General features: G+C 53.7%; 1 protein-coding gene across 2 annotated transcripts; it reads left to right on the top strand.

Moving 5' to 3' along the window:
- Positions 1-33838: 33838 nt before the first annotated feature.
- RXRA (retinoid X receptor alpha) lies at positions 33839-139969 on the top strand. 2 transcript variants are annotated; one of them, XM_051807667.1, is made up of 10 exons: positions 33839-34121; positions 103044-103309; positions 107836-107986; positions 108837-109016; positions 119296-119465; positions 123776-123905; positions 128016-128148; positions 129249-129340; positions 131110-131215; positions 134874-139969. In XM_051807667.1, exons 1-10 carry the CDS (start codon positions 34094-34096, stop codon positions 135019-135021), a joined length of 1404 nt encoding a protein of 467 aa, XP_051663627.1. In that variant the 5' UTR covers positions 33839-34093; the 3' UTR covers positions 135022-139969. The 2 variants fall into 2 exon arrangements, with proteins under 2 accessions (XP_051663627.1, XP_051663626.1); XM_051807666.1 differs by lacking the exon at positions 33839-34121 and adding an exon at positions 54055-54078.
- Positions 139970-140262: the final 293 nt, after the last annotated feature.

Here is a 140262-nt window from a genome sequence, read left to right as displayed (position 1 = left end):
GAGCTGGAGGAAATTGAATCTCAAGAAGAACCTAAGCTCTGCTTTAGATTTTAAGCCGTTTGGAGCTTTTGATTCGAAGCTTGTGCTTTTATTATTATTATTTTTAAATCTGTACTCTTTTTTTCCCCCCTGCAAACACCTGGCCCACTTTAGGGGTGATATAACAGCAATATATGATTCTTATTAATTGGCCATCAGCTGGCAGGGAGCAGCAGGCTCCTAGCTGAACAGAGCACATTTATGGGGGAATTTGAGACAGGTTTGGGGGTGCCAGGAGGGTAAACCTGGCTAGAACTGCTGCGTGGGGGCTCCCAGCAATGTGGGGGACTCCTGGCTGGGCACTGAGAATGGGGTCAGCCCAAATGGCTGAGGTAAGGGAGCTTTTGGGAGGTTAAATAAAAAATAGCTTAAAAAAAAAAAAGGAAGCTTTTACAAGCCAGAGCTTAAAGACGTGCCCTCCCTTTTTGCCCGTTTATTAAGTAATAATGAAACACTTTTGTCAAAGCTTAGGCACCAAAATTCTGACACCAGATGAGCTCTAAAGCTAATCAGGGGCTGGAAAAATGGGAATATAATTAAGGTTGCTGACAGCCCTGTGTCATTAACCTCCCAGCTCTCAGGTGCCACACTGAACCACAGCTGCAGAAGATACTGTATTATGGGCAGTTGGTTTCAGCTGTGGAAATGAATTTGGCTTTTAATGGCTCTGTGATGTCTCTGGAGCTGCTTCAGCTGGGGCTGAGGCAGTGGTAGTGATGGTCTGTGCTGGGTCTAGCTCCTCAGTGATGAACAACTGAGGCTCTTCTCATCCAGAGAAAATGAGGTTTTTCTGGGTAAGGGTTCAGGCTGGGGCAGTTCTGCTCTGTCCTTGTAATTAATTATTATCATTATTAGGAGCGTGGGTGTCTGCTTTGCCCAGGCACTCGGGATTCCTGCCCGTGCCCTGCTGTGCATCTGATCCTCTGGAGTAACCCTGTAGGGCTGATATCCAAACCACCCACCTGCTCTGTGACTCAGTTTCCCACTGTACAGGGAAGGTAATAATCTTGGGGCCTTTGGGAGGATGTTTGGAGGTTTGACAATGTGTCTGTGCCCGTTCCTCTTATAATTATGCTACCAAAGGAGGCTGTGGTGGGGTCTTGAATACCACGGCAGTTAGCACAGCTCTGCTATGGGCAGCGCTGGTGGTGGAGCAAGGCTTGGCTTGATTTTTTTAAGGATTATGTAAGTATTCTTTTATTTTCCCCCCTCCAGGGTTTTACCTCTCTGAAGGTTAGAAATAAGGGAAGCAGCTGCTCCCGGCACAAACACCTCTGATCTTGAAACGCTCCTGAGAGGAATCAGTGGGACAGCACTGAGGGAGAGCTTGGGCTGCTGCCAAAATTACGACAGCAGTAACCCTCGAACGGAGCCTCTTATCTGGGCAATCTCAGAGCGCGTTTCAGCCGTTTCGCAAGGCATGTGTCCCAGACAGGTACCCTGGGACACGGAAAGGGGAAAAGCATTTGCCTGGGCAGGGAGGCGGCTGCGTCAGTGCCAGGAATAGCACCCCGGCGTCCCGTGACCCGGGCTCTCCTGCAAAAAAGAAAAAAAAACAAACCACAAAACCATGAGATAACGTTTCCAGCGAGAGGCTGAGCAGCCCCGGGAAAGCACCGCAGCCCCTCCGGGGGTGACCGATGCGCTCGGTGGCACCGGTGTCTGAGCAAAGGCTCCCGGATCTCTCCCTGCGCGTGAAAAATACCTATTAAGGGCACACGAGCCAGAATAACACACTGAACCTGGCGGAGCTCGGCTGTGGTTTGTCATCCACCCTCCGCTGTCACCGCGCTGGCGTCTCTTGCCCCGGACTCTCTGAGTGCGTCTCGCACTTTCTCTGTGCGGCGTTCTCGGTTTCTCGGGTGCAAGACTTCAAGCCTCGGACGGCGGCAAAACCAGTCAATTATGTTTTCACCCTGTCTGCTCTGAAAGCCCCGGAGTGTGCCTGGTGCGACCACAGCCGTAGGAACGCAGGAGTTCGTGATAAATTAAAAACAAAAGCACCATTATCCATACGGGACCTCGTGAGTGGTTCACGTACTCCAGCAATTCCAAGCACTCTGCGTTATGGTTCTTACTTGGTTTTAACTCGATTTCTTTGAGATGCAAATCAGAGGGATTATATTCAGAGGCTGCATCAGAAAGTCTTTAATCCAAATGGGCTATAAGATTTATTTAGAAGAGCCAAATGTCTTGTCTGGGACAGAAGCAACTGAGCTGAGCTGAAACAGATGGACATAAAGGAAATTAAGCAACTCTAATGGTCTTATCCAGAGTTTCAAAGTATTTGGTCTTCCAGAAGCTCTAGCTCCTGGAAGCACGTGATGAGATGGGAAGCTCAGGTTTCACTTAAAAACAGGCTTTGCAGTTCACTGAGAAAAACAATAATAATAATGTTTTTATTCCTCCCGTGTACAGAGCGAGGGCTGCCTTCCAAATCCTGACTCCTCAGTCTTGTGTCGTCAAATGGGAATATATTGCTGAGGGTTTTTGGATTCCTCGCTTTTACAGCAGTGTTGTCATTTCAGCAGTCTGGATTCAGGATTTTGGGAAACCTGATGCTAGCAATAGGGATCCCAGATAATGTTTGCTGTACAGGAAAACTGTCCCTTGAGTCAGCTGAGGTTTTGTTCCTTGAAATGTTCTGCTCTTTCTGATGGAGACTTTCCTTAGGTCTCTCCTAAACCCGGGGTTTAACCAGGACACCAGCACTGCCAAGGTCACCTTTCCAGCAGTGCTGGATGCAGCAAACCCAGGAGCACACATCTTGGATGCTGATAAACCACTGGGCTGGAAACCTGGATGGCTCAGGCCATCCCCCAGGACCCCACGTGTCTCCACCTCTGCTGAGGTCAGAAGATTTTCAGCTGCCAAAAGAGCCTTCCTTGGGATGTTTGGATATATTTGGCCCCAGAAAGACTGCACAGACAGCAAAACAGGTGTAAGGACACACTCCCTACCATCCCATCAGAGCATTTCTGATTGTAAAGATGGTTTCGCTCAGGGGAAAAAAAGTTGAGGTTTGAGTTGGTTCTGCCATTTTCAGCTTTTAGGCTCTAAATGCTGATAATGCTGAATGCTTTTTAATGCTTTCTGAGGCTCTCAACCACTACTGCCTGTTCAAGAACACCCCAGAGACAACTGATGGGTGAATCCTCAGGGATTTGGAGGCTGAGCAGGGAGGAGAGCCCTGTGGGTGGCTCTGGGCTGCTGCCTTCCTCCAAGCAGGGCTCTGGGACTTGGGGTACCCAGAGCCAGAGGGTGCTCACCATCACCTCTGCAACCTGGGAAATGCTCCTGCGGCTGAAGCTCCCGATAAAAGCTGGGAAAAATCTTTCCATTAGCATGCTCAAGCCCTGCCCTGCTTGGCTCAGCCAGGGAAGCATCAAGAGAAGAGAGATCTCACATGTTTGTGCATTTGCCATCCTTCACCCCGGTGCTTTTGCAATTGGGTTAAATAAAAGGTGAGAGAAGTGGGGAGAAGGGGAGGGAGAAGAGGGAGTGAGTGTGAGAAGGAGCTCATCCATTACTATGCCGTGCACAATGCAGGAGGTCTTGGCCTCCTGGTTTGAGTGCTTATTCCCCATAAAATACATCTGAGAGAAATCAATACAAGAGGCAAGCAAGAACTTAAATCAAAGTGCAAGGAAGCAGCACTTGGCGGATGGAACGACCTTGCAGAGAGCTGTCAGAACCAGGGCCCCAGCCCTGTGAGCACAAAACCTGCAAGGAAAAAGCCCTGAAAGGCTGGCATGAGGACTTGAAGCTGGAGTGTGCTGCCTTGGCATGGCTCTGCACTCTGATCTCTGCAGTGGAAAGCACATGGAGAAGGGAAGCTGGTTGTGGGCTGGATAAATGGCACAAGGGCAAACTGCCAGGCTGCTCCTGGGACAGCAGGGAGAGCTGACGTGGTCTGTGTTGCCTATTTGGGCTCCTCAAGTACATTAGAGATAAAGTGGCAAGGGTGACAGCCAGCTCTGAGATACAGAACATGCTCCCCACAGCCTTGGCCATCCATGACCTTGGTCCCTGGGAATGTGCAAACAGACCCAGTGCAGAGCTCTACCTCCACCAGGTCCCTGTCCTGCCAAGCCTCTCACCTTGCCCATCTCAGCAGAGGATGGAGGGGATGTCTCCTCCAGCATCCAGGTCCCCTCCTGCCTCATGGCTACCTTCCATCGGGATGGGCCACCTCCACAGGCAGGTGTTGGCTGCCTGACCTCGGCAGCAGGTCGCAGTGCTGTGCCTCAGACATCATAAATCTGCAAAGGTTTGCTCCAGTCAAGCTCCACCTCTGCAGACTGCGGGGCACATGTTCCCATGCTGGGAAATCTGACCCCTCGGTAGCCTGAGAGACGGGAGAAGCCTGGGTTTGGTGTTTTGAATAAGTGGCTTTTTATCTGAAATCCCTTTGGGAGCATGAGCTCAGTAACCAATGAAATTATATCTGTTGTTTCAAGCAGTGAAGAAAACTTGGCTTGATGTTTATTGAGATTTATGGCTTCCCTTGAGCTTAATTGTCTTTGGGAGCCCTGGATCTTTTTAACGGTTCAGCTAAGTGGTACTAAGAAGGATGGTAATGGTTTGAGCAGTCTGCCCCCTTAGCATATCTCTTTCTCTCACACAATTTGCTGATATTTGGGAAATAGAGCTGATACCCTCCCCTCCTGAGGTCACAGATACTCACTGGTGTGAAACTTCAGGAGACAAAACCAGGTGTGAAAAGCTCCCAGTGAGTGTTTCCTGGGCAAGGTGCTGACTTCCATCTGTCAGGGCTGTGCTTTGGGGAAGGGAGGGGAGGACACGTCTGTGCTCCACTGGGGAGGGTCACCTGGTCCCCCTGCTTCTTGACCCCCCCTCCTGGATACTGATTTGTCTTCCTGATCACCATCAACCTGGTGGCCTGGTGTAGGCTCCTCTTTCATCCTCAGCATGGTGGCTTTTCCGTTCCCTCTGCTGTGGGCTCTGAGTGCAGTTTAAGCTGCTCACACCTGAGCATGGCCCAGCATCACTTCCTGAGCATCCTGGGGCTCATCCACAGGTGACCCGTGGAGTGGGCGTTGGGATCAACCTATGGAGTTGCCATGGGGGTGCTCTGAGAGGAAAACGCACCTTCTTGTTGCTTCTTGCACTGGTTTGAACTGGGAAGGGACTATCTGGGCTATGGGGAAGGGGCCCCTGGCCAGTGCTCACCTCACAGACACGCAGCTCTGGGATGCCTGGTCCTGGCTGTTCCCTCGGTGCTGGAGGGCTCTGATGAAGAGCTTGTCGTTGGCAGGGAAACACCGCCCTTCCCACGTAATTATTCTTTGCCTCTGGAGCTTTTCTTATCCCTTGTTGGTGGTGACCCCTGACGGTTTGTTATCTCTCCCCAGCCACCCAGCAGAGCCCTGGGCCCGCCGTGGTGGGGAGTGACCTTCACCTATTCCCTCACCTCCACGAGATGCCGCGTCCGCTCGGGCGGGCGCTCCTGGCGGGGCTGTGGCGGTGGCACCCTCCAGGAGCGGGGATGCTGCAGCACGGGGTAATTACACCAGCCCGTTATGGTTCAGCAGGCACCTTCATTAATAACCCTCAGGTTTCAGAGGTGCCGAACTTGGCCACTCGAAACCACATCTGGCCGCAGCTCCGCCGCGTGCCTGAGCTCCCGGCTCATCTCCCGCTGCCTAAGCGGTTTAGGGGACGAGCAGTAAACAAAGTCTGTTTTGTTGGGCTTTTGCGTGCTTTAAGGCAAAGAAAGCAAACACAGGCTCGCTGGGCTAATCTCCTCTGTGCAGAGCTGGAGGCTGACAGCTCCTTCCTAGGTCAGGCCAATGGGATTTTTATCTCTGGTGTGGCTCAGGCGGTGAGCGTGGGGATGCTCTCCCTCCCGTGCATGTGTGGTCCTGGCTCGTGGCGCTTGTCAGGAGGTTGTCACTCTTCTGTGGCACCTCCAGCGTGATCATCTAAACTTCATTTAATTTGGATGTGTGGATGTCTTGGACTGTGTTCTCCCTGTTAATAACTTTTGGAGCCACGGGCCAATCCCAGCCTCCTCAGGGAAAAACCCCCAAAGAAGTTCTACTCTGACATTTTCCACAACCATGGAGCAGAAGAACTGTGGTAAGAGTCTCACCAGGGTGGTGGTAGCAGTGTGGCCCTTGCACAGATGCAGGATTTAGGTAGGGGATGCACATGCAGCTCTGCTGTCCGTGTACTGGTCTGCCCATATATCTTTAAAACTTGACTCAGCAGTGGGGCCCACATTGGGATGGGCTCAGTGGGGTGGTTGCTGAGTTGCAGCTCCTTCTTGCACCTGGGTGAACAAGCTAACCTACTGCCCACGTCACCTCTAAGTGTTTAAACATTTTTCTGTAGCCCAAGCCTGGTGTGCAGGAGGATGAAACGCCACGTTGGAGGGAAGGATGGAGCTAAACTCTATGGGGGTGTAAGGAGATGAGATGGAGGATCAAAGGGAATGGGTAGACCAATCTCCAGCCAGCCTCACCCACCAATAAAACATCCCCTCTAATAACACACATCCCACCAGAGCTGAAGGCAAGTGAACACAAGCCCAGGGCTCCTCTGTGGGCGAGCTTTGGGTTGGACAGCCTGAAGGGAGGGTCAGGCTGCCTGGATGCACAGAGATTTGGGTTTGATGTCCACCTAGTCCTTGGGTGAGCCAGACTCAGCCTTGGACCATGCAGACCACTCCCATAGCCTTGAGGTGCAGAGGCTCATGGTGGCCCAGGGAGCCCTTCCAGCTCCAGTCCTGCCCAGGGAGATGCCAACAGCAGGGCCTGAAGCAGCTCCTTGTGTTGGGGGCTTCCAGGTCCAGCTGTGGGGAGAAGATGCCCAGTCCTGGGCACTGCAGAGCAGCTGCCCCTTCTCCTGCAGCCACTGGGAAGGTAATGGGCTTGGCAAGGAGCACAGTCACTCAAGGGGACAGCTTTGTGCTCAGCCAGCCTGCTGAGAGTGAGCCAAGTGCTGTTGGCAAGGGAGAAATTCCTTTCTCGGAATCCCCTGGAGTGAGCAGGGGCCACCTATGTGTTTCCGAGGTGCTGAGGGTGCTTTCCCACCCTGAGGGATTGAATTGGAGATGGCAGCATCGGCTGGGGGTTGCTGCTGAACTCGCTGATGGATTGCCAATGAAGTTTGTGAAAACCCTGAGTGAAGACCACACACAGGAGGCTCAGGAGAGCGATGTATCCTAGACCTTGAGGGTACGAGGCAAAAACACTTCTGTGCCTGACTCACCCCCTCTGTGCTGACACTGACTCATAATTACTGACTTCGATTCAGACAAAAGATTTATCTGCATTGAAACATATGGAAAATGCTAATATAACCTGGTAGTGGAAACAGGAGGCTGGGCTGCTGCATGTCCCTGTGTGAGGCTCGGGGAGTGCCTGATGGAGCAGAGCCAGCTCCCCCATCCCAACATACATGTTACGTGTGGCTGGGATGAGTCCCCAGAGCTGGGGAGGGTCTGGTCACCCTCATACCCGCACAGAACTGGCCATGCTGGAGGGAACTGTGCTTGCAGAAGGTGAGTTTTGCAGCAATGCCCCTTTTTCTGCAGAGGTGCCAGGGCAGGATGGGTCCCAGCTCTGTTTCCCTCAGCTCTGGGGATATCCTGCTGTCCCAGGAGATGAGTCTGTCCCCTTCTCTCACAGACCCCACGCAGAGAGGCAGCTTGGGGGATGAAGATGTCTTGCAGGCAGCACATTGGCCCTGCAGACGTGCTTGCACGGTACCTGCACCCCGGCACAATGTGCTGCACAGCGGGTTGGTCACGCCAAGCACACACCAAAAGCCTGACAAAGAAAGGCACGAGCAACCACAATCCCCACCGTTAGTGGGGTAGGTTAAACCCAGAGCAGAGCATGAGCTTTGCCCTGTGCTGGAAGCTCCCAGAGCGATGGCAGAGACCACAAAACCCCTCGTCTCCTGCCTGGCAGTGCCAAGGCTGGATCCCCGGGATGGTGCTGCCTCCTGCCCTGCCGGTGCTCCCTGCGGATGCCCTGCCTGTGCCACCTTTCCCCCCCGCTGCTCAGCGCTGCTGGATGTTAAGTGGAAATTTCCCCCTGTGCCAAGTGTTAAATACTTATCAAGCTAATACAGCGTCTTCGCGGAGGTGCCTACATGAGACAACATGTTACCGTAATTAACAAGCAGCTGGAGTTGGCACCAGGCTCTCCTGCAGCTGCTCCCGGCGGCTTCCAGCGCCTTTCCCAGGGCTGCGGCTCTGCCTCCTCCGCGCGATCGCGGGCAGAGCCCGGAGGGGGAGGTCGGTACCTCGCAGGGTCCTTCCTCCCTCTGGGGCGGATGGTTGGGGTTCCCAGCCCGTGGTCTGCAGGTCCCTGGAGGGCTGGGGGCTGTTTCCGATCTGTGTCAGGCGACTTGGATGAGCGGGTCCGTTCTCGGCAGGGGGCTGAGAAGTTTTGGGGCGCACCGATTTGGAGAGGTTTAGGCAAACCTGCTGCTGGAGGAAGATGAGTCATCGGGGCTCAATGGTTTGAGTGGTGGTTTGTGCCTCCCCGTCGGTGTGGCAGCAGCAGCTCCCTCGGTTGGCTTTGCTGTGGGAACTGTGCTTGTGCAGGGTCCCGTCCTCAGGCAGAGGAGGCTGAGGGTCACTGGGGTCGGTGTGATGGCTGCCAGGGACACTTCAGGTGGTATCAACACTGGAAAGAGACTGGGAGGTGGAAAGAGAGAGGGGCTGGGATGGATTTGCCAACCCAGCCTTGGGCAGAAGGCTGCAGAGCAGGCGTTGGGTGGTGACAACCATTTGCAGAGTTAATCATCTGGTTGACTGTATCTTTCCAGCACCCAACCCCTTTTATCTGGACCACTATGGATTAGTTCACTCATCCATCTACCCACTCAGCCCTAAACAGAGCTGCTGCACAAAACCTCCCCATCCTTTTACATTGCCTTGAGCTCCCTAACTTTCCAACCCCAGAGAAGTCATCTCAGCAGTAGATGTTTGTATCATGACCTACATTGCTATTGGGTTTTAAATATAATTTTTTTTTTTACTGTTGCCATATACCAGCTTCCCACATGCAAATTGCTCTGAGTGAGCCATTTATCTGGAAAATAAAGGTTATATTCTCAAAAGGCATTTAGTTCCCTTTCTGAATGATTGAGCGAGTTTTCCGCTGAGAAAACAAAGGTCTTTAACACAGTCCAAGCCAATGACAGGGAAAAAGATTCAGGTAAAATCCCTCCATTTATTTAACAGCTCCCCATTCCTCATTCATATTTACAAGATAAAAGGGGCTCCATCAACCCATTAAAGTTGAAATACGTGTCCTGTCTTCAAGGAAAGCAAATCCCATCTGGCATCCCTGGAGGAATATAACCTTAACTTCAGTTTAATGCCACATTAGGGTATCTTACAGATTCTGCCTGAGATTTACCTGCCTTAAAGGGAGATTTATTTCTGGAGTAAACATAGTCATGTGACAAATCTCCTTCCATGAGCAACTCTGGAAAGAAGGTGCATTTTTGACTTGCTGCTTCCCTGGTGGTGAAGGAAAAAGGAAGGGGTCAGTGATACTGAGGGATCTCTGGTTCCTTTCCAGGTCATCCATCACTAGTCTCCATCCCCTGTCTTGGGAGCTGTGGGAAGGATGCCTGGGGAGTTTGGGTCTCGCCTGCAAACCCAGCTTTGTGCCACGACACCCCAGCCATGGATCCAAGTAGCTGCAGGCTGGGGTGGGAAGATCAGAGCCTGTTTCAGGCTCACTTTCCCTATCTTGCAGCCCATCCTGGGGGAGCCAGTGCAGCTCCCAGAGCTAAGGTGTTCCCATCCACCCCCACAGCCACATTCCCTGCCTGGGCTCCAGACCTGCAGGGCATCACAACAGTGGAAATATTCTTAAGGAAAGGCAGGTCCAGTGTTTGCTGACATCACCAAGGTGATGTCTGGGAAATCAGGCAGTTTTCCATGGCTAAGATTAGTGCTGCTGCTGCCTTTCTGCAGCCCCATCCCAACGCTGCACCTCATATGGGATGTATCCGGGTGACTCTTTCCCAAATAATAAAAAAAAATGGCTGGGGATGGAAATCATGGCCTCCTCTGGTCCATTAAAGGGCTGAGAGGTCATGGGAATTGGAGCATTGTACTGCTCATCCGAGTGGAAATTGTGTTTCTGCTCAGAGCTACCTGGGGGCACTCTTTGGTAGCCATCAGCTCATCACTATTGCCAGTTTTACCAATATGCATAAAAACTGTGAAGGCTTTTCTAGTTATCAGATGGATCCCAAATCCTTTGAAACGTACAGTATTATTTTTAGAAGTCATGGGGCTAAAACACAAGAAGTCTGTGTGGGGTTTCCCCTTTACCCACACCTTGGGTCGTAGCTGTAGCCCTTCCTCCAGACTTTGCTTGTCAACAGGCATAAACCTGCGAGAGGGATTCTGATAAAAAGCTGAGGGTGAATTTTGAATCGATGCTGCTCGTGCAGAGGGGCCTTGGGGCCAGGGGAGGGCACGGCCAGGCTGCTGTCCCCTGTCACCAGCCTCAGATCCTCGGGTGTTGATGTACGTTCTGTTCAGCCTGAGAACGGGAGGGCAAGTCAGCTGCAGGTGGGTGAAACCTATCTCCTCTCTACTTAACTGGCCTGCCTGACTGGTTTTTTTATGATTATTTTTTATTCTGTCTCCAGTTAGGCAATACACTTGCCTGTTAGAAATATTGCCCTGGGCTGCCAGCTCAGCCGAGGAGAAAGGCGGGTGTGTGTTCCCAAGGGAGGATGGGGCATCACCCCCTCCCTGGGGTGGGCACCTCTCCCCTTCCCCTCCCTGGGCTGCATCTGCTGACCCTCTTCTCATCCTCCTATTCATCAGGAGCATCCTTATAAAGGAATTTTCTTAAGGGTCCCTCCCGACCCCTCCCTCCACTGTGCTCTCACACCCTCAGGATCACTGGAGCAGGTTGTTGGACCAGGAGTGGGTGAATTTAAGCCCAGCCAGTAGTTTGGGATCATTAACCATCAAGGTGCCCCTGGGAAGAAGCAAAAGGTATTTGGGAAAATTTGCTAACAGACTCTAATGACTTAATAATCCCTGTCAGAGGGAGCACAGCAGGTTATGTGAATGTCAAGTTTCCTTGCTCTGCTGAGAGCCAGCTGCTGGTTATGTAATGGGGGTGTGTGACCTCAGACAAGGGGGAAAAAGGGAAGAAAAAGGAAAGCACAGACCCTCTTCTGTGCTGAGATGTGAGTAAGAGGGAGCACAGGCAGAGGTGTTAGCCAGGAGCCCCATCAGGCCTGGTAGCACTGAGTGGGCACACACTCGATGCCTGGGCTGGGGGGACAGAGCAGCTCTCCAGGCTCAGCCCTTGGGATGGGGCTCACAGGAAGGCCAGGAATGGGTCAGGGTCCACCCAGCACAGCGGCTACCAGGGCAGCATCACTGGAAGTGCCACTGCCAGCAAAAGAAACCAAGAGCTCAAGTAGCATGAGTGATGTTAGTGCATCCCTGCTGCAGGGGAAGGGGGGACAGTGGGCACATATCCCTGAGTGAGCTCTAACACGGCCCGAGCCCTTATCCCTCTGTTAGATGAGGCTGTTGCTCTGTCTCACCAGGCTGTCATTCCTGATGTAGTCCCTGATTTGGGGAGGCAGGGGTCAGAGCTGCTCAGGGATCTGCTCAGTGATCCTCGGAGGTGATGATCTGAGATAGTTCTGAGCATTCAGCCTCAGCTCACGGCAAGAGTTGGGAAGATGGATGTGGGTCCTTAAAGAAGCTTTGACCTCTCTCAGCCAAGACTGCCCGGAATGGGAAAGCTGTCCCAGTTCTGGGAGGCTGTCAGGAATGCCTCCACTTCGCTTGGCTGAGTGTGCTCAGGTCTGACTGAGGCTCACAGTTTGCTGCACACTAGGGGCTTTCCTTGAAGATGAAGGACATCCAGGGCTGCTAAGCTGTGCCATGGTTTTACACGTGCTTTGCATTAGCTGGCACACCCAAGGCACTGGTATGGCCTGTCCCACTGCCCACTGGGGTCTGACATCCTGCTTGGAAACTGAAACAAGGCGGGTGGTGCTGGTCTCTGTATCCTGCAGTCGAAGTGGGGCATGGGGGGATCACTGACTCTTCCCCCATGAAAGCGAGCGCCCGGGCTCCCGGGGCTCCCGCTCCTCAAGCTCCGACTTGCCTGCCATCAATACTGTTCAAACAAGCGCATTTGCAGACGTAGCTCCAGGCCAAGTCGTGGGGCAGCCGGGAAGGAGCAGCCGCAGCCTGGCTCCAGACCCTCCCGCGGGAGGTCTGGGCGGCGGGCGCGTGGGTGCCGCCGGCATCGCGTGCCAGCCGCGGCTCTGCCCCGGGGCTTTCCTCCGCACCTGCGGCCACTTTGAACCCCAGCCACGGCCCAAAGGTGCCAGTGATGAGGGGGAAAAACGTGGGAGCACCGAGGCTCGGCCGGTGTGCAGCCGCTCCTCAGTCCACGCTTCTGGGGCGGGTCGCACGAACCAGGGGAGATGCACGTCCTTGCAATAGGGGCATCCTAAAGTGGAACACAGCTGCAGTTCTGGGATGGCTCTTCTACCATCCTCCCTCCTGCTTTTTGTCTGATTTCCCGGGCCGATGGACTGCAAGAAATTTGGGGAGGATGCAGAGAGGGGCGGCCCTGGGTGGAGGCACCCATGCACATCACCCAGTTTTCCTGCTGGGAAGCCACTGTGACTGCAAAGGAGGCTGCAGGCAGCTCAGGGAAAGCGTGAAACATGCTCCTCCAGAAAAAAAAAAGCAGACAGGAAAAAAAAGAAAAGAAGGAAAAGGCTTCTGAAGCTTAGAGCTGGATATTTATACACTTGACATAAAGGATATTTCTGCATTGAAGTAATAAGCGTGACTCAGTAAACCAATGGGGAGAGGGTGTTCCCTTTGCAGCAAAACCTCAAAAGATCAAAGAACTTCTTGAACAGTTTAACATTTCGAATGTTAAAGGAGTCGGGTTCCCCTCCCTCTCCCCTTCACCCCTCCTTCAAGTGTTGAAAAATAAATGGCTTGATTTTAGCTTGGAAGGGAGCATTTTGGCAGCTCCAGGGACGTGTGGTCCCGGCTGGGCTGGAGCACCAAGGTCCTGGGCACGTGTGTGCAGGACCTGGCTGCCTGCTTGGTGGCCACCAGCCCTGCTCGGGACAGGGACATGCCACATCTTCAGGGCTTCCCATTCCTTAGCTGAGCTCATGCTGGTTTATGGAAACTGGCTTTTCCCAGATTTCAGCGGGTTCTTCCCTTGGGAGAAGCAATTCCTGATATTTTCGTGGATATACCCAGCAGTGGAGAGACCTTAGGGTCTGGTTCCTGGCCCCTGCCAGCAGCCAGCAGCAGGCACTCGGGGTTGGCGCTCCGGTGGGAATCCCAAGGTGGATATTTGCCCGGGGAGGGATCGAGCCTTGCTGGCGGCTCTCGGACACACGTGCTTTCCCTGGGATCGATAGGCTGGAGTAATATATTGTGCCGAGATAACAAATCACTTAGCTTATTGGGTCTTAATTAAGCCTCTTTTATCTCCATGACAGCCACACACCTGGGCTATGGCCCAGGCAAACCGTGGCCGCGGCCGAGCCGTGGGGACGCCGCGCGGAGCCGGGGGATTGATGAGGCTCTGCTGGGCGGAATTACCTCATTGTGTTCACAGCGCTCAGGGCCATCGATCTCCCGGCTCCCCCGACCCTCCAGCCCAGCGCCCAGGGCTCTGCCTGCCCTCCTTCCCACTGCCTTGTGGGCAGGGGATGGGGATGGGGCAGGGGATGGGGATGGGGCAGGGGAGACCCCCCCAGTGGGGTGGGGCTGGGTGCAGGTAGGTGAGCTGGGGGAGAGCTGCCCCGTTTGGCCTCCCGGGTAATGGATACAGTTGTTATAGTCCCTGACAGCGCGAAATGAAGACCTACATCACCATAATGTATTGTCAGCCTGCGAGCACACTGCGGCCCCCGAGATGAATGAATGCAATATCGCCGTGTGCGAGGGGGAAGGAAGGCAAGGGGGCTTTGCCGCCGCCGGCGGCCTCCAGGCAGAGCCGCTGCTTTGTGTGGCTCGGGAAGAAAAGGCATTTTTTATTTGTGGTGCCGAGGCTGAGGGTGCCTGATCCCCACGGAGCCCGTGACAGATACGCTCCGTGGAGGGGAGCGCTTAACAAACGGCTGGAATGCTCCTGCGATGAGTTCATCCAGCAATGAAGTAATCTTGCCCCCACGTTGCTGCCAGCTGAGGCAGCAGGGCAATTTACTGCTCTGGGGCTACACAGATCAGCACCGATTTCGGCTCGTGTAACCCACGGATGGAGGGGAACCATCCAAATCTGAGAGGCCCATCCGACTGGAAACGTGTGTACACGGCACCAGGAATCTAAGGCATATATTCCATTTAGTTATTTGAAAGTAGGGCACTTTTTACTCTGAAGTGTGACTGCTGCTGCACTGACTTGGAGTGAAATAATGAGAGCTGGGAGTTGCAAGCGACTTACAGCTGAGCAGCCAGGTCCTGCAGGACCCTCTCCTTCTGTAGCATCACCCTTAGGTTGATTCTTAAATCCTTTTCCATCTCGGACTCATCCTGCCTGGCAGGCACAGCTTCACACCCCAGCACCTGGGGCAGGCTGGCAGCAGCATTTCTGACACCAAAACCGGTTGGAAGTGACACAGATATTCCCAAGTCCAGGTCACAGCATGGTCAGAGGTTGATTTTGTGACCACGGGCAAAAATTGCTTATGATTTCTCCCTTTCCCAGCACGTGATCTGTCACTGAAACAGGCTCCCCAGGGAAGTGGTCATGGCACCAAGCCTGTCAGAGTTGAGAAAGCATCTAGATGATGCTCTGAGTCATATGGTTCAGTCCTGCAAGGAGCAAGCAGTTGGACTTGATGATCCTTATTGGTCCCTTTCAACTTGAGAAACTCTGTGAAATAGCACTGGACATATCCAGCCTCCCTTAATGATTTTTGACACTTGCAAGAGGTGCTGAGTGGGGAGTGTGCTCTGACAGGGCAGATATTGCATGTTTGCAAATAGTCGTTTGAAGCAAGAAAACAAGGGTCTGTGCTGGAAAACAAGAAAGCCCATAATTCATCTGAGTGTTAAACAAAGTCCAAAGTACTCACATTACACAAAATCCAACCAAAGGGCAACACCCTTCTGCTGTTCCTGAGTTTTCATGGCTATTTACAGGTTTTGGGATAAACACAAGGAAGTTGATCTAGGAATGGCCAAATCCCATAAGCTGTCAGTAAAGCCTTCCCCTGCAGGCTGGTTCAGATGGGACACATGATGCTGTTAAAGCCATTCTCAAGGGGGCTTCCCCATGATGGACCCCTTCTGGGGTCTCCTTCTGGGTTGGTCCTGATGCTTGGCATCAGGAAGGACAGATTCCAACCCGTGCTGTGGAATGTTGTTTTTTGTGCTCTGCTCAGCTTTTGGTTTCCCCTTCCCCAAACCATTGGCAGAGCCCTAGTCTGTAAGAGCTGCTTTGTGGGGTGTGATAGGCAGGGGCTCAGGAGGGAATCAGACCAGGCCAACCAGCTCAAACAACAGGATTAGCCACTGATGCCCAAAATGATGGCGATTGCACCGGGAGGTGCAAACCCTTCACGTCATGGCACAGCTGTCTGCTACCTCTTCACATAAACATTTTCCAGCCTCATATCATTAATGAGTGAGCAATACCTTTTGTTGTTGCTTTAGGCATGTGGCCACCTCATGATTTTTGGCATCTCCCTCTCCTTGCTGCCAAACTCCCCGGCTCTCCCCAGGCACGGGCGGCTGCCAGAGGGCCACAGCTCTGCTTTTTTTTCTTGGCTGTGATTGTTGCTCTGAGGTTTTTCCCTGAAAGGTTAGGCCAGCCCTCGCTCTGGTGCTCAGAGCCCGTCTCCATCGCTGATATATGATGCCCTTGTAATCTCCAGTGACATAAATTTTGCTCCTGTTTGTCTCCCCGTGTCATACCCTTCTCGTGTCGTGTCTGTTATTGTGTCTCGCCTCGTGGTTGTGTTTCAGCATTTTCCGTTGTTTGTCTTCTTCACCTGAGGATGTCCATTATGGGATGTAACAGCTTTAATAGCTTACAAATGGGAGACTGGAAATTTTATGCTCCGGGGAACCCCACTTGTGGCAGCCACCGACCAGGAGTGGCATTTGCCAGTACTTTGTACCTAAACTGGTATCCTCCATCCCAACTTTGTTTTAAGACCAGGGACAAATAGCTCGTGCAAAGCTGTCAGTCCTTGCTAGAGGTCAGGTTTGTCCCTGCTGGGATTTGAAGGTGGAAGCTGGGACAGAGTGGTGTGACTGGGAGCAAATGGTGGCTCCTCTCCGCTTCCAGTACCAGTGTTGGGTTTGTCCTTGTGCTGATCAGCCTTGAGATGTCCAGCTTCACCACTTTCTTCCCAAAATACTGCCCAGTGCCTAGTGGCAGTCAGAGCCAAGGCTTGGCTTCTGGAAGCAACTGTTCGACTTTCCCTCATCAGCACATCTCCCAGAGCAGCGAGCACTGCAACCAGGATCTAATTAAGCCGGCTAATCTGAAGGAGGTACTACATCTCCATGGAAAACTGCTTCAGTTTGGCTTCTCTGAATAATAAACAAAGCACTTGGGCAGATGATAGGGCATTTAAGTGTTTACTCTTCAGAGCATTAAGTGCTAAATTTGTTTTTAGCTCCCTTATGAAAAGCCCTTGCAGAGTGAAAGCACACAAGGGTCTCAGTCATCCCTCACAGTTCTCCTCCATGCCTGCTGTGTCCAGGAGAGCCTGGCTTTGCAGCTGCCCCGGGGGGACAGGCAGGAGCACTGACCATCAGGATCACAAGGAAACACTGAGGTTTAATCTGCTGGCAAGGAGCAGGGGATAAACCAGAGCCAAGCCCCAGATCCATCCGTGGGGATGCTGTGCATGGAGCCAGCCCAGGCAGGGGGCTGTCTTCAGTTAGTCCAAACTATGATGGGCACCCTCTTCTCTTTTGAATCTATTCCATCAATCACTTAATGTAATAAATTCCCTAAATGGAAAAGATAGAGACAAAAACCTCCAAGTGAGCCAGAGCACAGAGCTCATGTCTCCTACTTCCTCCTCCATACTGTGACATGGGTGTTTTGGCAGCTCAGGCTTGCGATACAGGACCTGGGCAGCATTTGGCCAGGAGAACGTGGAAAAGGAGATAAAGAGGGCACTGGGATGGCTGTTTGCAGCCTCAGGAGTATAGAGGTTGTCTCACCCCACATGGGGCTGCAGTGGGCTGCACTGCTCACATCTGGCCACCCCTGCCAGCACAGCCCAAAGACCACGCGGGGAGGCCCTCGGGGCCAGACTCGCTGCTGGAGCTATAGAAACTGAGCACAAAACCAACAAAACAACTTTCCATTTCTAAAGCTTGAAGGGGTTTGCACCCTGCCACGCCAGGACAAAGGGAGAATTAGCAGCCAGCAAAGAGAAAAACAACACAAAGCCACATCAGAGTGTCAAGAAGCCAAAAAGCCTTTTTCCTCCTCGATGCCCGGGCACAGCTTAAACGACTCTCGTTCTGGATGCGGAGCCGATGCGGTTCAGCTCTGCAGCACTTTGCATTCATCTGCCTGTGCCTGAGCTGAGCTCTCCACACTGCTGCTTCAGCTGTGAATTTTTAAACCAATTTTGACACATCAAAACCGATGCAGAATGACTCAGAAGTTTTCAGACAGAGCTCTCTCCTTGCAGCAGGGGAAGGAGGGGGCGCGCGCATATTTAGCAGCAGCCGCCTCCTTTAAACTGACCTTTTTTTTTCAAGAAGGAATATTATGGTTCAGGCAAATTTGGGATGTGTCTGAACATGCTTCCCGTCCACATCATGGATTCAATTACAACGCAACACTTTGCAGATTTCTGTTAAATTTTAACTCGTTTCACATGGGTTGGGTGAACTTTGCCTGACATTTGGAAGCAGGCAACTTGTGTCATCAGGTTACACTCACACTTATCTCTGCAAACATATCCTTGTACCCAGCCCTGCACCAGCAGAGCTGCCTCTGCCGTGGATGGCATTAATTGGACCTGAAATGTGCTTTCCTCTGGCATTTGGCTCCTGCCTGCTTGTGGGGGATGAGTGTCACCCTGTCCCCTCTCTGGTGACCGTGGGCATGGGCATGGGATGGACAGTTACTGAGAATGGGCATGATGGGGACAGGGCCTGTAGATGGAGGAGGGACAATGAGTTACGGGTCTGTGGTCTTGCTGGGAGTTTTTGGTGAACAACAATGCTGGTGCCATGAGAAGAGAAGGACTTTGAGATGATCCTATTCCACCCCAAGCCTCCAAATTGCAAGGATGCACTTATGGCAAAGGCAAGGGTGCTGCCAGTTTCCCCAAAACACATCTACTGAGAATCCCACAGGTCCATGGCAGCAGAGGTGGAGGTCCCCAAAGCCAGGCAGGGGGGAGGGTGGTTGAGTGACTCTTGCAGGGCCAACCTGGCCATGCCCTGCCCTTCTCCATCATATTGAGCCATGGAAGCCCAATGCTGAACATCTCCTTTAAGCAGTAGGTCTTTGAGATGGCTAAAAAGTCAGGTCTGATCAAAGCCTGGCTGCTCTCCTAGTGCCAGGCGTCAGCAGGGGGAAAGGGGAAATATTAAAATCCCAAGATCAGTCAGTTGCTGGTTCTTACTTCAGCTGCACGAAGTGACCGGTTCTGCTGATCAAAGGCCTTGCCTCTGTTGTTTTAAAGGTGACATTAACATTTAAGGAGCTTTTGAAAGCCCTGGCTTGCAATAAAAAGCCAGACACCCAGTCACAGAGCAACTCAAATGCAAGTTTAATGATAATGAAACAGCCTTTTGTTCTTAAGCTCAAAGAAGAACCACAAACTTATTTATGGTGTTTATAATCAGGACTGTGAAGCCTTTTACACATAATCCAGCAAACCAATACCTGCAAGTGGTGTTACCCAAAGATCCCCAGAGTGGGCAGAGAGGCTTTTGAGCTTCTCCTTGGCTTGGAGGCACAATTGCCATGCTTTTTTCTGATGATGCCAGGCTTCAATCAGCACCATGGGGATGCCTCTGCCAGTTGTGAGGCTCCCCTGAGCTGTGCCGCTGGCCTGGGGCTCGTGAGCCTGTCCTCAGTCAGGGTGGCAGGGCATGGGTTGGCAAGGCATGGCACGGTACAGTTGGCACAGCAAGGCTTGGCATGGCATGGCATGGCTCTTCATGAGATGGCATGACTCAGCCTCACATGGCATGGCTCCTCATGGCATGTTTTGGCACAGCATGGCACAGCCCTGCAGCTCATCCTGTTCAGGACATGTCCCCATTAGCAGCAAACCTCTGTTTACCCCACCTGAAATCACCACTTTTCGTCCTTCCTCCCTCTCTGCAGCCCCGTGCTGCTGCCTGCACCCACCCAAACTCCCTCTGGGCTCATCCCTGCTGCAGAGCAGACCTGTGTGGCCAGGGCTGCTGCTCCCCTCTGCTCTCGGAGCCGGATCTCTGGAGAACCAGGCACATTTAGCAGCGTGGAGCATGCCCGGAGTGCTGGGGGCTCTGTGCTCACAGCCACCAGCCTTCTCCCAGCACTTGAGTTATAAATAGCCTGGAAACGGGATCCGGGTGGAGGAGCCATGGCCGGGTAAGAAAATCCTCCTCTCCCCACACTGGTTCTGGCTGTTTTGTCTCTCACTGTGAAGCTCTTTGCTTTATGGCTCCCAGCCCTGCACCAGCTCCTGTGCTTTACCTTGCAGCTCCAACATGGGCAATGGCAGGCACCTTCCTCATCACATGCCATTGGAAATATCAAGCCAATTCCCTCATCCTGCTAAGTCCTGGAGAGCCTCTGCTTTACTGTACAGACATGTTTTTATGACAGTGCATTACATCAAAGATCTTTTTTTACGCCTCCTCACCCTCCTAGATGTGGTAAATAGTGCTGGGTCCTGATCACATGCATTCCCTGAGCAGGGGAAGAGCCAGAGAGCCAAGCAGGAGCAGGAAAGGGAGGTTTGTTCATTCAGTTCCTTAAGGGCTCAGGCCTGGCAGGTCAGAGGTTCCAGCAGAAGGAAAAGTGGAGGATCAATATCCTGCAGTGCTGCTCCAAACCCCTCCTGCCCACAGCATCATCCAAGCGGGAATTCCCTTTCCTGTCTCTTGTGGTGGTGACCCAGGATTATTTATTTCTGTTTTCCAGAGGGATGAGAAGGCATCCCACTCCAAGACGCTCCCTGAGCTGGGATGTTCCCCAAGCCAGGATGCTCTCAGAGCCAGGATACTCTCAGCGTGGTGGTCATTGTCTCAGAGCCCAAGCTGGGAGCGAGGATCTCCCCTTTGATTTCTGAGGGCATGGATATCCAAATAAATTAGCAATGGGAATGTGTGGGGGTGGGGGAGGCAGGCGAGGGAAAGCTGGCGGGCTGGAAGTGACCCAGACCCAGGGAACAGATGCAACTCATAACGTTAATGAGGGTTTTTTCCCCTCCCCAAAGGCACTGCACTCTTGAGAATGGGGGGCTTTCTATCCCATGGCAACACCAAGCGGGGAAAAAATGGGCCTGGCTTTTATTTCATTTTTTTGTCCTTTACAGGAATCACAGGCAAACAAAAGCCCTGAACAGATTTATCATTTTTCTTTCTCCCCCACCCCCTCCTTTTCTTTCCTTTTATATTTTTTTAAAATAGGGTTAGAACAAGATGGATGGTTCCCCAGGCCCAGGGAATGAGCAGATCGAGGCAACCCTGTCGTCTCTGGCATCCCATTAAGCCAAGCTCTGGGAGGAGGCCGCCGTAGGACTTATTAAATTTGCCCCGGCCCAGACCCCAAACGCCATCCCCAGCGTGGGGCTGCCCTGGCTCAGCCACCTGAGTCCCACCTCACCGTCCACCTCCAGCACCTCTCCTGCATCCCCCCCACCCAGAGCCCCAACCTGGCCCAGCTCTCACCCCCCCACGCCAGCCCAGGAAACGGCTCCATCCGTTCTTGTCAGCCGGGGCCGATTCGTCACCGCCGGGGTGACAAGTGGTTGTATGGCTCTGTCAGCCCCTTGCCAGCGTGGCCTGGGCCCCCTGCAGCAAAGCCAAGGGTCCCCCCAGGGAGGGGGCTGGGGGCAGCAGAGGGGGGCATGGCCAGCCCCCGACCTACCCCTGACCCGGGGGCTCCCGCGGCTGGAGAAACCACAGCGACGGAGGGGCAGCACAAAGAGGGGAAAAAGGAGAAATAAGGGGACAGAAAGATAGTTTGAGCCCTACACGGGGGAGGCACAGAGCAGGGAGGATGCTCCCCGTCCCCGCCGCCCGCCAGCACCACGTTGGCACGGCTATTTCCACTTTAATACTTAACAAGGATTTAAAACCCTTCTGTAGTCGGAGTTTGTTCCCAGCGATAAATTTTGAATAGCTTATAAATTATGGACGCAACGCGGTGTCTCTGTCTGGGAGGAAGGGCCGGGCCCAGATTGCTGTTACGGGGTGTAAAGCCGGCGTGGCATTGCTGGCAGTGAGTGTGGCGGGCCGGCATTCCCGGGAGCCGGATCCGGCCCGCCGTGCCTGGATATAACATTACTGTGACGGTGGGATCACATCACACAGCAAAGCACAGTCACGTCTCTTCACACCTCCCGATAATAATCGGCCGGGATGCAGAAATCACGGGGCAGAGCTACAGATGAAGGGAGCAATGCACAGCACCTCTCTCTCGCCACATATGCCTGTGTGTATATATAGACTGGGAGATATATGGATATATGGATATATATAGCCACCAGCACAGGCACGGAGAATATGCTCACACTCAGGGTGGAGGGGTCGGATTGCCCGTCTCCCGCTGGCAGCCAGCCCCCCATGCCCCAGCTCCAAACCAAACATGTCCTTGCCTTAAGACCCCAGCACCCCGCAGGGGACTGCAAACTCCAGCTCAGCTAAAATCCCTGCAAACCAGAAGCTCGGGATCCCACAGAAATCCCTCGCAGCCACTCTTGGCTCTGGGGCCGGAGGGGATCCCCACTGAGGAAAATCCTGGCTGGGAGAGATGGTTTCATCCGCCCGGTGAGAAGAATAGCATTTCTGAAAGCCAAAGGGGACTGTGCAATGGGTATTTCCCACTTTTTCCCTGGCACACCGTAGCAAGTCAGTAATTAGGTTACAGCATGGCTCCAGCTTTATTCCAATGCTCCAATGTCCAATAAAAGTGTACGATATTCATATGTGTGCCTGTAGTATATAAAGACTGTAGGAAAAGGGCCAGTTTTCACTACATTAATTCATAAAGCAGGTCAGGCTGGTCTGGCCCTTTACCTCACTTGTTATTTCTATTTATTAGTAATATTGATGTTTCAACCAGGGATCAGGACCCTATCGAGCCAGCTTTAATATCAGGAAAGATTTAGCAGGAGAGAGCTCTGTAGCAAAGCAACAATCCCAATGCTGAGCTCCTACATGGTGCAGCTCACAAACACTACTATTATTTGTAATAATGTTTTATTTTGCATTTTGGTTCCACAGCAAACCCAGCATCTCCAATTACCCTGGTTTGGCCACGTCAAACTCCAGCTGCACACTCATCAGGTTATTAAAAACTGGACAGGACTGAAAATTAAAGAGGTTTAAACATTCCTGTTGTGGAGCCCTGGTGATAACAGGGCAGGTGCCCACTGGTGCAATGAGGGGCTCTGAGCTCTGCCAATTGCCCCGGGGGGGTCTGGCAGGGCAGGGGCAGGGACAGGGACCAGAGCAGCCCCTTGCCCATGAGGGGCTGGCTGTGCATGCAGGTGGGGGTTCCCACCTTTCTCCCCATTTTTTTCTCCTCAGGCTCTGCTGGCTTCTGCCATCTCCCTGCTGATGCTGCAGCACTTGATGGCGAAAATTGAACACTGACAAAATGCTGGATAAAACTGAGAAGTGGGTGCAAAACCAGGGATTATTTGGGAGTGCAATGTAGCCTGGAGCAGCAGGACTGTGCTTGCCTCCCGTTGAAGGCTGCACATCTGCCAGTGCTGGAGGCTGAACCCCTGCCTGGAGCAGGGCACGTGGCACCCTGGGACTGGAACCCACGGGACTGCCACACCCAGGACTGGTACCCTCGGGACTGGCACCCTGCTGAGTCTTGCTTGCCACGCAGGGAAGGTTATTTAGGCTGTATTAGGGAATGATCACGTCCTCTGAATGCCAAAAGTAAGTTTGTAGGCCCAGCCCACTCAAGAGTGATACAAAGCCCAGAACCACCTCTAACCCAGCTTCAAACTCATTGCCTGCTGAGACACTGAGCATGAGCCAGTCCTCGACCTCGAGTGAGCCACTGAAAGCCAAGATATACTTAACAATCTGGCAAAAAAACCCTGGAGCCATTGATCCTGGAGGAAAAGCAGTCACGGGAAATAAAACTGTCCTGGTCATTGCCTACCATGTTCCCTATCACTGCTGAAAAACTTCAGTGGCAGGAGTGAGGACAGGCCAGTCACTCCTGCCTCGAGCAGATCTCCCGTGGCTGATGCTGAGCTGGGTCCTGTAAGTGGAGGATTCCTGTTCCACCAGGCAGCAGGACCCTCTATGCACAGAACTACCTTAGGGAGGTGTTTTTGGAATTTCTTTAGGATGATATTTCCTGGAGCACGGTGGACGACAAATTGTGTTTCTGTTACGTGCTCAACATCAGGATCGAAAACTCCTTGGAGCAACATCAAACCCAGATGTTCCCAAAGAGCCAAGGGAACATGTTACCTGCCTCCCTCATCCATGGCCACGACATTTCATTCCCAGACTGTGCCAAACACTCTGAGGCTGAGCCTGAGCTTGGATTTATCGTGTTTGTGGAGCAGACCCCTGTGGGTCCCCTGGGAACCGGGGTCAGCACTGGGGGCTGGAAGAGGAAACCAATACATTTCGAAATATTTCAGGAAAAGACTCTTGGAATTCCAACCTTGCTTGCTAAGCAAGACCTCAGGGGTTGGATCCACCTCCCAGTGATGCTGCCACAAAATCCGAGTGACTGTGGGGGAATCAGCCAAGGTCACTTCAGGCTGGGAAGTGACATCCGATTTCCCATCGTGTAAATGGCAGCAGGATCATCCCCCTCCTCCAAAGCTTCTCCTCATCCCCCCCTCTGCCATCTCTTTCGAAATGTTTATGTTGGATTGTCCCACGATTTACACTGGAAATCCGTGCGAGGCGTCTCTCTTGCCGAAACGTGCAGTGTCAGCAGCTGGCAATCTGAATCTCGGGACACATCCTGGAAATCACAGTGCTGGGAGAGGGAGGCACGAGAGCTGTGGAGGGGCCAGGCATCCCTCCTCCTCCAAAGCAAGTTGTGGCACCTTTAGAGGTGTTAAAGGAAGGGGGCTGTACAGGCAGGATGAGAGGAGACACGGAGCGAGCTGGACCTGCTCACTGGCTGTTGTGTGGGCTCTGCAACCACAACCCCCCGTGTCTGCACCTCTTGGTGTGCACCAGAGCCAAGAGGGAATTTTCTGGTGGAGTTTCTTTTTTTGCAGGGAAATTCCAAGGAGCTGAAATTGAAGTTTTAGCAGAGAGGCCCTCATGGACTCTGGAGGAGGAGGAGAGAGGAGATTGCACAGTACAGTGGTCAGGGCTCGGAGCAGTGAGAGAGAGCCAAGTTCAAGACCTCCTACCTTGGGGACTATCCCAGTCTGAGTGTGATTTTGGGGTTTCCCACCTTTTCATTACAAATTCTGTGCTTTTTTACCACCACAGAAGGGTATAAAAATCAGCAGTGCCCCCAGCCTCTCCCTTCAGCTGACATGAAGGGTGGCTGGTGCTGCAGAACTGTCCCCCAGCTCAGGCGAGCAGAGCTCACCACCACTGTCAAGGGAGGAGTTACTTACGCCTTGTGGCAGTGACAGTGATTTTCCTGGGATAATGCAGGGAAGATTTTGCAAAGGCAGCTCCTTTGCTTGTTTGTGGGAACACACGAGTGTACTTCAACAGGCTCAGCGGGAAGGAAGCAGGGATGGACCGGAGCCAACCCCAAAATGTCCCTCACTGGGCTGAGGGGTACACCAGTATCTGGGACACCACGGGAAGCAGCCCTGGGGTGTCTCCACAGCCTTTTCCAGCTCCCCTTTGCCGAGCCTGGCAGGGGATGGAGCCTTTCTCCCCCGGCCGTGTGCTATTTACTGCTTGCTCTGCATCCTCGCCGCGGGGCACAGAGACTGCGAGGCCATATGAGACCGTGGCGATGAACATCTAGCCTGACCTACTTACAGCCCGGGCCCTGGGACTTTCTGGAATCCATCCTCTTGGAAACACAACGTATAATTTTAGGGCAGCAGAAATCCGTGCTGGATGGGGATGTTGTCCCAGCCTCCACCGTGTCCGTGACGCCAGAATTGCTGTGACTGCCTCCGAGCACATATCAATGCCCAGGCTCCATTAACAACCCTGATTGCCACTGATATGCTTCTCATTATATTTCGGGCCTTACGCATCATTATTTCATTTACAAGATGGTATTTGTTTTCCCTTCCCTTAATTCACGTCCCCCCCCCCCAAAAACAGAATCTCATTAAAACATTGGTGCTCGTTGCAATTGAGAGCAAATCACAGCTTAATCCAACCTGCCAGAAAAGCCAATCACCCCGGAAAAATCTCCTTGAAGTCTCCATGCAGGGGCAGGCAGAGGGGGAGAATAATAAAAAGACATCGAATTAGGAGGTGCCGAGGCTTGTTTGAGCCGAGAGGAAGGGACTGTGGATGCTGACAGGATGGTAATGCAAATCCCCTTTGGAGCATCCAAAGAATCAACTTAAATGGATTAATGTGAGGACAGAGAAGAAATTACTTTAGTTGTTTCCCTAATTCGATTCAATTTATTTTTATACGGCATCTCCATACCGAGCCTCTCACAGCTGCGTCACCCAGAAGAGAAATAATACAGAAAGGCTGTTCTGGCAGAAGTACTCCCCAGTACAGGCATGGCAGTGGGAGGAAGGAATATGAGTGCTGGCCCTGAGGATTTGATTTTCCAAGTCATCAGGAAATCACATGCCTTTTTTCCCCCCCCTCCTTTTTGTTCCCGATTTCAATATTACTAATTTCCCCAGGCTTTCCTCAAACCATCTCCGTAATGCACGGAGGCTGATTCTAACCCCACACTGCTTTTATAGCACTGTAACTCTGATCTCACACTGGTTTTACACTGGTGCAGTTCCACTTATTTCAACTGAGTAAATTCCTGATTTATGTTGGGGTAAACGACAGCAGAAATAAGCCCACGGTTTTCCCTGGAGCAATACCTGGCTCCCACCGGGGTGGGGAAGAGAAAGATCAGGTCCCTTGCAATGCAAATGGTATAGAAAACTGTCATTAAATTACACCTGGACTCTTACTTTCAAGTATACTTTTGTTTTCTTTTATAAAGTGGACTGCATTGTCAAATTTTCACATGCATGGGAAGAGATCAGCCAGAGGGGAGGCCAGGACATGGGGCTCTGATGCTGATGGAGAGGGTGGGTTGCTGTTCCCCCCTGCTTTTTTTGGGAAAATCCATGTGCACCCCCTTCTTGCTCCAGTTTCATCCATTTGTGCACAAACTGCTCCTCTCTTCCTTGATCCCAGGCCTGTCCACCGAGAGAGAGCCGGGTGCTTTGGATTAAACTGAAATGTGTGCGTCCTGTTAGCTTTAAAATATTAAAATGTAATCCTGGGGAATGAAATCCCCCAGGAGAGCAGTGCAGGAGGGCAGCCCCTGCAGCCTCCTACCCCTCGTTAGTGCAGAGCAAGGCAGGCCCTGATCAGAGCACACGTGGGTCCCTCTGCAAAGACCCGCTAACAGAACTCTAATTAATTTATTTTTTAAGGCTACACACAAGGGAGCTGATCAATGCTTCGCCCTGCGGTCTGGTTTGTTTGGAGCACATATCATTTCCTTGATTTATTCTCTGTGATGTGGAAGGATGTAGCCAGCATCCCAATACCTACCTCCCAGGCTACTCCTTTCCCCCCTGACACCAGCAGGTGCAGCGTCCTGAGTTAACTCCTGAGCTCTTTAAGCAACACCTGATCCCTATTAGATGGCTGCCTTTAAAAGCAGCTCCCTGGCTGCAGGAAAGTGATGCTGGATGGGCACCAGACATCAGTGCTGGGTGTGATCTGTGCTCCTCAGTCCCCTCACAGATCCTGCTGGGTGAGACCAGGCTGTTGGATCCAAGCACTGTGAGCTGGGCTCCCCACCCAGGTAAATCTCCTGCTCACTTGGTCCTGCTAATGGGGGAAAAACAGGGATTGGTGTCACTTAAGGCTGTAGCAGTCACTTGTTTATTGTGGACTGGGGAGCTTTTCCCCTCTCATTTTCTCTTGGGACAGAGGTGGGGAGATGAAAGCAAACTGGCAGCCAGAAGGGAAGGGACCTTTCCTGCTTTGGTAGTGATGGAAGGATGTTACCTTTGCTCAGTTGTGAGGCTGATTTTGAGGATGGGGGTCCCTCAGCTCCCACCAGCCTCTGTGCTGTGCTCTAAGGAGCCTTTTGAGGAGGTGTGTGATGGCCATGTAGCAAACACCTTGGGGTCAGTGGTGTCACTCACAGCTTTCCTGTATTCTTGCCCAGGTAGGTCCTGACTGGTGCACGTGGAGGTTCAAAGGTGTCTTTATCTCCATCCATTCTCCCACTGCTGAGCACTGGAGCTGGGAAGCAAGTGATGTTCCTATTCTCCAGCAGAAGCCCTGGCTGGGGCAGGCTTTGGGCATGGAAGGCCAGGAAGGGAAAGGAAGAGGATTCAGGTACCCCAGCTCCCACTTCTGAGTGCCAGATGTCCCCTTGGGAAGCCTAGTGAGCATAAATCCACGTGACTGTGTTGTTTTTGCAGGGCTGTGCTGATTGATGCTGGCTGAGGACCCTTTGCCATTGCCCAGCCTGATGGATAAACACCTCACCTTCACACCCAGGGTGGCACCACTCCCCTGAGCCCCTCTCATGCTGCTCCTTGCCCTCCTGCTCGGGGTAGTCAGAGGGAGACGAGCACGATGCTTCCAGCACACACGGGCTTTGCAGAGACCCCTTGCCCTCCCCAGCCTCCCAGACAGCCCCAGGGGGATGAGATGCCACAACCTGACATCAGCAGAGTAAAATATGGCCCTGGCAGTAATCTGATAGAATGTGATGGTAATTTGGGGTGGGGGAAGGAGAGGAGGAGGCATTGAAAAGAAGGAGGTATTGAAAGTACACTTCCTTTCAGTACATTGCTGGGAAGACCATTAGGAAAACCACTAGATTATTTTTCACATTCTTCAGTGCAAAACTACTGCATTTTATGACCACTATCAATAACAGCTATCATATTACTAATGCTACAGTTGCCACATATATAATATTTAAATCACATTTGTGGCTGACAGAGACCTATGGATATTCTTGATCCCAACAGGCTATTACAGTTCATATCATGTCTGTCATATAAATATTATGAATCATTTCCCACTATCTTTATGGGGGCTACATTGACATCATCAAAAAGGCTCTGGGTACTGCCGGATACTGCATATTTATATACACCTTATGTATATGTATGTGAATGGAGGGAGATTTATACAACAATCACCGGTAATAAATGCCTATGATAAAGCATATTATCTTCACACTTCATTTGCAAAGTGTTTTGTATGCAGGGACCAGCAGAAGGGCCAGCAGAGAAGCTCTAAGTGACTGAGTCACGTCCTCGAGCCCTGGAGTAAATCAGGTGGTGCCCCTGCCATGAGGCTGAGGAGCAGTGTGGGATGAGGTTCAGCTGGTGCCCAGGCACAGGCTCGGTTGCTGTGCTGCTGGCTCACCTCAGGTGGGGATTTGGCTCGTGTCCCACTCACAGGATGGGTGATACTCCACGTGCTTTCCCCAAAGAGCTGTAAATCCCGTAGCTCATGTGCTGCATTTCATCTTCCATCCCTTAATGCTTTCTTTGCTGGCTTCCTTGGCAGCCAGGCCCTGGCCTGGGTGATGAGATGAAGAGATCTCCAGGTGTTATAAAAGGCAGAACTAGACTTTCCATTCATTTTGCAAAGCAGTCAATTAAACCACTGTCCCTGCAAACCAGGTGAGACGTGCTAAACCCAATCCACCAGAAAAGCACAAGAGAGGAAGAAACCTCCCTTAGGATTATTCAAGCTGGATCCAGACAAGAGCCCAGGTGCCCAGAGACCTTTTCCCCAAACCTGTTTTAAGTGCCTGAACATGCTATTAACACTTGTTCCATATGCAGAGACAGCCAAGAACAAATGCAACTTCATGGCTTGGAGTCTGGAGGTCTCTAATATGAATTTAATGTCCAGTTCTGAAGTAGCTGAAAGTGCAACACAGGGCTGCTGCCTGTGCAACGGATTATTTAATCTGAGCAGTCCCCAAAAGAGGGGTGAATGCAGCATCTCTGCCTGTCCTTGGTGTGGGAATGTGGCTCTCCAGCAGATCAAATGAATCACGAGCATCTCACTTCATAAACAAACATCATAAGCCTGTTAAATGCTGCTGGGGAACAAAATGGAGCAGTTGAGTCTCCAGCACTGACAGAAATGTCTTGTCCTCTAGTTTTGCTGGTTTGTGTGTGTGCAGTACCTCCCCAAGGAGTAAGGCCACCCCACCTCCAGCAGCTGGTTTGGTTTGTAAGGAAGGTTTGGATGTGTCTGATGGATGCTGAGAGTCCTGGCAAGACTCTGCTTTCAGTCTCAAGGATCTCTGACCTGTCCCCCAAAGTCCTGCTGTGTCTCTCCCACTCTTCTTTCTGGCAGGAAGAAAAGCAAGAAGAAAACTCCAAAAGAAAACTCCTCTCTCCCTTGAGGTAGGTCCTGTCCTGAAGACCAACAGACCAGATACCCCAGGTGGAAAGTTGCAGAGTGGATGGACCCTTCATCAGCCTGTAAGTCTCCTGGGGCAGACAGGTAATACAGGTCCTGGTCCTGCAGCATCCAAAGAGTTCAAGGACAAGCCTAGGAAAGTCCTACAAAATGTGCATGAGTGGAAGGTGTCTTTCCTTGGCTGGATTTGGTTTTCAGCTCTCCTATGCAGCCAGATCATTGGACTCCCACACTGCCTGTTTGAGGTGGGACTCTGTGGTCACAAGCCCCAGGCCAGTGGCCACAGCCACCCTGCATCACAGCACCACTGTCCACCCATCACAGCTTTGCCCTCATGCAGGGGGAGATGAGGCCCAGATGAGCTTCTTCTTTCTCACTCAGGCTTTGTATTTATTCTTTCTTTCACCTGCCACAAAATGTAGCCAGGGAGAAAAATAGATTTTTCTCTAACTGTGCAGGAGGGCATAAAAGAGTAGGGGAAGGCCAGCAGGTTTTACTTTTGTGTCCCATCAGATAATTCTGGGTTATGCACAAGATATGCTGGAATCACTTAGAAAAAAAATAACAAAAGCTGGGGTTTCCAAATCCAGTTTCTGGGCCAGCCCAAGTGGCTGGCTCTGAATGCAGTCTCAGGTCTCAGCTCCCAAAACATCTCAGTGCCTGCTTCCTCCTGAGGCCCCCCCCACACCTGGATCCCTTTGCCCCAAAGGTCTGGAGCACATGTGATGGCAATGGAATGGGAGTGTGGAGATGGAAGGAGAAGCCTTTGCCCAATTGACTCTTAGATGTGATGAACACAATGTATCTCTGTCAAATTCAGATAGAATTGATGGGACTGAAAGCTGCTCAGACCAGGACAGGCACACCCCAAATTATCCCATTGTATCAGCCGGCTTTCCTTGGGATCCCGGGCTAAAGGGTGTTTGCAACACCCAAGGGTGGAGAGAACAAGAGCCACAGTTTCCCAAGCCAGCTCTTCCAGACGGTGCAGGACCTTCCAGCACCCCTGTATCAAGCAGATGTACAAGCCAATGACCTGCCAAAATTATCTTAACATGTCCCCCATCACCCCCATGACAATTGAAGTCCCTGGCTGGGAAGTGCAAGGCTGAAGGTGGGCACAGCATTAGGCAGCTTATTAAATTAATAGTGCATTAAAGAGCTCAAGGGAGGTGGATGGGAGGGGAAAGGGAAAGAGAAGGTTTGTAACATCACAGAAATATCCTGGCTTACCTTCTGGCATCTTCAAGAGACTGGAAATGTGGGACTGCATCCAGCTGCCTTCTCTGGGGCAAAATTCCTTTGGCTTCTGTGGGAGGTTTTACCCAAATAAGGACTGCAGGATCAGACCTGTTATTGTCACTGCAATTAACATTTAGATCCACATCTAACACGAACTGTTACAGGCTGGTTAGGGAGAAATTTAATTTGCTCTAAACAGCTTGATGGGAGAGGAGCGTGAAATGTCCTGGTTATGGTAATTTCATGTGTTGGAGTCTACAAAGGTGGATTTTCAGCCCTGGCTGTAATAACCCTGATATCTGCTGCAGCCATCGAGCTGAGTTTGTTTTGGGATGCTGGGTTTGGGGCCAGATCTCCACCTGGGTTTGGTGGTGGACATGCTCACAGCCCTAAAGGCCTTGGGCTGTTCCGACACCCACGACTCGAGTGCTGGGGTGGGACAGGCAGGTGAGGGCCTGGCTCTGCCCCCAGGTGTGTTTTCCCTTATCAGACACACGAGCTTTAGTTGTGTATCAGGAAACTGGTTGCTACCTTTGTGCTGTCAGAGTTCACGCACAGGTACCCACGAGATCTATGATTTTTGCCCCACAGACCCACTCTTAGAGACTTTGAACCTGCTTTTTCTAACAGTCCACGACTTTCTTTTATATCCTTACGTATTTCCTTTCTTTCCCTTCTCCCCCAGGAGTTAATGTAACTCAGCCTTAAAAACTGACTTGGAGATGAAACTTGGCATTTAAGGTCCCAGCCCGGGAGCAAATGAAGTTACCAGTTATAAACACACACCAAAATCTGTTTGGACATGCTGAAATTACAGGAGCAGAGGATAAAAAGGATCCAAGATGTTTTATTTTGTTTTAACTTCTGCAGCTCCGCCTGAGTGTCAGTTTGCAGCCGCTTTCCTGACGCAAGATGGGTTCTTTTGGTATTTTTATTCTTCTGGTTGGAATGAAAACTTGATTGGATTGCAACGCACCTGGCTGTGCCAGGGAAGAGGCACCAGGATCCTGGGGGGTTGCCAGCTGTGTACCCCCCATCCAACCATCTGCACACGGGTCTGCCCCAAAGGAAGGGCAGGGTCAGGGTCTGCCCCAAAGGAAGGGCAGGGTCAGTCCCTGGCAGACACTCACAGAAGAGCTGTAGGAGAAATCCAGGTGTTAGGGCCTTTCCAGAGCCTCCCCTGTGTGGCTTTTGATACTCCAGTGACAGGGAGGAGATAGAGCGATAAGTGCACGCAGGTGATAGACAGGGATATGGCGATGGAAGATAAGAGGCTTCACTTTTATAGGAGGAGGTGATAGATTGCTAATATTTATGACACGAGACGCTCTGCCAATTAAAGAATAAATCAGGGCAGATAAGGCCGGATCTGCCACACAGGGAAGTGATGGCTGGTGGTGGCATCACACCAGTGTCTGGGATGTGATGGGTGCCCTGACTCTTCCAGCTACCCCCCTGATTTCCCCCTACCCCTCTCGCTGCAGGAGGGCTGTGCTCTGCACTGGGAGCTACCTGTGCCAGCAGAACCCCCCAGCAGCTGTCCCTGGTGTCATTCCAGCCTCCCCGAGTGACTGTGTTGCTCCCCACCGTGTGTGAGCAGCTGCAGCGTGGACCCAGCCTGCTTGTTATGCATGTTACAGCCATGGCGAGTGAGGGTCGATACGATGTTTAATATGCTCCGTGCATAGTGGAGTCGCTTTGGTCCATCAAGTCACTAATACACATTCTTACAGGGCTGAGTATCATTTATTAAACCTGGAGGCCTGCCGGGGAGGGGGGGTCAGGGCTCTGGGAGGCAGCCAGCGGTGCTGCTGGGGTGGTACCCGCAGCGCTGAGGAGGTGAGAGTTTGCAGACGAACCGCACGCGCACAGAGAGTTATTTGTTGTGCCTCATTTATGGGAAATGAAATAAATCGTGCTTTGAGCGCTGGCCGCCGTGTGACACACCCCGGGGACGGGGGACAGGGCTGAGGGGCTCACTGGGCTGGGGACAGCTGAGATAGCTCAGCATCACTTGAGAAGCCCCCTCTTCTCCCCCTTCCCAAGGCTGCCACCACAGCACTACACACCTCCCTTTTTTCCTCTCTTTTTTCCTCTTTCCCCCTCTCTTTTCTCTTCTATTTTTCCCTCTCCTTCTTATCCCCTTTTTCCTTTTCCTCCTTTTTTCTTTTTTCCTCTTTTTCCTCCTCTCTTTTCTCCCTCTCCTTTCCCCTCCTTTTTCTCTTTTCCCTATTCTTTTTTCTTCTCCTTTTTTTCCTCTCCTTTTTTCCCCCTCCTTTTCCCCCCCTCTCCTTTTCTCTTTTTCCCTCCTCTATTTTCCTCTCTTTTCCCCCCTCTTCTTCTTTCCTCTCCTCCCTTCGCTCTCCTTTTTTCCTTTCCTTTTCCCCTCTCTATTTCCCATCTCCTTTCCCCCCCCTCTTCTTTTCCTCCTCTCCTTTCCCCCCCCCCTCTTTCCCTTTATTTTCCCTCCCTCTCCCTTCTTTTTTATTTTTTTCCCCCACTCTATTTTCTTTCCCATCACTTTAAGGCAAAAAAAAAAGGCAGCAAAAAAAAAAAAAAAAGGGAAAAAATCAGAAAAAAAAAAAAAAGAAAAAAAAAAGGGGAGGAAAAAAAAAAAAAAAAAGCCAACCAGCCCACCCCACACCAACCCGGCTGTCTCCGCTCCCCGCGGGCCGGCGGGGCCGGGCACGGGGCGGCGCTGCTCGGCTCGGCTCGGCTCGGCTCGGCTCGGGCGGGCGCTGCGGGGCGGGCGCGGCGCTCCCGCTCCCCCCTGCGCGGGCCCCGGCGCGGAGCCGATCGCGGCCGGCGGAGCCCGAGCGGCGGAGTTACATTGTTGGAGTTTGCCACAACTCCGCGGCCTCCGCCGGTGCGGGGCCGCTGCGGGGCTGCAGCTTCCCCGCCGCCGCCTCCTCCTCCTCCTCCTCCTCCTCCTCCTCCTCCTCCCCACCGTGGGTGTTTTTTTTCCCCTCCTCCCCCTCTCCCCCCCGCTCTGATTTCCCTCCCCTCCGCCCGCCCTGCCTGTGTGTTTTCGCCGCCGCGCTCGCCGAGCCCCTTGGCATGAGTTAAGCACCAGCCATGGACACCAAACACTTCCTGCCGCTGGGTGAGTTCTGTTCCGAGAGATTCTCCCTTCCTACCGCGGGGGGTGTGCGTGTTGGGGACGGGGGGGGTTGGGGTGTTTAAATGCGATAAAATCAGCTCCTGACCTGCCTCCCCCCACCCCGTTCTCCGCTGCCCCTTCCCGCGGCGCGCTCCGGGGGGCGGTGGATGCGCTCGCCCCTTCCCCGGGGAGCGAGTGCGGGGCGGGCGGGCCCCGGCCCCGGCTCCAGCCCCTGCCCCCGGCCCCGCGTTCGAGTTGGTATTTTTGTTTTGTTTTGGTGGTTTGTTGTTGGTTTTTTTTTTTTCCCCTCGCGGCGCAGCCCGGGGGGAAAGCGGCGGGCCCCGGGCAGGGAGCTGGGCCGGACCGAGCCCCGCTGAGCCCCGGCCGGGCAGCGGCCGCGGCCCCAGCGCCGCTTTCCAACGGGGCAGCGGCAGCCGGGAGAGCCCCCTCCCCGCCCGGGGCCGGCTCTGCGCAGGGCTGGGGCAGCGCTCAGCCTTTGCTTCCCCCTCTCGCCTTCCCTCTCGGTTTATTTTTCTCTTTAATTTTTTTTTATTTTTTTTTTTTTTTTTTTACTTTTCTCCTTTTTATTTCCCCCCCCCCCCTTCCCTCCCCTCCCTTTTCTCCCTCTCTCCCCGCGGCATCCGGGGCGCGCAGCCGGGCAGAGGGAGGCAGCGCCCGCGGGGACCCCGCACCGGCCCCTCCACTCGCATCGCCCCTCGCTGCCGGCGCCCAAACCCGCCGCGATTGGGACCCTCCTGCCTTTTTTCTTTTTTTTTTTTTTTTTTTTTTTTTTTTTAATCCCTCCCCGGCTTCCTTTTAGTTACATTTTAAAACCTATTTCCAGCTGGAGTTTGCCATCGTTTCGGTGACTGAGTCAAGTCCTGGCTTGTAAGGGCGAATGCCTCCTGCGTCTCGCTTCCAGGAGAAGTGATATTGCAGAGCTCAGTGCTCAGGGTGGGGGGAAGAAAAGTTTGAGCGAAGTCGCCTGGCGCCAAGTCCGGGCGAGGGGGAAGAGGGACGAATCCTGCCATCCCTGTCCCTGCTCAGCACGATGGCTCTCAGCCTCCGGCCGAGCGAGCCACGAGCAAGACCATCCTTCTGCCTTCTCTGGGCTTTAAATCTGTGCTCAGCCTCTCTAGTCTATGGTAGTGTGTTTTGTTTGTTTGTTTGTTTAAATGTGTTTTTCGGTTTTGTTTAAGAATTGCAGTTTCAGTTGTTCTTTTCTAAGAGCAGAATAAATATAAACACCAGCACAAGATCTCCAGCAGGCCCGGCCCTCAGGAGGGTTTCCAGGGCTGCGATGATCTGGGGGCTTTAGCAGGGAGACCCCCGACCCTGTGGGGTGACAGGGCTTCGTTTGGCATCTTTGTGCTCCCAAAATCACAGTTTCACAGTGCTCCTCATTGACTTGGCTGGGAGGTGGGAGATGCTGCTGGGTTGACTCACCCAGAGTTGCTGCTCGGGCCAAAAGCATCTCACCTGCAGTGGGTCCTGATTCCAGATCAAACTGGATCCAATGCAGGTGTTGGGGCTCATCACTAACACCCACCCCAGCAGAAGGTGCCTCTCTTGCCACACTGAAGGGGGTGGCTGTTTGGAGGATTCACTTTCCTTTGAAGCTGTTGTGGAAGATGGTCCAAACCTCTGTTATTCTGGGCAGGATCAGGCCCCTGTGTGTGTACCCACCTTTTCTGTCGGTCCTGAGCCCTCCTGTTACGCTGCAGATGCTAAATAATATGTTGTGTTATTAGTCAGGTTGGCTTTGAGGGGGAAGGTGGGGAGCATGTGTCACTGCTGGCTCAGGTAAGGGTTTTCATGCTGGTGCAGATGGAAAACAACTGATTTATCTTCTCATTTATAAATACGTGTACGGTGGGGAGAGGGTGGGTCTGTGCCACACACTGTGCAGCTCACCAGGAGCATCCAGAGGGAAAACAAGGCAGCCCAGGAGAGTGGGGCTGGGCGGGTTATAACTTTCCATCGCTGGCTCAGGAGAAAATCCAGCTGTCTGTGTGGGGTGTGTGGTCTGGGTTTGTGTCCGCTGCGTGTTGTGCTGCTCTGGAAGAGACTCCTAAACTTTATCCACTGGTCTTTGGTCACTGATTACTGACAAAAATCACTTTGGTTCTAAGGACAATGGGTTCTGCAGGGTTCGGAGGGGGAGATCTTGTTTCTGCTCTGGGCAGTGGAGGCAGGTTGGGTCTGAAAGCTTGTGAGCAGTTTGTGGGATTGAGGGGAGCCTCGAGGAATGTGATCAGAGACCTTCCCAGTGGAACCTAAGCAGAGCTGGAAGGGCCGTGGGGTCTTGGTGCTTTTTGGAGGTGGGATGGTCCAAAACCTGCCAGGCCCTGACTTTGCAGAGTGCCAGGGTGTTTCACCAACCCCATGCCATGGTTGGGAGCTGGCATTGGCAAGCTGAGGGGAGAAAAATAGCCAAGCTTGTGCAGTGTGTTTCCCTGCACACCAGTACAGGCCTGAGCTGGAGAAAAGGAGCAGCTGGGCCAAAATCCAACTCTGTTACTATGGCCCCATCAAAATCTCATCTCAGTGTGGCCTGAGAAGGCCAACCTGGTGAGGTTCCTGGCCAAGTCCTGCCCGTGGTTAGACTCAGATAACCGTGCTGATGTCATGGGTGGAAGCGTGGCCAGCACTGGGCACTTTTAATAGTAGTATCTCATTTTCCTGCTCCTCTGGAGAGCTCCTGGCAGATGCCAGCCAGAGGCTCCCCGTGAGGACAGCATGTCCCTGGGCATCTCCCAGGCTGGCTGCTGTCCCACTGCCAGGACAACCTGCAGCCTGGTTGTGGGGTCTGTGAGTGCAGATATCACCACAGCCCTGGTGAGGCTCATAAACACCTCAGGGTCCAGCAGATGCTGCCTTGGAGCTGCCTGGAACTACAGATCTGCCTTGACTGAGCTTAGCATCATCGGAGGTGTCCTGCTTTGGTTCTTCTGGGGGGGATGTGTTGTGCTCTGTCTCCAGGAGGAGGAAAATCAAGAAAAATCTGTCATGCAAGTGCTTGTGAGGCTGCAGGGATCCACCTCTGCAGCCTGGTGGGGTCTGTGTGCTGAGGTCAGGCTTTGGGGGCTGATGTGCAAACCAAGGGACTTGGTTCTTCAGGTGGCTGCTTGTTCCTGAGGCTCTGACCGTAGCAATCCTCTTATTGCTTTGTTTTCTTCTTTTCCATTCCCTTAAGAAGGTGGTACCTCCTGGGGAGGAAAAAGGGGAGCGGGGGTGGGCTCGGGGAGCCCTCCCTTGAGGCTCAGCTCTGTGGGGGAAGAAACAGTTAATGGGTGTCCGAGGCTGGTGCTTCCCTCCCGGAGGTCAGTTCACCGGGTTGTAACCTCTGCGAGTCCATCTTCCCAGCCCTGCAGCCGTGCCAGGGGCGGCTGCAGCTGCTCAGGATGTGGGGTGAGAACTGGCCGTGCCGGGGCGGGAACGCCTCCGAGGAAAACAGCAAAAACAACCCCCCCCCTCCGTGTCCAGCTTGGGAGGGGACAGCCCAGAGTGTGGGGGCTGCCTCGGGTGGAAGAGAGCGTGGGAGTGGGAGTGTCCATCAGACACCTCCATCCTGCATCCCACGTGTCCGGGGCGAGCCTGGATGCTGCGTGGAACCCAAGGCACATCAACGGGAGCCTCTGTCTGGGTTGAGACCTCCTCACCACGATCCTCATTTCTGTGTAGCCTCAGAAATTTACAGCTGATGGGAAAATCCGTAGGGAGGAAAACTTCTGTAAGATGTAGGGAGGGTTGTGGTTTTTCTGAGCACCCTGGTGAGGAAGGAGGAATTCTCTACCCCACTCTGGAAGATGCTGGTTGGCTCTGTGGGGCTGTTGGGCTAAAGCAGGGCCTCAAAAGATAAAGTCTAGTTGTGTCCTGGTCTCTCTTGCTGAAGCCTTGTGTAGGGCTCGACCTCTCCCAGTTGACATATGCAAAACGGGCTGGGAAGGAATTTCTGCCTTTTTCAGAATCTGGGCTGTGACAGTGAAATAAATCCTCCAAGCGTCCCTGAGTTTACTCCACGTTATCCTGCTGGGTTGGGGAGAGCATTTGTGTTTCTCAAATTTAGGGCATTTTATTTATTTAAAAGAGAGCGGGGGAGAAAGCCGCAGAATTTGAGTTATTCATTGCAAATATTATTATTGGCATTTTGCTCCTGTTGAGAAAAAAAAAAATCAAGGGGGCAATCAAAACATTTCACTGGAAAATACACCCTGGCTTCATCCCACTCACATCTTGGAGGCGAAAATAAATATTTATCGAGAAATGGGTTAAAAACCTTTTTGTTGGAGCATTGTTTTCTGGGAGCAGGGGTGGATTGCCATATGCCAGAGCCCTGCCACCCAGCTGAATTTTGATTTTTTTTTTTAGTTTTTTTTGCAGGATGGTTGAGAAAAGAAACAAACAGAGGAACTGTGAGTGCTGCGGGGCCGGGGCTCAGGGTGCTTGGGTCCTGCCTCATCCACAGGGTGCTTGTTCCTGTGAGCATCCTGGTGCCTTTTGGGGGGATTGTGTGTGCTCAGGGTGTTCCCCAAGGCTCTTGGCTGCCTGAAATCACCATAAATATCCTGTGAGCCCACTGTGGTGAGACAGCAAGAGATGGTGGCCCTTGGCAGGGGGATTAACTGAGAGGATGGTGATGGAGCAAGGATGCCAAGGGACTCCCTGTGCCCCATCTGGGCTCCTCTCCATGGAGCTGTGCTGCTGGTGATAACCAAATCCGGGGATACCTCAAATCACTGGGGGCCAAGTATTGCAGAGACCTTCCCTGCGAGCTGGGTAACCTAATTGGGCTCTAATTAATGCTGTTCTCTGGCTCTGATTCCCAGTGTCAGAGCCATGATCACCTCCCTAGGTGGGTGAAGGAGCTGGGTCTCTCCTCACTCCATCCCCCAGAGTGAAGGGATGCTCCGTGGAGTGGAGGGATGCTCAGTGGTGCCGAGGGATGCTCGGCAGAGCGAGCACGCTGCCGGAGCAGGATCCACCCCAGCACTTCCATAATTGCTTCCTTGAAGGCCCAGGTGGGCCCTCCAAGCCAGTGGAGCTACAAAGCAATAGGGGAGGCAGCCTGGGTGGTTTTATTTTAATTGATTTTGTCAGGAGTTGCTGTATTTTATTACATTTAAAGACTAGACTCCGGAATAACTTTGAACGTTTGACACGCACACAAAAAGCAGCTTTCTGACATTTTCCTCTTTGCTTGTCTTTTATTTTATTTCTCTCCTCTCCTCCTCCTCAAAGGAAAGCGTGTGCCTGGAGGGAGGACAGAGGAGGAGGAGGGAGGAGCGGTTGTGTCTCTCCAAAGGCTGCTCGAACATCAAGGCAGCGCAAAGCAGATGAAATAATATTGCAAATAAGGATTTAAAAAACCCTACAGAAGGATCCCCACACATGCCAGCCAGCTCAAACTGCCAGAAGATTTTCAGACAGAAGCAATTTAGCCTGGGAAAATGCTCTATTGTTGAGATGGAAACTGGCTGGGAGAACTTGCCTTTTCTGACAACGTTTGGCTTAGAAAAAGCAAAGCAAAGTCAAGGAAACAACCTGAGTTTTTATTTAGAGAAGACGGAGCTTTTCAAAATGGAGGGTGTTTTCCGAGATAAACAGGGAACAATTCCCTTACAAGAAAGGGCTCAAATTAAGCCCAAATGCAGCTCCTCTCCTTTGAAATTTTGTTTAACATGGAGTTAAAAAATAATCCTGTTCAAACAGACCATTCGTAAGCATGAAATGCTTGGGCTTTTTCCTTTTTTTTTTTTTTTTTTTTTTTCCCCTCTCCCTTTTCTTTTACTGTGATCTACAATAAAAGTTTCAAGGCTTGCACCTTGGGGCTGTAATTCTGGTGGCAGCCGTGCCTGTGCCAGCTCCTGCCTCTGGACATCAGGAGGGGATGGATCTTGCCTTCCAAAGTCCTTGTCTGCCCAGATGAGGCAGATCCAGGGTGGGAAACTGAGGCAGGCGGGTGCGTCTGAGCGCCGGCGGAGCTGGGAATGGGGCCCGGAGCGAGGGCGTGGGGTGGTTGTGAAACCTCGGCTGGGACGGCGGCTTCCAGCCCTGCAGAGCTGATCCATCTGGGATCTCGGCTCCATAGGGCTCTCCTGGGCTCTTGAGGGTCCCAGATCCTTGGCCTGGGAGCCAAAAAAAGCTCACAGGTGGGGTTTGTGTGCGAGCCGGGTGCTCCCAAAGCCTTGGGCGAGGAAGAAACTTCCTAAATATTTGGTTTATTAAGCGTCAGGATGAGGGCTGGAATCCCCTTCTGCTCTAGCAGGAGATCATCCCTCTCATCGTGGTCATTGCTCCTTCTTTCAAACTCCTGGGGGATTTGATTTTTTTGTTAATCTCTTGGTTTTGGTGGGCCATGAGTGGAAGTTGGTGGTAAATTTAGGTTTGGGTTTTGTCTGAACCCTAAGCCTTTCCCCACGTTGCATCAGCTGCAGGATTGCTGCAGAGCCAAGAGATAAAAGGGGCAATACTGGGGACCAATAAAATGGTAATGGGATTCCCAGCTGGTTGTTACTTTCCATGGTTCTCCATGGTTCACTCTTTTGTGAAGTTTTGGCTTTCTTCAGCTTTACAGACTTTAAAAAAAAAAAAAAAAGAAGAAATTAGGGGAGGGGGAGCTGAGGGCAGCCCTGGAGCCCCCTGAGATTTACAACCCCCTCAGCTCCTGGAGCAGATCCTTTGTGCTGCCAGGAGCCGGTTAGGGAGGGATGCCCCGTCTCGTTTCAGCTGGGTGGGAAGGCAGAAACGTTTGATTATTGTTTTTCCATTTCTGGCTGACAAGCGAGCGCTGGAAAGTTGTTTTCCTTCTTTATATTTTTTGCTGTGAACTCTGTGGGCTGCTGCGAGACAATTTCGTTGTGGGCAGCGCGTCTCCTACGTGCCCATTATGGAGTCGCAGTGAGGCAACGGCGGCGGTGAGGCAAGAGTGGAAGGAGAAGAGCGGGAGAGGGGGTGAACTTCCAGCCAAAATCCACCCCGGGACACCGAGGTGGTGAAGCAGGGACACGGGGTTGCCACGGGATGGGATGGAGGAGGCGAGGTGGTGAGTGGTGGCAGAGGCACGAAGGGAAATAGAGAGGAGCTGAGTCAGGGAGAGGCAAGAACAGAGCTGGGGGCATCACCACTGAGCTGAGGGAGTTGTTTTGGTTGCTCCTGGGGGTGAAAGGGATGGGTGAGAGCTGGTTTCCAGTGCTGCAGCTTCCCTGCTCTGCTCCTGAAGACCCATGTGAAGACCATGGAAAAGGAGGATAAAAGAATGAGAGACCCCCTTTCCGCCTTGACCAACTTTGCCAGACTAAACTGGACTCCCCTTCTGCCCCCACCTCCCTATTTTTGCTGCCCCGTTTTTGTGAGAGGAGTGACTTTATCAGGCCTGGGAAGGCTTGGGCTCTGCCTGCTGTGGAGGAGCTGTGGTCTCTAACAGGGTGGAGCAGGCAGCAGATAACGGCGTATCAGCGGCAGGTCGTGCAGGGGATGCTCGTGGGCGCCGTGATGGGGAGATGCACGGCCCCACATGGCAGTGTTGGGGCTGCTTCTGGAGACCCCTCGCTCCCCACAGCTGCCCTGACCCACATTGTGGTGCTGCTGCAGCCTGGTGGGATGTTTAGTGTGGGACCAGGGGTGTGGGACAGAAGTGGCCGTACCAAAGGATCAGGGGTAGCCAAACCCTGTGAGGGCCCAGGTGACTTCAGCAAGTTGAAAGCCGCTGTCTCAGGGAGCTCTGCACCTGCGTGACCAACCCTCCCTGCTGACCTGCACTTGGTCAAGTGTGACTTTCAATTGATCATAAAAATCCAGTGTGATTCATGGCATTTCTGCCCTCCAGCCTGCCGGGCTCCGTCTCTCCGCATTCACGTAGCGTGAGAGAGCAGATTGCCCTCCAGTTCATCCTCCTCAGCCTTAATGGGGAGCTGTTGCTTACTGGGACTGCTCCCCTCACGTGCTCCTTGAATTATAATGTCTTAAAGATGTGGCTTAGCATTTTAATTTAATTTTCTCTCTTTTTTTTTTTTTAATTTATTAAGAAAACTCGTCTCAGTGCGAGCTCCCGAACATCAGGGTGGGGAGAGAGGGAGGTGCATCCCTGCTCCATCCCAGTGCAGACTCGTGTGCGTGCGTGTGCGTGTGGCTCACAGACAGTGAAATTGCACCCTAGAGTTATAAAGCAATTGTCTAGCTCAGCAGCAGAATGAGCATGAAATGGTGCAGAAAGCAACTAAATAAAATTGGGTAAGGCAGATGCATGAAAATAATGACATCTCTATCCTGTAGTCAGGCACGCTTGCTCTTCCTCACACACGCAGATAAACTTTTATAACAGACTTCGCATTTATTTTCCCAGGAAACTCCTCTGCTGTGGAGATGTGTGCTGGTGTGGTTGTGAGCCCCTGCACCCCCTCTCCCATGTTTCTGGGGCTGTCATGCCGTGCATCGCTGCCCCTCTCCTCCCGTTCCTCCCTCCTTGTCCCCCTTTCCCCTGTTTTTGTTTTCAGAGAGGGATTTTTATGCTCAGTCAAACACCAAAACGATAACCTTTGCGACTTCATTTCCTTTCGGCTGCTGTGGCTGTGCCGGGCTGGGGAAGCCCTGTGAGCTGGTGGCTCTCAGGGTGACCTCCCACGTCCCATGCAAATGGGATGAAAAGATGCTTTCCTGGCTTGCTCCTGCTTTGGAGTTTTCTCCTTTTTCCTCCCTGGATGGTGTAGCTGCAGTGAGCTGTTGTGTGGAGCTTTAGGACACAAGAGCAGGGATGGAAAGCCGGGTTGGTGCACTGGCTGTGTGACTCCAGGGTGACACCAGGGCCACCTGCTCCTGCCCTCTGTATTTATCCAACTACACAGATTAAAAATGCCCCCAGTTGGGGCCTGGAGAATTGACTTTAGCTGTGCTTTGTCCCCAGACACCATCCCCAGGGTTTTCCCTGGGCTCTGTGCTGCTCTCCCTGCTGTGACACTGCCTTGGAGTTGTTGGCCTCAACAGAGGCATGTTCCCCCCCCCTCTGCTCCTGGAAACTGATACTTTTCTCAATGGTCCAATGTTTTGCTCCTTTTGTGCCAGGATCCCCACTGAGACTGGGAACAAGCTCCTCATCTTCCCCCTCAAGAGGCCCTTTAGGTGACATTAAGACTATGTCCCTGCTGTTCTCATGCCCTCCTGTCTCCAAAGATATCTTTGGGCACTGCTCCATGTGCTTGTGGTGCTGGGGATACCTTTGCTTAGTGGGGTGCTGCCTGCTGCATCCTGCCTGGATGCATTGGAAGGCTCAGGACTGAGCTGGTCGTGGATCCTTTCCTTCTCTGCAAGGAAAATTCAGCCCTGGGCTGTGCTGGAGCCTGGGGCTCCCCACCCAGCGCCTTTGCAGCAAAATCTCCATCTCTGGCTTTCCTTTACCAGGATGTGTCCCTGAGGTCCCAGATTAGCTGCTCCAGTGCCCCTCCATCACACGCAGACCAGTGTGGATCCCATGAGTGGTCGGGAGCTGCGTGTTGGCTGCTCAACAGCGTGGGATGTGGCGTGTTCCCCTCCTCCTGCAAAAACCCAGCTCCTCTGGAGTGAGGCAGAGGAGGAGGAGGAGAAGGAGGAGGCTTCCCTGCAGGGATTGCTCCGGCTCTAGGGCAGCAGGATGCCAATGCTCTACCAGAGTTTTTGCTGGTGTGGGGCCACGGCACCGGAGTGGGGAGCAGGGAAATGCACACGTGCAAAAATCAGTGTGAAAGCACAAATCGGGGCCAAGAGTGAAAGGTTAAAGAAATCCAGAGGAAGCGGGGTGATATGCGTGATAGAAAGGGGTTTCCTGTACCTACAGAGGCCACCCAGGCTCCCTTCCTGCCGAGGTAAACGTGCTAAACCCAAAACTTTCTGCTCCCCTAAGCAAATTGTGGTCTGCTCTTCGGGCATGCTGCGAGCAAGCCGTGCCAGCCGCGGTGTTAATGCCTCCTGCTTTACAGTCTGCTCTCCCCAGACGCTGCCGTGGTATTTATGGGATGATCAGGCAGATCCTGGGCAGCACCACAATCCTGCAGAGGGAACAAGACTCGGGAAGGGTTTTCTGCAAGTGAGCTGTGCCCTGTGCTCCTCATCAGGGACCCGACATCAGAGGGGCTCCGGGAAGAGTTAAGGCTCCTGGGACAATTACCTGCAGGCCTCTGTTTAAGCACTTAGGAAGGCTTAGCTGATCCCAGCTGGAGATAGGCCTGGCCCCAGGCCAGCGGATACCTGTTGTGTGCAAATGTCTGAGGCTTTAAACAACAGTTCAAAGCTGGGGCTTGCTGAGAGCAGGACCCCCAGTTGTGCTGAGGGGGGGGGGCTCTGCTCACCTGCTGCGGGTGTTGTGGGGCTGATACGGTGCTTCAGAGACACACAGCAAGGCAGCACCCTGAATTACACCCTGCCAGCGGGTTTCTCTGCTGCTTATAGCATTGGGAGACACAGATTTAGTTGGTTAAGGGTTTTTTCCCTGTGTTTGGAGTTGTGTTTTGGTGGCGGTGCTGCCGTGTCCCGCAGCTCTGGGGCTTTGCCTTGGAGCCCCAGCGTGGTTGTACCTTGGGGTGTCACCCTCCTCTCGGGTGGGGGGAAAACCAGCATTCCCTTCTGGCAGGTCGCTCCCTCTTCGTGCCTCACCTGTGGGGCAGGTTTAGGCTGTGGAAATCAGAGGCCGTCGGTCACCGTGGGCTTTGTTTAGCTTGGGTGCTCCCTCTTCCCATCTCGTTTTTCCTCCTGCGCCGGGATCGCCGAGGGGTGTTCGGCGCCGCTCCCTGCAGCACCCAGGCGCTCCTCTGGTTGTCCTGGTGTTGTGCCGTGGGAGTCGAGGCTGGGCGGGCATGGAAAACCACGTCTGGCTTCTCCAGCGAGGTTTCACGGCCTCTAGGTGTGCGCAGGAAATGTTGCAGGGCAGGGATTTCTTGCAGCAAGCCCTGGGTGGCAGATAACAGCGCGGTGCCCATCTGGAGCCCCCACCTACGCACATGGGGAGGCTCCACCTCTCCAGGCGCCTTCCCAAAACCCTGTGGCAGCACAGGGGCTGTGGGGCTGATCCAGGAACCCTCTAGGTCTCTTTCTTGGAGCAGTTGCCCTCGCCCTTGGATGCTGTCCTGGCTGTGTAAGGTGCAGCCCACCCTGGGCCCACAGCTTGGTGTAGTTCAGCAGCACCCCAGGAATGGCACCCGGTGTTGGGGGAGCTGAAAAACTGTTCTCAGGGATGCACAAGCAGGCAAACCTAAGGATACAGCCTGGGAAGCAGTGGCATGGAGGGTGAAGCTCATCCCAGCTCATCCCTGAGAGCAGAGGGATGCCTCAGTCCTGACAAAATGTGGGGACCCCAAAGCAGCCCTTTGGAGGGAGGAGAGCACATGTCTGGGCGGAGAAGTGCCTGTGCTGGGTTGGGGTATGAGTTGGGGTCCTTGGAGCCCGTGCTGGGTAGGAAGGGGTGAGTGTGGGGCTGGGTGCAGGGATGTGCCCGCAGGGTGGGAGCAGCCGGTCCTGCCAGTTCTCCAGGGCTCTGGGAAGTCCCTTGAGCTGCAGTCAAGGCCGAGGTGAGAGCTGATCCCAGGACCTTCTCTACCACCAGTTCCCAGGGCTCTTCCTTGGCCACTCCTGATGGCTCATTTGTGAGTCTTTGGGAGCACAGACTCTGGGAAAGCACCCAGGGAGTCTGGCCCTGGCTGGGAGTAAAAGCTGTCTTTTACAGAAGGGAAGGCAGAGCCAGTGCACTCCCTAATTGAATGCACCTTTAGAAATTAATAAGGTAGAACTGACTCTACCAAAAAAAAAAAAAAACCAAACCAAAACACCAACCCCAATGCATTGAGCTGCCCTGTAATTGTCAGTGTGGAAATCATGGGCACATGAGGACTTGCAAGCGAGTGATTAAATCCACAGCCTGGTTTCAAAAGCAGAGGAAATGGGCCTCCCAGTGCTGCCTGGCCCTGCACCAGTGCTGGGGGTCCCACGGACCCTTTGGCAGAGGGGCCTTTGTCGGGGTGGTTTGGCCGGACCCCGGCGGGATCGGCAGCTCAGCATTGATTTCATCGAGCGGGTTCAAGATCACGTCAGCTTAACTAAGGACTGAGATTGACCCACTGTGATTTACTGACTTTATTATTAAGACAATGATGGGGCTGGGCTGGGGGAGAGGAAGCTCAGCATTCCCATCTCTGCAGGGTGGGATGGATTCAGGCAGCACTGACACCTTTCCCAATTTTTCCGTCCTTTTTGGTTTGAAGAGGTAAAATCCTGAATGTACCTTGAGGAGGGTGCATTGAGGAGAAGGACTTTCCATCCCAGCTCTTGGCCCTGTCAGTAGCTGCAGCAGAAGAACATTATAAGGAGCTATTCATCATTGCAATTATTTTATTAAGGGTACACTGTGTGCTTGGGAGCTGGAAGAGATGGAGCTTTGGGATGTTTTCAGCATTATAAATACTGGTTGGTTACATCACCCAGCTTTTAAAAAATGGTATGTGTTGTCCTGGTGAAAGAGGATTTGCAGACAACCTTGGAGAGGGGAGCCAGGTGGCTGTTCCCAGCAGGGAGAGCAGCTTCTGTCTTTGCATTTCCCTTGGGACCAACAGAGAGAGAAATCTCTGGGCTCTGCCTGGGGGGAGTTTGTGTAGGGGTGCCCGTTATGGGCTGGAGGTGGTTGGAAAGGGCTCCTTGGGAGCAGCCACGTCATTCTCACAGGAGGTGGGTGAGCTCCTCTGTCTCAAACACGGAGCCCCATAGCACAGCTCCGTGCAGCCTCTCGCTACCAATCCCCAAAATGCTGTTCTGAGGGCTGTTCTGCATTTTTCTGTCCTGTGTGGGACCCTGGGTGTTTTTCAGGGGTTGCCCACCCCGGTGCCACCCCAGCCTGCTGTGGCAGGGTGGCTGGTGGCAGGTCCCTCAGGCTGCACCTCCGTGTGTGTTATCGCAGCCGTGCTCGGGGTAAAGTCCACCATGGGAAAATGCCCGGTGGACTTTTAACTGGAGTCCTCAGGAGAGCCCAGCTTAGAAACCTTTAACTGTTTCCTGACAGTCTCTGCTGGAAAATAAAGACAGAATGGGGGCGAGGGTGGGCTGCCTGCCCGGGGTGGGGTCACTGCAGTGGGGGCTCACTGGTGGCAGTGCTGGGGTGGTGATGGGGACAGTGCCAGCTGATCCTGGGGACATCACTGCACATGTCCACCCCTCCACTGGCTTTGCTGTCATACCCTCGGCTCTTGGCCCATCTGTGGCCGCCCCAGAATCCATCTCTGGGCATGCAGGGGCTGCACCAGGGTCATGGGATGGTCCTTGGGACACAGTGTGTGTCCCTGCCCTCCTCCCTGTGCTCTCCCTCCCACTGCGTGGCCTGAAAGGATGAACTCTGTGTGTGGGGAGGGATGGGCATCACTCTGCAGCATCCATATCAATGGGAAACTGCATCTGGAGGTTGAAAGGGGACTTGGCACTGCCTTTTTTGCTGTCCCATATCTGATTTTGCCTCCTGCTTCAGGCCCCTGAGTGCCGGGGGAGGTTTATTTCAGCATCTTCATCCTTATTCCATTTGCCTTTTCCTTCGCTTTTGTCTTGCAGATTTTTTTTTTCCCCTTGCAAGTTGTGACTCTTGTTTACTCTGGGTGGGTCTGTGAGCACTGAGTGTGTTCCCCACTGCCAGCCCAGTGCTCGAGTGGTGCCTGTGCTGGTGACACCAGCAAAACCAAACAGCCACCTCTGCGTCACGGGGCGATCGATCCGCAGCAGGGACGAGGCCAGGGCGTGCTCCCAAAAGGGATTTACGGAGGGAAATTCATGCAGTGTGGGATTTGTGTCCGTGGAGAGCAGCTCAGCGTGGGAAGGCATCACTGGCTGTCCCTGGAGGCACAGCTCTGTGGGAGAGTGGGGAAGCTCCCCATGCGCCACGAGCTCTGCCCTCGGTGGAAGTGATTCCCGAGTGAGAAATTCTCACTGTGGAAGCCTTTATTACCGGGCAGAGCTAGGTTTGTTTTGTTTATCATCCATTTACTTGGCTTTGGAGGCATGCCCAGATTTCTCCAATTTTGTGTGTGTGTGTGGATGTGTGATTTATTAGGATTCAAGGTTGGTGCTTTTTTTTTTTTTTTTCTGGTTTAATTTCACTTCCTCAAACTGACAGGCTGTTTGAACAAACTTCTTTTGGATGATTTCCTTTATAGTTTTAAAGGGAGTCCTAAAAATACAGAGAAAACGTCGCGGCACGGCTGATAATTAAAAAAAAAAACACCCCGTCCTCGACCAGCCTCAGCCCTGATTTCGGTAATGGAGAGAGCTCAGAGGGTGGAAAAAAAACATGAGTTCACTTTTTGGGTACTTAGAGCTTTTGACAGCACTTCAGGGATCACTGGCTTTACTTGTTTCTCTGTCGGGCTGATCGTGCCGTGATCCCGCGCACACTTGGGCATGTTCTCTGCTTTCCGCATGCGAGCGGTCCATTAAAATAGCTGTGCGTGTCTAAAGCCGTGCCAGCTCCCGGCTTTGGTTTCCTCTCTTCGGCTTGATCTGTTCCGCAGCGAGTCAGGAAGAGGGATTCAAAAAAAAAAAAAAAAAAAAAAAAAAATCAAATCCATTTAAGGAACGCTGGAAAATGTAATCGGAGCCTCCAGAGAACAGGGAGCAGGTAGGCGAGGGCAGAGCACCTGTAGCTGCCTTGAGCCGGGTTTGCTGCCGAGTTCTGCCCGGGGTTTTTACGAGGATTTCGCAAGGGCAAGGACGTTGGGTTTCGAAACAGCTCAGAGAGGGTTTTGCTGGGCGTTCTCCCGGGGCTCGGCGCCGGGTGTGATGCTGCCCGTGGCGCCGGGAGCTGGTGGGGAGCCCCGGCGGTGTCGGGGGGCACGAGGGGTCCTGGGGGGCTGCTCTGTGCGTGCGCCTGTCAGCACAGAGATTGAGATGAAGGAAAACTTCCTTTCCCACTCTCCAAGCTATAAAAGCACGAGAGAGAGAGAGAGAGAGAGAGGGGGGGGGGGAGAGAGAGAGAGAGAAAGATTTCCCCCAGGGATCAGCAGTGATAAAAAGCCTCTCTTTTGAAAAGCAATGAGAGGAAAGAAGTGTGTCTAATCCTCCCAGAGAAGAAAGGCAGAACATCCCTCTGCTGTGAGCTGGGCGGGGGCTGGAGGGACCTCAGCGTGGATGCAGCGACCCGGTGCTCCGGCCTGGCCAGATCCTGCCTGGTGCAGAGGAAGGGCTAGATCCTCTGTGCAGGAGCAGAGAGGGATTTTATTCTGTGGGATCTGTGCAGGGGGGCTTGGAGTTGCTCCTGGGAGCCAGCTGTGGGTCCTGCAGGGCTGGGGGGCTGGCTGTGCTGCGGTACAGTGCTGTGAGGCTTGTGAGATGCTGCTGGCTCATCCCCACATTGCTCAATCCTTGCAGAAGAGCTGTGCTGGCACCCTGCGTGGGAGAGGCATGCACAGATTTTCTTTCCCCTTTTCCCCTTGGCCCTGGGGCTGGAGGAGGCTGGAAAGGGGAGATGCAGCCCTGAGGAGGAGGGATGCGTGTCCCCAGGGCAGGTATCCCAGGGACTGCTGCAACCCTTGATCCCTTTTTTCCCTGGTGATATGGGGGTGAGCAGCTCGCCCGACTGGCTGCGTCTGCTTGTTTTTCCTTTCCTGGTACAACCCTGTCACCATTTCCCCGGTGACAACCCACAAGTGTCCAGGCTTGGCACAGGAACTGCTCTGTCACCCTGTCAGCGACGGGACAGCGGTGGTTCAGCCGCTGGTTCTGTGCTCACCAAGTCCGAGCTGAGGCTGCCTGGGTGTTTTTATTGCTGTTGTGGTTGATGATTTATTTCCAGCAGCATCCGCCCCGTCTCGTGACTTGATTAAAAATTAAAGCAAACAGAGTGGCGCAGCGTGGCTGCTGTGAGCTGAGGGTCCCTTCCCTGAGCCCCCGCGGGGTTCCCAGCCTGTGCCTGAGCCAGGTGGACTGGGAACAGGCAGCAGGGGTGCTCTGGGGTGGTTTAGGAGGGAATGGGAGGGTAAATGCTGGGGATGGGAGGGTAAAGGCAGATGACAGTGGAATGACCTGTCTGGCCGGGAGAGCGGCTCGGCTGGGGACGGAGGGTGGGTGTTGGGGTGGGAGCCCTCTGCACACTGGGTCACACACCTGAGCGAGGCAAGGGGTGACAGCCCCGCTCTTGGGGACCCTCTGCCATCAGTGGGGCTCAGGATCCTTTCACAGACTGCAGAGATATTTATTTGTATCTCCTTAAACTGAACAATGGTAATGCCCAGCCCGTAAAGTCCTCATTAGGCTGAAATTAATGAGTTTGTGTTTGTAAATACAACCACAACAACACTCAAACCCGCAACCCTGCAAAGGAAGCTCCGTCAGGAAGGAATGGGTGGATGGGGCAGTGGTGTGATGAAGCAGCTGGGGAGGAAAACCAAGCTGGCATCGGAGTGTACCTGCTCCCTGCACAGCTGGTAGGCAGTGGCACAGTCTGCATCCCGGGGATGCTGCAGCATCGGGATGCCCTTGCAGTGCTGTTGGAGAAGGATTTTGAAGAGACCATCAGCATTTTGTTGTTGGAGGAGCGTGTTGTGCTGGCTGGTGGGTGAGCATGGAGCACCCTGGTGTGCAGGGAGGGCTCAAAGCAATGGCATTAGACAATACATATCATGTCTCAGTGTCACCTGCAGCCTGTCTACTCCTCTTGGTGACATGGGAAACCAGGGCTGAAATACTGAAGATCATCCTGGGATGTCACAGTTGACATCTTCAGTGCTGGGAGTTTCTGCCCTGGCCCCTGGGGAAGGCTTTGGCAGAGCCCACTGCTCTCTGCTTGCGTGGGGAGGGATCCGGTGACTCGTGAACCCCTCACAGAGAAAGGGGAGCAGGAAATTAGCTCACGGCTCTTGTGAAAGAGAGAAGCTGAGCTGATACCTATAATTAAAGCGGGTGTCAAGGAATGAAGTGCAAATTCCTCAGTGGGCATCTCACCGGGAGGGAAAGCAGTGCCTGCCGGCTGACCCGAAAGTGGCGGCTCCTCCCTGGTGAGGGGCTGTGGAGAGGCTGGCACAGAGCCCATGAGGGCCAGGCATTAGCCCCCAGCTTCCCTCCCTCCCGACAGTAAGGAGCTGATGTGGATGACAGGCCACGTGTGTCCTGTCCCTGTCCTGTCCCCATCCTGCCGCTCAGCAGAAGGGAGCCAGCCATGTGGAGCTGCAGGAATCTGCTTTGTGCCCAGTGGGATGGTGGATCTGCCCCAGACAAAAAAAGCTCCTGGGCAACATGTGGGATTTTATCAGGGGTCCCAGGGCACACAGCTGGGGAGAGGCAGTGGTAGAGAGTGAGGCGAGGGGGGATTTGGGGTGCAGTTTGGGAATTGGAGCGGAGCGAGGGCAGAAGCAAGTGGTGCATGCAGAGTGGTGTGGTGTGGGTGGGATGGTCCCATGGGGAGACCCAGGCCCTCACTGGAGTTGGAGGAGATACCTGAGGACCTGTCCTGCTGGGGTGTTTGGCCTTGTTCCCCTGAAGTGCTCGTGTTTTCCCCCACCCGGAACATCTCTGAGGGAAGGGAAACTGAGGCACAGGGCTGATGTTGTGTGTTTGTTTAGTGTGACTGCTGAGCACATCCGTGGTGCTCCAGGTTCTTGCACCGGTCCCTTCCTTTCCAGCCACTCCTACCTGCAGTCCCTGGGCTGGTGCCAGGAGCACGCAGTGATCCGGGGGGTCCCTCCATCCCCCCCGGCACAGCACCCCAGTTTGGCCCCTGTGTCTGCGAGCGCCCTCCCAGCAAATGTCAAATCTGCTGAGCAGACGGAAAAAACAAAAAAGAGGAAAAAAAAAAAAACCACCACCCAACCCAATAATATGAGGAAGAAATGCTGGTGTGTCCTGGGTGGATTAGTCGAGACTCCTCGCCGGATTCCTCCGAAGGGAGGTGCTCGCTCTGGAAGCCGTCCACCAGCCGGGCCTGCCGCATTTTTCCTGGATTCTCTTACCATTTGGGGACTGAACTTTAGTCTGAAAAATATGTATTTTTAACTTGGTTGTGTCTGAAGCTTGTCTCAGCTTCGGGCTGCTTGGCTTTCTCCTGGCCCAGCGGGCACTGAGTGGATGTGCCGGGAGGTGAGGGCCCGACCCTCCATCCCAGACTGGACTAGGAGGAGGAAGCGAGAGAAGGGAAGGCTCGTTCTGACGCAAAGAAAATAATTTCAGAAGGTGCCTCCTGCTTGGCCCCATCGCCCAACATCCACAGCAGGAGTGTGGAGCAATGGCAGTGGTATGTCAGGGCAGCAGCAGCACTGATGGATGCAGGGGTGAGAAAATCAGGTGTTAAGATAGTTGGGGAAAAAAAGGAAGGGATGAGTACCTTGGGAAGGCTTATAGCCCCAACACACAGGACTGGCGGACCCAGATACACGATTGCCTTGGAAACAGCCACTGAAGTGTGCAGTATTCCTGTCTCTGGGTGCTCGTTTCCCTCCTGGCTGCGGAGCTGTCTCAGGGCACTGGCACCACTGGCCTCTGCGTGCCACCTGAGCTGGCCCTCAGCCACAGGCACAGTGCTGGGCTGAGCCTGGCAGGGCCATAAGGTTGGGCTGAGGATCGTGCTCAGCTCAGAGCTCCGCAGGGCAGGGACACTGCCGGCGAGGTGCAGCAGGGCCGTTGTTTATTGTAGGGTTGCCGGCCGCAGCGGCTCTGCGGGGTGCTCGCTCGCTTCCCCTGCTCCGGGACGGAGCTCGCCCAAGCCAGCAGGACAATCCGGGCTGTGTTTTCATAATTAAAACAAATAAAACAAACCCGTACGCGGCGTTATTTACAATACGCGCTCGGGAAGAGTCGAGCTGAATATTGTTTCCTCGCCGAGTTTTTCCCTTTGTGGCTCACACACGAGTTTGTTGTTGTTGGCTGCTCCCGGGGCCGCGGTCTCGCGTGCCGGGCTGCTGCCGGCCCGCAGCGGGTGGCCCGGAGAGCCGGCATGGGGTGGCCAGGGCTGGGCTCTGCCCACCGTGGGCATCCCAGAGAGCTGGCGTGGGGTGGCCAGACTGGGCTCTGCCCGCTGTGCTGACGTGGTTTTGGCTCCGTGGCACACACGTGGGTTTGCCCCTGGAAGGCCGGTTGTGCAAGGCAGTGAGTGGGGTGCTTCTGAGAAGGGAAGGGGTTTTGCCGCTCGTGGCAAACAGGGATCTGTTTGGGGTGAAATTTTAGGAAGAAGTTTTTTACAGAGAGAGTAATCAGACATTGGAATGGGCCGCCCAGGGAAGTGGTGGATTTGCCATCCCTGGAGGTTTTTAAGGTGAGACTGGATGTGGCACTCAGTGCCATGGTCTAGTAACCATGGCGGTGTTGGATCAAGGATTGGACTTGATGATCTCAGAGGTCTTTTCCAACCTGGTTGATTCTATGATTCTATGAAATAAAATACTGGGGTTTCCTGCAGAGGGCTGGCAGGTGATTTTCCAGCAGAGACCAGCATCCCGAGCTCCTTGTTTCCTGCAGCATCTGTCCCTGAGGGGCCGTGCTGTGGTCCAGCAGCATCTCTCCTGCACAGAGTCTGAGCCCTGGAAGTGCTGCAGCATCTGGCAGGGTGGACAGGGGTTGTGGGTTTTGGGGGGAGCAGCTCTGGCTTCTGACTCCCACCCAGTGCTTTGAGCCTATGTTGTCCTGAGGATCGAGGGGGCATGTGGCACTGGCTGCAGGGATGCAATTGTGTGTGCATCCCCCCGGCAGTGTCAGTGCTCAGGTGATCCTGGATGCTCTGTTAGGAAGGGACATCATTTACTGGGGAGGGGGAGACGGCCCTGGGTGTGTGTGTGCACAGGGAGAGGACATGGATGTCCACACTCACCGTGTTGTCAGCTTTTCACTCTGCTGCTTTCCTGGCAGGCACCAGCACAGCAGGAAGGCTGCAGGGAGGGACGGGCGCTGGGCACAGGACATGACGGGGTGCAGGGGAAGATGTGCTCCCCCCTTGTGCCGGGCTGCAGGCAGACACGGTCGTATGGGAAGCATATGGCAGGTAATCCAGTGCCAGATGGGTATTTGCTTCCATTTCCCCAGCCCCCGGTGGGCCCGTGCAGCTCCTGCACGCACAACCAGGCAGGGCTTAGCGGGGTGGCCGACCCCCGTGGGGACAGCCCTGAAGCCATCCCTGGGAGTACTGGGGAGGGTGCTGGTGGCACAGCTGGATGGCCTCACGCAGCCGTGCAGAAACACCCCGTGGAGCACAGGTAGTGCTGCTCGGGCAGCAGTGCAGTGAGCCGTGCGAGGGCTCTGCACGCACAGAGCCGGCTGAGCGCACCAGCCCCTGCCTGGCGGGGCAGGGCTTAAAGCTGGGCTTAGGAGGTCACAATCTGGCTAATGAGTTAATGGCAATTAATTAACTGCAGGGCACTTTACAAATATTAACTAATTGTTTTGCTGCGAGCGAAGTCTGTGTGATTACCCCACCTTACAGACTGAGGCGCTGAGATGCGGAGAAGCCGCGCACCCGCAGTCAAGGTGCGTTAATGTCAGGGCTCTGACTCGAGCCAGGGGCTAATTCTGCCCCTGTGGACGTGGTGAACAGTCACCTGAGGCTTTAGGCACGGCAGGGTCAGATCCCACTGTAGATTCCTGTCTGTTTTTCTGGGGAAGCAAACTGTACCCCATGGACTTTGGAGCCTGAGTGTATCTGCCTGCTCCATCCCCACATGTGTTTTAGGGGGAGGCAGCCATAGCCACGATGCTCTCAATAACCACCACCCACACAGACAATCTTGTATCTGCTGGCTCTTTACTGTGGTCCCCAGCAGCAGCAGCAGCATCTGAGCAGCGTCTGTGGTTCCCACAGTGGAGGATTTGCAGAGGGAGAGGAGCCCTCCGAGGGTTCTGGCTCCTTGCTGGGTGCAGGAGATGAGTTGGTGCAGGTGCAGCTATTTTTAAATCCCTCTGGACAGAGTGGTTTGGCCCTCATTCACTTTCTGTTTGTTTGTTTATTTACTTATTTTGGCGGCCTGAGAAGTTTGTAGAAATGACGCAACTTATTTTGTCAGCTTTTTTGGGAAGGGATTAAATCTCAGAGCCCCATTGTGCGAGCAGAGCTAATATTAGGCCTCTGATCTTAAAATAGAAGAAAGGGAAGAAAAAGAAATAATAATTAGGCGTTTTTTCCCTGGGCCAAGGGAAAACAGGCTGCTGGTGTCGACTGACCCACCTGTGTGGTGGCCCCAAGGAAGAGAGGTGGCTGCCACCAGCCAGAGTCAACACAGGAGATGGCTGGGGCTGCTCCTGGCTGGCACTGGGAAAGGGCACAGCAGAGTGGTGTGGGGACAGGGTGGATTAACCCCCTGGCCTAATGGCACCTGGTGCTCTCCAGGGAGGAGGGGGAGGTTGTGGTGCTTGGCCATGCTGGGGACCCACAGCTGTGCTGAGCAAGGACTGGGTTGCTCATCCCACCCTGATGGCTTAGGGCTGATCCAGCTCCTGATGGACAACAATTCCCAGCCAGGCCAGGTTTGCCTCGTGTCTGCAGACCCCCATGGGAGTGACACCCTGTGCAGGAGCTGACCCCCACTCTGTCTCTTGACATTAAAAAGGCAGTGAGGAAACGTTGCTGTGATGGGCCGGCTCTGGAGAGGCTGGGTCCCATTTTGTGGTGGGACTGGTCATCCTGCGAACGAATATTCTGGTGATATTAAAATGCTTGGGATTTTCTAGTGAATTGAAGCTCTCCAAGCAGTGCCAAGAACAATTCAGCAGCCTCCAAAAACAGCTTTCCCTGAGGATTATTTGTTCCTCTCGCCAGAAGGATTGATGAATGATTGGTAGGTTCAGGTGACTCAGCCCAGCGTGACCTGATGGTCTCATCCCTGCAGCCCAGCAGGGACCATGCTGTGCCATGGGATCCCTGCTCTCCATGCAGCCCCTGGAGGAAGGTCAGCAGAGGCTGACAGCTTGCAGGGCATCTCAAAAACATCCTGTGAGCCTGTCAGCACTTTGTAATCTCCTTTCTCCCTTCTCTCCAGGAAACTTCTTGCAAAGGTGTTGACAAACTCAGAGGATGCTGCGTCCGAGTCGTGGCGTAGCTCGTGGTCCCCTTGAGCACCCACCAAACCCTCCTGCCTCTGTCAGAGCCTCTCCTCACCTCTGGGAGCCTGGCTGGCTTGGAGGGGATGGAAACCTGCTCCTAATGACAGAGTAGGAATAATTCTGGCTGTTACCTTAATAACAAAACCAGCAAACGCTGCGAGCTGCCTTTAAACTGCCAGAAGGAGCAAAAATGCAAGGCATGTGTTTAGGCAGAGCTTCAGTCTCTGGGTGTTTTTGAGAGGAAAAAAATATACACAAGGCTGTTTGCTTTTGGTTAAAACCTCTTTTGTGATCCCATTCTCTTGAATCGCTCTCTGGCTTTCGGCAGCTCACGCCGTAGGTGGATGTTTGTGCTTGGAGATGTTTTTCCATATGCTTCTCATAGCTCCACTTGCAGGTTTTGCACATGGGATGGAAGAGAGAGGTAGGCCGCTTTAATATCATATGATAATATGAAATTAGCTCCACTTTACATAAATTGAGACACCCAAGCACTCCTAGGCCTGGGTAGGGCGTTCCTGTCCTCCTTCCCCTCTGCCCGGGGTGGGAGGCAGGGACCCTGGGACCGTGTGGCAGCAGGATTGTGCATCTCTCTGTGCACACACAGCTCTTTGCTCCTGTAATCCTTTGCCAGCAGAGGGTGAATTCCAACCCACGGTGGAAATTTAGGTCAAAGGTGCTTTTAGTTCAGAGGGATATGATCAAATTAGGGCCTTTTGTGTTTGCCTGTGTTGGTTTTTTTTTTTTTCTAAAGGGACTTGCGTAGGCAGGGCTGCCTGAACAGCTTGGCAGAGAGCTGGGCAGATCCTGACCATCCGTAAATCAGGACAGTGCTGCCTGTGCCTGCGGCAGGGCTGGAATTCCAGCTGGAAAGGTCAGAATTGGTCCAGAGTTGGTTTTCAGCCAGGGATGTGTTTCTGGCCCTGCGTGGAAGGGAGAGGTGTGGGCACAGCTGGCAGAGCCCCCAAGCCTGCGGTGTCCTCCATGTGCCCACCCTGGACGGGGTTGGCTCAGGGACTTCCCTGGCCTGAGAGGTGGAGGGATTAAAATCTTAGCCCTTGGGAAAAGGGACATCATCCTGCTGGTTGTGAGCTGGGAGTTTCCACCAAGGTCCTTGCGAGCCTGGGGATGGGGGAGGTTTGTTCCTGCTGCTCCATTGCCCCAGCTCCACTGGGAAGAGCTGGTGGGGTGCTCCCTCATCCAGGGTCACCCACTCTCTGGGTGGGATCCCATGGGAGCTTCTTTTGGTCCTGCTTGTGCCGTGGCTGCCTTTTGAGCCGTGCAGGCTTGACGAGGTGCCAGGCTCTGCAGAGGGTGCTGAGCCGTGGCAGGATGGATGTGCCAGCCCAAAGGTGCCTTTCCCCAGAGCAGGAGGCGGTGCTGGGGAGTGGAGGGAGGGATGATGGATGTGTGATTTGGGAACGAACCCCTCTGAGTTCCTCCTTGCCTCTCCCAGCGGGGCCTTGGCTTTCCACTGATCCAGTGAACCTGCTACACGAGCTCCTGGTCCTCTCTGCAGCTGCTCTGTGACCACACTCGAGGCAGCATCGCTCTGGCTGAGCTCTTGGCTGGGAGAAACAGCCGTGAGCAGGGAGAAGGTACAGGGAAATCCAGCCTTCTGCTGGCAGCGGGAGTGGGGAGAGGGCAATAATTAGGTTTGTGGTTAAAGCGCCTCATCCGCTGGGACCTCTTCACTGAGAGGAGATCGCTGTACTCGTGCCAAAAATCTGCTGTCATGATGTCGGGGTGTTAATCTGCTCCGTGCCTGCAGGACAGGGGTGTCCCCTCAGCCGTGGTCCATCCTGTACCATGGGGGAATGCTTGGGATGTGCCAGAGCACCCAGTGCTGTGCTGGCTCTGCTCTGTGCCACCCCTTGGGAAGTGGAGAGGAAAACATCTCTGTGCTGCTCAGCCCTCCGGGCTGGCTAATAATAACCTTCCCCCGGGCCGCCGGGGTGTTCATTCATGAATGTTTGCAGAGTGCTTCAGGTCGCAGAGGCGGCGCCGCGTGTGGGCTCAGCTCCGTGGGAGCCCAGCACTGCCTGCTCCGGGAGCAGAGCCATGGGAATGGCACCCACCGAGGCACGGGGAGCTGAGCCTGGTGGGGCTGTGGCTGTGGGGCTGAGCCTGCCCACTGCAGGGGCTCCGTGCTAGATCCTGTTGCCCTCCTGCATCCCACTGCCCTCCTGCATCCCACTGTCCTTCTGCATCCCATTTCCACCCTGAATCCCTTTCCCCTCCTGCATCCCGTTGCCATCCTGGCCCTCATTGCTCTCATGCATCCTGCTGCCCTCCTGCATCCCTTTGACCTCTTGCATCCCATTGCTGTCCTGCATCCCACTGCCCTCCTTCATCCCATTGCCATCCTGCATCCCACTGCCATCCTGCATCCCACTGCCATCCTGCCCAAGCCGTGCAGCACTCCCTTGTGGGTGAGAGCGGGGGAAGAAGGGGCAGGTGTATGGCAGGTTCTCGCTGTAAATAGCCTAAAAAAGCAGCTTTTATGAAGAAATGCGTTAGTTGTCATTGCTGTCCGGGCCTCACCGCAGCCTCTTAAAACGTGTTTGTTTTCATCCCTGACATAAATGCAAGGTCTAAAATAAGAGCTGCAATTTCCAGACACTTCTGCGATTAGCGATAGGCAGGAGTTAACCATTCAGGCTTAAATTAATTGTGCTGTGGTGGATTGTTTCTTTCTCTCTCTCCCTTTTTTTTTTTTTTTTTATTATTGATGCATAATGTATGATGAGAAAAAGTGAAAAAATAATTAAAGTCTGAAGAGCGCTGCATGGATTCATTCATTAGGAAATCTGGGTCAGCAGCCGGAGAAGGAAAACAAGGAGGGGGGGCTGCTGGAGTGGAAAAACAGGACTTCAGAAGCGCTGCAGGCATCGGAGGAATTTGAGAAAGGCCCTTTACAGGCAGCCTGGGAAATCCGAAGTTGCATCGTGGCTGCCCCCTGAGGAGGAACGTGCCTGCCGGGAATGGGAGGGGGATGCGGCGGGCTCAGCACCGCGCCGGCGAGGGGATTCCCTCTCCTGTCTCTGCTCGTGGCTTCTCTTCCAGCCGTGGGGTGGGGGCAGGCGCTGCCGTGCTGAGCCAGCAGATCTGTGCGGAGCTGACAGAGGGGAGAGCCCGGAGAGGCAGAAAGGGCTGTGCCGGGCCTTTGCAAAGCTGGGGCTCAACAGCAGCGTGTTTCCAAAAGGCTTGGCTTGCTGTGAGCATCCCTGTGCCGTGGCATCCTTGTCCCACGACATCCCTGCACCGTGACATCCCTGAGCCATGAGCATCCCTGTGCCGTGAGCTTCTGGGAGCTCATGGGTGCCCTGCCTGCACAAACCAGCTCTGTGTGCACCCCCAAACCCCTTATTTTTATGCAGCAGAAGAGCCTGAGGAGTTGCAGCGATGGGTTTGCAGAGGGCAGTGGGGATCACAGCTTGGATGCCGTGCATGGGGGTGGTGGGAGGCACAGGCTCCGCTCGCACTCCTGTTGCTTGGATTTTGGGATTGCAGTCCTTGTCTAGGACACAGCTAATTGAATTGCAAAGAGTGTGGTTGAAACTTGGAGTCTTCCCCGCTGGCAGGAAGTGCAGAGATTTCAAACCGTGCTTTTGTCCTGATTTAGGAGAAAAATATGGTATTTTTGGAATTTAATCGCAAAATGGAAATTCCCCTCCTTCCTCTTGCTCTGTCCACAGGAAGCGCAGTCCGAATTGATCAGACTTTGCAAACAATCAGCATTCATCCTTGGGAAATACTTCCATCATGGGAGCATTCATCCTTGTGAAATAGTTTTCTGACCCAGTCACATTAAGTGCTGTTTGGAGCAAGGACTCTCCATCCCTGTGCCCAGCAGAACTGAGTCATGATCCCAGTGGGAGCTTTTGGGCTTTCCCTTCGAGCAAATATTAATTCTAGCAGTGCCAGGAGAGTCTTCCTCTTGTTTTACCCCACTGAACAGCCACAGGAGCGTGGAGTCGTGCACCACACACCCGGCTGCTCCCAGGGAAGCCCTTTGGTCTCACTGCTGCACGTGCACAGTTTTATCCTTCTCCAAAGATACATTCCCTGCTCTCTCACGGATCTGCTTGTATCATGTGGGGACCATAAATAAATTGATGTTGAATTTAGATGCTTGTGTTGCAGCAGTGAGAATGATATAATCTTGAGCGCAGCAGACATGGCAGAATGGGATGGGTTTGAGGATGGATATAAATGTGTATTGATCTGCAGTGCAGATGGATCTGCCTCTCCCTCCCAGTGAACTTCCTGAGGTAGATCCAGCTTTGTGTGAGGGCTGTGATGGTAGCATGAGTGGCAGGATAAGTCTCTGCAGAGCAGAGCAGTAGATTGAAGCCGAGAGGTCCCCCCAGGGTCTGGCTCGCTAGGGCTGCCTGGGTCACTTGGGGTGTCGGGGGATGCTCCCAATGCTCCTTGCCTTGGGTAGCAGCATCACTGGCTGTTACACTTTCTCTCAAAGTGTCCTGTTTCTCTCCTGCTCCCCTCCTGCCAAGGCCAGCCTGATTTATTTCCAGGCTGCTCAAAAGGGATGCTTTGGGGTGGGGAGTGCTGGGAAGAAACGGTTAAACTGGAGATGCCGGGATGTTTTCCCACACGGTGAATGGTGGGGGAACACAGAACACGTATTGAATCGGAGGGAAGTAATAACGCTTCTAATTTTCCTGTGTGATTTAATAAAAATGTAAATTGACTTCGGGTGGATGACTCACTGTGGAGGGTGGTGTCGATCAAGATTAATTGGTGGCTGCGCGAAACCAATTGGGCTTTGTTCCTTCTCCTCAAAGGCAACTGGAATGGCTCCATGGTGATGGTGAGGCAGTGGTCTGGCTCCAGGGCTGCCAGATACCCCTCCCAGGTACCTGCTGAGCCCCTCATCCCTTTTGGCCACAGTGTTTTGGGACAGAGCATGGGGAGTGTCAGGTGGGCAAAACCTTGTGGCTTTATCCAGTGTCAGTGGATGTGTCTGTTGGGAGAGCGGTCCCGGTGCCAGTGGGAAGGCAGGTCCCTGCCCAGTTCTTGCTGTGTCAGGAGATTGGGTCAGGATTTGGCCCCGGAGCAGGAGGGTCTTCCATCCTCCTGCTCCTGCCAGGGTGAGTGAAAGCGTGCCAGGACACTGCACTCTGACCCGGGTTCAGCTCTGGACACTAATGGATTACAAATAACAATAATAAATTACAGGAGATGGGATAATCTACCTACTGTAATGTTGTATTACCATGACTGTTAGTTATATATTAATGTATAATTGTATTACATTAGCTACATATGCATAAACCTCGTGCTTCAGGGCCTCAGCCAGCCTTTTAACTCTCTGTGGTTCGCAAAGAAACTTCAACTGGGGGTTGGATATCCCATGCAACCCCCTGTCATCCAGGCACCCTCTGCTAAGGCATCTCCAAGGTTTCTCCATCTGCCAAGGTTTTTGCAACCCAGGAGCATCACTGCTGCCTCAGGTCTGCTGCCCAGCCCTCCCGGGGTACCCATCCCCATCTCCCCGGGGCCTGGATGGAGGGATGGGCTCCCAAGAGCAGGGATACGGGGGATGCTGGGCGTGGTGGGGGATCTGTACATTTTACAACGGCAGGTCAAGGAGAAGTGGAAAATAAAGCCCCCTGTGTCCCCCTGGCTCCGTTAGCTTTGGCTTCACACCTGAGCGGCGCGAGGCAGGGCTGCGGCGTGCGGGGCTGTGATTGCTCCCCAGCAGATACTTGGCGTGACCAAGACCCAGTTCTGTCGAGAGGAATGAAGTGCGAGCCCTTCCCTTCAGTTATTTTTAATGTGGTTCTGCTCAGGCTCTGGTAAATCCGAGGGAGCTGCCTTTTGTTTGCAGAGCCTCCCCCTGCGCCGCCCGATTGCTCAGCTCGGGGTAAATTACTCACTGTGAAGCTGGATGGACTCAGATGCGTTTGGTTTTGGGCTTTCCCTGCTCTGATTAGCATGGATGCAGGTGCTTTCCCTGATGCTGGGACTGGGATTGAGTGTTTGAGGATCTGGTGCCTGTGCTAGGGCTGACAGGGCAGCCAGGGATAAGGGGGCTTTGCTCTTCCAGGAGGGTTTTCCAGCCGAGGAGGGTGGTCTGGGCACTCTGTCTCTGCCGTGCCAGGGGACAGACTGGCTTTTAGCAGGTCCATCCCCACTTGCTCTGCTTTTCCTGGGAACATTGATGTGCTCTTCACTGATCCCACCCTTTGCCGAGCGGTGCCTGCGGGATGGGCAGTGTGGCTTTGGGAGGTATGGGAGATGGGAATCCCTGCCCTGCTCCCCTTCCCGTCCTGGCACAGCCCTCCCCACCATTCTGCCTTTAATTTTTGATCCCTCTCTCTCCCCTCTTCTCCTGAGAGCGCGAGAAGCAGAGGCAGGAAACGCGGGCTGCTGCCAGATGGCTCGAAATGTAGCATCTGTAATACTTTATCAGAAGAAATTACAGCCGAATCGCTCTCCCTGATTAAACAGCCTGTCCAGATCCTCCGTGAGCCAGCTGGACAATCTCACCCTCTCGCGACAGGAGGGGAAGCCACGGGAGCTGGGGACATGGGAAGGAGGGTGGCAGAGGGATGCTTGGATGGGGAAGGGTTGGACTGGACCCTCCTGCAACGGGGTGGGCATGCTGCCACCTCCCTGGGCACACCCCATGTGGTGCCAGCTCCTGCCCTGTGCTTTCCCATGGGTATCCATGGGGTATGGAGGTGAGCATCCCTCCCTTGGGGAGAGCAAAGGAGAAGGAGGCACAGAGAAGTTGACGTTTCCCCTCTTGCTGGTTTTCCAAATATTTTCCCCTTTGAAAAACAACACAGAGATGCCAAGTCCCCCTGTGGGTTGATGATGTTTTGCTTTGGGAAGTTGTTGTTGAGAAAAGGCAGAGTGTGAGGTGCAGCATCACCCCCAGCCCCCCTCATCCCTGCACCCCCCATGGCTGGGGATGCCATAAAAGCACCTGGGAAAAGGGGGCAGGCGAGAAGGGAAACTGAGGCAGGGTGGAGGGTGGCTCTAGGACCTGAAAGGTCGCCTGGAATGCTAGTGAGAGTTAGATCCAGAGTTTAAGCCTCTGAGCAACCTGTCCTCTGGCTCACCCTGCCCTCGTGCTTGTACTGAGTGTGGTGGCCAAAGCACGGTGCTACCGGTTTCAATGGGCTTGGCGTGCGGACGACTTTTCTGTGAGTTCGCTCTGCCTGGCTGGTGAAACGCAGGCGTGGACTAATGCCACTAATTTCCACTAATGCTGGTGGAAAAATCTCTTGCTGGCATGAGCAGGGGCCGGTCTCCCAGACTGCTGCGTGCGAGGGGCGAGCGGCTCCGCGGGGTGGGGGAGAGGGGGACGCGCTGCCTCGCAAAGGAATTTGCATCCAGGCGTACAAAGCTGTTTTCTTCCCAGATTTGCCTGAAGTGGTGACCAGATTTTTTCCTAAATGGAAAACAGGAGGAATCTGTGCTCTTAAGTGTGTGGAATTAGCTGTAGGCTGTAGGAAGTTTGTGTATGAAACACCTTAAATAGTGGAGAAAGGTGTTGGGTGTCTGCATGTGAGAGAGGGAGATCTGGAGTCTGAACGTGCTCTGACATGGGATGCTTTTGGCCAGTGCCTGAGCTGTCCTGCATCCACATCCCACATCCTTATGCCTCCCCATCAAGCCTACAGGGACCCAGCCAGGCAGTGCTGGAACCTGCCACAGGCATGGATGTGCTTATCCCTGTCATCCCTCTGCCCTTTGTGGGGAAGAAATGGTTGGGCCAAAAAAAGCACCAAAAAAACCACATTTTCCACTCAAATCCAGTTTAGCTGAAAGGATGGAGGTGGAGCAGTGACATGAGGAGGGCTTGGGATCTCCCAACCTCCTGGGGCCTAGGAAGGGATGCAGCCATGGGGTCCTGCATGGAAGAGGATGGAGCAGCAGCTTCCCTGGGTGGTGGAGCCTTCCTCCTGCAGCAGCCTCATGGGGTTCTGGGCCGGAGGAGGGGAACTGTACACCTGGAGAAACATTATCCTTTTCCTTGCCTGTAAATATTTCATGAGCAGATTAAAAATTGAAGCCAAAATGAGCTCTGCCATCAGAAGAAACCGGCTCGGTTTCAAGTTCTGTTTAAGTATTTTTCTTTATAATGTAGCTGTGTCAATTAGAAAATGACATTGCTATTTAAAATGCTGTTCCGTAGCCCTCTTTAATTAAGGCAGCGATATAATACCAATCTGCTCTCATTAATGAATTTTTAACAATCAAAATGAGAGCTGAATGACGCACAGTTGGATTTGCAGCGCGGGTGTTTTCTCCCGGAGCCTCTGACGGCAGAGTTAAAGGAGCAGCGGCTGGAGAGGGAGAAAGGCTGTTCCTCCTCAGGCTGAGCAGCTGGAAAATCATCTCAGATGCTGTGGGATGGGTGTTGAAGGGCTTCAGCCCTCTGTTGGCACCCAAGAGCCATCCTAGAGGGAGAAAGTCCTCGTAAGGCTGATGGGTGGCTTTGTGTGACCTGTGCGGGAGCGCCGTGAAAAAGCAAAGACACACCAAAGTCCTGAGCAGAAACACAGCTGAAAATAGAGATGTGAACGTGGTTGTGAGCCCAGTGGCCACCTCGAGGGTCATATCCTGCCTGCTTCAGCATGTCCCCGCAGCTCAGACTCGCTGGGCATCCTTGGAGCATCCCCTGGCCCAGTTTCCCCTGGAATCCTGCAACACCATCATTTTGCTGCAGCAGCAAAGCACGCGATGCAATGCCAGGGTGTGAGGCTCTCCGACCCCAAATAAATACCTGATTTCAGCTCTCTTCCCCACAAAGTGTTTCTTTTTTAGTTTTGGCAAGGCAGGGTAGGTTAAAGATGCTCCTGCATTATCTGGGATGGCTGGAGGAGCTCTCTCCCCTCTGGTTCTTCCTTCAAGGAGGCAAAACAAAACCAGGAATTTGTTTGAATAATACAAAAATTAGCCAGGCGTGAAAAGCTTAAGTGCAATCATTTCCGTGGCCTGCTTTGATTTGAGTTGATATGATTTGTTTGCTCTCTCATCCTTCCTCCCCCTTTCCTCTTCGACACCCACTCTTTGCTCTGGCCTTTCCCTGAGGAACAAACTGGGTATTTTAGGTGCAGTGTGTGCGTGGTGCAGCATCCCTGGTGTACCTGCTGCTGGAGCAGGGGGGCTGCAGGCTGGAGAGCAGCACCTGTCCTGTGCTCCAGCCCAGATTCAGCCCAGCATCCAAGAGGATCCAGCCCTGGCTGGGTTGGGGTGCAGGTGCAATGGGGATTTCTGCAAGTCCCATCCTTCTCCTGGTGTCCCCTCTTGCTGGGAATCTGGTGACACTCCTGGGGACCTCGGACCCAGGTGAGCCACACAAGTTCACTTTGTGATTGTCACAAAAGTTTCGCTTTCAGATACTTTGGTGTCGAGGTGGAGTGACCAACCTGGAGGGGCTGGAGCTTCCCCCACCTCCTTCGCCTGTGAAGAGAGCTGGGCGAGTGGGTTGAGGTTTCTTGGCTGGGTTTTTGTTGCCATAGGGAAGAGAATTGAAGCCTGGAAACCATCCTGTGGGTGAAGGGAGGAAGTGTAAATGTCTAGGAAAACAAGGAGAAAATAGCAGCGGCAGCACCGTGTCGTTGTCCAAGCCCAGCACGAGTCGGTACAAATCCTCCTGGCAGATGGGAAAGGCCAGTGGGGTCGTGTTTGTCCTTCCTGGCAGATGTATGCCCGGCACCGCTGGCCCACCGGGATGTCAGCCATGGCCATGGCCCTGGCAGCGGGACAGCCGTCCCGAGAACTCCATCTCCATTGCCTTCTCGCAGGGCTGGGAGGGAGAAGAATGTATTCATAGTGAAAAAAAAAAGGGAATATATTCTCTGATGATTTCAAGAGGAGGAGGGAGAAGCAAAGGCGGCTTTGAGCTTTTGCCCAGGAATAGCCAGAGATCTACTTGGAGGCTTTACATCCCACTGCCGATAATTTTGGAGCTGAATCATCTGCATTTTTGCTGTTCCTGAGACAGCGTGAGGAATACGCATCCCCAGGGTGTCAGAGGCACATTTTTGCAGGTTGACAATGGACCTGATTAAGAAAACCAACCCAAATGACACCTAATGCCGACATCCTTGAAGTCTGGACTCCTGTTGCTCATTTCCCATTCAGACACTCTTAGGGATGAGCATGGCTGTGGTTGTTTTTGCAGCAGTGTTGGAGCCAGCCCTGTGCACGCTCCGGACTGTGGGATGATTAAAGCCCATCTGCAAACTGCCGAGGGAGAGGAGGCGGAGGGGTGGGAGGTGCAGTTTGGAGTGGCTCTGCTTCAGCCTGTGCGTAGGGGTGGCTGTCAGGGGACCGGAGAGGGCTCCTGTGGGTGCTGATCCGGGTCTGGCACAGTGAGGGGAGCAGGTGGAGCTGCACTGCCAGCGCCTCTGGCCACCATCAGCCCTACTCAGGTGTTGGGTCACTCTGACCCCGAGCCAGCTCAGGGGGGTCAGCTGGCGGTCACTCAAACTGCGGCCTTACAAGGTTGGTATCCCCACAACCCCCCACACCACCGCTGTGGTGAGGGGCAGGTGTGCCCAGCCGGGGCGTTCCCTGCGGCAGCTGTTCCAAGGCATCCATCAGAGCTGGTTAATGTGAGCTGTACACCAGCCAGCCTGGTCCTTGAGGCACCACGGTCCAACCTGCCCCGTGGCACCCATGGCTGCCTGGCTGAGCACCTGCCTGGAGCTGGGGCAGCGCGAGGGCAGCTTAACCCGTCCTTCACCAGGCAGGGATGCCGGGCACTGCGAGTGCTGTGTGTGTGCTGTGGGGATGGCACAGCCTGCCAGCGCTTCCTGACTCATTGGCTGTGTGAAAGACAGAGCAAGAGGAGAGGAGAGGAGAGGGTGGATGGCCGTGCTGCTCCTCGGGGAGGGTGGATGGCCGTGCTGCTCCTCGGGGAGCTGAGCTGATGCACGGCTGGCCAGCACTGTAAAAAGCAGGGCCCTGGCTGCTCCCCAACAGGCACAGGGGCACAGATCCCTCCTCAGAGAGAAATGCCTTTTGTCACCCAGCCTGATATCAGGCGTTGGCCACAGGGCTTCTTCTGTCACATCTGGGACTTACCAAGTGGCTCCGTGGTCTGACGTCGCTCCTGACCTGCAGAGAGGGGCTCTGAGGCCCGGATCCTCTGAGCCTGCTGCTCGTGGAGGTTGGGAAGGGAGTTAAAATTAAATCAGGGGGACCCCTGAGAGTGCAAATTGCTTTTTAAGGAGACCCTGGAGGAAAGCTCCCAGGGCTCCCCTGCATCGCTGGGACTCTGTGGCACACAGCCTGCCGTGGGGAGGCAGGGCTGGCGTCCCCGAGGTGCCACTGCCAGCCCTACTGGGTGGGCAGAGAGCTTGCTGTTTGTCACCTGCTTGTGAGCCCAGCTGCCAGGTATTGTCCTGTGTCCAGGACATGCCAGCTCATCGCTGGGATTGTCACTGAGTTTCACCAGGGCGTGGGAACTTCCTAGTGCCAGGGATTTCAGGTGTCTGTAGGGACTGAGGCAGCTCTCCCTGACTGAGATGGCACATTTGTATGCCTTGTGTGTGTGCCCCACACCGATTTGTTTTCTTCTTCTCTCTCCTTTTGTGACTTTTCTATCTCGAAAGTCCCTTTTTTTCATCTCCCATGCATTTACTGTCCCTGCAGCTCTCGCCCTGCAAGCGGCAGAGGCACCTGGGGAGCTGGGAAGGACCTGGCTCAGCCGGAGGACACTCCAGCCCCCCTCCATCCTCTCCCACCTGCTCTCTCCCAGCCAGCGAGTTTCATTAACGTACTAATTAGGGTTAACATAATAATTAGAGTGTCTGTGCCACGTCCTTGGGAAGGCAGCTTGGCTCCTGGGTGCTAATGGAGCCGCTGTCACAACAAACACCGCGGCACACACGTGCTGCTTGTCGTGGAGCCCAGCTGGGCAGGACTGGGATCCCAGCACTCTCCTGCCCACACCATGGGACAGGAGCTGCTCCTGGCAGCATTCTCTGTCCCTGTGTCCCTCCTGTGCTCAGGGGAGCAGAGCAGAGCCCATGCTGCCTCGCTGCATGGTCCCGACTGCAATCCACCCACCAACACAGACACCAGACTCCTGCTTCCATGGGTAAGGCTGAGTTAAGGGGTGGATTTTAATATATTTTAGATTATGAAATGTATTTTAGTAGTAAATTTTCTACTAAGTGGTGCTTTGGAAGGTCAGACACAGTTTGTGAAGTCTGGCTGGATTCAGTGAAGTTTGATCTCCCCATAGAGGGCCGCAGTATTTTTAAAACCTCTTCCTCTTCTGATCAACCTTCCCCTGCAAAATACCATTTTCCCTGTAAAAATAGCCCCGTGCTGGCCAAACAGCCCCCAGATGAGCCTCGGCGCTTGCTTTGAGCTCGGAATAAGCGTTGCAGCTGGACAACAAAAACATTTTTCCTGCTTCTTTGGACCGTTGAAAAACCTGGAGGTTTGGGGCTTCGCTTTAACCCCATCGTATCCATGTGCTCTCCTTTCCTGGCCGCTCTTTGCCAACAGGAAGCGAGGACCCATCTCTGGGAAGCACCAGGCAGGGTCACCATTCGCCTCGCGTGTCGCTTCCCGTGTCTGAGCAGCACCGTCCCCGTGTTGTCATGAAACAGAAGACAGGATAATTAAATTGCCCTTTTCCCAGCAAAATGTTACCACCGTCTCTGCGCCGCGGCGGCCTGGCCGTGGCTCGTTGCCAGTCGCACATGCCTGGCTGCTGATGGGAGGTGTGAAAAGCGCCGGGGAGGAGGCCAGGGTGGTGATTAGCAAGGGGGGGGGGTTATGTGGATGTTTGTCATCCCTTGGAAGGAGAGGCACAGCCTGCTGCAGGAGCCGGCGGCGGGGGATGCTGTGGAGGGGTTTTAGGTGCCCCCGCCGGTAATTCCCATCGTTTAAGCTGGGGCTGCTCGAGGGCTCCGGGCGCGGATCATCGAGATATTCTTGTCCTTAAGCCTCTCAAGGGTTGCAGGTCTTAAAAAGGGCTCCGGCTGTCGAGTCAGTCCACCGCCGGCTCGGAGGGGGGCTGAGGCTGACTGGGGTGGGGGGCAGTGGGGCGGCAAGGAGAGGCTCAGGAGGTGATGCCTGTGGGTATGGAGGTGGATCAGAGCAGCTCTGGCAGCTCTGCTGGTCCCTTCTGCCAACAGAGAAACTGGCAGGGAAATACTTCCAGTCCCTGGGGAGCAGCAGGGCCTGTCACCTCATCCCGTTGCTGCCTGGCTCTGCTTCTATCCTGGTCCCTTTCTGGGATGGCATGATGTTCCATCCCTAGTAGGAAACGGCTGTAACAAGCTCAAGGCAGCCTCATGCAAAGGCAGAATGTGTTTACGTTGTTAGTCACCCTTCCTCGCCTGCCTTCTCTCCTTTCCTCCTCCTCCACCCTCTGCCACCCCGGATCCTCAGATCCATCAGTGTTACTGCTTTGCCTCCAGCTATAACCCTGCTAGTTGACTTCCAAGGGCTGGCTCTCCCTGGCCGTTGTCACCCCTTCCCTCCCCTCCCCTCCCCTGAAATATTAACGCCACAAATCACCAGCGACAGCCGCTCGGCTGGAGCCCCCTCCTCGCTCATGCGCCGGCAGGGAGGAGGTGTTGGAGGAGGGATGGGACACGTGGTGGCTTTGTGCTTCTCCTCAGGGCTGTGTTTTGCTTCCAGGGCAGAGGGGAGTGGGTGAACCCACCATCAAGGCTGGGATTTATCGTGTCCAGTCCGCTTGGAGTGTGGGCTCCTTCCCTCCTCTGTGTCTGTGGGTGTGTGGTTTCCCTCTCCCCCCTCCAACCAGGTCCAACTTGGCCACAGCGTCTCCTCTGCAGACTCCACGGGTGCTGGGAATCACGGAGCTGGGCTGGGAAGGAGTCCCACCCCTTGGAAACGTGTGCACCCCAACCTTTGCTGTGTGGGGACGGTGGTGGGGAACTGAGGAGTTTCCGTGTTCGGTAGACGACGGAATTGCTCATGTGAGGACGAGCTGGGAGGAGCAGATGTGGAGGGGATTATGGACGGCTTTTTTGCACGCGTGTGTGCACATGTGCAGCCGGGCGGGCAGGGCTCTGGGCTGCGAGGCACGTGGGAGCCTTGCACCCCTCTGCACCCCGGAGACCCAAACACTTGGGAGAGCAGAGGAGAGACGTGGGCACAGCACCAGGGGGGTCCCAGTGGTCAGGGCCACGGTCTTCTCGCTGGGCTCACGCAAGACAGGGGCTGCAGCCCCCAAGGGGTGGATTGGCTGTGGGGGGAATGGGCAGTGCTGTAACGTGGGTCTGTCTCTGGCAGTTGGTGTTTAGCCCTGTTGGGATCCCTCCGTGCCTCAGTTTCCCCCAGCAGCAAAGCAGGAATGGGATGGCTGTGGCTGGCTGGAAGGGTCACTGCCCATGCTGGATGCACCCCCGTGCGCTAAATCGTTCCCACAAACAGCATCCTGGATCATGCCATTGCATCAGGAGCTTGCCAGAGCCCCAGACTTTCCCTGGAGAGAGGTGGGAGAGCAGGTGCCGACCAACCTGTTTGGCTGTCGCGGTGGAAGCGACAGCAGGGAAGGGAGCGCTGGGACCCGGAGGCACTGGCAGGGCTGCTCAGGGTAAACACAGACGTGGCTTTGCTTTTCTCTCCCGTTCCCCCAGCGATGCATTTACAAGGTTTATTTGAGCTCTGCTCAAACAGCCCCCCAGGACAGGTTTGGGAAGGGACACCCCGGCGCGGGGAGCGGGCACGCGGCGGTCGCTGCTGCCCGCGGGGCCCCGGCTCTGCTGCCGGAGCCGACCTTCCCTCTCCGCTGACCTTCATGCCCATCAGCATCAGCTTTGCTGCCTTTCCACATCTCGGGATGCCGGTGCTGGCAGTGGCTGGGGTGTGAGGCTGGGCAGCTGTTCCCGGGGGGTGCAGGGGGCTTGGCAGAGCCGGAGGGAGGTGGGGGTGCACTGGGCTGGATAATTCAAGGACTTGGGCTCGCTAACAGAGGTTAAAAGGGGAGTGGTGTGATCTGTTGGGAAAATCATTCATGGGAACCTCTGCTGTGGTGCTGCTCATTAGCCTCCCCCCTCGCTCTTGGAGGGGAGGGTGGGAGGGCACAGCCACTGCTACGGGAGGCAGCTGTGCTGGAGTTGGACTCGGTGATCCTCGTGGGTCCCTTTCAACTCAGAATGCTCTATGAAATCTGTGAATTCTGTGAGTTGCCCACCAAGGAGCAGCCATTCCCCACGGCCTGTCCCTGAAGGAAATAAAGATGTAACTGATGTGGAAAATCCACACAGAATGGGTGTCTCCGGAGCAGCTGGGGAGGGGTGGGCACTGGGTGCTGCGAGGGGCTGCCACTGTGCCTTGGGGTGATAGGGAGCAGGGCACTGGATCCTTGTAGGTGTCAGTGTAAAGATCCCTGGATGCACAGGTGGGAAGGGCAGGAGATGGTCCCTCTTCCCAGATTGCTTCCCGGGGTCTCCCCACTGGCTTGGCTCCAGCTCTCCAGAGGGCTCCTGGGAGATATTTTGGTGTTCCTGACTGGAGCCCTTTCATGGTCACCAACAAACTGTTGTGGGACAACAAGAGGATTTAAATTCTTTAACCTGTTCCATTGTGACTTTATGCCATGCTGGGGGACAGGCTAGGCATTGCCTGGGGGGAGTGCTTGGAAATATCTGTCCTCTCAGAGTGCTCAGGAAACCCCTCAGCTGTCACTCAGGTGTCACTGGAGGGGTTTTGGACCAGAGCATGGCCAACTGCTTGTCTGGAGGATCCCGGAGCATCTCTTGAGCTGAAGTGTGCCCCAGCCTCTATGTGCTCCCTTGAGCCATCCTATCCCACAGATACCCAAGGAATACCATGAGGAAATGGGTAGCAAAACTGCAATTCTGAGGTCTCCCCAGTGCTGCACCCAGAGTGTGTGATGTGTTTGTGCCTTCCCACACACAGCCTCAAGCAACATCCCTTTTTTTTTTTTGGAAACATTTAATATACCAAGCTGCCAGAATGATGGATGTCTGAACTGCCCATCAGCTGGATTACAAATGAGAAGAGCCATCATCCCAGTTGGGGTACCCCAGTTTCCACAGGCTGCCAACAGAAAGGCATTTGAGGACTCATGGTTGAACTCATCAGTGCTTTGCTACTGGCCTGTGTCCCTGCCCAGTGTCACCCGTGCCTGCACCAGCCTTGTTTTGGTTCCATGTGCCAGTCGAGCCGAACCTGAGTGATGCTCCAAGAGACCCTCCCGATTCTCTGCGGTTGTTCTCCTCTTGGGCCTGCTCCAAAGCCCACTGACAGTCCTGGAAGCCATTCTCAGATGGCTCTGCCTGAGAAAAGAAAGTGTTGAAATACCACAGGAAATGCTGTTTTTCCGAGATATCTGCTGTGACCAGAGATGGGAAAAAACCCCCTGATTTTGGAGGAAAGGCAAGTTTTCTTGTCCTGGGCTTCAACTCTCTGAAGTTCATTTCAGCCAGGAAGTGGCTGGAGTTTGGGCACAAAATGGGTGCAAGTGTCCCTGAGGGAGCTGTTTGGTGTGGCTGTGGGTGCCACCCTCCTGGGGTGCAGGAGGAAACTGGGAAACTGGGCTGAGTTTTGTTCTTCCAGCTGGAACCTTGACTTGGGTGCCCATGTTCCACCTGCAGCAACTTCAGCAAGTACTGGGAGGCACAAAGAGGCAGATTTTGGCTACTGGGGACCTGGCACACTCTGGCACACGAGGGGGGATGTGTGCAGTGGCTGTTCTGGTGGCATAGCAGCCAGCTCGGGGGGCACTGGGGACCCCCACAGCCAGACCAGGGCTTTGTTTTGCCAAACTGACAGTGATTGTGGGTGTTTTGCAGGCTGGTGCTGATGTCCTGGGGCGTGGATGGCTTGGAGTCAAATTCCCTGACTTTGGCCTTGTCTCTGGCTTTGATTCCTTTTATTCACTCACAGCAAACATCTGTTTTAACCCACTGCAAGTCCATTATTGCCAACTTAACTGGACTCCCGTCAGGACCTGCTGTGCAAATACCCCGACAGCCGAGGAGGCGGCTCCATGCTGCAGATCCCACCAGGAGCAGCAGCTGCCCTGGTGCTTTGTACTCCTTCCCAGTGGCTTTCCAGGCTGTCTGTGGCTGGGGTGGCTCGGTGTGCTGGTCCCTCTACGTGGCTGGTGGTGGGCTTTGCACAGGACTACGTCACCTTCATCACTGCTCGGGGAGGAAGAGATCACAATGCGAGACAGGCAGGGAGCAGCAGCACCCAGTGCTCGCCTGCCCAGTGCTGGGCTGGGTACCTGGTGAGGGGGGCCAAAGCCTCCCCTTTGAGAAAGAGGAAAAAATAATAATCTCCAAGCCAAGAAGCTCAGAGCTGCTGGAAGGGTATTTATCGCGGTGAAGAAAAAGGCTCTGTTCCCGGGCTCTCCGCAGCGGCTGTTTATCACACTCGCAAGGGTATGGAGAAAATGTTCCATTTGTTGGGTACAGCCGTCAACCCACACAGCGTATAAATTAAGGGCTTTTACATGCAGGGTTCCCGAAATAAAACACACACACACACACACAAAAGAGAGAGGAGTTTTGTGCCGGCCCCGGCGCGCTGCCTCTCCCTGGCTGTCCCTGCGCCCCGGCCCCGGCCGGCGCTGGCTCCCGTTCAGGAATTCCACATTATCTCCGACCGTTTCCAGCTTCCTCAGCAGGGAACAGCTCTGCTTCTGTCTTCCTGCAGCCACATCTGGAAAGTGTTACGCCAGGGTGTCAGCCGTCGGAGCAGGGTGGTTGGCATGCGCTCCCCCCGGCACGCTCGCTCCCGACGCCCTGCCTGCCATCCTGCCTGCCATCCTGCCTGCTCCATGCCTTGCCTTCCTGCTCACTATCCTGCCTGCTCGATGCCCTGCCTGCCTCCTGCCTGCTCCACACCTTGCCTTCCTGTATATTCGATGCCCTGCCTGCCTGCTGCCCTGCCTGCTGCTGCACTCAGACTTCAAGCTGCCTTTCCCAGAGGGCTGCAGAGCTGAATTTTCTCTGCCTCCCTTTTTTTGGGAGAGTTTCGAGGTAGCTGCCATGGTGGGGTGAGAGGGCTCTAGGGACCCCCAGGGGTTGACCTCTGCAGGGATGCTCTGCTGTGATCAGGGATGCTCTGCTGTGGTCCTCATCTCTGCTGTGGTCCTTGGCTCTGCTCCCTACATGGGAGAGATGCAATGTAAGTCTTCCTCTTCACACACTTTGCAAGGACTCCCTGCCTGCTCAGGCAGGTTTTCAGCTCCTGGCCTTGTTTCTGGACTGACAAAACCCCACATCCCTGAGCAATAATGGAGTAGGGATGTGGTGCTGCATCTGTTGGATGCTGGGGGTTTAAAGAATGGAGTTTGTGGGAGGTGAAACCTATGTGATTCCCCAGTGCTCTGGAAGGTGTCTGGAGAGGTGCTCCCTGCACTGTGCTTGCTTGTAATGCCTGTGGGTTTGATCCACTGGGATTTCCTCATATGTAAGGGAGTACCTGGTCTGTAAAGGCATTTGGCTGCTACCAATGGTGCCCCAGAAGAAATCTCTGCTGCACACCAAGATGCCCAGCTGGATGATCTTAAGGTCTTTTCCAATCTGAGTGTTTCTGATTGCAGCAGGACAGTTGAAAACGAGAGAGCTCCCTGTGACATCCCTGTACTTTTGGGTTCCCTCTGTGTTCCTTGTGGCACCCTGATCCTTTGCTGCAGGTGTGGGTGATGCTGTGCAGAGGGAGAGAACTTTGAAGCATGCAGGTAGTTCAGGGACTGATGTGCCCTTCAGAACAAAGGACATGCAGGGAGCTGATGTCTTGTTTTCCAAATGGGATAATGACAGTGACCTGGATGCCTTAATGACTGGCATGAGGGTCTTTGGGATGGTGGAGGTGGTTGGATGTGCCCTAATTTATCAACAGTGGAAATCAGACAGGGCTCCCTGCAGTTGGCTTTTGGCCTTTTTCCTTTTCTTTTTTTTTTTTTTTAGGCTCTTGCTTTTAACCTGGCAGACCTGCCATTATGGGATTTTAAAATTAAAGGGGAAAAAAAAAAAAGGAAAAAGAAAACAGGCCTTGGTTTTATAGACCCTACAGATGCATCCGGCACCAAACCGATCCCAGATGCAGCTCCACTGTCAATAGTGTTACACGAGGGATCAATCCCCTTCATTGTTTTATGTGGCCTCTACAGCATCATCAGCTAATTAAAGCTAATGGGTCCCAGAGCAGCACTGACAGCATCTGATCCTATCAGCCCAGCCCGAGCAGCCGTTTTAGCTCCATGGGCCACTCCAGAGCTGGATCCTGCACTCCAGACCCTGGCAAAAGGCTGTATTGACTTGGGGGATCAGGCTACAGATCAATGGGAGCTGTTGTTAAACAAACATCGCCGGATTAATGTCAGCTCCGCAGGGGGAGGAGGTCGATGGCTGCTAATTCGAAGGGGGTGGGAGGGTGGAAGGGACGCGGTGACAGCGGTGACAGGGGATGGAGGGGGAGAGGCCAGACTGTTAAAATGCTCCCAGTGTCTGTGGCAGCGTGTGAGCATTTCCCAATCTCGAGTTTATCATCCCCCTGGGTGGGAGGCTGTGCTGGAGAGGAGCCCAGTGGTGTCCCCAAGGGCATTGGAGGTGCCTGAATCCCTTCGCTTTGTGCGTCAAGGGTGGCAAAGTGGCCTTGGACTGTCCCCAGAGGGGACAGAGACCCTTTGTCCTTTCTGCACACTGGCCTTGGCATAAGCATCTCCCACGTTGTGGTGGACCACTAAATCTTGGGTTCCTACTTTCCCTTTTCTTGTGGCTCCCCTTGTCCCTTGGCTGGGGCTCAGAGATGCCCAGGGATGTGGGTTGGGAAGTTTTCCATTCCCGTAGTCAAACTGCCCTGTGCTGTGGTCCCAGTGTGTTTGGGACTCTCTTCTCTTTTCCCTCTTTTCTCTCCCATTTCTCAGTTGCTCAGAAAGTCTTTATCCCACACCTGCAGTAGCAGGACTTTGCATTCCCTTCAATTTGCCCGTGACTTTACCGAGAGAGCCCGAGGAAGGCTCCCTCCCACCACCTCCTTTTCATCCATCACCCCCTTTATCCACATGTCTCTTATCCAGGGTGTTCCCAGTAGGATTAGTGGGAAGAAACGAGCAGTTATTTGGATGCTGAGCTCAAAGGAGGCGGCAGGAACGCTCCCGGAGCTGTTCCCAGCTGACACCTGGGTGCTCAGCAGAGCTCCGGTGTCGGCGCAGCTGAGAGCAGAGGAGGTGGGAAGCCCCAGACACCTGCAGTTTGGTTAATAAATATTTATTTGGAGGTGACAAATACTCTTCTGGATGAAGCCAAGTTAGCAGAAGGAGGATTGCGGGGGAGTGACGGGGTGTGCTTTTTTTTGAGGGTTTACCATGGGGATGTCGAAACGAGCAGCTGATGAACCAAAGGATGTTGAAATCCACAGTCACTTCCCTGACGCGGGCTGCCTGACGTCAGGGGACCCAGGAAACATCCCCCCTTGGCAAACAAGTGCTTGGCACAAGGAACTCTTGTCCTGTGTGGATGGTGGTGATGTGGCTGAGGGCTGGGGTCGCCCCCCTCCCACGGGTAAGATGTGATGGCAGGGGTGAAGCCTGGAGGATGCCAGGCAGGGGTCTGGTGTGGATGATAAGAGGGGTAAAGTTTGATTCTTCTCTTAAAAAGGAGAAATGAAGGGAGAGGAGTTGATCTGGGGCAGGAGGGTGATGGGTGCTATCACCTCACCATGTCCCTGGTGGATGATTTCGTGGTGCTGGGAGGGGGGACTGGGTGGATACCTCGGGCACTGACCCTGGGGAAGTGAGAAAAGCAGCTTCCATTTCTCCCTTGGTCTGTCTGTGTGTGATCTGGGGAGGGGAAACTTTCTGTGTGGGGACTTTGGGGGACTTTCTGTATATAAGACCAATATTTAGCACTCAAGACATCCCGTGTGGGCATCGGGGCTGCCGTGTCCTGTAGGCAGTGGGGATGAGCCCATCTCCTGTGGCTGTGACATCCATCCCTGCCCTGAAGCTGCTGCTCCTGCTGGTGCTGGGCCCTGTGTTGCAGAAGTGCCCATGGCCCCTCCAGCTGCAGAGAGGGAGAGGACGAGTCGTGCAGCTCGGTGACGGTGACTCACTGTCTTCTGGCTTCGGAGGAAGCGGCTCTGGGATGCTGATGTGTGTGGGCAGCAGGGCAGCACTGGGCTCTGCCCTGCCACATCCTGCAGCAGCTCAGCTCCGTGCCATGCTGGAGCAGGAGCCTGGGATACAGCAGGATGTGGGTGTTGAACCCTCTCCATCCCTTGTGTGACACGTGCTCCTGGCACGTGATCCGATGTGTGGCACATCAGGATGCTGGGGCATTGTGCTGCTCCTGGGGCAGACACAACCATTGAGACCTGGTCTCCAGTTTTGCTTGTGCCAGGAGGTTTTTTTTTTGCAGAGACCTTCCCTGGGGCTGGCAGGCCTCACTTGGCAGGTCTGCAGGCACCAACCTTTGCAAGCTGCTTGATGAGAGCTCTCCTGGATGCTCCTGGCTCTGTGGGTCCTTGCACCCTGTGGTGCCAGGGAATGGGGAACTGCTGTTGTCCCCACTGCCACTTGCTCCTCTTCTTTGCAGCTGCACGTGGAAATGGGTTCAGCAAAGTCAAACCGCAGGAAACTCCCAGCCCTGGTGTTGGAGGAGGCTTTACCCCTCCCAGGAGCCAGGGAGTGAAGCTGCCAGTCCATGTGTGAACAAGCACAGAGGGGCTGTCTGGCTGCTCCACTGCCCCTGTCCAGTGGGCACAGAGGGTGGCAGTGGCAGAGCTGTCAGCGACGGAGCAGGAGGGAGCCCACGACCTGGGAGATTAATAATAGAAGCGCTGGCATCCGTTTGAGATTAGCGAGAGAAAGCTCAGTACCCATCTCGCCCAGCATGTAACTTTAATGCCGAGATAATGAGCAATGATATTTATTTGTAAAAGATCTGGAGATATCGCTGCCCGGGGAGCAGCCAGGAGCTGTCAGAGCGCGCTCCGGCCCCGCTGCTCCCGGCTGTAACCCAAGCACTCTCCTCTGTCCGGCTCACTTTTCACGCTCCAGCTCCGTTAACCGAGCAGGACACGTGGTCTGACGTGGAGCCCTGGCTAAGATTTGCTGAAGCTGCTCGTGATTTGGGCTCTTGCAGCGGGGACGTGTTTGTCTGGCAGGGTGGGTTAGGAACGTCCCCCCCCGGCACCTGCAGGTCAAGCTACCAGGACAGGGTTTAAACCCATCTCTGAGCCTGCTCCGACACTGTCCTTTAGAGCATCGGGATGTGCCTGGGGGAGGGCTGGCGAGGACGATTTGGGATGCAGGGAGGAGGTGGCACAGCATCAGCTGAGCTGGTGAGGTGTGGGTGGTGAGGAGAGTCTGCAGGCAGGTCTGTCCCTCCACTGAGCCGCTGCACTGGCTGAGATTTTGGGGGCTGTTCTGGGTAGTCTGGGGAGGCAGCTTTTTCTGGTGGCAGGAAAACATCCTCCCAGAGGATGTTTGGGGGTCTTGTGGGCACCTGGGCTCCTTCAGACACCCCAGGTTGGGAACAGGGCTGTTCCTACTTCCCCTTCCCTGCCTGGGTTGCTTCAGGGGGGCTGAAGGATGCAAGCGCTGCCGTGCCCAGCGTGGTGTTGTGTAACTGGCCAGGAGGCAGGCTTAGGCTGCCTTTGGCAGGTGGGTGTCCCTTCCTTATTAAGCCATCCCCGGGGTAATTAGTGGGTTAAGTCCTGATGAGATAATGCTCCATTATTTTTGTGCTATTGGGGGATTAGGAGCAGTGGGATTTCTCAAGGGCTTTATCTCTGCTAAGGTCCTTGGGCTGCGCGGCACGTTTGCAGGCGGGTAAGAGGACCTGGGCTCTGCCAGCCCTCCGGCACCATCCTCTTCCCGATCCCCGTGGTGGGCGCGGGTGCAGCGAGGAGGAGCCCGGCACGGGGGGCTGCCCGTGCGGAGGCTGCCGGGGCTGCTCCGGGAGGAATCTCCTTTTAATGCCGGTGCAGCCCCATCCATCACGGCGCTCCCGCGGCGGGGGCTGCGCGCCAGCGGAGGGAGGAGGTGACACTTCCAAATAAACAGGGAGGTGGGTGGTGCGCGCCGAGGCAGGGAGCGGAGGGCGTCCCGGGGGGCTTCTCCCGTGATTTATGGCCGAGACGACACGGAGCTATCAGCGCAGCCTCTGGAAGCTGTTTACTAACAGTGCTGTTTCCTGGCTGTCACACCGGCGTGGGCTGCTCGTGGTGGGGCTGCAAGGACAAACATCCTCCCCCCTCTCCCCGTGCATCGCTCCTGCGACACGAGCAGCTCCCAGGCTGCTCGTGCCATTCCCGGGAGCCCGGCCAGGGACAGCCTCAGGGTGCTGATGGGGCTGGAGTTCAGCCCTCTGACAGTCCCAGAGATGCTCCCGTGAAGGAGTTTGGGTAGCTGCAAGGAGAAATAGAGTAAAAGGTGCCTAATGAAACAGGCCTGGCTTGGCGGGGGCTCCCCTCCTCCTGCCACCCCGGTGCAGCCAGCCCTTGAGCCAGAGGGATGGAGCTGGCATCGGAGCGGGGAAGCAGGCAGGCTGGATGCGGGCCAGGCTGTGCACTTGATCCAAACACAGCTGGAGCTGATCTGATGAAGTGAGAGGTTAAGAAGAGAGCATCTGTTATCTAAAGGGGACACACAGTGGGAAACTGTAAGCTCTTTATTCCCCCCACCCCACCCCCTCTGTTCAGCGCATCATCCCTGACTTTATTTCTTTGATTTATTAAGGAAGCCTGCGCTTCCGGGGCTGTAATTAAGTGCCACTGTGTGAGCTTTTGATAGCGCGTGAATGATAGAATGGTTTGCACCGGTCGCCGTCTGCTCAAGTGCTTTAGGACCCAGATAACGCGAGGAGGGATTTCTGCTGCCCACCAGGGAGCCGGGGCTGAGTCACGGCCGGCGGGGCTCAGCCGAGCATGGCAGTGCCCGGCGGAGGGAGTGGGGAAGGATGTGGGAGCCACTTAGCACCGCGGTTCAGGAGGGGATCCGTGGCTCAGCTGAGAAGGGAGTTCACATCCTCTTGCAAAAGTCCATCCCAGCATCTTTACAGGTTGCTGGAGGCTAAATCAAATGTTGCCACTCCCAGGTGCCCTTGGTTCCCTCCCAGCCGTGTGTTATGTGGAGAGGGGACCACGGACCCTCAGCTGGCTCCTGGATGCACCAGGCTGCCCTCCCAGGGGTGTTTTTAGGGTAGACATGGCTTGGACATCCGTAGCCTCCGAGAACAGTCGGTGTCAGCATCCTGAGCATCCTGCCTGACGTGCAGGTTTCCCTCCACTGCGGAGGAGTTTTCTGGCAGTGTTGGTGTGGAGCCAGGGGCTGAGGAGTGCTGGCCGGCAGCAACTCCTGCTGCCTCCGCCAGCCGCTGGAAAGGGGCCAGTGCTCGGAGCCACGCACAGCTGGAGGTGCCACGAGGAATTCACTGGAGCTGTGTCACCCTCCTGCCCCTGCGAGGTGTTGCCCTGTGTCTCCCTGCACCAGCAAAGGCCCCCGGAGAGGGGGTGGGATTTCTAGGCAGATATGCAGAGTATTTATTATAATGCCAAGGGAAGGGGCTGCTCAAGCTTCAGGCAAATGGTCCGGTTTGCATTCCCACTTGGCATCTCCCTGTGCCACGCTCCAGGCTGCCTGGCACCGGGGTCTCCTATCGTGGTGTCCCTGTCGGTGTCCCAGGCCACGCTGGGAACTGGCAGTCACTGCTGATGTCTCTGGCTTTCCCCCAGGGCTCAATTCTATTCCCAGGATGGCTGCTGAGCCTCCCTCTGTGCCCAGCAGCGCTGCTCGACACCCCACTCAGCTGCTCCTGGGTTTTGGGCAGATATAAATTTCTTTCTCCTCTAAGGAGCATTTTTGATACATAAACAGGATTATTTTGGTGGCTTGGCCAACAGCCACAGGAGGAGCGAGCTCAGGGTCTGGAGCAGCGTTTCGGTTCCATGCACATACACTCCTGCTGCTGGCTGGGGGGGTGGCAGGAGGAGGAGGAGAAGGAGGAGGAGGAGGAAGAGATAAAAAAACCCCAACCCTACATGTAAATAAACTTAAAAATAAAAAGTGTCAGAGATTATTTGCCGCTTAATGAACTAAAATGTCCAACCTCCCACCGAGCGGCGACATTGTTTATAAACTACAGAAAGGGCTTTATTTTAATGGGCAGTAAATCCCATTCATCCCCAGCCCTGGCAGTCCGGAGCGTGCGAGATGAATAGGCTGGCTCTGAACGCAGCCTCCTCGCTCCTGCATTCCCTCTGGCACCTTCTCCGATGGGTGTTTTTCCCCCCTGTGCTCACATTTGCTGTTTTCCTCCCTTCCTCCTCTCTCCTAATCCCCTCCACCGTGCTGATAACAGGGTTATCTGGCCAGGAAGAGAGGAGGAATCCGTCCCTGTGCCTCGGCATGTCACATCCGCTCCGTTTTGTTTATTCGTTCGAAAAGCGCTCCCCCCCGTTCTGTCTCTGGGTGGCAGCTGGAGAGTGGCCCGAGATAATCACGGCCTTATTTTTTATTTTTTTTCCTCTTAAATAAAGCCTCCCGTAGCCTGCAGGCAGGTTTTGTCCAGTTGCCCCCATCCTGTGCTCCTTGCCCTGTGAACAGGGAGTGATGGTCATCGGAGCAGAATCCCGGTCCTACAGGCAGATCCCACTGAGGATCCCTCTGGGAGCGGACACGGTGGCTCTGATGTGGTGACAGCTCCACTGAATGTGGCAGAAAGACAAGCAGGACTACAGCAAGCAGTCAAGCAGCTGTAGGCAGAAAATACAGATCAATATTCTGTTTTGGCCAGAGAATTGTGGAAAATAAACTTTTGGTGTGAGCATCCATGGAAATGAGAGCATCCGAGCTGGGGGATGAGTCAGCTGGGAAAAGTTTTGCTGTTTTGGGTTGAAAGGGACAATGACAAGCTAAAAACAGGTTTGGAGCTGGTCAGGCCTGCAGGACACACAGCTGTAAGTGGGAAGCATGTTGGTGAGATGTGAGCTGGGTGCTCTCGAGCCTCTGGGAAGCGTTGGGAGCTGGTACCTGTCGTGGGAGAGGGACCACAGTCAGGTCAGGTGGGAATTTTGAACGTGGCTGACTTTCCCAGCACTGCAAAAGGCTTCTGACCATAACTCATAGGGTGGTGTGCTCCTAAGGCAAGAAAGAAAATAGTAAGTTATCTATTCCTGCTGGAGTTTAATATCCATAATCTGCCATTAATCAAACTAGGGCTGTGAGATCCTTACTTAGGCCTAATCAGTGTATAATGGATTATCTACAGGAACTAATAAAAGGTAATTATCTATGCTTTGCAAGTTCCAATTACTGTACTTATATGATCAATTAATTCTTGTAACAGTTTCACAGGTGCAATTTGTGTGACAACATTAGGCTGACTCCGGGCAGAGGCTCAGTGCCTGCCTGGCTGCAGGGATGCCAGCAGGGATGGCTCTGAACTGAAGGAGGGTAGATTTAGAGTAGATACTAGGAAGAAATTCTTCCCTGTGAGAGTGATGAGGCCCTGGCACAGGTTACCCAAAGAAGCTGTGGCTGCCCCATCCCTGGAAGTGTCCAAGGCCAGGTTGGATGAGGCTTGGAGCAGCCTGGTCTAGTGGAAGGTGTCCCTGCCCATGGCAGGGGGTGTGACTGGCTGAACTTTAGGTCTCTTCCAACCTAAAGTAGTGTGTGATTCTATGACATTGAGGGCAGCTGGTGCCAGTGGCAGGAATGTTGCCCTGCTGGCACAGCCTCCCCAGCACATCCCGGGTTGTCCCAGTCCCTGCACCCGGAAAAGCCGCCTCCCTGCAGGGAGCTGAGGGACAGCAAAGGGCTGCCCTTTGCAGGCTTTCAGCTGTGCATGGTGGTCCTGCCCCAGCAAAAGCACCTCTGCCCTGTGCTGTTCCCTCCCCGGGTTCAGCAGCCGCTCGGCTCCATCCGTCGCTGCACATCCCGAGGGACATTGCCCCGGTCTCACCATCACCTCGGGGACCCTCTCTGCTCCCTTCCCATGCCCCAGCCTGCCCAGCACAGTGAGCAGAGGCAGCTGGCTCCAGTCATCTCCTCCTGCCTGTCCTCGACTCCCTCTCGCCGACTTGCAGAGTCACTGGAGGGTCTTAAAGAAGGAGGAAATATTCCAGCAATGTCTGCGCAGTTCTAGGGATGGCTTAAAATTACAATAAATTTGAGACACTTTACTTGTCCACTTGGGGCCCAGCATTGTTGTGGTAATTTGAAGCAGATTGAGGCAAATGGCAGATCTGAAGGGTCTTGCAGGACCCAGGGCATGGAGGAGGAGAGGTGGTGGGGCTTGAAGGAAAACACCATTTCTGCGATGCCGGTTGGAATCATGGAGCCAAATCCTCCCGGGCTGACTCGGATCTCTCTTTACGATGGTGCAGCTCTGACTCATGACTCAGCCTCTGGTTTTTCCTTCTCTCTTGGGGGATTTTTTTTAATCCAGTGTTACCTTCTGGTGTCCTCAAGACTGTGCTGTGTCAGGGTATGTTTTGGGTGAAGCTGCTCACTTGGATTTGGGCCCTAGAGCCGGGTCCTGTCCCTGAGGTGGCCTTACTGAGACATGGGGATGTGTCACCTCATCCCTACCCACAGGGTTTGGATATTGAACCATCCCCTCCTTGGGATCCCAGGCCTGAGGGTGTTGGGGAAGGTATTTGATGGGTTGAATGAAGTTCTCTCAAGATCTGTTCCAAGTGGTTCTTTCTGTTTAGTTTGGTTTCAGCCTTTGCAGAGAGAGTTTCACATCATTGCAAAGGAGCAGAAACAAGAAATTGTTTCAATACAAAACTTGTTTTTTTAAAAAGAAACTGTCGACATGGGATCTTTTGAGAATTTCCATTGTTACTTCCCCTCAAACATGAAATGAATTCATCTGTGTAACTCCTTTTTCTGGGAACAGTCCTGGTTTCATTGACATTTTTGGTTAACAAGGAAAAAAGCAAGCCCACAAAAAGAAAAAAAAAAAAAAAGGAAAAAACAACCCCCCCAAGCCTTTCTATTTAAAAAAGAAACTCCCCTCCCAGCTCTCCCAGTGACCATGGTACAACCACTGCTTTGTTCCCAGCATGGTTGATGTTGTTCCCAGCTTGCTTCAAGCTGCTCTGCTGGATGGGGCTGGAGGGGAAGGGGCTGTTTCCTCCTCACTGCTCTTGCATGAGCTCTGGGACACGATGGCATGATGCAAGAGGGCTCTTTGCTGGAGGAGGACATTTATGTGGTGGCCACAGCTGCCTGGATTGGTGCAAATGCTGTATTTTGGGGGTTTGGCCAGTCCTGCAGCTTTGCCGAGTCACGGGATGGGGAGATGGATGCTGGCCACTGGAATATCAGACCTGAGGGCACATGGGCCATTCACCTAAGAGCTGGACTTGATAACCCATGTGAATCTCTTCCAAATCAGGATATTCTGTAACTCCTGTCTGTAAAAGGATGCTAAAGACAGCTCCCAGTGCAGCCCAGCTGCTCCAGCGCAGCCCCCTCCCTTCCCCATTGCTGCAGGGCTGTCCCCAGCCCTGTGCTGTCCTTCTGCACTGATCCTGCACCCAACAGCTGCCCTCAGCTCCTGGCCTCGTCCACCACTGCCTTCAGTTTGGTTTTCCAGTCCTTGGCCATGTGTCCAGCCCCACCAGTGCCCCACAGGGAGGAAGCTCTTTTCGTGCTGCTGGGAGATGCTGCCACACGCAGCTCTTGCAGCCCAGCACCAGCCCCTTCCACAGCTGCTTTTTTCTTCTTTTCTTTCTTTTGTTTCATTTTTCTCTTTTTTTTTCCCCCCCCCTTTTCCCAAGCAAGCCACCACAGGCTCCTTCAAACATTCCCCTGAAGACTGTTCTCCCACTCGTCTGCAACATGTTTGCAGTGCTGAAACTCCCGTTGCCCCATCCCAACCTTCTGCGCCTGCTTTCTTTTCTTGGGCTGCAGGGACCAAGTCCGGGCATGCCAAATCCCACTGAATACAGTTTCATACCTTTGATTCCACCTTTCCCCTTCCCTGTGCAGACGTGACTCACTGCCTGTGGATGTGCCGGTGTCGTGCACGGCTGTGAGGTTTGTGGATGGTGGAGGGTGTCGGAGCTTGACACCCACCCTCTGGCTGCCTCTGGCTGATTTACACCTTTCTGGGACAGCTCATCTTGCACTAAATTTCAAAATGAGCTTGACAGCGAGGTAGCAGGGTCAGGTGGTGATGCTGGCTGGGGGACTGGAGCTCTTGACATGAGTGCTGGTCTCCTCCGTGGGTTCTGGGGAGCAGGAGGGCAGGGGTGCTGTGCCCCAACCTGGCTGACTGACCTATGGAGCTACACACCTCCCAGATGCTGTGCTGGGTCGATGGTTGCAGTGAGAACAGTTGGGTGCTTCAGATTTAATACTTCAGATTTAATACTTCAGATTGCACTAATCATGGGTCTTGTTTGATAAAAACCCAGTGAACCCTTTTGATGGGGTTTGTGAAGTGTGGCTTTGCGGGGTCCGTGGAAAGTTGCTGGTTCTGGCAGATGCAGAGTATGACCAATACAAAATGCCACCCTTGCTGACAGGGAATTGTTGCTGAAGAGCTGCTTGGCAGCGGGAAAGGCCAATAACTGTTTGTCCGGATTAGGAAGCGTGTGGTTTGGCAAAGCCTGGTTTAGCAAGGGCCGATGCAGATAGGCACGTGTTACAGACCATCTTCGTGTTTGTTTGCTCGCTTTGTTTTAATTTGAAACTCAAGCCTCTTCCCTGTGGTTAGATCCTCCCAGCTAAGCAAGTTTTAGCATAGAGAAGTTGCTTAAGGAAGAGAAAGGATGCTGGATGCGGCGTAAAGTGAGAGCGACCGCTGTTACCGCAAACGCTTCCCGACCTCCGGGAACAAAACCATCGGGGTTTTTCTGCCCAGTTCTCTCTGTTCATCCCCTCTTCCACTGCTTTTATTTTCTAAGCCAACATCGCAGGTTTTATTATAATAATGCTTATTACTTAAATAGTGCCAGAGGTGTACACAGGGCTTTACAAACACCGGGGAAGGAAAGGGCCTTACTCAGGGGAGTTTTGGCTCTAATTTAGGTGATTGTAGTAGAAGTAATTAAGGCTGAGAGGGGTGGGCAGCACTGCAGAGCAGTGTCGGAGCACCAAGGCAGAGGGACCGACTTTGAGCGAGGTCCTCATGCCGTGTTTAGCCTGGGACTAGGAATGCTGAGCTTTAGAAAGATGGGGGGATAGGAGAAGCATCAGCTCTGCCACACCAGGTGAAGCCATCACCCCCTCAGACACAGCTCTTGTGCCAGGGGCGAGATCACAGGGCTTCCAAAAGGAGAGGGAAAAACAATCACGGACTTGTGGCACCCGGTAATGCACTGACCCAATTGTGCACTGCTGTGTAAGGGGAGAGAAATTCCTTCCTGACCCTTGTACTCATCAGCCCATGCCCTGAAGCATGAGATTTGATTTTCTTTATCTGGCTTTCCATAATTGCAGATGTCGTGTTTGGTACTCCCCGTATCCCACCCCTCAGAAGCAGCATCTGCTGCATTTAACTCAATGGGCCTTCTCCTCTGGGAATTCGCTCCTGAATCTTTGCTGGGAAATGCCTGGAAAGAAGGAAGGAAGGAGAGCTGGTTCCATCAGCCTTCCCAGCACTTGGGGGTTCTCCCAAGGTGTTTGCTCAGCTGGGGAGGGCAGGTGTCCCCCCACACCGTGGCATGTTCTCCCCATTGCCATGGACAGGCTGTGGAATATCCGGGATTTCTGTGGGTGCCCTGCCAGGGGCCAGGTCGGCAGAGCCCTTCCTGAAAGAGTTAAAGGCTCTCGCCCCTTCCAGCCTGGGGAAGTGGAATTAGTCACGGCCCTCAGGAGAAGTGCTGGCCAGGTTATAAAAATGACAAACGAGCACAAATCAATAATGAAGTTAGTGTTTGCTGGGAATGCCAGACACGAATGGAAAAATACATCAGCACGGGCGGTGGGTGCTGTGATGCACAGGATGAGCTGCCCCTCGTGTGCATCCCTTGCAGTGTTCCTTTCTCCTCCCCATCACGTTGGAGCTTCCCCATCTTTGGGAAGCCAGGATGGCTCTGTATACCAGCACCTCCCAGTGGGATTTTTGGCTCCCACTGGGTGCTCCTTCAGCGTGAGGCCCCGAGGAGGCAGCTCCGGGATATTGTAGATTTGGGATTGCAAGTAGTGCCCCCCGGGGAAGTTGAGTGTCTGATTAACTTTCAGGATACAGGGCAGCATTCCCACAGCAAAAAGGTAGCACTGGAGGCCACATTTCCTTTTCCAAAGGGACTTGGGCATGTCTGGAAAGGAAACGGCCTTCTAATTAGATGGCTTGAAAATCTTTACTGTTGCTCGTTACAAATACATTAATCAGCCCATATTGAAAGAACCGCGCTGCAAAAATGACATTATTGTGATTATTATTATTTATAGTTTGGATATGAATGAGTTTAATCCCTTCCTAGCCTGGGCTGGGTTCAGAAAGTGACCCAACTTCCCAGTGCTGCTTCTTGGCCTCAGTATCACCTGGGTTCTGTGCAGCCATAAACCTACTTGGGATGTCTTGAGAATTTTCAGCAGTGCTTTAAAATGTATAAGACAGGGGGAAAGGTGGCCCAGGGATGTAAATAGGAGGTGAGAGTGAGGGGGCTGAGACCTGGCAGAGGTCAGTGCAGAGAGGAAATGGTGAAGGTTGTAGTGGAGGGGGGCTGAGCCGCACTGAGAGAGCAGGAGGGGTTCCAATGGCTTTGGAAGAGCAGTGTCGTGTCTGCACAGCTTTCAGGGTTGGTGGCTTTCCCAGGGTATTAACACATTTATGTAATTAATATAAACTTCCTTGGTTGGCCTTCCAAATGTCCTGGATTCCAGCTGCACCCAGTGTGGGCAACCTTGTGCTTCCTCCTTCCCCTCAGCTGACCTTACAGTGCAGGTAAGGTCTCACCAGACACCAGGCCAGCTCTGTACGGTGCTGCAGGATTCTGAACCCAGAGTGTGTTCCAAAGTGGACCCAAAGCACCAAGACACCCCAAGAGCTCAGCCAACTTAAAAAAACCTCGCAGCAAACCAACCCCAGCTCCCCCACCACGTGCTGGGGTGGAGTGGAGCAGTACTGGAGAGTGAAGGTTTCTCACTCCCTCTTTGCCAGCAGCTGAGTTTGCCCTTGGCAGGGACAAAGTGTGCAGTGCCCTGTAGGAACGAGACAGACCTTGGAAGCACGATGGGTCCCACAGATGCTGTCAGCATCTGCCTGAGGCACATCTCCACGTGCTAAGGCACATCCAGGCTCTTGCCATGACCACGGCTCCATGGCTGCTGGTGCAAGGCAGCGTTCCTGCCTCGGGCCCTTGCCAGTGCCAAGAGCTCTGCCCCACGTCCCCAAGCACGTGGTGGCACCGATCCAGCCCCCAGGGTAGTGACATGGCTTCCAATCCGAGTTAATCATTTGCCAGCCAGCGCTGCCGGGGTGTGTGTGAATTCCTCGCTCCTATGGACACGCTGTCGTGTGCTCGGCTGTCGCGCTCTCGCCCCGGAGCTGCTGCACCAAATGTTTTGCAACAAAAAAAAAACCCCAAACCACATGAAAGCGGTCGAGTTTCGTGTTTCATCGTAACCCCAAATTCAGGTTTGCCAAGAGTTTCAGTAGTTTTGCGAACCTTTCCCATGAACCTCCAGCAAAGGCTGGCATTTAACCTGGTTTTGATGAAAACCCAGGTGTGACTCGGTTGCTTTTGAGGTTCCTGCAAATGTGAAATTCGAAGGGTTTTGAGAGGAAGCAAGAAGGGAACCCAAACACACATCAGAACGGCCTTTGCAGGGAGCCCTGTGCACATCTGGGGCCGAACTGTAGCTCCCTGAGGAGCTGGGGCACTGACACCCACATTCTTTGTGCTGGGGGATATTCTTGGGGGTGCTTTGAACCACCTCGGCAGCATCGCCCCCAAACCAGCTGCTACAATGTGCTAAGTGTGGGTGCTGTGAGCATCGTGGCTCCAGGGTCCTTGTGGCAGCATATCCCGGTGTCTGCCGCTGCTGGGGCTGTTTTGGAGTGGTGGGGGGTGATCTCGGGCTTTGCTCCTGGCGTTGCTTTAGGAAAAAGTGAAAGCCAGCGATGTGCAAGGGAGCTCCCGAGCCAAAAAAATAAACGTCGGGTACCGCGGGGTGGGGATGGGGCTCCTTCTGAACCACGCCTGGCTCACACCCAGTCCTGCCTCTGGATTCTGTGTGTTATTATATCCACCCGCGGATTGCTTTTTCGGCAGCGCCGTCTTTCCTTTCTCCAGCAATTTCCTGAAATAACGTTAGGGAAATGTGAAAATCTTGAACTTTTGAACCTCCCCGGAGGACGGCGTGCAGGGGGGCGGCGGCAGGAGGAGGGGACGCCCGCCCTTCTCCCTGACGTTTATTTTGGCTACAGGGCCTGGGGCTGGGGAGGAGGGGGCTCTGCAACCCCCCGGCCGGCAGAGGAGCCTGATCAGCGCTGCCCCTTATTAATTAATGACTTTCTTGGCGCTGGGTCACGGAGGCGAGGAAGCCAGAGGAAGTTTTCTTTTGCTCGCAGATGCCGGGGAGAAGGGGAGAGCCTGGGCTGGGTGGCGAGGGCAGGGGGTGACACACGGGGGTGATGGATGGGGCCGCGGGTTTTCGGCTGGGCTCCGGACACGGGCGGCTCGCACCGGTGAGGAAGAGAGAGGGGAAGGGGGATACGCCGCGCCTGGAAAGTACTTTTCCCTCTGATGAACTTCAGAGGCGTATAAATCACTGCCAGGCTGCAGCTGCGGAGCATGTGACGCTGGCAAATTAATGGTCCTTCGGAAAACGCCGGCCATCACGCTCCCCTCCTCGCCTCTTAAAGGCGCAGCCGGGCGGCCAGGCTGCTCCCAGGGGTGGGAATCGGGGGATTATCTTGGGCTGGGCGAGCCTTGAGGTCCTGCTGACCCCCGGAGGAGCTGGGGCTGGGTGTGCCCATGGGGATGATTCAGTGTGAGGGTCCCCTGATGCTCTCCATGGGGCACAGCTTTCCACGTTGCAACTCAATCTGTGGTGCAAAGCTCTCCGTGGTGCAACTCAATCCGTGGTGCAACTCAATCCATGGTGGGCTCCTGCTCTGCTGCCTGTGGACAAATGGGAGCAAGGTGGTTCTGGGAGTGTTGCTTTTTCCAAGGGGCCTTGGGGAGCTGGGTGGGAGCCTGGTGGGAGCTCCTGGTCTTTGTGTAGCGGTGCCTCTGCTGAGTTTTTTGTACACAGTGACCTGCGGAGGTTGGAGACACATCCAGGGCACGCCAAAACCTTGTGATTGCAGTGTTGAATTTGCAGTCAAGAGGGGCATCACATCAGGGACTGGTACAGCAACCTGCCTGCTGCAGCAGGTTGCCAAGTGCCATAGCAGAGGACCACAGAGCATCTTTCTCCCTGCCACCACATGCCAGGGCTGGGAATTTCACAGCCATCCCATGAAAACCTCACAGGCAAACTGCTGTAGGGCAGTGGGAGATCCTCTAGTTCACCCAGGGCCACCTGGGCCACCACCTGAGTCCCAGCCCACTGCCTGCCCATCACACCATCTGGCTCCTCTTCCTCACTATTACTCTTTAAAGCAGTGGTGGAAGAGGAGGAGAATCCAGAGCTGCAACTCCTGCCCAGCGCTGCTGGAATGCAGGAGGGGGAGGGAGCTGAGCCACCAGCTGAACAGTTAAAAATTACTAAATACTTCCCTAATATAATTAGGTTTCCATGCAGGCAATTGCCTTAATTGCCAGAGGGATGTGGGGCAGTGAGGGGGGAGCCAGCCTGGGCTCTCTCCCTGCGCTGCTGCTCTGGTTGGTGTCTCACATGTTCCGCTCCAGCTGGTCCAAGGGCCTTGTGGGGGGGAGTTGTCCCCAGTGATGCCCCAGCAAGGATTTGCCTCAGGCTGAGCAAAAAGTAAATAGAAGTGTTTTGTGAGCATGGTGGGGCTGGAAGTGAGTGCTGGTGCAGGGCTTGGCAGGACCCCGGTCACCCTCCTTGGGTGGATCTGCTGGGAGATGAGCTCAGAGGCCACTGGGACATGCTGCAGTTTAAATTCCTCTTTATTTTACAAGTGCTGTTGGAGCCAGGAAAGTTAAGGAGGCAAAAAAAGCCCGAGCCCACTCCGTGATTTACGTGGTAAAGGAGATAAGTGGGGATTTAAGGAGAAGGGAATATATAATTGAGACGAACGTGTAATATGAGCACGGATCCAAACAGAGAGATTGTAATCAGAAGTGTTAGGAGAAGCTGCGGTTTATTAATGAAACGTCTCATCTATTTGTCAGCTGAAGAGGAACAGCCTTTCCCAGCAGCTGGGGGTGGAGGGGGTGGATGCAGGGATTGCTCTCGGTGTTCCCGCTGCAGGGATCGAGGCTGGCATCTCCCTGCCCAGGTGGAGGGTGCTTGGGCCTGGAAGCAAAGGGTTGGAGGAAAAAAAGGAATTGCATGGTTTCTAGAAAGCTGGATGTTGTCCTTGTCCTGGCTTTAAGTCAGGAGCTGGGGGAGCTGATCAGTGGGGCTGGGAGCTGCCCGAGGGAGGGCTTGTTGGAGCCTTCCTCAGAGCCCCTCATCTTCGTCACTGCTCTCCCTGATCCCAGTGCCTTGCTGCAGCCCCTTCATTTTAGGGCTGCTGCCCAGTCACAATGCCCAGGTACATCTGGGCACTGCTGCTGACCCTGTCCCACTGCCCTGCTGGCTCCCAGAGCTGTGCTGCTGGCTTGGACAAACCCCTCTCTCATAGCCTGGAGGCTGCAGTTGAGTGCAGACACATCTAACCCAACTTTGGAGGAGTGTTGGGAACTGTGCAGAGAGCATGGAGTACCCAGCTCCACGGTCCTTATTCTCACTGTTTTTCAGGAGCTGGGTGGCTGGAATTCCTCTGGTTTGCCATTGCTGTATGGTTTGGGGGTTCTGTGTGGCCTGTGGCATGGCTCAGCTGTTCCTGGGGTGACACCCTGACAGCATGGTGGGCAGTCACCCTGTTTCATCCCACACCTACTTTTATTCCTGCCCCAGCAATGCCATTGGGGCATCTTCCTCCCTTGGGGTTCCTCGGGCAGGAGGACGATGCTGGCAGCACCCGAGGGGTTAACCCGGAGTTGTATCAGCTCTGGCAGGGAAAGACTCTGACTGTTCATGAAGGGAACATTTTTTTGGGGGTCCTTCCCCTTCCCAGGCCCTGGCAGTTATCTGGGGGCTGACAAAACGCCTGGAACACCGAGACCCGCTGGACATTGACCCGTCTGTGCTGAGCTCAATTAGCCGCCGCTATCTGATTGGACTTGGCACAGCCTAATTAGCTTTGGACTCGAACCAGAAACTTAAACCCAAAGGCAGCTTGCAGGCAGCCCATCCTTTGCTGTGGCCTGCCCGGGGGAGGGAAGAGCTTTCCCAAGCCTCCTGTCTGGCCTGGGAAGGGGGAACAACCCCCCAGCCCTGCCTGCCCATCCCTCCAACCACACAGCTGGAGTCGAGGGGCCTTAAACCTTCCCTCCTGCCCAGCACGTGTTACTGAACCCCAGTGGGGTCACACAAGACCAAAGGCAGCTTCTTTCTCTTGGAGAAAAGTGCATGCCATGTAGTTTCCAGAGGGAACTTGCTTTTATGGGAGGGGACCTGGCTCTGGCAGCTGCCTTCCCTGTCTTGTCAGGCACCTTCCTGTGTAGGCACCCAGTTCTCAGGCTCCTTCTCCTGGACCTCCAACTACTGTGCACAAAGTGGGTGGTTTGTCCCTGAGGGAACTGGCTCACTCCAAAGCATTCTCCAGTCATCGGTGGAGATGTGGAGGAGGAGCTGAGATGGGAAGGAATGGCTGTTTTGAGACCCTGGGATCCTTTGCCCGTCTGTGTTTCCAGCTCTGTGACAATTAAAGCATGAAAATGCTGGTGGGGAGGGACCTTCAGGGATCTGTTGACGAACCTACCACCAGCCATCATTCTGAGAGGTGGGCATTTCTCCAAGGAAACTTGGGAAAACAGCGTTCCCATGGGCTACCCTTGCACAGTTCCCAGCAGTGAAGCCCTTGGAGGAGTGGCTCATCCCACTTGGATGCTCACAAGATGTGTCCTGACCAGATGACACCTCGTGCCCAAGCCAGGCTGGCCTGGTCTCAGCTGAGAGATGAGAAGACCCACGTGGCCTTGCCGTCCTCCTAAGGAAAATTACCACAACTGTTTTTCTGGAAAGCTGTTTTTCTGGGAAACCAGTTAGAGGCGTTGCCTTTGGCTGGTCATGGTGTGGCCAGTGGCAGCACAGCTTTGGCATGTTGGGCTGCCAGCTGCACACTGGCGGCGAGCACCAGCACCAGTTGGGTCGATTAAAGCCCATTATGCCAAGTGAATGACTGTAATTATCTCAAATCTGGATTAATGTGCACGCACAGCACCGTAATATAATCCGTCTGGCTGGTGGCTTGTGGGCCGTTGTTCCTGGGAGCCAGGCGGAGGAAGGAATCCACAACACACGGCTGTGTCCTCCTCCTCTCACCTCCTGCTGCCGTCTCAGGCCCTGAGGATGGAGCTTGTCCCGTCACATGGATCCTGTAGGACTTTTTAAAGCGATGGTTGCTCACAGCACTGACCGCAGGCTGGAGCAGAAGAGCAGCAGGGAGGTGTGGAGGTGCTGTCAACTCCTGCCCGCGCCTCTGGTCAGCCCCCAAAATCAGCAAAACAAGGATAGATGCAGCACATCCCTTGTCCTGGAGCTTTGCACCTCCAGGGCCCATTAGCAACTGGGGAACACATGTTTTAGCCCACAGATCTCAAAGCCAGTGGTTGGGAGAGCTGTCGGGCTGCTCCTGCTCTTGGTCTTTGGGATTTGGCTCATCCCAGATCTCCTGGAGGGAGAATGTAGGGAACTGAGGGCTGAGAGCTCCTGTTTCCCAGAGCTCTCATCCCTGCTTCATTGCACCCTTTTGGCTGCTTTTTTCCCTGCCTGCTTTGGAGGGGGATGTTTTAGGGCTCCAGGTAGTGTGTTCCCCAGGGAGCAGAGAGCTTAGCTCCAGGTCTGAGCCCATCTCCTCTCCATATCCATCCTCCTGTTGGGGGGATGGATCCAGGTGTTGGGGACAGCAGGTGGGACAGGCTAGGGCAGTGGAGCAGCACCTGATCCGGGTTCTCCGGTGTTCTCAGCATGTGCCACGTGTGTGGCTCGTTTCTGGGAAGTCCTGGGGGATCTTCAGTGTGAGTCAAAGCTTCTCCTCTTTCTGTTGGAATGAGCCTAATGCTTCCGAGCTCCCCGCGCGTCTCGCTGGATCCTGCTTGGTTTTTCATAGCTCAGAGCCCAGCACCCCCTCAAGGGCAATTAGATCACTTCCAATTTGCCCGTAAGCCCATAAAACCGCAATTGAATGTAATTAAAAGGCCATAATGAGCTCCAGCAACCTGCGGGACCACTGTGCTTTTGCTCTCACCGCGCTCTTTTCGGAGAGCGGGATGGAGTCAGGGAGGCTGCGAAGGTCAGCGGTTGCAGGGAGGTTGAGGAGCTCCGAGCAGAGGTCTCTGATTCCCAGGACAGGGTGGGCAGACATTGGGAAGCACCACCACCATGTCCCCACGCTGGTGATGTCCATCAGGGAGGGCTGAAAGGACCCCTGGGTGCAGCCCACTGTCTTTACAGAGCAGAGGGGTAATCTTCCCCTCTGTTGGCTTCTTTTCCTGATGGTTTGGATTCACCAGTGCTCTTTGGAGGCTGGAAGGGGGCCAGCAGGTACAAATTCCCCCCTGGCATGGCCTGCCCCTGGCTGTGTTTGGGGAAGGTTAATGGCAGGGAACGATTGCAGCGATGGGGGCTGAGCCCTTGTGCTTTGGCAGCAGGGTCTGTGTCCCCCAAACCCCCTTTCGGGGGTGCATGGGGCCACCCAAGAAGGTGCAGAGATGCAACCCCAAGCAGGGTTTGTTCAGCTGCTCCTAACTCTGCCACATTTGGGACCAAGAGCTGAGCTGGGGGCATCTGTCCCTCGTCCCAGGGCCTGAAAGCTCAGGGCAGGGAGGGGACAGCGAGTCCCTGCTCGGAGCTGCTTCTGCCAGCGATGGCACTGGCTCCAAAGAGCCAACACGTCGAGCCCTTCGTCAGCCATCCCCCCATTCCTGCTGCCAGCCCAGGAGCCCTGGCAGCAGCACTACACTGCACCTATTATTGCCTGTTCCTGCAGCGGGTTCCCAGCCAGTAAATTAGGGGCACTCGCTGCGCCGCTGACAGCAGAACAGAGCACATTGTGAGAGCAGGGACAGCGCCGGCCCTTGAGGGATGAAATAGGAGCCTGTAATTTCTCAGGACTGTTGTGACATCTTTGCACAAGCGTGTGATTGAGTCACATTTGCTTTATCAGCAGAATCCTTGTTTGCCTGGGTGCACCCTCCCCCTCCACCCACCGCTGCCAGGGTGGGGGAGAGCCCAGCGCTGCCCACCCCCTCCCCCTGGGCTTCCCTGCTCTCCCGGGGGCTCCTCACACTTTCCATATGTCCCTGCTCTCTCACGCTTCCTGCTTTTCCCTTCTCCGCCCACAGCCCCAGCTCCTGCCAAAGGGGCTGCCCCGTCTGCCTGGGAGATGCAAACCGAAGCACACACGGGTGGGGGTCCTCCATGGGAGGGGGGGATGATTTGGGATGGGGGTCCACGTGGGGCAGGAAGCCGGGAGTGCTGGAGGAAGAGGCGTTTGCAGGCGCTTCCTCCGGTGACGTGGTGGTTCTTCGCGGGCAAAGCAGCTTCTGGAAAATTCCTCTTTTCAGTCCTTCCCCCTCGGAGACAGGAGTAACCCCCGCAGGCTTCCAACTCTGACAGGAGCTCCAAGAGTGGGCTTTGCTTTTAGAGGGCTGCTGAGAGGGTGGGATGGGGTTTTAAGGCAAAAAACACGAAATAAGCCCCTGTGCCAGAGCTGAGCACACTTGGTCAGCCCTGGCCTGGGGGCTGTGTCTCCCCTGAGCACACGTGTCCTCAGCAGGGTTCCCCCCTCCTCCATGCTCTGCAGCATCAGGCACAAACATCCCCTGTTTGGTGTGGATCCTGTGGTGGGGTGTCTCCAGACCCCTGGGAAGCCAGGCTCTAGCAGGTGATGGGGTGGGTTAGGGGTGAGTGTCTCCCAAAAGTGACCCTGAGCCAGTGGTGCTCTGAGCCAGATTGCCAAAAGATGGGCACACGGGTGAGCGTGTGGTCACCCATGCAGGTTGCCTGGGGAGAGGCCCCCAAATGCCACCCTAGGACTTGCCAGCCTGGTCCATGGCTGTGATCACACTGTGGTCCTTCCCTGTGGCACTGGGGAGGGCTGGTGTTTCCTGCAGAGTTGTATCCAAAGGGGAAAATAAAATAGGATAGAGAGGGAGAACAGGTGTTGGAGCTGCAGGGACAGAGGTGACCCAGCTCTGCTCCGTGGGATAGGGATGCTGCCAACTCCTTGGAGCGCTGCTGCGAGGTTTGGAGTGGGTACCACTCTGGGGAGCCCCCGTGGCTTGGCAATGGGATGATCTTGCACTTCCTCTTCCCCTTCATCTTGTGGGAAGAGAGCAGAGGTTTCCTGAGTGCTGCAGCAGGGACTCTGGTTGAGAAGGGAGAGGTTGGGTTGCAGAGTGCCGTGGAAAAGCCGCTCGTGGGCACTGTGATCTCATGGCACAGTCCATCAACCCATAAGGTGAAATGCTGGCAGGAGGCAGCAGATAATGCCTGTGAGGGGCCAGGCTGGCAGCACGCAGAGGGTGCTGCTGGATTTCCTCCAGCTGAAGAAATCCCTGGAAGGGGACCCCTGATGCTGCACTGAAGCCCCAAAACACACCTCTGCTCCTCACTGGGTTTGGCGGAGGTGCCGAGCGGTCCTGACGGAGCATTTCGGGTGGGAGCAGGGAGCCAGAGGTGAGAAGCTGTGTGGCTTTGAGGTTTTAGTTTGGTCAAAGTGAAACCTGATGGGAGGAGGAACAACCCACCCGGAGCAGAGAGCAGCTGAAACCGAGTTTCTCACCATCCTCGAGCAGGTTGAACCCCCGTGGCATCACCCGGTGCTTCCTGGGGGAAGTGCTGAGCACAGCTTAAGAAACACCCCCAAACTTTGGAGCAGCTTCCCAAAGAGAAACTGCACGTGGTGATCTTCAAATGCCTGCAAAAAGACAGGTTTCTGTGTGCTGTCCCCTGTGCAGACTTTAGGAGGTCTGAGAGGGATGTTCTCAGCTTTGTTTTTGTACTCTAGTCCAGAAATGTAAAAAGAAAAATCAATTCCAGTTACTTTTCGGTGAAATCAGAGCTACTCAGCACACTTGACTGCACATCCCGTGCTCCTACATCCTTTTGCCTGTAGCTGTAGAAACAATATTCAGAAGGGATGTATAGTTAACACAGCTGCATCTTCTGAAGTCTTGGAGTGCCCATTCCAAGCATGCCCTGACTGTGTGCCTGGCACTTGGGTGATTTAAGAGCATCAGTTGCCTGTCCTCTCTGTCCTCTGCTATAAAGGCAGCTTAACGGGCTTGGGCCACAGGATGATGCTTGTTTCTTGGACCTGTGGGTGATTTTCTGGGGTAGCAGCCACGCTGCACCAGCTGCAGGTCATCCCCCTGAGTTTGCCCAAGTCAGGCACTGTTGGGTCCACAGCAACAACAGTCCCTGGAACAGGAAGAGGCAGTTCTTACTCCATCCTCACTTCAGTTCTCAGCTCTGCTAATATAAATTGAGAGCAAACTTACTCAAGATTGTAGGCCAGGGGCTATTTAAATTCATCACTGAGTTTGTGATCAGGACAAAAGTGAGGACCTGACCTCTTGTGGTCACAGTATTACCATGGCAATTTTCCCATGAAAGCTGCAGCCAAACCCTCGTGTCCTGCCCAGATCTACTGTCTACCTGTTGCTCCCCTCATCCCACTGTTTGCCACCAGTGCCTTCATTTGCTTGGGAAGGTGAAAGGAGTGGGGGGGAGCCTCTATCATTTTGAGGTTCCTTGTCTGGAAAGCACACGAGATTTCTGAACTACTTTTGAGGAATGAGAGCAAAAGGACAGTGATTTTCACTACCGAGTTCATTTAGGTTTAGAGTCACCAGAAAAGGAACAGTGCTCATGGGCTCGGGGTGCTGTGTTTGCCTGCAGATCCCATGTGCATTTGGGTGTCAGAGTTTGGAACCTGATCACCACCAAAGTGACTCTTGAGAGCAGAGGAGGAGGAGGTTTCCAGAAGCCTGATCTTAGCTCCTGGTCCCACTCCCCTCCCAGCGTGGCCCCACAGCACTGCAAAGCCCTAACAGGGAGGGCTGACTTAAGGAAGGGAGTGGCAACCCAAATTTAGAATTTCCTGCTGTTTAATACTCAGAATTGATTTGCTTTCTGATTAAGGAGGAAGAGGTGCTGAGGTGAAAAAAAAAAAAAAAAGCGGAAGCCAGAGGTTGTGGGTGACCTTCCAAATCTCGGCTGGGGTTGGAGACAGGCACGTGGAGTGTTCCCACTGTGTGTTCCCACCGAGCCCTGGAGTGCCTGCAGACCCCTCTAATCCCACCCAGAAGGGCTGTGGGCTGTGTCCTGGAGCTTCAGCTCTGCTCAGCTGCAGAAAAACACGACTTGGGGAGTCTGTTTGTGCCTTGAAATATGTTTTTTTTTTTTAACTTCCCCTCTCGCAGAAGCCGACTGCCGAGGCACCGAGCTGCTGAGGAAACTCCCTGGATATGCCAGAAAAGGTTTTCCAGCAGAGCTAGGTCACTGTAGTTTTACTGGCAAAGCCTCTTAAGCATAAATGAAGATTATTCTGGCGAAAGCTTATGCTGGTACAGTTTATTCCGGTACAAATGAGCTATCCTGAGGAAAAAAAAAAAAAAAAGCACCTCTGTGCTCTTGGAATTGTTTCTGCTTTGGGACATTTCGTGGTCTAGAAATGTTAAAATCACAGCCCTTCGTGATACTGCCGGATCAGCAGAAGCTGGTTTAGCTGCTGCAGACGTGCCCTGGCCAAGCAGCAGCACTTGGAGTCCCGTGCACTGCGTGACAAAATGCCACAGGGAAGGATTGCAAGGGCTGGTGGCATTCTGGATGCTTCCAGCGACCGCAGCTCCCAGAGGGTCTGACCTGCCCATCTGGGATGCGTCCAGCATGTGTCCAAATGGACATTTGCTGGGTCCAAACTGGAGATTTGTGCTCTTGGCCCCAAGAATGCCAAGGGAGTGGAAAATAGCAGTAGAACTGCCCAGGGATGTTGGGTACTTGGCTGCACTGGTCTGATGCAGCTGGATGAAAATGGGGGCAAATGTTTTATGAAGATGGTTTTTTCCCCTCATTGAAAATTATTAATAATATCCTCGTTCTTTTTCTTCTTATGGTGATGATAATAGTAAGAGAGTTCTGTCTGTCACAGAGGCAGGAGGGAAAAAGAACCACAGGAAAGGTTGATTCAGCAGTTGAGATGCTACCCTGCATCTTGCAGTAGCCAGGATCTATTCCCAGCTTTGGCTCCCATTTCCTGTGTGACCTTGGTGAAGGTCACATCAACCTTCAAAGCCAAATTTTTACGTCGTTGTCTGCTAGAAAGGCTCCTGCCTCCTCAGGGGCATTGCTCTCCCCGTGCCTCAGCTTCCCCACCCAGGATGGTGGAATCCTGAAGAGATCTTGGAAAGGCAGGTACCTGCTGAGGGAAAGGGCAGGGAGGAGCACACTGTGCCAGAAAAAACAAGGCTCAGGCTCATTATCTGGAGGCCAGATCAGAACCCTCTGGCTCTGGTATCCGTGTGGTGGTTCCTGTGCCGCGGAGCAGAGCCGGGATCACGCCCGTGGCTCTGTGCAGCCACAGAGCACCATCACTGCAAGATGGATCACGTGGCCCTGCCCTGAATGTCATATTCTTTGGGAAAAATTCCCATCCAAATTCTGTGGCTGGCGGGTCCGTAGTTTAGAGGAAGAAAAAAGAGCTTCATTGCAAATTCTTCAGCTGCTGACGAGCTCTGGTTTCTGATCTCCCAATTGCCATGGGGCATCTTCTGGGATATATAGAGGTCGTTGTGCTTAAACAAAGGACACACAGAGAAAATAGCTGCAGTTGATGGGTGTGACAGAGGGGAAATGCTTTCAGAACTTTTTTTTCTCTCTTTTTTTTTTTAATTTAGAAACAGGCAAAGAGTTTATTTTGATCAAGTGATAGTCACACACAACAGCTTTAAATGGCAGAACTCCACAAGGAAGAGGAATAGTCTCACACTACTTGAACTGAAAATGCATTTGGGAAAATGCCTCTTGTGTTTGCTGCAGTCCAAGTGGTGTTCATCAGTTTGGGAATTTGTTTCAATTAAGGGTTTTTCCTCAGTCTAGGCTTTTTTTCCTTTTTTAAAGCATTCATTTTTCATTCAGGGTCCTCTAGGATACTTGTGATGAGGGAGGAGGGTGAGCTCCTCATGTCCTGCTCCCAGTCCTCATCTCCCCACCTCGAGTCATTATTTTCTCAAAACTCATCTTCCCGCTGGGAACACTCCCCCTCGAGCCAGGGGCTGGCAGCATCTGCCCTGAGTTGCCTCAGGTGGACTCTTGATTTTGCTAAGGATAAAACCCCAAACCCTTTTCCATATTTGCTTGTTGTTTGGAGGTAAAACGTTTTCCATTGCTGCAGCTCTTCCAGCGGGGTTTTGGAGGGGGGAGTGTTTGGATGAGCAGTGGAAACATCCCAGTGTCCAGAGGGTTGCTTGAGCTGGACTCTGAAGGAGTTCAGGTCTGGTTTGGATTTCAGAGCATGTGGCCAAGGGGTTTGGATGAAAAAACACACCCAAATCTGTCCATGCCAGCACCCACACCTCCCTGTTCCATGCTCAGTTAGTCCTCTCCTCTCCTTTTTGTTGTTGCCTGAATTATTCTCTCTGGACCATCCCTCCCACACACCCCCAGCTCATGACTGGGTGCTGGGTGCTGGGGATCACATCCATGTGTGAACAGGGTGGATGAGGGGAGCTGATGTGACATGGGATGTGCAGGGACGGGGAGCTCCTGTGGTACCCTGGGGATGGGGATTTCAGGAGAGGTGCTGGCCCCACACGTGCTTCGCTTTCTGATGTGCTTGAGTAGGTGTGGGCTGGTCGCCAGTAACCTGCCTGTGACCTCTCCTGCCTTAAATATTCAGGATCTTTTAAAAGGAAAGACTGGGCTTCGCTGCCTTCCCTTTGCCGGCGGGTCAAGTGCCTGTTTCCCCTGGCTGGGGATCTGGGGGAAGGTGTCCTGCATCCTTGGAAGGTGTCCACCCATCACCTCAGCTCTGGGTGTTTCTGGGGTCCTTCAAGCCTGGCTGGGACCCCCTAACTCTGCTCCAGGATGAGCTCCTGCCTTTTCCCCCTGCTGGGATGGCAGTGGGGAAAAAACACCAGGAGCAGAGAGCCGGGAAGCACAGTCCCACTGTGCTAAAGCCCTGGAGCAGACCCCAAAGCCTGAAGGAATTTCCTGGGGTTCCTGTTGTGCCGCCCGCACGTCACTCAGCCAGGGGTGACGTGGTGGCCTGAGGTTGTTTTATATCAACATCCTTTGAGAGCCAGTCGAGGCCAGGCCCCCAGGGACAGGGATGCTCCCTTCCACCACAGGCCAGGGATGCTGATGGGATGCTGGGGGCTGTGATGGGATTCTGGAGGCAGCAGTGGGGTTCTGCGGGCAGCAGTGGAATGCTGGGGGCAGCAGTGGTACTCTAGATGCAGTGATGGGATGCTGGGGGCAGCAGTGGGATTCTGGGGGCAGCATTGGGATGCTGGGAGCAGTGATGGGACTCTAGGTGCAGCGATGGGATGCTGGTTCCATGGCTTTGCAAGAGGAGCATTGCTGCCTTGCTGAGCCTTCACTTCCTCATCCCGGGGTTTCCCCACTGGGATGGGTGATCTCTGGGGAGGATTGCTGGGGCTGGGCTGCTGTGTGTTCAGCGAGCATGTTTCCCCACTGTGTAACATTCATGTGCTAATTGCTCCAAAATCCTGGGCAGACAGCTGGCTCCAAGCAGACTGAAGGCAACATTTTCCAGAATTTGGGGTCTGTAGCCAAAAGCAGTGGCTCCCAGACCCACCATGAAGGGCCCCTTGCCTAAACGGGGCTGGTGCTTCTTCCTCTCTGGATCCACGTTTGCTGGTGTGAACTAGGGGGTCCTGGTGGGTGTCAGGGTGAGCAGTGGCCATGCTGGGGGGGGCCCCATCCACACTGCCCATCCGCCCCCGCCGCCTTCCGTCCGCTCCTGCTCGCAGCCTGCCCGGGGGCCACGAGCCAGCCCCTTCCTCGCTCGGGATTGTTTTGCAAGCAGCGTGACAGGATGAGGAGGAAATGTGCCAGGAATGGCTCCATGTCTCCTCTTGGGAGAATCGAAGTCTATTTATAACCCCCTCTTCCCGCCCCCCTCCTCCCGCTCCCCCGGGACGGCGGAGCCGCTGGGGCGCAGGCAGACACAGCCCGTCCTGTGCCTGCAGAGCTGCTCCTGCTCCCCATGCAGCAGGCAGGCGTGTTCCTCCTGGCCAGCACACAGAGCCACAGGATCATTTAGGTCAGAAAAAACCTCCAGGATCATCCAGTCCAACCCTTGAGCACACAGCCTTCCTTGTGGCACGCTGGTGTGTGGATGGACACACACATCAATTGTGTGATGCACAGACATGCTCTTGCTGCTGAACCACTGCTGCAGCCCCATGTTCTCCATGCATGGCCTGGCCCTGTGATAAATCCAAATTATCCTGTGGCATGGATGGCATCAGCTGGAGCAGCGATGCTGAGTCCCTGGCAGAGCTTAGAGCCAGGGTAGAGCATGTGAGTGAGGTGGAGGAGGGCACTGATGCCTGTCTCAAGGTGGAAATGCTCTCAGCACCTCTCTTAATGCCTGTGTAGATGCTCCAACAGAAGATGGTTTGGAAAGATGGAGGTGCATTGGGAATTTTGGGGGAGGATGAAAAGCAGCCCCTTGACAGGGCAAGGAGCAGGGGTCTGCATCTCAGGGCTTGCTGTGGTGACGCGTCAGAGCCTGTCCCAGCTGGGAGACTCAACCCCATTTCTCTCTCTTTCTTCTCTTCCAGATTTCTCCAACCAAGTCAATTCCACATCCCTGAACTCTCCCACGAGCCGGGGGCCCATGGCCACCCCATCCCTCCACCCGTCCATCGGGCCGGGCATCGGCTCCTCGCTGGGCTCCCCGGGCCAGCTGCACTCGCCCATCAGCACCCTGAGCTCGCCCATCAATGGCATGGGCCCTCCCTTCTCCGTCATCAGCTCCCCCATGGGCCCGCACTCAATGTCCGTCCCCTCCACCCCCAGCCTGGGATTTGGCACCAGCAGCCCACAGGTAAGTGGTGGGGATGTCTGTGCTGCTTGTTTAGCTGGGGAGAAGCCACATCCCTGGGTTTCCTCATCCAGACAGGCCCCAAAGAGAGGCGAAAGCAGAAGCCCAAAGGGAAAACTAAGCTGGAGGCATCCTGCTCCTTTGGCTGGAGCTACCTGTGGGGCTGCCCTGGGTGGGCTATGAGAGACCAGCAGAGCCAGAATATGGCCACAGATCACCTGTTTGTCCCCAGGTGAACAGGGGGTGAAAAGGGAGCAGTGACCACCCCTGGGTCACCTGCAGGCAGGAGCCACAGCCACCCTAAGACTGTCTGTACCCTGGGATTATCACCTCAGCACATCCCCTCCAGGGCCAGCCCATGGTCCCAGTAGAATCATAGAGTTGTTAAGGTTGGAAAAGCCCTCTAAGGTCGTTGAGTCCAATCATTAACCCAGCATTGCCAAGTCCACCACAAAACCATGCCCCTGAGGGCCACATCCACAAGCCTTTTGAACACTTCCAGGGATGGTGATTCCTGGACTAATCCTGTGCAGCCTGTTCCAATGCCTGACGATCCTTTCAGTGAAGAAATTTTCCCTAATAGCCAATCTAAACCTGGCACAGCTTGAGCCTGTTTCTCCTTGTCCTGTCACTTGTGCACACCCAGGAGTCCCCTGCCCGCTGCCCGTTTCTCCTTGCAGGGGAAAGATTGGCCTTTGCTGGCAGAAGATTATGTAAAAAACCCTCCAACTAGGGAGAGATAAGCTCTTTTTAAAAATAGCCAGATCGGGGCGCTGGCCAGCCCCTGCCACCTGTTGCTGGCTGCTCGCACGGTATATGTTTAGTAAAAGGGCAGATTAAGGAATTGGCCACCACCTGCCACTCGCTGTGAGTTTATTTATTCCAGGCCCTCTCTGGGAGTCAAGCACCTGCCAGCACCTTTATTTTTAAATATTGGCTTGATTTATTTCCAGAGATAACAGGTCTTTCTGCGTGGGGCTGTGCTGGGTCCCATCCCTAGGGACCCGCAGGCAGCTTCCCCAGGGTCCAGCATCCCAGTGCTGGACAGAGAGGCAATTTGCCTTTGGATGAGATTCTCCCAGGCAGGATCCAGCCCGTGACCCCCATAGACCTGCACCCTGCTCCCCGCTGTGGGTGAGTGGGGTGGACACATTGCCTCCCATCCCGAGGGAAGGGGAACTGAAACGGCGCCTGGGAACGGGCAGTCAGAACAAAATTAGCAGCAGCAGCGCCAAAGTGGTGGGGAAGGAGCGGGAAGGGGGACGTGAGGCAACACGGGGTGAGCCACAAGCTGGGGAGACGACGGGGAAGGGGCGACGCACCCCCAGCGCCGATTGTAAGGTGCAGTTTGCTTTTGGGGCTGGCAGGCCGGGGGAACTGAAACGAAACACAGCTCCAGGGCAGGAAGGGGAAGCGAGAGCGTGGTGGGATGGTGCCGGGAGCGTGCTGGCAGCGCCACAGCTCCAGCCCTCGGTGCGGCATGAACACCCATCCTCGTCCGGGGACTTGTCTTAAGTGGTTTTCCTCGAGGTGACAGTTCGGAGGCCTTCAGCCTAATGGCTCCTGCCATCTGCTCCCTGTCTGGGTGAATTAGGTCCCTGTCCCCATCCCTGCAGAGGCGCCTACCTGGGCCGGCAGAGGAGGAGGAGGAGGAGGAGGAGGAGGAGGAGGGTGCTGGCGACGAGGCCGATGCGTGGAGGGGAGCGCGGCCCCCGCGCCGCTGCACCGGCCCGGCAGAGCGCCGGGGTAATGAGGCGTGTGGCCCCCGTCGCCGGGCGGGGATGGCACTGATGGAAGGTGGTTTGCATCAGATGGCAGATGCCACTTGCCATCAGGCCATGCCTCGTCGCCTCTGGAAAGCCAGCAGAGCAGAAGGGCACGCGGTGCGTGAGGTGCGGTGGGTCCCCAGGGTGGGGCCTCTCCACTCTGGCTCCACCAGGGTGGGGAGGAGCCAGCAGACTCCCAAAACAGGGCGTTCAACCTATCCCATCTGGTTCTGCAGAGGTGAGGACCCAGCAGCCCTCAGTGCCAGTGCTGGAGGATGCTCCAAGTGCTCCCCTTGCCCTCCCTCCAGCAGTGTGAGCTTCCCGGGATCCCACATGGTTTCCAAATGCAGCCCCAAAATCAGGACATCAGGCAGGGTGTCCTGCCATGGGATCTCAGCACACCAGGCCCTTGTGGGAAGGGGATGCTGGTGCTGGGCTGGGCTGTGGGTGAGATGTGCGGGGCAGGAATAGTTCGCAGTAGTGAGCAGGGTCCCAGCCAGACTGGGGGGGTCTAGACGCAGCAGCTCTGCAGCTTACCGGGGTTTAACGTATTACTTAAACCCTCTTACCTAAAAATTCTGTGAAAACACGAAAAAAAAGTGCAGGATTTTCAGTAAGAGCTGTGAGGGAGGGACTTTGCATGCAGCTTGCAGGGCTGTGTGGCGCAGCCGCCCCAGGCATCGCTGGCAGCAGCTCGGGGCGCCCGGGGGTGAGCGGGGAGAGATCAGACACGGGATTAGGCTTTTCCAGAGCCGCCGTCTGCCTTTGCACAATGCTCTTTGTAAGGGTGCCTGGGGGACCGGGGAAGGGGTGGGATTTTTTTTTTTTTTGGGGTGGGAGGAGGAATAACTGTGCTTCTGGCTGTGCTTGCCAGAAGGGATGGGATTCGGTCCCCTGGTGCAATGAGCTGAAGAGGGAAGGGAAGGCGCCGAGAGATTCTGGCATCACTGGGGAAGAAAAGCACTGATTCCTCCTGCATCCCCACTCACTTGCTGAGCTGGAGCCATCCTGTCCCGGAGCAGAAGTGCTGTGCCAAGGCGAGGGGCTGCTGCCTCCCCCTCTGCCCCCTCCCTGCCTGCATGTGCTGCCGGTTTCGGCAGCCAGCCGGGAGGGGAAGGCACGGGGCAGGCGCCAGGGCGGTGTGGGAACCCTGGGGTGCACGTGGTGCCTCTGCTGAGGTTTCAGGCTAGCACTGGGAGAGGAACCAATGACTTCCCCTGCCCCAGCCCGGGGCTGACTCAGCGCCCACCAGTTGATGCACGGGACCCCCACCCCTCCTGGGCTGGTCTTGCTCTGCTCACCATCCCACTGATGCTCTCAGGGGGCTGCTTGGGTGGACTCTGTGGACTTCTGGGGCTTGGGGAAGTGGTGGTGAAAGGCTTATCTTCGTCAGGCAGCCGTGGCCTCTGCCCTCAGTCCCACGTGTCCACGGCCAGTGATGCAGCGTGACACGAGCTGTAGCCACCAGCTGCACCTGGGAAATGGCTGCATTTCCCACAGAGTGCACTGGGAGGGATTGCTGGGGGTGGTGACCCTGAGTGGCAGCCCCTGCTCCCAGGGTAGCACAGTGAGAGCATGTGCCTGGGGACCCAAAGAGAGAGGTTTCTGCCTGGGGACCTGCTTGTCCCTCCCCTCTTTGCTCTATGGAACAGCAGCTGAAGCCCAGGATTGTATCCCTCAGTGACACTAGGTCCTGGCTGCCTTTGATTCATCAGCTGGCCCACCAGGGTGGGAGAGGGAGGCAGATCCATCAGATTTCTCTGGGGTGAGTTTACCTGGCTCTGTTCTGTGGTTGTTAGTCATCTGCCTGCCAAATATTCCCCACCAGCCTGGAGACTTAAAAGCCGGAGGAATGGATGCTCTGCTCTAATTGACAGATCACAAGCCTTGGGACTTCCCTGAATTAATTTGTGACAAGTGCAATTGCTGAGGATCTCTACTAGGTAGAAAAACACAACAAACTGAAGCAGGATCCTGTGTATCCAACTTGGGGTTAGAGGTTGACAGTGATGGTGGCTCTGCGACAGTCCCCGGTGCAGTGGTCCCGGCAGAGGAGCACTCTGTCCCTGGGGTCACGGCAGAGGAGCACTCTGTCCCTGGGGTCACTGAGTCTGGCTCCCCCTCAGACCCTCACAGGGTCTGCATGAGCTTGTCTCCCTTATAGATGGGTCAATCCTACATCTCCCTGCCTCAGTTTCTCTCTGTAGACAGGAGGATAACAGCCCTGCCCTGCTCCACAGGAATCCTTCACTCCACATCAGTGCCATGTCAGCACTCAGCTTTCACCCCATTCTTTGCTTGCTGGGGGCCAAGCTCACTGGGGAGGGAAGGAGACACATGTGGAAGTTGCAGAGATGTGTCCCACCCGAGCCAGTTCTGGAAAGCCAGGCCCCGTTGCATCTGGGATCTATTTATTTACCATGAAGCGTTCCTTTGGAGAGATAATGCTGAGAGGATATGCACGAGTGTCCTGGTCTTCATCACCCATGCAAGCACTCGCTCCCAGCCAGCTGCTCTCCCATGAGCCATCACTGCAGATCATCTTCCCTGCGTGCCCAGCTCTTATGCCAGGGCAGTGGGTGAGCACTCATGTGCCCAAATCAGGAACCCAGAGGTTCAGCTTTGTGGTGGGTGTTTTAAGTGGTGCTGGTCCCCACTGGAAGCTTGTCCCCTGCTCGTCCACCCAGCCCCATGTCCCAGCTGGCACAGCCCCACATCCCATGTCCCTGGTCCCCCCTGAGCCCTGTGCTTCTGCCTTGACAGCTCAACTCGCCCATGAACTCCGTCACCAGCACAGAAGACATTAAGCCACCCCTGGGGCTCAATGGAGTCCTCAAAGTGCCAGCACATCCCTCAGGAACGATGGCCTCCTTCACCAAGCACATATGTGCCATCTGTGGGGACAGATCTTCAGGTAAGGCTGGTACCTGCCCCGGGAGGGGCTCACAGTGGCGGGCTCTGGATACGGGTGCCCTGGGAGAGGGTTGGCATGACTCCCCAGCTCCCTGTGGCACAGCTTCCTGTGCTCTCAGAGGAGAGATGAAAAGTCCCTTATTGACCAGCCTGGTCCAGGGCAGGCTCTGAGCTGAGCTGGCAGACCCCAGGTCCCTCTTTAGCAGTGGAGTTACATCCTCAGCCCATCTGAAAACAAGGCATCAGTGAGTGTTCCTCCTTCTCCCCATCCTTTGATCTGCAGTGGTACTGTCACACAGTGCCAGATAAAAAGATGAGCTTGACACAGAGTCTCTCCACTCTGGGAGATAAAGATGTGCTAATTCCCTTTATTCTCACACTGTTCTAAAAGCTCTCTGCTCCAGAAGAGCTCTGGTCGCCTAGTTTGTGAGTCCTTAGGGACCCCTCCTCTGCCTGTACTGTGCACCCACACTCCACTGCCAGCCCAAAGCCCAGGGTTTTGGAGGGTGGGTGCGTGGTACAGAGCAGGCTGGGTCGTGTGCCTGGCATGGGGGCTTCAGAGGGGGCACAGAGGGCACCCTCTGTTTCACTGCTGCACTACCTCTCCCCTGATGTATGCCTAAGAAATGCCGAGGGCTTTTCCTGCGTGGGAGGCAGGTTGCAGCCCACAGAGCGCATCCTGATTTTATGGAAGTCAAGTCAGGGCGAAGCCACTGCTCTTCAGCTCCTGCTCACGGCTGCAGGAAACCTTTGCCTCCCCCCAGATCCCGCTGGGAGACAGGCCCCGGGAAGAGCTGACGGTCCGTGTGGGGAGGAGGAGACACTTTTAACCCGAGTCTCGTCCCCCACAGGAAAACATTACGGGGTTTACAGCTGCGAGGGCTGCAAGGGCTTCTTCAAGCGCACGGTGCGGAAGGACCTCACTTACACCTGCCGCGACAACAAGGACTGTTTGATCGACAAGCGCCAGCGCAACCGCTGCCAGTACTGCCGCTACCAGAAGTGTCTGGCCATGGGCATGAAGAGAGAAGGTAAGGCCTGGCCTGCCCTCAGCACCCGTGGGTGCTGCAGGAATGTTTCCTTCCTTAGGAGGCTCCGTCAGGCTCCTGCCTGTGGCGTCATGGTGGGCACCTGGGGCAGCGTCACCTTGCCGGGGTGACAAAGGTGTGTGTGTGTCGCATTTATACTTTGCTTTAGTGCCACAGCCAGGGCCTCCCGTGGGCTCCAGAGCACCGCTGAGCCCCAGAGTGGTGCCTGGTGATGGGTGGGCCATGGGCCACCTTCCACTAGCCCAGGTTGCTCCAAGCTCCGTCCAACCTGGTCTTGAACACTTCCAGGGATGGGGCAACCACAGCTTCTCTGGGCAGCCTGTGCCAGGGTTTCACCTCCCAGTCCAGTATCTGATTTTTTTCTCATGAGGAAGAAGAAAGAAATTCAGTCTCATAAAATATAGCTCTCCCCTCACTGGAACTTAAATTTAGGATCTAAACCTCCCTGGTAGTGCCTCTTTTAAGTGCTCTTTTTAAATGCTGACTCCGTCTGTTCTAATCTGCTGGCAGAACAGGCTTTTACCAGACATGACGTGAAAATGACCCCAGTTCTCTGCTGCCTTCTCCCCTTACATCTTCAGAGCCACACTTGCCTCTCTGACAGGCTGATAAAACCGTCCCTGTGGCCAGCAGAGCTCCAGCTTGGGTCCCTTTGAAGAGCACTTAGTCCTGTCTGGAGCATTGATTAAATGGGGCAGTGCTGGAGCTGCACTGAGTGTTGGGCAGACCTTGCCACCCTCGATTTATGGGGTTACCCAAGGACCCACGATGTGCAGAGTCATCAAATGTCAAAGCTGTCTGTGCTGGAGGTGTGGGGGGATTGCTGGGGCACCCAGGGGACCTCCTTGGTCCTGCTGAGCTTAACCCTTTGTGCTCAGAACGAATCTTCCTGCCCTACCAGACCTCTGATCTTAAATCGAGAGGCTGAGGCATTCAGAGAGTGCCTATGAGGATGAGTGGGACAGTGCAGGTGTGTGTGGGGGCTGGCATTGCCCTGGATGCTGTGCAGAGGGGCAGAGACATGGGGAGCACTGGATCCCTTGGGAGATGTGCAGCAGGACAAGGAAAATCTAATCCAAAACCTGAGCTGTGGGAGACTCAGGTGACTAAAAAGAAGCCAAGAAGTCTCCTGTGTGTTCAGCAGCAGCACTTGCTTCTCAGGGGAGAAACGTGGAGCATCCCATTCCCCTGACATTGCCTCCAGAGCCTTCCTTCAGCCCCCAGGACATCAGCCAAGGTCTGCAGGGTTGGGAAAACCAGCAGGAGTGCTGTAACTGCAGCCTGCAGTGACATCCTGTGAGCAGGTACCTGCGCTGTGCCTGCCGTTAGCGGTGATTGCATGGGCAGCACCGCTCAAATTACGGGTCCATTAATTAACTTCTAAATGGTGGTGGAATTCCCCAGGGAGCGCGTACAGTAGGAGGACTCTATTAATTCATCTTGATTAACATTATCACAATGAATAGCAAATGAATTCATAACGATCAGACAGTTATTTAAAAGGGTGACAGATGGGATCTTGGTAACTCCAGAAGTGCGCTCAGGCAGCGCTGGCTGATCTGGTGAGGACAGCGTTGGAGAAGGGCAGGAAGCTGGTGATTTGGCAGACAGTAGATGATTGGGGCATAATCCCCATGTAGGGAAAGCTGGAATAACTCCCCTGGTCTCCAAATAAAGCTCTGTCTTGTTATAAACCTAAAAATTCAGTGCCACGTGGAGATGTCCAAGTGTTGTCCTGGAGCTGAAAGTCAGAAGTTGGATCTTGCTGAGCTTTGGTTTTGAGTGAAACTCTTGAGTTTCACGTGTGATATCCACATGATTTGTCAAAAAAAAAAGAAAAAATCTCTTCCCATTGCAGCCATCCCAGCTCACTGCTGCTTCCCAGCAACTTTGCCAGCCAGAAATGTTGTCCTTGTCCTTACACCAGTCCTCTTGCATCCCACCTCTGTTTTGGGGAAGAGTTTTGGGCTAAATCCTGCATTGCTAATTTGTTTTGCCTAAATGCAGCATAGCTGGCTTTCTGTCCTCTAGCATAAACTGTTGTATCTTTTAAGTAACAGAGCCAGGGTAATGGGCCTCATTTCCCTGTAAAATATCTTGCTCTGGAGACCTAATTTATAGCTGCATAAAGGCATAGCAGATTCCTGCTGGGAAGTATCTCACTTGTAGCCCAAAGGTACTTGGATGTCGTGGAAGTACAGTAAAACCCTCTACAGTGAGTACTGTGGCTGTGATGAGAGGCAGAGCTGTGGTGGTGATGCTGGGAAGAAGAGGGATGAGGGTCACAGTCGTACCCAAAAACCTGTGCCAGAGAGTAAAAGGAAAGGAGCTTTTACTCAGCTGAGAAATTGGATTAGAGAAGTAAAATCAACAGGACCTCTTGGGCAGCTGATGAAGGTCTGGAAGGGTTTGATCCTGACAGCTGGGGGGTCTCTAGGTGAACATGCCAAGAGCAGACCCGGAGGGATGAACCTTGTGCTTGGCCAGGGTAGAAGCAGCAGCATGAGGGAGGTGAGAGGCAGAGGGTGGCTGTGAGGTACTGCTGGGAGGACAGGAATGGCTTCAGGGCTACAAGCCTTGGTTTAAAGGGGTGAAAGCCTCCAGGAGCAGAAGATTCTTCCCGTTGTGTGCATCTCTTCTTGCTGTTCCCTGTTAAAAACATACAGGATAGTTCATGGTGAATGAGCCTCACGGCTCTGAGATATTGCAGCTATAATAAATAAGCAACTGGGAACATTTTTCCCTTATGAATTACTGCCAGCTGTGTGAGGCTTTGGTTTTTATACTCTGTCTCCCACTAAATACCGGATAGTCAACAAAATTAAGATTACCATCAAGGATCTTGACTAATGCAGGGATTATTATTATTATTATTGTGGGGGAGGCTGTTTGTATCCAGAAGCAGAACTCTCCCTGCTTGATCTGTTACTCATTAGGGTCTAAGGTGTCTGTGGATCAGCAGCCTTGGATTTCAGAGGGGGGAAAAGTGGAAACTGCCTTGGAGTTAGGGAGGCAGAGGAGGGAGTAAACACCGAGGGTCTTGGCATGAAGGGGTCTTGTGTGCAGTGCCGTTAGCTGGGTTAACATCGGAGGTGAAGGGGGGTCATCGGAGGCTGCAAACGCGTTGCAGCCCGTCGCCGTCTCGTGTGAGGAGGTCCCGGCCCCTCCGTTGCTGGCAGCGCCGCCGGCTCGCCCGGCGAGCAGGAAATACCAGCGAGGAGCCCTTTCTCATGCTCCCGCCGGCCGCCCTTGGACGGCTCACAGGCAGCAGGGCGTTGGGAACCGGCCCGGCCCGGCCCCGCCGCTCCGGCCGCCGCCTCTGCTTCCCCCGGCGCTGCCCCGGACGCGAGCGGCTCCCGTGCGAGCCAGCCCGGCTCCCGGGACCTGCCGGGCTGCCGGCGGGGCTCCCCCGGGCCGGGCGGAGGGCTGGGCGGGCTGGGTTTGATGCCAACTGGGTACAGTGGGTGTTGATGCATCTCCACCATCTCCACCATCTCCACCATCTCCACCATCTCCACCATCTCCACGTCTCGTAGCCCGTGTGGAGACCACAGAGCTGTTCTCCTCCAGCACCTGTGGCTCAGGCTGCACAGCATCGTTCCTAAATCGGGTGCAGGTACCCTGACAGCGTGGCCTGGGTACAGCACGGCCGTGGCTTGTCTCCACCAGCTGCTGGGACGTGATCCAGAGCCATGCTCTGAGCACCCAGGATATCTGTCCAGCTGCACACCTGATCTCTGACTTCATGGCTTTATTAAAATTCACAGCCTGAGTTAATTCTGCCCCTTCTCCTGTGTTTGTGGGTTGGTTTTCCCCCTCTCTCTTGCACTGCCGTCGAGCTGAGGGGTTTAGCCTGGGAGAGGTTGGACTTGCAGCATCTCTGGTCCACAGCCTGGAGACCTTCCTATGTCTCCAGGGAGCTGCTTAGATATATCACTTAGTCCAGAGGGACTTTAGATTCCCCCTGTTCTAATTTGGAGCTCAGCTGCTGCACTAACAACAGTCTCTCACTGAGCTGTGCCCAATCCCCTGCCATAGCTGTGCATTCCCTCTGCACCCCCTGGAGCTGGAGCCATCCTGGCTCTTGGAGCATCTCTTGGGACCAACAGGAGCAAAAAGGGTCTGGGGAGAAAGAGCAGGAATTCAGGTTTCCAACCCACTGCCCAACTGAATGTAAAAGCAGGCAAGTGGCCATAGCCTAGTGGAGGGGCAGAGTTCAAGAGCACAGTTATTTTTAGTAGTAATTTTGGAATGGAAAATGTCTTCCAGCTTAATGAGTTTGTTTCTTATATCCTTTTAAAGTGCTGCTGTTTAAACCAGCTGGTTAAATGATGCTGGGTTTGTTTTTTTGTTTTTAAGGATGCTCCTGGGTTGAGAAAAAGGGTTTGGTTTATGGTTTTCTCTCCTTTGCCAATGTTGCTGTTTGCTTATACTTCAGTACCTGGCTTTGGAGAGTGAAGTGAGCTAGGGATTTTTGCTCTTGCTTTCCAGAGTTGTTCCTCATGTGAACTAACTGCATGCAAAGGTTTCAATCCACTTCTTAACACTCCGGAGTTATATTTTTTAATTACCACAGTGGTATTTTGCGTTCCTTAAAAAATTCCAGTGATCAATTGAAAATGCTGGAGAAAAAACCCCCACCGTTTATTTCACGTGTCTCAGCTTCTGAGGTTGTTTACAGTAGCAGAAAGCTGCACCTCTGAAGAAAAAAAAAGGTGACACACGAAAGCAGAGCAGAAGAAACGCTGTCTGAATTAGTTTCCTCAGCTGTCGTGGCATTTTCGATACAAACAGGTACCTCAGGCATAAGCACTTCAAGGTGCTGATGATCCACAGTGAAGATGTGGCTTCATAAAAGGCAGCAGAGGCCAATAAATTCCACTGTGAGTGAAATGGAAATCCCCAATAACCCCCCACCCAGCTCCTCAGAAATAACGAGCCACCCACCTGCAGGGTGGGAGAAGACTGAGCAGGTTTGGGGCTCGGAGGCATCGATGCCTTCCCTATGTGCTGACAGGCTCCCTGACCCCAGGGAGTCCAGACACTGTATGTGTGTCACCCAGAGAAAACCCCATTCAGTCCGTTTTTGGTGGGAGTGAATTATCCTTCCCCAGTCACCCACCCTGGTGCTCCTGGAAGGATGGATTTTCATCCCAGAAAGCATTCATGTGGGTGGTTATCAGAGCTGCTGTAGCCTCCACATCTATCCCAGCAAATACTCAAACCTGTGATGCTCCTGCCCGTGGGGGCTCTCAGAAACACCTCTGCCCTGTGGAAAATCCTGCCTCCCTTGGGCCTCTTCCTCCCTTTGTAAGCATTCCTTTGGTACAGAAGTGCAGTGCCCCATGAGCACCACCCACAGTGCTTGGTTTGGGCACCTGAACTGGGGCGGTTGTCACTTTGCAACAGACTCAGACTTGCTTTTTTAGCCATCAAATGCTGCCACACGAGCAAAGACAAGGTGGCCAGTGTGATGTGGACACCAGCAGAGGATGGGTCTGGCATTTTGGCACATCAGCCCCTGGACCCAGTAGCTGAGGCTCTTCTGCAACCCACGGCCTGAGACACTTTGGATCCTAAAGAGAGAGAGGTCACCAAGAAGCGTTTTGGACACACGGGGTTCCGTGTCTTGCTGTACCATGGCCTGGGGAAGTGCGGATGGGCTGGAGAAGCTCGAGATGAAAAATGACAGCGACTGCCCTGAGGCAAGTAAAGACCAAATCAAGCAGAATAACACGGGAGCCTCTTCATCAGGTGCCATGGAAAACACAGGCTTCTGTCCTTGGCTCGTCTCAGACATAGCTGGAGGAGGTGGGGCCGCCTCTCTGAGCTCCCTGACTACAACATCTTTTTTTTCTCCTCAAGTGGATTGCAAGGTTCAAATGCTTCCCTTATGCTTAGAAAATCAGACTGGAAAAGCTCTCAGCCATACGAGTCTCCTTGAAGAAAAACAAAAGCGTTGGCACGGCCGTGAACACGGAGGAGAGCGCAGGGAAGCTCAGCTCTGGAAACATGGCATGGCTGGGGGAGCCACGGCTTGGGGCTGCTTTGCCTTGCAGGAGAGTGTTTTTTTGGGATGCAGCGAGCAAAATGCCTGGCTCACATCCCGTTTTTTGGATAGGCCCATGCTGTTGATGAAATGCTGAGCCACCCTCATGACCAGAAAAATCGGCGTTGTTGGGAACAGCACAGTCCTAAGAGTGGCTCTAACACCCACAGTCTGAGAGGGAGATGAAAGGACAGGGACACCTGCTGCTCTCCGTGGTTTCCCTGCATCCATCCGAGCCAAACCCTGTGGTTTGTCCAGACAAACCTGTCTGCTGAGGCGGGAATTGAGTGTGATGGGAGTCAGGATGATCACACTGGTCTTGCAGAGCCCTTGCCAGCCCTTCCCTCCTCCTGCTCTCAGCAGCGGGATGTGTTGCCAGCCCTTCACCTCCTTATCACTATCTCACTGCAGCAAGAGCAGGAGGGCCCAGCTGAGGTTTGGAAAGGTCTTTAGAGGTCATGCTGTCAAGTGCCTTGTAATCACAGGCACTCTGTAGTTTAATCCTCTTCCCAAGGTTCTCTTGGACAGCAGCTGGATGTCTCTTTACCCACACAGCAAAGCAGGAGGGCACAGTGCAGAGGGGGGGGGGGCACAGGGAAATCCAGCAGAAGCAACAAGAACCAAATGGTATAATGATCCTGGTTTTTAAATTTTACTGTGTTACAGGGATGGAGCACCATCCATCCCCATGTACAGGACTTCTGGGAAGCCAAGAAGAACGAGGTGTTCCCATTTCAGTATTACCAGACAAACTGCCATGCAGCTGCCACATTTGTATTCCTCTCTTTAAAACTATAAAGAACAAACCCACAAAGAAACCCAGTTCCCACACCAAGTCCATTTGAAAAATGTATTTTTGTCATCTCCAGTGTGGTTTATTTGACTAATCTCAAGGGGGAGTGGACTCCAGAGATGAGATCCTAGATCATTATGGTGAGCGGTGTCCTCACTGCTGGAGATTTTCCTTCATACAAACATCTCATATTTCATGATTAAGAAAAAAATACTTGCCCTTCTTTCCTTCCTCTGCCCTGTGTGCTATTTTTTCCCTACATCTCAAGAAACAAAGTCCTTGGAACCCACAGAATCCCAGAGTCTTGAATGCCAGCTGCAAATACCTTCACCTTTCAGGACAACTTGTTGGGCTTTCTGCCCCTGGAGCCGTAGGATGCTTCAAGGTGTATCTTAAATTAGGAAAATGGAGACACAAAGTTTGAATTCAGCCTCTGGATCCTAAAGGGGGACATTGGGAGTGCCACACCTGGAAGAACAAGGTGACAGTAAGATGATTGTTGGAGTGGAGTTCATGTGTACCCCAAGGCCAACCACAGAGCTGGGGTAGGAGCAAACCTGTTGCACACATGAAGACTGAAGCTGTTATCACTTCATTGCTGGAGCTGCCTGTAGGGAGAGAAAACAGCATCTACAACTGAGTCAACAGCCTCACAGGCATCCCTGAGAGCTGCATCCATCAACCAGGGCTGGGCAGGTGTCCTGCATCATTCCCAGGTGGGGTTCACAAACACCTAAGGAGCGGCGGAGATTCACGTAGTGCAGTCACCTGCTCCTGCAGGTGCACACCTTGGTGCAGACCTGTGCATGAGGCATCATCCTCGGGGGAAGGGGGGATAACAGGGTCTCTGAGCTCAGTGTTGGGAAACAGCCAGTGCTTTCCTGCAGCCCAGAGAGCCAGGGATGGGATGGGATGGGATGGACAGGGGTGATGGCAAAGTGACGCCAGGCTGGTCCTGCCTTTGGAGGAGGCTGGCTGGGCTTGGAAACATGGGGGTAGCAAAGCAGGTAATGCTCTCCCCAGCAAGAACTGGGTTTATCTTTGGATACTGGGTGGGAATACACCATCTGCTCTGCCCGGGGTGTCACTGCTGCCTCAGGCAGCTGGGACAGGGCGAGTGTTGGGATTGCGTGGGGCTGAGCTGGGATGAGTCAGCTGTCCCCTGACCAGCTCCCCAGCGAGATGCAGCACCAATTTTCTGGTGTAACAGCTCAAAGCAGAGATCAATAGGAATAACTACTTATGTGTATAATCTCTTCCCATCTGTCTCTTCTGTCTGTCGTTTGTATCAGCTGGATTCAGCCTAATCACAGGCCAGAGCTGTCGTGATGGACTGTAAGATTCTCTCTCCTATAACCCCTGAAGTGTCTCTGATTCTTCGTGCCAAGAATGTGGCTGTTGGCTTTGGTGAGGTTGAGATTTGCTACTTAAGGCTTTAAGTAGCCACTGTCTCCCCAGACCTCTGTGATGCATGAGGGTGAGTTTTTGGGGCTGACACCTCAAGTGATGGAGGTGGTTGATCTCAGAGCAAGGAACCAACTTTGCACCTTTATCCTTAAGACCTGCTGTGACTGTGCATCAGAATTTTGGCATTTAAGTCATTTTGTAAGATCTCATTTGTTGAGGGTTTGCCTTTCTCTCAGGCTTTTCTGTTATTTAGTAGGTGTTTTATCTCTTCTAATGTGCCCAGAGGAGTTTTGGTGCATCTGTGCTGTTGAAGAAGGGTTGACATTAAGGAAAAATTTCTATCTTTTTGACGCTTGAAGAAGCAGGAGTAGGGGTGGGGGGTGAAATTTAAGCAGGGTTTTATGTTGGCCTGAAAAAGAAGAATCCATGCCAGACAAGAGCCAGATGGACAAAAGCCACAACACAAATCTGAGCCCTTGACAGCAGCAGCTTACCTGGCTCTGGCAGCCCGAGCAGAACACGTAACGTGGGCCTGGGGAGCCTCTGCAGCCCATAAACTTCAGAGCAGTTTGCAAAAAATAACCCCTTGCTTTTTTGCGTGACAGCTTTCACATGGAAGGAGTGTGAGCACTGTTGACGTGCAGCAAACAGCAGCACTGCAGGAGGGGAGGGAGAGCAGTGGGAATCAGCCCCAGGAGCTGGGTTAATGGGATCAACATCCATATAGGGCTCGTTTAGCATGTGTCTTAATTTCCTGGTTTGTAAGGAATGAGTTTTGTATTGCAGGTTTTATTTTTGCACTTGGCATAGAGCTGGACCCGCTGATTGCCTAAAAAGCCTCCTTGTGTTACAGACAGCTCTGATTTCCCCCAAATAATGCTGTGCCCCTGCTGCTTTCCCTAAACATCACATAACCAGCTTCAAATTCAGCAGAGAGGGAAAGTGTTGGGATAATTGTCAGTAAATAGCAGGGCTTTTACCTTACTGAGTGTGTCATTCAGTCCTCAGCAAAGAACTGGGCAAGCTCAGGGAGTTGTCTCTCATGGCCAGTGATGGATCTCCTGTTGCTGGGGCTGTTCTCAAGTAGACTGAGCTAAAACAAACTGTGAGAAACAACAGTGTGTGGAAGAGTGTGGGATTTAGGGTATATGACATGATGATGGAGAAGGAGATAGTTCCCACTGTAACTGCATAAAGCTCCTTCCCAGGTGTAGGGAAAGTGTGTGCTGGTTTCAAAGGGAGGTCATTAATAATAATGTTATTAGCATCTAATAAGTGTTTTTCATCTCTGTGCTGCTCAGACATAACTCATCAGCATGTGACAAGCTTCTGGCGAGGTTCCTCCTGCCACACAGGATTTGGGACAGGTCTCTCCTGTCTGTTCAGAGGTTGCCCCGAGCCAAAGGCAGGGTGGTGGTTTGCATGGAGCTCCTGTCCCACGGGAGCACCATCCTGCCACGGAGCCCTGCTCAGCCTTCGGCATCACTGGGAGCTAGAGAGGTGCATGACATGACCTCCATGGGAATAACAGCCTCAGAAGATGGTTGAACTCTGGATTTGTGCTTTTAACTAACCAGTTTCTCTTTTCTTTAGTATTCCCTTATTGTATGACCTCAGCTATCCCTTTCCCACTCCTGGGGTGACTTGCCATGTTGCTTCCTTTGCTTTTTTTGTCTTTAACCTTTTTTTTTCCAGGGCCTCCCCCTCTGCAAAAATGGGATTTTCCCAGCAGAGGCCAGGTCCAAGCAGGATCCTCCCTTGCCACACTCCCAGGGGGGCACACAAGGAGCAGCTCTCAGGCTGGGGCTGCCTTGGTGTCTTCCCCAAACCTCACCTCACCTTGAACCCAATCCTGAGACCCACTGACCACACTGGTGGGAGAGCAAGACCTCAGATGTCTGTGTGATCCTGCAGGTCTGAGGATGCTCTGGGATTTCATGGCTAAATAACACCCATAGCTCCATGGAGCCTGGAGCCCAGAGTGACACTGTCCCTCCTCTGTCCCCTTCCAGCTGTCCAGGAGGAGAGGCAGCGGGGGAAGGACCGCAACGAGAACGAGGTGGAGTCGACAAGTAGCGCCAACGAGGACATGCCTGTGGAAAAGATCCTGGAAGCTGAACTCGCTGTGGAGCCAAAGACAGAGACCTACATCGAGGCAAACATGGGCCTGACGCCGAGCTCGGTGAGGCACCTCCTGCCCCTGCCCACTTGGGGCACGAGGGGTGGCTGTGGGGCATCAGGAGAGGCTGACCATGGGTACAGCCCTGAGCCTGGGGCACGGGGGGGGTTATCCTGTGGGAGAAGAAGGAGCTCAGAAATGCAGCTCCTTGCCTCTGCTGTACACTCCGTGTGTGAGCTCAGATGGAAGCACGTGGAAAGCAGACCCAGCAGCCACCAGCATTGGTACTGTTCTATCCCACAGCCACAGGGAAGGCACAGATACTGTGAGGCGTAATTAGAAGGGCTCGCAGAGAAGATTTTATTTTAATTAACAGCCCTCAGTGCTAAAAGGCAGAAAGACACTCCATGCTCTGAAGAGCTCAGAGTCCAATGGAGCCAATAAACAGACCTGCGTGGCTGAAGTGCAGAGAGATAAGAGCTGTAAACTGAGGGTGTGACTTTTCAGAGGCAGAATTACACAGCTGCTTGGCTCTGAGAAGAGAAAAGCTGCACAAATTTGCCTAGAGATTTGCTTTCATGTTCCTTTCCCGTTTAGAAACTTGCATTATGACTGGGCCTGCTTGGAGCATCTGGGCTCTAACAGGACCTTGTGTAAACAGGAGAGAGATGACAGGGAAATAGGACAGGGCTTGGAGCATCCTGGTCTGGTGCAATTCTTAATGCTCTCTGCTGGGTGTCTGTGAGGCTGAGATGATGAAATGCAGCTATTTCTAGCAGGTGGAAGGGCTCTGCAGTATTTATGTTCTGCTACAATAATACTTCATGTCTTCTTCTATATGAGGCTTGGAGGGTTGAGTCAGAAATACCTCCATCCTTGCCCATGGCATGATGGAATGAGATGATCTTTAAGGTCACTTCCAACCCAAACCATTCTATGACTGATTCTGCTTGGTGGGGCTGGACAAGAGATTTCAGAGTCAGGCTGCTCCTAAGTCTTAACTGGCTCTGGGGGATGCTCTTTTTGGCCTTCACCTGCAAGGACACCTTATGGCTGGATCCCTTAGGTGAGGCTTTTCAGTGAGTGTGGTATGGATAGGGCTGATTTGGACACTCGAGGCTTCCTGATGTGGACAGAGCCAGTTCCTCAGTGAAACTCTCCAGAATCAGGTACAGGGTGTGGTGCTCACCTGCATTTGAGAGGAGGGTCCCATCACCATGAAGCTGCAAGGGACTTTTCTGGGTTTGGAGGAAGAGGCAGCAGTTAGTGAGGGGCTCAGAGAGGCTCTGGCTGCTCTCAGGATTAAAAACACTTCAGGGGAGTTGGAGCCAGCGTTGTGCTGACTTGAAAACAAACCCCAGAGAGCGAGCTGAAATAAATGGCTTCGTCTGGCACTGCGTCTCCTCAGCCTCTTGTAGCAAATTGAAAGCTGGTTCCTGCATAATTCAGCACGCATTACTGTGAACAAGGATGTGTGTTGCATCTAAATAGAAGCAGGAGGCTTGTTGAAATGCCCTATTATTGTCAGGCGGCTTCTGCCGCTGAGGTGACATTTGTAGCAGGTTTAGCAGATGTATGAGATCAGCAGCTCCCAGGGACGAGGCCACCGGATGAGGCAAGGGAAGATGGAGGAGGAACCGTCCTCCCAGCCCTCCCCTGGGAGCCCAGGTGATGCAAAGGCAGACAAATCGAGTCCCTGATAGACAGGGGGTAAAACACAAGCTGTTTGCTATTAGCCTGGTGTGTTGGGTCCTTTGGTTTGTGCCTCTGCACCTTAGTCCATCTGCAAGGAATGCTTCTGGTAACCTGCAAGGACATTTCCACCTGGCTGTGCCAGGTTGGGATGGAGGTGACAGGGTGATGTACGAGTTAACACCCTCCTCTCCCACATGGAATCATAGAGTAGTTTGGGTTGGAAAGTTCAAGGTCACCCCTGCCATGGGCAGGGACACCTTCCACTAGCCCAGGTTGCTCCAAGCCCTGTCCAATCTGGCCTTGAACACTTCTAGGAATGGGTCCACTTCTCTGGGCAACCTGTGCCAGTGCCTCACCACCCTCACAGGAAAGAATTTTTTCCTAATATCTCATCTAAACCTACCCTCTTCCAGTTTGAATCCATTCCCCCTTGTCCTGTCACTACATGTTCTCATGCCTGTGACTGTCACCTTGTGCCATGGTCCCCTGGCTGCTCTTGGAGCAGGTACCTGTCCCTGGACAGTGAGGATGGGTTTTCCTCTGCCCCATGTCCCTGGCTGCTGGGAATCTGTGCTCCTGTGGTGGAAGCACCACCGTGGATGGGCTCCTGGCCTCTGAAAGGCAGAGTGTGTAACTGAGAGGTGTTATCCCCATTAGCTCTTAATTGGCCTTTGATGTCTGGTTCCAAGTCACCAGTTTCTGGAAGATGTCCCCAAGCTCCAGTTTTCCAAGAGGATCAAGTGCCCTTTCATTTTGTCACACTCCAGCACCCTGCCCTTGCTATTTACTGCAGGAGGGGATTTGCTTTCCGTGCACAGGGAGGGTTTCCAGCCCCTCTGTGCCCAGGCAGGGCCCTCTGGATCTGCAGGGAGGATACTTTTAGCTGCCTCTCACTCTACCTTGATTAAGTTCTGGCGGGAAGTGCTGTGGTGGTTCCGGGAAGTGCCGTGGTGGTTCCAGGAATTGCCATCTGAGGTGTAATTAAAGGCTGGGCCCCTCGCTGAGGCTTTGGACAGAGCACCAGAGGTTGGGTACATCTTGTGCTGCCCAAAGACCCCCAGTGACAGCCTGGGCCGGGGCACCTGCAGCCCACCTTGTGGGTCCCAGGTGACAACCTGCCCAGAAGCCACCCCTGATAAAAGCTTTGGCAAAAACATCTTCCTTGCCTAAAATACCCCTTTTGTGGGGCTGTGCAGGCACATGCTGGGTCAGGTTGTGCTGGAGCATGGGCTCTCCCATAGGTCATGTCCCCTCTGGGGCACACAGGGCTCCATCCCCATCCCACAGGAGCCAGGATGCTGGGTTTCTCTACCTGGCTGCTCCAGCTGACCAAACTGAGATGGCTTGAGGTTGGAGACATTCCTATAGGCTGCACCACAGGTGTTCCTTCTCACCCTTCCTGAAAACGCCTCTAAATGCCAACATTCCCTGTGTTTCCAGCAAAACAACCCTGCAAAGCTCCTCCTCACACCTCCTCCTCACACCCAGTTTAGCAATTTCCTGTTGTCCAGAGGGAAATCCCATCTTTTCTCCCTCTGCCAGGTAAAAGCCCCATCCCTGCTCACATCTCCCTCCCCAGGGGAGAGCCTCAGCTCCCTGGGAGCTGCTGGAGAGGGGCAGAGCAGGGGGGCCCATCCCCACAGCAGTGCCAACCCATGCCCATCCATCTCTGCACGCAACAGCTGAAAATACCTCAAAGGCGAGTGCCCTGAGCTTGCCAGATCCTGGTTATTTTAAGCCTGGAGAATGGGAGATGGTGGCCATGAGGCAGAGAGTTTGGGTTTGCTGCCAGGGCACAGCAGAGAGGACTGGGCCAGGGTCTGGGGCAAGGCTGTGGGGGGCAGGAGGGTGACTGAGCAGCGTGACCCTTGTTTGTCCAGCCTGGGAGAGGGGTTTGGAAGGTTTAAAGTGGTGAGGAATGGCCTTGCAGGGGGAGAGGTTACACTGGTGGTCGTGTCTGCTCTGCCTCTGAATTCACACCCCATTCCCCCTGCAGTCCAGGGGTGAAGTAAACACTGCTCCTTCTGGTTTGGAAACTGCTCTTTTAAGGACATGGAAGAAAAATAATTGTACAATCCAGGCTGCTGGATATCAGCAGGGATTACAGTGGGAGATGTGGAAGGGCTCATACATCCCTGTCCAGAGAGGTAAACCCTACACACACACTTGTACCAGTGAGCTCTGCCTCAGTCAGGGTTAGACAGGCTCTTCCAGTTCCTAATCACAAACCCACTTGAGCTGTTAGCAGTTCCTTTAAACAGGGATTTGGTGTGTTTAGGCTGACTGTCCTCCTTGAGAGCAGATGGTTTTTGTTACTGGATAATATTTCAAAGGAAAGGGGTTTTCTCTTTTTTTCTGTAATGCCCCCTCTGGTGCTGGTTTATCGAGCTGGGAGATGCTGGCATGGGGAGCCTGCCCTTCCCTGGGCTGGAGGTCCTTTGATTCATCAGTCAGTGTGATGGATATTGGTTCTCAGCACTCCCAATTCCCGCTTTGGAGCTTGCTAAAAACTATTAAAACCCATGTGGTGGAGAGGCCAAATCACCTCCTCTCCCTGTGACTGATAACATCCAGCTCGGGGGTGGCAGGGAGGCAGAAAGCCCCTTCAGCTGCTGCTCCAGCCTCTCCTCTCCTTGCTCTGCCTTCTCCAAGCCTTTCCATTCTCTTTTTCCTGGCAGCCCAATGACCCAGTGACAAACATATGCCAGGCAGCAGACAAACAGCTCTTCACCCTGGTGGAGTGGGCCAAGAGGATCCCCCACTTCTCCGAGCTGCCCCTGGACGACCAGGTCATCTTGCTCCGAGCAGGTGAGTGGGATGGGAGTGCTGCAGCTCACTGGGACAGGTACTACCCTTAGATTTAGGTCCTGGCAGCTTTGAAAGCCTTTAACTGATTCTGAGTAACAGCCTCTGACCGTTCAATCTCTAAATAGGATTTAAAAAGCCCCAAGGGACACGTGTTGCTGAATGGGATCCAGAACGTGGCACCAGCTGCCAATCAGCTGAAAAATGGCCTGGCTTCATCTCTCATGAGTGAGGGGCTCAGAGATGGGTGCTGGGTGATTTAAACCAAGAGACTTAACACTCTGCCTTCCTCCCAGACTGAGACTTGAGAGACCAAGTGGGCTTGGGCCTCCATGAAATTTCATCCAGCTAAAATGTTTGATCATAATTAAAACCAGAAAGGGGAGAAAACTATATCACCCTCCTTCTCCCACCCACCAAGATGAAAATAAAATTCTCTGGGCTTATTTTAAATTTCCTTGTGCAGCAGGGGGGCTGCAGGATTTGGGAGGTGGAAAGCAGTTTACTGTAAAAAGGGTCTTCCCCCATCGAGTGAATTCAAGCCCCTGCTGCTGTACAGAGATCGTGGAGGGCAAGAAATCAGAGCAGAGCTCAGTGAGGATGTGTTTTAGGCATGAAGCTCTTTGTAAGCTGGGGACTTTGAAGTCCCTGGCAGTTCTAAAAGTTCCTCTTGTTTCCCCAAAATTCACTTTTGTAGGGAATTCAAGAGGAGAGAAGCCTGCAGAGTGTGACTCCTCTCTCTGCACCCTTCTGACCTCGAGTCTCTGTAGAGAAGATGCTGCTGATCCACCTTGATGGCAGCATTCTGACTTTTTACCATAGAAAATGTGTGTCCCCCCAATAAATCCCCATGAAATTGGGCAGAAGAGTGTTGTAAGGACCAAGTGCAAGGTATTCACATCAACACAAAACATAGGAACTGTTAGAACTCTTTGGGTCCAAGGTCTGTCCAGGTTGCTTCAGGAGAAGCTGTAGGGACTCTAGGGTAGGAAGGTGATGGGATCAGTGTTTTCCCTTTCCCACCACACCAACTCTAGCTGCCATTCTGTTTTTTAAGGCTGACTGTAGCCCAAGTGCACGAATCTTTAAACTTTGTGCAACTTTTTATTGACTATTAGCCCATACCTTGACCCTACACACAGATACCCCGTTCCCCTCAGAACCTCTCTGACATCCTTGACCTCAAGAGTGTCTGGTTGTTTAAGTCACACTGTTTGCTGGTGTGTGTTTTCCACTTATTTTACTGAAAGGGGATTTTTATAGTCACAGCTCATCTAGTAGTCTGGGAATGAAAATTTTTGGGGGGTTATTCTCTCTGCAGACTTGGCCAGGTCCTGCACCCTCCCAGGATAACTCCTGCAACCCCTTGGTGAAAGTGCTCCTCTGGCTTTTCCGTGGGTGTCAGTATTGCCAGAGCTGGCTCCAGGCCCTCTATGGAACGTACAAAAATGTGTTTTTGAAGAGGGTCTCTAGAGCCTCTCGTGAGAGTGGATGAGCAGGGAAGCATCTCTGCAGGAATCTTTGAGAGCTTCCTGCAAATATCTCAGGGAAGAGCTGGATTCAGACCAGATTCCCTTTGTGAAGAGGGACCAAAACCCACAACAACAGCTCTGGGTTTTCCTTTCTCTTTAGAGGGCAGCTAATGGAAGCTGAATGTTCCTGACCTGATGTTCTCCCCCTCGGGGCCACTCCATGGGCAGGAGCAGAGGGGCTGCAGACCCCGTCACATCCCAAATTTCATGGTGGCTCTAACCCCATGGGAACGAGGTTGCTGAGCACCTGCAGCAGCTCCAGTGGGCTCCCTGCTCTGAGTGTCTCTGCCAGGGCCTCAGATAACCTCCCCCAAGTCTTTTAACCAGTGGCTCTATGTATTATTGAGTGTGGAGAGCGGCCTGCTGAGAACAGCTGCCCATGAAATATTAAGGTATTAAAATTCAGCTAAGAGTGTCAGTCAGGTTCAGTCATGCATCCTGGGAGGCAAAATAAGTGGAGCACACATCTTTGGAGGAGCAGTGCTGGATGGGCTGGCAGCAGCTCTCCTCAGATCCTGAATCATTTAAAAATATTTCCCTCTCTGAGCTTTTTGGAGGGGAAGGAAACCTGACTTTTTAAGCCTGTTTTTCCCCGTGTTTTCTCGTTTCCAAGCTTGCTAGGGCTGAGACAGGAATAGCCTGATGTTTTCTCAGCCTGGCAGAGGATGCTGAGCATTACATCTCTGCAGCTGCAGTTGGTTTTGTAGGGCTGGTGGGGAAACTTGGCAGTGAGGTGGATTGTCACAATGGTCACTGCGCTGCCAAGGTGCCTTCCCTATCCCAGAGGAGCCAAAGCATCCCTGGAGGCTGCACAGCCACCTTGTGTGGTGAGGAAGGAGTCACACAAATTGAAGAAATCTGCTCTGCTTCTCCAGAGCTTGGGCTCAAATGCAAAAATCTTGGGAGTAGACTTCTTTGGTCTCTTAACTCAAATTTTCTGCCTGTGGTTACACCTAATATTTCCTGCTTGTCTCTATTTTGTGAGCTCTTTGGGGATGTTCTGGTGAAAGGACCATGTAGAAGCAGCTTCCCCATTTCAGCTGGAACATCCCAGCTCTACATGGGAATAATTTAGCTGAAGGATGTTGATTAATTCAGTGCTCCTTCCCTGGAATAAGCCCAGCTTGGAATGGATGTTGTGAGCCAGCTCTGGTTTTTGTTGGTTGGAGCTGCATGTGGAGCTGCCGTGGGTCTGTGTGTGATGGCTGGTGGGAGGCACCCCTGGCACCTTCCTGTGGGTCTGGCTCTGGGAGTTCCTCTTCATCCAGGGAACACAGTTTCTTCAGGCTCCTGGTGCAGTCCCACATCTTCTCCTCCGTTCTCCTTGGGTTTCACAGTGTTGCAATCCCTGTGAAAGTGCCAGGCCTCACCCAGTAAATAGCCAAATAAACGTTCCCGTGATTGGGGTGGAAACATCCTGTGGCCACTTAGGAAAGAGTGAACTTTATTCCTTGTCAACATTTCTAATGGCACAACCCATGGCTGCAGCAGTAGGTAAATACAGCACACATGGACCTTGTGTTTATTCCAGTCAGTGAGACGCGACGTGTTCCTGTGGCAGGAGGGGTGAAGGATTGTTGTGTTGCTTTTCCAGACTGGGAAAAAAAGACACCAAAGCCAAATATCCTGATGTTTCTGGACCCTGCCAGGCAGCCCTGTGCTCTGAACTCCAGGACATGTTCTGGCTGGGTAAATCAGCCACGTGACCGGTGTTGCAGAAGAACCGTCTTCTCTTCCCAAAAATGCTGCTCCTTGGTTGAAAGTCACCAAAATTTCCACCCTTCAAACTTTGCAGCACGTCCTCTGGTCGTGGCTTTGTTTCAGGCATTCTTGAACTGAGCCTGTGATGGATTTAGGAATTTAAAGAGGTGTTGGATTGGGAAGGGGAGCTGGAAGGTGGGGAGGTTCCATCTCCCTTCCCTTCCCTGTAACTAGGTCTGGGCTCAGAGGATGTGTTTCCTATATCCCAAAATAACATGTCCAGCAGATAATAAGACTAAAAGCTGGTTTCCAAGCAGCTATGGAAGCAGTTCATGGAGCAGTCATGGATGTGGGACACCCCGGTGCAGAGAGCAGACACAATCCCTCCCAGTATTGACACAGCAGAAGCAGCAAACCCACAAGACAGAGTTTTCCTGGTCCCTTTTACAGAGCTGAATGATGGTGAATGAACTTTCGTGCCCTGTTATGGCCTGAAAATGAGCCCAATTAAGTGATAGAAAGCGTTGATAGGTGTGGAAGTGCTGGGAGGCAGCGAGTGAGGGCAGAGGGGAGCACAGGGCTCCACACCCACATGAGGTTCACAGCGAGAGGAGCAGGCAGAGCTGTTTGCTGCCGTGTCTGCACGGTTTATAGAGGAAACTGCTTCCCTTATTAGCGTTATATTTTTAGTGCATTTGTTTCTTAATGGTTTTTTCCTTCCCTGACATCCAAGAAAAGGCTGGCTCCCCTCTCCCTTCCCACATCCAGCCACGTTCCTCCAGCACGTTCCTCCTCTTTTTAGCACTGGGGAGGTGATTCGGATTCCCAGACCCACTGAGGTGGCTCTAACCCGCAGCCTTGGTTGTTCTCTCCTCCCCAGGGTGGAATGAGCTCCTAATTGCCTCCTTCTCCCACCGCTCCATAGCTGTGAAAGACGGGATCCTCTTAGCCACCGGGCTCCACGTGCACCGGAACAGCGCGCACAGCGCTGGCGTCGGGGCCATCTTCGACAGGTGGGCAGAGGGAGGGAGGATGGATGGATGCATGGATGGATGGATGGATGGATGGATGGGTGGATTGCATCTCAAAACACCTTGCCTGGACATCCCCATGTCTGTCTCTGCACCAAACTGCCTCCGTTCCCCACGTTGCAACCTCGGAGGAGCCCGGGATGAGGGTGTCCATCCCATGGCGTGCATGGAAGTGTTGTGGTCCCTGTGCAGGCCAAAACATTAAATCCTCCTCTTAAACCTGCAAAACCCAACAGCCCAGAACAGGGAGAACGCTGCCCAGTGCAAATCAAAGCCTCTTTCATGGGGTCCAGATGCCTTCTAATGTTACGAGGAGGCCACTCCATTGTTTCTTTTCATCTTTAATTGGACCAAGACGTGATTTTATTTTCACAATGAAAAGGCACCAAAAATACTCAGCAGGTTCCACGTGCGTGTCCCGAGGGCTCTTTAATCTCAGGCTTTGGGAAAGTGTTTTAAAGCCAGACTTCCAGGGTGTTTGACCCACAGTGTGGCTCCAGACGCCGCTGAAATGCCGATTTCTCTGCCTGACACTCGTCTTGAGGCGACTTAGTCGAAAGCAAATCACCTTTGGTGCTGTGCCTTGCAAGGAAATTGTTCTTCAGACCTGGGTGACATCATTTGTTCCTGTGAGGTCATAAGTGCAAGATCATGACTTCCCTGCAGGATCTAACATGAAAAACTGGGCAATCAGTGGAAAATATTTCAAGACCGGCACCTGCGGTAGGAGCGAAGGGAGCAATAAAAATTACCGGCAGAGGAAATTACTTTTAGGTACCTGTTGGGGTGGGTTTTTATTATTATTTTTTATTTTTAGGCAGCTTTCTCAGGTGCCAAAGCCTCTCGGTGAATGGATGAAGCCAGTTTTTATGGCCCCTGTTGTACCTCACGGGAACTATTGGTGTTCCTAATGAGCTATTTTTGATAGAGGAGGAAGATGAGGCCACATCCTCAGCTGGTACAAGCGAGCACCATCCCCTGGCTTCGTTAACTGTGACCAGAGGAACTCACTCTGGTTCTGACACCTGGGTGTTCTCATTTCTCTTTAACACTGACGCCTGTGATTTCTGTGTCCTTTGCAGAGTATTGACAGAACTCGTGTCAAAAATGCGAGACATGCTGATGGACAAGACAGAGCTGGGCTGCCTGCGAGCCATTGTCCTCTTCAACCCTGGTACATGACTGTATCTTCTCTCCTGTGCCCTCTTGGCTGATGCTCTTTTGGCACCTCTTCTTCCCTATAAATCTCCACTGCAAGTAGCTGAGGACATCCCGTTACCAAGGACAGGGCAAGAAGGAAGAGAGGCAAGGGTGAAAGCTGAATTAAGTGCTGCACAGGCACTGCCACCTTACAGGCATGTCCTGTGCAGGTCAGGGGTGGATCTGAATCTGTGCCAGTGCTCTTATCCATTCCTCCCTTTCACAGAATCACAGAGTGGTTTGAGTTGGAAGCACTTTAAAGTTCATCCTTTCACACCCCGTGTCATGGGCAGGGACACCTTCCACTGTCCCAGGTTGCTCCAAGCCCTGTCCAACCTGCCCTTAAACACTTGCAGGGGCAGGCACGGCTTTTCTGGGTAACCTGTTCAGTGTCTCACCACCCTCACAGGGAAGAATTTCTTCCTAGTATCCAATCTAAGCCTGCTGTCTTTCAGTTTACAGCCATTCCCCCTCATCCTCTCAGCTTGCCCCCCTTTTAGAGTGACTCTGTGAGAAGAAAGTTCTAGTGCATGAGGGAATTATCCCTGAATCGAAGCAAAATTGAATGTAGACATCCTTTAAGAGAAAAGTACAGATTAGAGCAGTGCCAGAGCACGGACATTGTTGTCTCTGTTTCCCGATCTCATCATCCAGAGGGTTTTATTACCCGTGTTTCTGGAAAAGCCCTTTGCAGACCTGGAGAGGGTGAAAGACATGAAACGTGCTCATAAAATACACAAGAACTTGAACATCTGTCAGCAGTTTGCTTGGTTCCACAGACTCCAGGAAGGTTCATGCTGCTCGCTTTTCCCCCCTGGCCCGAGCTGCCCAAGGGAAGAAGAAGGTTCAGTGCCAGGGCTTGTCTCCAGCATTTTGGGGAGCAAATCCCTGTGCAGCAGGAGCCAGCTGGCAGCCTGCACATACCTGCACAGCTCTGCTCAGAGGGTGTCTCTGTATTTTAGAGCAGGTCAGTCCAGAGCAAAAAATCAAATGGAAGTCAATGATAGACCTCCACATCCCCAGCCACCCCTCCCCTCCCTTCCCTGCCCTCTCAGGAGCACAGTTTGTGCCCAAGCACGGCTCCTTCCCTGGATTTTCCCACCAAACCCAGGCCAGGCCATTTCAGCAGGGTTTATTGCTGTTTCTTGGGTTTGTTTTTCTTCTTGGCTTTTTTTTTTTTTTTTTAATTCCCTGCCCTCCTTGTAATCACCAGTAATTTATTGTCTGTAATTTGGGATTAGCCGTATATGGTAAAAGAAGGGGAATCTGGAGAGGTTCCCGTGGCACATGTGCTTGGGGATATCGATTTCTTGACTGTCCCTTTCACCCTACTAAAAACAGATCCTGGCTGTGTCACGGGGGACCTGCCAGAGCCGGGGCTTCTCCTTTAGCCCCAGCTCAGGGCTTGTGCTGGAGGGAGAAATCCCACAAGCCCAGGATTTAAGGGGGGCTTAAACCCTTCAAATGAGGGACCACTGGAATGAGCCAAAACGGTTGGGGTGGGGATATGAAGTGGAATAAACCAGATCTGTAGTCACAAGGCAAACCTTTGAGGGCTCGAATGCTCCCCAGGAGTTGTTTGGTACTGCCCCAAACACCCAGGGCTCACACCCTGCATCCACGCTCTGCCCTGGTCTGGTGGTGCTGAGCGGGATGGAGGGAGCTGGGGAGCTCATGGGGGGTCCTTGCCTGCCTGGAAAGCCTGGAGATTTTTTGGCTGATGGTCTTTTTGTTGCCTTTCAGACTCGAAGGGTCTGTCGAACCCGGCCGAAGTGGAGGCGTTGAGGGAGAAGGTGTACGCGTCGCTAGAGGCTTATTGCAAACACAAATACCCCGACCAGCCCGGGAGGTGAGTCCCCTGTGCCCCCTCCTCCTGCAGCCTCACACCCCAGGGAAACCCCCTGCAAAGGGTGCTGCATCCTGGGGCAGGCCTGAGGGATGTCCTCGGGGTCGCACCAGCACACAGCTGCTGAGTCCCTTCCGTTTGGGGCTCTCTGTTCCCAGCTCTGCTCAGAGCCAACATTCTCTGCAGATAAACCCCTCATTCCTGCCTGTGAACACCCTCAGAAAATCCCCCTGTGCAGTGCAGAGAGGTCCTTATTCCCACGCCAGTAAATCCATCCCAGCCAGGACAAGGTGGGCAGACCTGAGGAGCCCCGGCTCCCGCGGCCGCAGCAGTGGGATGAGCACATGTGGGAAGGGGGTATCATTTCCCTTTTGGAAACCACGGAGAGCAAACCACAGCGAAAATAGGACTCACATGGAGTTAATTTTCGGTGGCAGATGAGCATCATTGCTGGGAAGTGAAAGCCTCAATTGATGCTCTTTTCTCCCCTCCCCGCCTCCCCCAATCCAGCTGGGAATGGGAGGGGGAATTAGGAATGCTTTCCTGGACCGCTCCGGAGCTGAGTGGGCGCATTTTCCCAGTTACAGCCTGAAGCTGGCAACTGCCAGTTAAGTTACTGACAGTTTTTTGAGCAAGCAAGCAAAGCACTGGAAACTGCTACTGGTGCGTGGATACTGGGAAAAACAGCCCAAGCAACTGGGATTTGCATCCCACCTGCATTCCTGGTCTTGTATGTCTGGATAAAAAGAAGGAAGCTCTCACAGCAGTGAATGCAGTGGGCAGATCATGCCTTCAGAAGTAATGTTGGACCTTCCTCCCTCCCCGCTTTGGGTGCCACTCTGCTGGCAGATGAAGAAAGATGGGTTGTTAAGGGGCTTCTGGGGTGTTCTTGGTTGGCTTGTGGCAGGGAGAGTGAGGGTGAAGGTGCCAATGGGTGCATTTGAGTTGTGGTGAGGAGGGGAAGTGAGGGATGAGCACAGTGCACAGAGCAGGGGTGGTTACCTCTCCTCCCCCAGGTGGTTTGTGTGGACCCCAGGCCAACTCTCAAGCTGACTCCTCTCCCAAAAAGTGTTATTAAAATGCATTTCTGAAGCAAATGCAGAGCCAGAGCCTGCACTTTGGTTGTTGTGGTGTAGCAGAAGAGCTGTGCTCACAGCCAACCATGCCTGGAACAGGGAGAGCTGCCTTGGGAGTCATGGCCAGCAGCTCTCCTGGATTGTTCCCTGGTATCCACAGACAGGTTGTGGTGCCCTTGCACGTGCTGCTGGACAGGGGCTGGGCTGGGTCTGGGCTGGGGGTGGGCAGGGGACTGTCACGGGGACAGCCCTGCTCTTCATCACCCAAACCACCGCCAAGCTGCTGTGCATGACTGAGCACAGTCACTGAGCCACCAGTTCAAACCAGTTCCCCAGGGCTCTGCCTCCATGCTCAGTGATGTGTAAGGGAGTGTTTTAAGTCCGGAAGCTGCACCAGGAGCTCTGGAGTTTAATCTCTCACTGGCTTTGATTGACCTTGGGCTGGGGACCTCTTTGTGTGATCCCCACACCTTTCCTTGGTGACCTTAAAGGTTTTGCATGCTGAGGGATGTCCTGAGAGCCGTGACCGGGCACTGCTGACCTCACCCCATGTCTCCTACGGTGCAGGGCAGGGGTGGAATAATCCCAGGTGGCTCGGGAGGGTTAACTCGTGGGCTGGGAGTCCGGAGTTGCACAAGAGCTCAACGAAGTTCTCAGGAACTCTCTCCATCCTCCTGGTCTCATGGCACAATGTGATCACCATCTGAGGCTGGAAACAAGTTCTTCCTGTGGTTGAGCAAACTCCTGCTCGAGCCATGATGGGTCCCCTCCCCTCTCCACACTGTGGGATCACTGGCCTTCCCACCATTCCAGGTGCCTTCCAGTGTGGGGCTTCAGCAGAGTCCCCGGCCAGCAAGAGCTTTGGGAGCACCATGTAAACACCAAAAGAGAACTCCTCTGCAGCAGCAGGGCAGAGAGAGGCATTCCTAGGAAAAACCCACCCATGCTCCCCCCCTGCAGCCCCTGCTGCTCCAGGGGGTTCCTACGTGACACCCAGCAGCCGCAGGGAGTCAGGAATCAGGGCTGTTTTCTCCCCTCCCAGCCCTGGCACGTTGTGCTCCAGGCTGGTTATCTCACAGTTAAACATATCCGAGGGCTGGAGCCATCATCTGGTTTGGTTTAAAGTGAAACTTCCTGAATGGGATGGTAGGACTGATTTGTTTTTCCTGGCTCTGCTCCCACCGTTCTCGCCAGCTCAGCAAAAAAAAAAAAAAAAAAAAAAAAAAAAAAAAAAAAAAAAGAAAGTAGGGAGAGAGAATTGTGCATGCATGTGTAATATCTGTGTGTTTGTGCATGTCTCTATGTGTGTGTGTGTGTTTTCTGGAGGGTCCCCTTCTCTCTGGGTCTTTGCTTATGTTCAAGCCCTGCTTTTTGTAGCAGGAAAAGCAAATAACTACACAGCTACACTCCTGGCCATTAAAGGGCTTTTTCCTGTGTGGGGATCACTCACTCAAGGGCTTTGTACCAGGAGGTGGTACTGGGAGGTGAGATCCAGTTGCTGCCTGCACCCCAGGGCATGGGCAGGCAGAGTGGGGCCACCCCAGGGTGCTCCAAAGCACCCTGCAGGAGCTGGTGGCTCTCTCCTGGCTCTGTAGCCTCTTGCCACCCTCAGAGCCCTACACACGGCAGCTTTTCCATGATATGGATCCATTGGGCTCATCTCCATCCCAGCTGGCTCCTGCAGTGCTGCTGGCTCTCCCCAGCCCCCCTGGCTCTTCCCAACCCTCCTGCCTGTCCTTCTGCCTGTCAGCTCTTGCTGGCATCACGGGGGTGACCTGATAGCATCTACTCCAGGCAGGGCAGGCTGGGGAGAAAGGGCTTTTGTTCTACTGGGGCTCCGTACTGGGCCTGGAGAAGGGGAGCACCCTGTGTGCTGGATGGTTTGCAGGGTTCCTGCCAACTTCTGTGTCAAAGCCCTTGTCTCCTTCCATTGGCTTCACCCCCGAGGTGCCTGCAGCCCATCTGTCAGCCAGGTTTCTGCTGTGCCAGCAGCCCCAGGGCTCAGCTGCAGCTGGGGATGGCCAGCAGCCCCAGTGAGGGCTGGTGGAGCTGCCTGGGAGGTGCCCAGTGCCTGCAGGAAAGGGACATCGCCAAGCCAAGTGCCAGCTAATGCCACTCACCATCTCCTCCATCCCCTTCCCGGCTGCTTGCCCTTTTCCCTGACCAAAGATCCAGCTGCTGAAGCTGTTTGCACCTCTGCCTGTGCCAAGGCTGGCCCCGTGGTGCCTCCTTGCCGTGGCTGTGGTGTGGGGACCCCACGAGCACCTCAGGGTGCTCACTGGGTGGTGATGCACATGCACCAAGCCAGTGGTGCACCCCAGTCCAGGGCTGACCTTTCATTTCTTGTTTTACCCTCCCAGCTCAGCTATGAGCACTGTTTGTTGTGGATATCCACCGTGGCTACCTGATCTTCAAGGCTGGGGACATAATTAATGATTTCTCTGCACAGCTCTGGGTGTAGCCCCGTGTCTTTGGCAGCAGGAGGTTGTGTCTGACTCCCAACCCTTCTGAGCTTTGGGGGGCCGGGCAGAAGCGGGGCTGGAGGTGGGGAGGTGTCTGACTGTGCCATGTCTCCTGTCCCCCAGGTTTGCAAAGCTCCTGCTCCGCCTCCCAGCCCTCCGGTCCATCGGCCTGAAATGCCTGGAGCACCTCTTCTTCTTCAAGCTAATAGGAGACACACCCATCGACACCTTCTTGATGGAAATGCTGGAAGCGCCCCATCAAATGACTTAGAGAAACTGCTGCTGGGTCAGTCCCTCGCCCGGCCGGGGGGTCCCGCGGGGCCCCTCCCTCCGCTTTCCTCCTCCGCCGCCGCCCCAGCCCGTCCCTCCCTCCTCACCCCAGCGCCGGAGGCACCGTCTGATCCGGGGGGGGACCCCCCGCCGTCCTCGCCTCCTCATCGCCTTCACCCCTGTCCGTTTGCTGTCACTGCTGCATCTCCAGACCTGCTCGCTGGTCCCCTGCGCTAGATGTAGAGAAGTGGGAGCGGAGAGAGCTCGCCACCCACCCCCTGCCCGGCCCCCGCCGTGCCATGAGTTTTGGGATGAGCCACCAGCCGGGCTTGGCATCACCCAACCCCCCTCCGTGGGTGCCCCGGGGCAGGAGCGGGGACGGGGACAGTCCCAGCCCTTTCGGGGGGCAGTGGGGTTTGGACAAGCTGAGGGGAGTGGCTGAACTCGCCGGATTGCAGCTGGCTATTTTCAGAGGATGGAGTTTTTTTTGAAAAAGAGAAGAGAAAAAAAAAAAAAAACCCAACCAAGAAAAAAAAAAAAAAGAATTCTATTTTTGGTTTCTAACTATTATTAGTAGTCTCGGTAGTTACTTTGCGGAGGGAGAGGCGGCCCGGCCGTGCCCCGTGAATGAGTCACCCGTGGCTGCACAGAGCCTTCTCCTTCCAGTTCACAGCAGAGGATTTGGGATTGAGCTGAATCCCCCCCCTAAATAACAGGGGAACCGGTGGCACAGGGAGCTGGGTCACCCTCTGTGCAGAGCGTGCACCTGAAAAGTCCCCCTCTGCCATCCCAGAGGGCGGCTGGGCATCGCTGCTCTTCCCAAAGATGCCTCTGCGCTGGGTGTGGAGCTGCCCACGCGGAAAGAGCCGGCTGGAGCACTTGCTTTAAGGCTGCCGGGGACTCCCTATCGCCCTACCCCAGCTCATGGGGGCCTGCTGGGACCCCTGCCCTCAGCACAACATCCCGGCATGGCCCCAGAATCCCAGCATGGCCCCAGTATCCTGGCACTGCCCCAGCATCCCAGCATGACCCCACTCGGGGGTTTTGGCTCACCCAGGAGGCTGCTCCTGTTGTTTCAGCCCTGCAAAACACTGCAAGGCAACAATTAGTGGGAGTGCTTGGCCAGGCTGGTTAATTGCAGCTGTTAATTAGTGGTGAAGCAAGAACAGGGCTCCCCCTCCCCTGAATCTTCCCCATTGGGCACAGATGTGGGGGCTGAGAGGTCCCAACTGGGTGGGGAACACGGCAGCACCCACCCCTCCTCCTGTCTGGGATACTGAGAGCACCAAGAGCACCTTGGCTTTTGCACAGTCCTTTCCTTGAGTCTTGGTGTGACAGCAGGGAGATGGACAAGATTTTGGGGATTAGGGACACGGTCCCAAGAGCGTGCTCACACCCCACAAGATGGGATTCCCCAGGGAGCGTGTGGCGAGAGGTCAGCCAGGGACCATCTCACCTCATCAGGGGTCTCCAGTGCCCCACCAAAAACTCGAGTTAGAGAAAAAAACAGAGCAGAGCAAGCGGTGAGGGATGTTGGGAAGGGTTTTTCTTTTCCTCTTGGCAGGATGGACTGTCCCAAACACACCGTGGGACAAGCGCTGCGAGCCAAGAATGAGGTGCCTGTGGTTGGCCTGTGGCCAAGGGCTTCCCCACCGCTTCCATGTCCTCTTGTGCTTTAAAACAACAAAGTATTTGCTCCCAAAGATCCTCTTCTTGCTCCCCATGGGTTGTGGCTGGTTGAAAACACCTCCTTCGTGCCCGGAGGGGGGGGTGGAGCAGCACCCACCACCTCACACCTCTGGTTCTGAGGGGACACAGTTGCCACCCGCCTGTTGTCATCCCGCCTGGCAGCTGGAGTCCCCAGCTCCATCCCCTGCAGCTCAGCAGGCCATCTCACTGCTGAAAAAAACACTCAGGATTTCAGGTCAGAACTTCCCCCTCAGGCTGGCCCGAAGTGGCAAATCCGCAGCGGCAGGGAGAGTGTTTTGGCTGCCTTTCCCCAGCAGCCTGCATGCCGCCGAAAATATTATTAAACAGCTTCACCCTGCAAGAATTTGCCAAGAAAACTAGGCAAGAGAGATGAAATCTGGAAAGGGTGCCAGGAAACACGAGCAGGCTGTTCCCTGCCAGCGTGAGGCTGGCGCAGCCCTTGGGGGGTGCAGGGAGGTGTCAGCTCCCAGTGGAGCTCTGCCCGGAGCCCACCCAGCCCCTGGGCAGCCCCCAGGCCGGCTCTTCCAGCAGAAAGGAGCCTGGAACTTGCTTGCCAGAGAGGATGAGGATGCTTTGGGAAAGTTGGTGGATATTGCACTAGAATAAACCCGCTGTCCTTCTCTGTTGGGTGGAACCACTTTTTTTTCCTGCTGGATGGCTTGGAAGGGGCTGCTTGGTGCTGGGTGCTGAGCTGTGGTGGCTGCAAGGTGCTGGGCTGCACGGTGGGAGCTCCTGTCCCATCCCATCTCCTCCCATTCCATTCCGTCCTGTCCCTTCCCATCCCATCCTATCCCATCTCAGCCCATCCTGTTCCATTTCATCCCATCCCATTCCATTCTGTCACGTTCTGTCACGTTCCATCCCATCTTGCATTCCATCCCACCTCATCCCATCTCATGCATCCCATCCCATCTCATCCCATCTCAGGCCATTTAATCCATCATGTTCCATCCCATCCTGTTCCACTTCATTCTATCTCATCCCAGCTCGTGTCATCCAATCTCATCCCATCCCATCTCACCCTATCCATCCCATCCTGTGTCATCCCATCCCATTCCCATTAGCATTAGCCCTGATAAAATGCCATGGGCAGGGGGTATCCCCCACAGGCAGTGTGATGCCAAGGGGGAGGCTCCATGGGTTCCAGGCTTCCCATCAGGATGTGTATCCCTGTGCCTCAGTTTCCCTGCTGGAGCAGCTCACAGCCTCAATCCATGCCCGTGGTGGAGGGGGGTTGGGGAAAGGCTGAGCCTTGTCCTGGGATTTCAGTTTTCAGCAGGTGAAGGGGAGTTGGGATTCCCAGAACACGGGTGATGAACCCCCAGGCCCCACCCCACCCTCTCCATTCCCAGCCCAGCCCTTCCCAAGGGAAGGAAAAGCTTTTGTGCATCCATAACATCCGCCACAGCAGCCTTAAAGCAACGTGCTTTGCATGAGTTTGAGTCTTTCATTTGTATTCTTTTCACTTTTTGGCTTTTTTTGTTGTTGTCCTCATCATAATAACGCTGAGTATGGACGTGCTTGTTTGGAGAGGTGAGACATGGCTAGAGGAAAAAAAAGGCACATTATCCACTAGAGAGGTAGGACTTTGATTAACCAGATCTTAGTACTCTTGCAAAAATCTGGTTTGATTAGGGTGATCTATTTCTAATTATTTTTTGTTTTGTTTTGTTTTGTTTAAATTCCTTTTTGTTGGTGGGACAATCTTTAATTTTCTAAAGATAGCACAAACATCAGCTTTTCAGCCACCCGTTGCCACCCCGGGTGTCCCTCGCTGCCTGTGCATGTTCCAACACAAGCCCTATCCCAAACCAATCTGAATCCAGCACATCCCAGGCCCCTCCATGAGGATGCTGAGGTTTCCTGGGCGCTGGAATGCTGAGCTCTGTGGCCAGGGGGGCCCCCAGGAGGGGAGGGAGGGGCGAAGGACCTTCATCTCCGCAGCACCCGCGGGTGTACGACACCCACACCGACCCCTGACCTCTCCACCCTGGGAAGGGGAGCCCTGGGCTCAGCTCCTGATCCTAAAAAAGGCTGGAGCTGGCAGGAATGTGGCTCAAGAGCTGATGCTGTCCCCATCAGTGAGGAGTGTGCAGGAGCTGGTTTAAGTTGCTATATGTGCGTGTGTATACATGTATGTACTGTAGATATATACACTGTATAAATACCCTCACTCACATATACAGATATTATAACTGTAGCAATTACAGACTTTTCGTGGTTTTTTGTGTTTTAAGTCGATTCTTTTTCCTATTTTTTTTGTCCTCGCTTTTTATTTTGTTGCTTTTCTTTTTTTTTTTGTTTGGTTTTTTTTTTTTTTTTGCTCCCATTGTATCCAAATCCCTTTCCAAATTGGCAAATGCCAAATCTGGATCTGTATTCCTCGAGGCAAAGGAACTGCATCTATTTTAAGATGCCTTTTGTTCTGTTTTATTTTGTTCTGTTTTATTTTGTTCTTTTTTTTTTTTTTTCTTTTAAGCAGGTGGGTTTGAGTAAAAAAAAAAATAGCTTTAGCAATTCCCAATACTTAGTGATGGATGCCTTGGCTATGGGATGCATAGATAAAAAAAAAATAACATTAAAATTTAGAATGACAAAAAAAAAAAAAGAGAAAACATAAGGAAAAAAAATATCTAAAGCATCAATAAAGTTAAAATCTATTTTTGTACAAATGTAATTTTATCCCTTACCGTATTCTTGGATATTTTCTTTCTGGATTGTTTTGTTTCTTCTACAGAGATTGTTATAAACTCTCTCTATTTTTTCTCACTTTCTCTCTTTCTCTCTGTAATGTTCAGCCACAGGGATCTGGAGAAGAGGGAGAAACTTCTGACTGTGTTTTAAAGGCTTTATATGAAATCTCTTTTGAAATAATTTTTTTGAATGAACTTTTTATTTTTTTTTTCCCCCACTTCCAAAATTTTTTTCGGGGGGGGGCAAGGGAGGGAGGGGAGGGAGGGCGTGGGCTGGTCTAGGGGTGTCTTTTGTCACGTATATCCGGCGTTCCCGCAGGTCTGTTTTACTGTGAAATCACTACCGTATATTATTATTCACTTTAAAAAAAAAAAAAGGTAAAAAAAGGAAAAAAAAAAAAAAAAGAAGAAAGAATTGCTGCTGGAAACGCCAGTATTTTGAGAACAATTGTATTAGAATTGTGGAAAAAATGAGGAAAAAAAAAAGAAAAAGAAAAAAAAAGGAAAAAAAAAAAAGAGAAAATATATGAGCATTTTAAAATATAACCCAGTCCAAGTCCTCTTTTGTTCTTCACTGGTGTGTCCTGAGCTATTCATTCAGGTGGGGAATTGTCCCCACGGGGGGTCCCCATCCTTCCTTCTCAGTGCGAGTCTGACTAAATGCAGCCTGGAGTAAGTTCACCCATGGCAGAACCACAGGGGGAACCCCGAGTCTCAGCCAAGGAACGTTTTTCCTTTTCCTCAGGTTTTTTTTTCCATGAGTGATTTTCGCATCCCGTTGACATCTCCAGCTGGACCTGCTGGGGACCCGATCACTCCCTGCACCGTTCCCGTTCTCC

The sequence above is a fragment of the Manacus candei genome, unplaced genomic scaffold (genome assembly GCF_025592945.1).
Source record: "Manacus candei isolate 608988 ecotype Guabito, Panama unplaced genomic scaffold, ASM2559294v1 h1tg000071l, whole genome shotgun sequence".
NCBI lineage: Eukaryota > Metazoa > Chordata > Aves > Passeriformes > Pipridae > Manacus > Manacus candei.
Note: the sequence above shows the minus strand (reverse complement) of the source record. Positions and strands in the feature narration are given on the sequence as shown.

What these genes read in the sequence shown, in the direction of transcription:
- RXRA (XM_051807667.1), top strand. Translation starts at nt 34,094, where the DNA reads ATGGACACCAAACACTTCCTGCCGCTGG. An exon ending in TGGGCCTGACGCCGAGCTCG is followed by an intron (nt 119,466 to 123,775) that starts GTGAGGCACCTC and finishes TTTTCCTGGCAG; the next exon opens with CCCAATGACCCAGTGACAAA. An exon ending in CATTGTCCTCTTCAACCCTG is followed by an intron (nt 129,341 to 131,109) that starts GTACATGACTGT and finishes GTTGCCTTTCAG; the next exon opens with ACTCGAAGGGTCTGTCGAAC.